Source organism: Erithacus rubecula (assembly GCF_903797595.1).
Source record: "Erithacus rubecula genome assembly, chromosome: 9".
NCBI classification, from domain to species: domain Eukaryota; kingdom Metazoa; phylum Chordata; class Aves; order Passeriformes; family Muscicapidae; genus Erithacus; species Erithacus rubecula.
Window position 1 is genome coordinate 12106272 of NC_136660.1, and position 144179 is coordinate 12250450.

A 144179-nucleotide genomic window follows, 5' to 3' on the forward strand; every position below is an offset into this window, starting at 1 on the left:
GGGCATTTTATTGCAGTGGATGTTTGCAAGAACAAATTGAACAATTACAGATCAAACAGTCACATATTTCTTTAGAGAATTTTAACTTGTGGTAAGATGCTCAAAGCTTGAAATGGAAATTTATTTATTATGTATAGAATTAAAAAATATATATCTCCTTATGGTTACAGGATTTTCTGTAGTGAATACAGTGGTTGTTACACAGCCTCTACTACACCCTTCCATCAATGTAAGCAACCAGCATGGAGAATTAATCAGAAGGACACTGAAGAGAATTACAGGGATGTCTGATGGCTGCAATGTCCTCTGTGGATGCCAGGAGAGCATGCAGCTTGGAATTGTACTTTTGATCTCCTAATAAGTAGAAATAGATGGAAATAGAAGAGCTTTTCAATTTGTTTGACTTTAATTCAGTTGTTCCTGGGTGTATCTTGAAAAAAATAATTTTGAACAAAACACCACTACTTGTTGGAATCTCTAATTTAACTTCTACAGGCAAGGAGCTTATGTACAAATACATAAATGCATATACATCCATACACATTAATTTTCAATGCTTTTCTAATATCTTCCCATTCTCTTGAAACAGTTGAGTTCTTTTTGTACTCAGAAAATGGGAAGAGTACCAGCTCATATATCTGCAAATAAGAGAGAAGGTAGGTATGTTTGAAATGCTTTTCAATTAAATGCAATCAGTATCTGAAAGTGTTTCCAAATCTCTAAACTAGCCAATAGAAGAGAACATAATCATATGATACATCCAACACACCTACTGATTCTGATTCTTGGCTTACACCTACTTGACTGCAAACAAGCCTAAAAGTTAGGAAAATGCCATCAGGACCCTGTATTGGCCTAAAAACTGCAGATTTTGCCAGAGGAACAAAAACAAGAAACACAAGAGAACATGACCAAGCATTGTTTGAACATCACCCCATACCTGGTACCCAGCTCAAAGCCAGAAAATTCTAGGCAGGCCAAGATCAAAACTCATGTGCTGTGAGTAGCAAGGACTGCACATTTGTAGGTAGGTAGATGAGCTGGGTAGGTGGCCAAGAAGATAAACACAACTGAAGAGCTGGGCTGAGCTGTGCATGGTATATTAAGAGAGGAATAGCTGAGGCTGTTTGCTTCCTACTCTCTGGACAGCCAGGCTGCACTGCATTGCTCTGTAATCAGTAATGTGCAGTACTTTACTGCCACTCTACTCACAAAGCTTCCTGAATTAATAAAACCAAATTAATGATTGGAGCATTAAGTTAGGTGTCTCCATTAAGGGTCATGTATTTTTTGGCAGAAGGTCTTGGAAGAAAAAGCTAGAATTTTATCTGTAGGTTTACTTCGTTTTTGGTTTTGGGGTTTTTTTCCTCTTTTTGAAAGAATGGCCACATTTATCAAAAGAAATGTCTCACTGCAGTTTAAATAAGTAAATTAATATTAATATGAAAGACCCTGTAGAATTTTCCACTGAAGTACTGACCTAAATCTTTCACTAGAACATAGATAATTATCAGAATATTTACCTTTGCTTTTTTTCTTTCTTAATTCTGCCAACCAACATCTCTTGCTGGAGCTTAAATAATAGACTACATTAAAAAAAAAAAAAAATTGTTCTTGTCTGTTCCCAGATGAACTAGAAATTGGAAAAAACAATCCAAATTCCAATTTGGAGAGAATCTAAAGTAAGTCTGCTATAATAGTTAGCTTTTTACAGGAGGGCCAGGCCCTAAGATGTTTTTGATCTTTAAACTGCCACCTAAAAACCTATGAAATTATGCTTAGTTACATCTCCAGAAAATATTTTTTCTCTCTGCTTCCCAAAGATGCAGAATCTATTTAAAATACACATTTCATGTACATCTGTAGCACTTTGATACACACCTTCCTTTGTTAGTAACTTCTTCTATATTGCATCAACCATTCAACACCCATGTTGCTCATGAGGCACCACATTCAAGAGAATAAGAAGCAGCTGTACCATTATAACTCAGCTGGCATTCAGCAGGAATAACTACATTCATTTCAACAAGCTTGTCTTTTAAAAATCTATTATCCTCCCATTCCCCTGGGGAATTCAATATAACCATAGCTAGGTGCATACAGTATACAAAATAGTCTTCAACTTAACTGTGAAATTCTAAACCCTACTCATGATAAAAAAGGTGCAGAAAAAACATCTGTGGAGCTGCAGGACAAAGTCTTCTTAATATCAGAAACACTCTGTCAGAACATTTGGTAGATGCATTATCTAGATAAGCATTAACAGAAAGGTCTATCAGGAAAATTTCACCCAAACTACCAGATTTTATTAAACCCAGGGGAAATTTTAAAATCACCCGTTATTCTGATGGTTTTAGTGAGCCTGTTTTCTCTGGCTCGAATGTAACATGAAAGAGATCTGGCTTAACCTTAGCACTAAATAATGTGGAGAACTGCCTTAATGTCAGAGCCAGATTGAAAGAAATATTTTCATCTTGGCAGACTTCACAGAATCAGGAGTAGTGTCTTTTGATCAATGTCAGCCTAAATGCCAGCTGGTTGGCTAGCACTTGAGGGCTGAGCTCCACATTAGACATATTTTAACCTCACCCACACTGCCACTTATTCAAAAGCCAGGGATCCCTTATGGAATTTTGGAATTGTGACATCTGTGACATCTGGACCATGGAACATTAAAAAAGATCATCCATAGAATATTTTGCAAGTAGAGAGAAAGAAAATAAAACTCTCCAGAAAATATGTTCACTCTGTATTTAAGGGAGATAATTATCGCTGTCTGAGTGCAAAACAATAATATGAAAAATATAAACAGCAAAAGAATTTGAGATGTCAGAAAAATGTGATGTTCACAACTACAGTTTGAAATTATTGCACTCTAATTTTAAAACATCATTTCTATTGAAATATAAATGGGCAAAAAAAACAGCACATACTTGGCATGTAGAGATTTCTCTGACAAATAGAATAAAACTACCTTCATTAACACTTTATACTCTCCTCTCATCGATGCTTATTCTTGATCAACTAGGAAGACTAACAGACACCTTTCAATATGTCAAGCTAATTTCTTTACTAAATTCATTATAAGCTGTTATACCTGTTCAAAAGATAGTGTCCAAACTTCTGTATCCCACTGGAGTAATAATTTTTAAACACAATTCAGATCACCATTTCCATTTTATCCAAGTTGTAAATATTCTCTCCTATGTTTTTTTCATCATCCTCCCTAACTTACTGCTCTTTTTTTGGAAACAACAGTTGCATACTTAAGGACAGTATTTAACATGTATCAACCAAATTATTCCAATTGCTCTTATGCTTGTACAGTCATCAATGCCAGGAACTGTTGAGACTATTTGGGATGTTCCATACAAAACACCAGCCTATTGTTATGGATTTGTTTTTCTCAGTTCTTCCTTTTTATGGATTACAGATTCTTTAGATCTTGAAATGGTTTAAAAAGATTTCAGGTGGAAAAATCTTTATAAATTCCTAAACACAGCACACCACTCTGTGGATTAATTGTTGTTGGACATAATTTTTAACTTTCAGAATGCTCATACATCACTGATAGATATCTATGGTTTCAGTGACTATTAGAATACACTTTAAGGAAATTCATGCTGTGGAGCTTAGAATTTGTTCCTGTCAGCTCAAGAGCTTTTCTGCATTGTTTCCTGCTTATTATTCATAAAGAATTTAAGATCACGAAAACCAGGTTTTTGTCTGCTGTTTCAATGAATTATAACTCAACATTACTATTCCATTCCCTCTCTGCCAATAAATCTCCTAGAAAACTTGTGCAGAGTGTCTGCTGTTGAAGTCAAGCAATGGTTAGAAGTTGAAGAACTGTGGCTGCAGTAGCAGTACAGATACCTAATTCTGAGCAGCTTGGTTGATTATAGCTTAGAGATGATTCAAAGCTTCAGTCTTACTTTGGGATTATGCCAGGAATCTGGATAGGATATTACATGATTTGTTTTAAGGGAAAGAAATTTTAATTAACAAAACATCCCAGATTAACAACTACACTGATAGCAGAAGGTGCATGATCTTATCACATAGTCTAAATTTTGGGCCTATCAAAAATCTCTCTTCTAAGTCATCCTAGATTATTTGGAATCACCTCTCATTGAGCCTGCTGATCAAAAGTAATTAGATATCCTGGGTATGAGTGAAACTGTAAAAAGGAGAGTTTTGAAATAATGTTCCATGTGTTTAAAAAGTGCTAACACGCTGATGGGCTGAAGTTTCCCTACTGTCCACATTGCCCTAACAAAGCCATGGATAGAGGCTGACAGCCAGGTCTCTCTCTGCTTAGGTAATTTTGCCCACTGAATTAATTGAGACCAATGATCAAAAATGTGAAAATATCAAGAACCTGTTGGGTCATTTGCCTCATAGTTGCAGAGAGGAAATCCATACCCAGGAGGAGTCATCCCCCAGCTGTCTAGAGACATACCATTTCCAAGAGTGCTCTCCCTGAAGGTCAGACTATGCTGGAAAGGCTCTGGAAGAGTAATCTACACTTTGGCAACACTTTTCCTAAATATCATTCTCAAGAGAAACATTGATATGTTTTACTACAAAGCAGGCCTGGGATCCATCTATCATACACTGTGGAAAATAGTGAGGCAGGACCAAAATTTACAGCATACCACCCATGCAGACACACAATCCACCCTGGAAAAACACTTTGGAAACAGAAAAGAATCCAAGCCCCTTTGTATTTTCACAAAGGTATTGTAGTAACAGGTTGAAGAGGAAAAGGGCTTTTTATGGTAGAGGTGAGCAAGGATAGTGCCTGTCTAAAGCAAAAAGGGCAGGTGTACTTAACAGTCCATCCACAGTGCTTAAAATACATCATCTCAATTACAACAATATTTAGCTAAATCATTCTCAGTGAGCACCCCTAGAGCTCTCCAACCTTAGCCCATTATTGTAGGCATAAAATAAAAGTAGATTTACTTTTCAACTGAAACAGATTTAGCATCACATTAAAATGTACTGAATTCGTTTGAGACATAAAATCATTTTCCCTTAACATGATGGGTAGATTGCAGGTTTAAAGAAGAAAAAAAGAAGTTTTAAAAAGGTGAAATACATTAACAACCCATCCTTCACCTTACTGATGAGCATGATCTGGTCCAGACCACAATGCATCTTGCCTAATATCATATAAATTCTCTTAGAATGTGAAATCACTTTAATCAGAAAGTCAGTTTAGCATAGACTGATTTCCTGATAGTGGACTTAGCAGTTGAGTATTTATTTATTCCTCCTTCATGGCTGTTTACTAAAGAAAGAGGAAAACTAATACCTAGTCAAGTGTAATATTGCACATACTTTTTTTTTTTTTTTTTCCCACCAAAATTCCACCCAGTACACCTTGGGCTAGTTGCAGAACTGTGCCAGAGAGACTGGGGGACTGTTCTCCCCAGCCCTGTTTCTTCTCCATCACCTGCTTAGATCTTGGACCTGCAGGGCCATTGACAGGGGCAAGTCTACTGTGTTTCCTACTCCATCAGGAGTGTTAAGCTGTCTGAAGGGTGGACAGTAGGCTTGCAATGAGAACACACTTGCTCTAATTCCATTTCTATAGAAATGAGAAACTAGTTGGGCTGAAACTGGAGAGATTATAAACCTTGTGCTCTATATTGTGCCATCAGATTCCAAGCAGATGGCTCAGTTTATTCAGCAGATGTCTGGGTAGCACAATCTATTCCAGTCTTTGGCTACAAATAAACTGACGAGGTTGACCAGCCCTGAAGGAACTCCTGAAAATGTCTCATGTTCAGAATAGTCCTCAACAGGGATATTTGTATATTACTAGTTTTCACATGTAAATATATGTATATTGCTGCCTCCATTCATGATCTCACAGCTTTTTAGACATATATTAGCTTTCCTCTACCAGAACAAAGTGCCATCATCTTTGAAAGTCTCAGCTGCAAAATGTACGAGTGAAAATTATGCTATGAATTTTTTATGATCATATCCTATTTGGTGCAAAGTTCAAAGGTCTATAAATATTCAAAGATATGTAGAATTCTGTGGAATGTATTTCTTGGTTGTTTTCAGATCTGATAAAAAAACATTTGTGATATGAACTAGAAACAATTTTTGAAATGTGTTGCATTCATTCCCTACTCATAAGAACACATTCTTATATAAGAAAACAGGACAAGAACTTTTCAAGTCTGTATACTTATGACTTCTACTTTTGAATTAAACAAAGTTCTCTGTAACACTGCTAGCAGATGAATATTTTCTTTTTATGGCTGAGCTGAGAGGTATCAAAAAATAGACACTGCTAGTAACCAGGAGCTAAGTATACAAACAGAAGGGAAAGAGAATCAAGTCAACAGAGCTTTATTAACTGCAAATTTTCTACCAAATAAAGATCTGGTCAGTCACCTAAAAATTTCTTCCAGTAGCGGAAGTAGTATCTAAAGAAGGAATTATTTATTTCAATGAGGTTAGGATAAATGATGGCTACATTTTTATTTTAATAATAACAGTAATTAAAAACCTTTCCTAGCTGTTTTAGAACTTCTTTTATCCCAAGAAATTAAAGCTTGGGAATGTATTGTTGCTTGACTTTTTTGTGCATACATTTGATTTTGACAACTTCCTTTTATTGTTGTGTTTTAGAGTTTGATATAAACACAAAAATTTTAGTTCAGTCTCTGATGTAACAATTACAGTTTGTAAATGACTTTGTTTTAGAGCATTTCTAATTCATGGCATTGGAGGCAGCTAGAATATAAATGCAGATATTTTAGAAAATCTTTATTTCAAACTGTTCAAAATTAATCATATTCTTAAGTTTATCAATGAACTGATGCTTATAGCTTTCATATACTTCACTGGCAGAGAAATCAGAGCTTGGGGAATAGGAACTGGGAATCCCTACAATACAAAAAACATCACTTGCAATACAACTTTATATGTTATTGTATTTGTGAATCACTCATCCCCAGAGAAACTTGAAAGCAGAATTGAGCTAATAGATATAATGGCCACACCCACAGATCTGTTACAGGTTTACAAGAGTCCCACACAAAACCTAGAGATTTTCCTCCTGAAAATTAGTACCAGCTATAATAAAATATATGTGCAAAATTCGCTGCAGGCTGAATAGCACCCAAAATTCCAGATATTTTACTCTGATGAAACCTTATAAAAACTCTGTTTCAGGGCCATGCTAAAGCAGGCAGATTGCTTCTGGGCTCCTACCTGTGTTGCTGTGAGGTTTGTGCTGTGATTTCATACACACCTGGGGTTCTACACTGCATTACATTGCACAATGAACACACTCCAAAGCAATTTTACAGTCAAGACAACCAGGTACCTATGGATTAACAGGCACTTAAGCAATGAGGAACAATTTATATGCAAATTGTTTTTGATCTGCGACTATTAAACTGCAGCTCAGGTGAAACTGAAGCATGTGAATCCCTTTTAAGAATCCAGACCTCTATGTCTTATGCTTTTCAGATCTACCTGCAATGCACAGCAAAGCAACAACTTAGTGCCATAAAAAACATAAGAGAAAACTATTTTGCAGTAGAGAAGTATTGCAGTGAGCTTGAAAGTTAATCAAATGAGGAAAAAAAAGAAGAAAAAAAAAAAAAAGAAGAAACAAGTGAGAAGCATAAGTCTGGGAAAGGAATAACTTTCTGCAAGAAGCTGCTGCAAAGCAAAACAACATGAGTGAATTACTGTTTGTCAAAGTAGCTTAAAGCAGCCTTAAAGAAGCAAAAGTCTGTCAGTGAGACAGCATCTCCCTACAACTGTGATCCTCAAGTTTAAAGCTCCAGGGCTGTCACCGAAAGGAACACAAGTTGTTACACCACAGAGACGTTTTTAACTGGAGTTACATCACAGCCTTGCTTTTCAGTTACAAGGTGTTTCATTTTGTTGCACAGAAGCTCACTTTTAACTACCAGAGGAGTACTTCATAGAGCTTGCTAGTTTAACTTGTGATCAGCCTTTCAGCCATGAGCTACTGTCTCAGCTCTCATCCTTGCCTCCTTGCTTTAAATTAACTCCCTAAATGCCACTGTACCCAAGTCAAAGCACCTTGGAGTGTACAAATGCTCTGTTTAAAAATGCATGAACTTATTGCAAGATGAGAAAGATCTCAGGTGTGCCCTAAGTAACATTTCTGTGCAGTTTTTAAGTTTCAGGGCAGAATTAAGTGATTCTTCCTGCCTGTAGTGGCACAGACTACACCAGCACACAACATATTTAGTCTTCTCTTGAGAAGCACTCGGAGGATGCCACTATTGTTAAGGCCTGAGCCTGAGGTGAGGCAGCCCCAGTAGGAAAATGAAATTAAATAAAAGGTAAACACAGCTAATGATTTTCACAGTCACATTTTGAACACTTGCCATTTGAAGAATTCTGTTCCATCTGATCTTTCAATCAAGCTATGAAGTCCAGCTTTGCAGCCATTCCCACTTCACCGGTATCATACCACAGGCAGGGAGTTCCCCTTTCACCCCGTGGGAGTTCTCACTTTCACTGGGATGACATGAGGGCTTGGACTGTCCACAAGGTCACTGAGGTTTCTAAAAGGATAGACAGGAATCTAGAGAGATTCACCAGCAGCCTGACAATCAGTGGTTTTGGTGCAGGTCAGACTACTAGACTGTTCTGAAAATCCTAGTTCAAGCCTGTTTCCAGCTGTAGGCACCTAAATCTCTTTAAAACAGGATTGCATAAGAGTCACAATAAGGTGATTTAAGGAGATTAAGTAAACTTTAACTGGCATATGGGCATAAAAACAACAAAAGAAGCTGTGAAATGGTAACAGCTTTGAACATAAAGTACAATAGTTAGGATACTTTTAAACCGCCCTTTTAGATAAGATAGAGATTAATATAACAAAAAGTTCTCTTCTAAATAGAAATCTGTGACCAGAATTTTAAAAGTGACTACAATTAACTTATTCCTCAAAAGAACTAATTGTACTTTTTTTTTTTCTTTAGATGTTACTAAAGAAATTGTTTGGACTGAATTTTAAAATAAGCATCAAATTACAAGTCAGACAAAGAAACTCTGTGCTGATAAGGCTGTAATCTATGTTTAGGAAAAACAGCTCAGGTTATCCAATAGTTCTCATAGTCAGTGAAGTCTCTGAGTTATACAAATAATATACAGTGAGGTTTGGACAAAACCTTAGGTTTCAAAGCAACTCCCTACCACCTCCAGGAGTCAGTCCTCAGCTTTTCCTCCTTGAATGACAACTCCTACTCAAGAATTCCTTTCCCTACCCACCTCAACACATACTCTCCACATACTCTGGGCTGCTGGGCAAGCAGGGAGAAGGAATGACTAGAGCAGAGCTGGCTCTCATGCAGAGGAGTGAGATGGAGGAGTGGGCAGGACAAACCTGAAGGTGTAAGGGATGAGGGAGACACAAGTAAGGGCACAGGGATATTCCTCTGCCCAGAAATTGCAGTTTCCTCACATCTTGGCCTCCCAAGGAAGGAGAGCAGGGCAGCTGCCTGAGCTGGACACTACTACAGGCCTATTTTCAAAGCAAAGACAAGGTTGACAGTCTGATTTCTATGCAAGTGACTAATTTTCTATTCTTAAAATATCTCTGAGACAAAGAGGCACTTAAGGAAAACAGTACAGGCAATAATCCTTACATAAATGAAAGTGAAATACAGCATTTTAACAGTATGGTCAGCAACAAAAAATTACACTACTAAAGTATTATAAAAGATAATTCTATAAATGCAATCATATTTTCATTGCCTTCTTATTGACTGAAATTTTTCCACGAGATAGAGAAAATTGTAGCTGCTACTGCAACTCAGAACGGGCAAGTGACTTACATCAGATGACAAAGGGCTGGTGCAGCTAAGCCAGAAGTGGAAGCCATGCAATCCCATCCCATCACAAAATGAGGCACCTGTTCTGTGCTTCCCATCACAGTGATCTCGCATTGGCCTCTGCTGACTTTGTACTGGGGCCTGAGAAAAACAAACCAACTCACCAACTAAAGTGATCTAGTCATTCTTCGCTTTCAGAGCGTATAAATAAATATGCTACTAGTTCACCTACACTGAGCTGAGCTCTGCACTCTACCAAAGGCAGAAACTAAGATCCCATTAACCCTTCTGTGTCAACTGGCTTCATTTTAGTCAGAATTGCAGTGCAATTAAGAGTCACATAAAATGAATGAATTTTAAATACCAGCAATGCTACAACTTCAGATGAGATGAAGCACACTAACAGCAACAAATCCTTGCATCTCTGAAGGGTTTATATTTCACCTACTATCACATGCCTCTAGATTTGTGACATAACTATTTTAGAATGCCTTTTTTTCCCTTGATACTGTAGTTTTGCAGATTTAAAAGTCTAGGCTTTTGTCCTAACAATTCGACAATTTTAAACTTCTTGGATTTGAACATTCAGGTGAATAAAAATCAATTCCAGTTTGGAAATAAAATTTAAGAAAATATTTTTTATTTTCCGAGGGTTACATAAGCAGCTTTTACAAAAGGTTTCACCTAATCTGGGAGTAAACAAATTCCATTCATTTCCTTCACTTCTGTACCATAAACTGCTTTCAGCTGCTTCCACTGTCCTTCATGCTTCATTTATGTACATTTAGCTTTTACTTGTGTTTACATAAAACTGCTAATTTATATAGCCATAAAGTTTAAATTGCCTTCTTCATCTACATGGAAATTCTCAGATTTTGATAATGCAACAAACTTGGAGGAGAAACCCTCAAAGTTCAGGAAAATGCTCTCTGTGGTCTTACCAGCTGCAGCTAATGAACCCTTCCTCCATCACTGATCACTGCTGTTCTGTTCTGCCCATACTGCTGTTTGTACAGTTACATTGCAAACTAGAAATTGTTTATTTATTTAAGGTCCGAGACACCTTTTTATATTTGTAGAAGGCTGAGGTTTTTGCTTAGATTTTTTCTAAGACCAGAAACCTTTTAGTTGACTGGTTTGCAGTTTAATCTCAAAAGCTGTTGCAGCAGTGCAATTGAAAAGGCAATGAACTCCTGCACTGAAATGAATGTCTTGGGGCAGAGAGAGGTGGGAATGTCTAATCTGGCTTCCTTCCCAGAACTGACATGACACAAATATGTTGTTTTCAGTGAAGCAAAGTGCTGAGCCTCTAGGTAAATATTCGTATTTATTTTGGGTGAAAGGGAATTTCTAGTCAGGCTAAGTGTCTACTGAAGTGTGTTATAATTAAAAGAATACTTTAAAAGATAGAAAAGTTAAACTTTTTTTCCCCATCAAATACTGCTCTTACAGTCAACAGCCTGATTTGAAACAAACTTCAAGGATCTCAGTAGTAATACCTTTATCAGAGAAGTTACAAATCCCAGTTCTTCATGGGACTTGGAAAACTGCAGCATTTTCCAGAAATCTAGATCTATAGTAGTTTTAATGTTCAGATAGATATTTAGGACTGGATTTTTAAACATTTTTACAACTTAAAAATGTGGGTTTAGAAGTTGTTTTGAAATAAACCTCAATTTTATTTTGAGATTTTTTCAGCTATCCCACGTGCATGATCTACATAATTCAAAAATACAGCCACATATAAATAGCAAGAATTATTACTATTGTTAAAAATTATACACAGTGTAGCCTCCTGATATGCATCCAGATTTGAATAATGTTATTGACAGAAGTTACAACTTATTCTTCCTGCTTAAAAACCTGAAAAAAATAACTAGACAAACACTCAAAGATGCATTTAGCATTTCTCATCAAACTACTCAAAACAGTGCACAAACAACTATAGAAATCTGAATAAAGATGCCATCATTTCTAATCAGATAATCAAATAATTAATAATGATATGTAATTTTGGTTTTGTAAACATACACACAATTACATTTTCCCACTAACTGCTTCTGGTGCAGGTGTAGAACAAAACATCACAACAAAGGCTACAGCTCCAAGTGGAGTCTTTAATGATTCAGAAACATCTTGACACAGCTACCTGAAGTGCAATATTGTCAAAATACATAAATCCAGGGGTTCCCCTTCCTTCTCTATACAGTCTACAGGTATCTTCCTATCACTTGATTTGAATGAAGACACTCTGATGACACATTCAACTCATTGAAGCTAAAGTGATCCAATCCATTAAGCTTGCTCTAAAATGTAAGGCAATTATTAATAATTGTTGTTGTTTTTGTCACACAAAAATTCCTTTCATTTGGCTGGTATGTAATGACAATACACTATGCCACTTCCATTTATATTCCTTTTACTTCACTTACATGAATCTGTCAGGATCCATGGAATGCAAAACAGATTTTGTTTTTTAACAGGCCTGCTTCTCCCCCCCTTGTGCTTGCTATCAATTTCTAACAAAAATAACACCTAAATGAAAAGTATAAAAGAATAATTTTAGCTCCCCCTAATTATACTTTTGTACCTCTAATACCAAAACTATTGAAATGTTTAAACATAGATTGCTTTTGTCAAAAAATTCTTCATAATGTTTATATGCAACAAATTATAACAGGGCAGCATTTACCTCTAATGATCATTTTCCACACAATCTAACTCATTTATTTTTAGTTCAGTCCACTTGCTTCTGTGCTCAAATATTTAGATTTGAAAATTAGAATGAGCTATTTTCAATGTAATTATTTTCAAAAATCTGATTCATTATTTTTTTACTTCTAGGGATGCTTTCTTTTTCATTATCTGGCTGGTAACAAGTCCAGCCCTATGTTGAAAATTTCTTCCGTTGGTACCTGACAGTATAATATTTTCCCTACATTTCTTGATTGTAATGGGAATCAGATCATCAGTAATTATACAATCAAATATATTAGCCAGAAATATGTCCTTTCATCCAATGCCTTACTAAACATTAAAATTATAGTTTAAATTCCAGAAATTAGCAACACTTCCACAGAGTGACTGAACTCTCCTGCTCACATTTTCAAGCCAATTTTTATGAGCCCTTCAAAAGCAGAAGCATACAAAGAAATATGCTTAGAAAGCATATGCCAAAATCCCCTCTGAACAGGAATTTCCAAACCCTGCTAATGAAAGCACATCAGTCACAGAATCACTGGAAAAGACCTCCAAGACCATCGAGACAAGTCTTTCTGAAAATTTATTTTAATTGCCAGAGGAAAGGCTGGTTGAGCATTTAAACTCATTAAACATTGCAGTGCAGCCAGCCATGTGCTGGTGGATGTGCACACTTGCAGGAGTATGAACTTCAGCTGTCCCATCTACTCTTGGGGCATTCTCTGTGATCACCTGCCTCTCTAGATTTCCTGAGCCCACCTGGAAGCCTTTTCTTTATTTGGAGCACTCTAAGAGTCTCTGCCTTTTCTGGTCCCCAAATATCAGGACATATAGCAAATTATTTATCTTAGAGATTCTTATTCACCTTTCAGATTAGATTTGAAAGCAGACAAGGGGGTTAAAAATTAGCAGTGGATCACTGGCAACCAGACACAGGAAGTATGTATAAACAATCCAATAGAACACAAAATTTAAATGTATATTATGTGGGCTTGTTGATGGTTGCAGTCAGAATCTCTTATTACACATCTATCTGTGCATCTGACGTTGCTCATGAAAATCTGGCATCAGTTTCATGCTGGTCTAGCTCCATTACCTTCACTGCAAATAGCTGTGGACCATGGTGAGGAAAAAAAAGAACTTGTCTGGATCAGAAAAAATAAAGGTCTTATATTAGGTCTAATCTAGGCTTATTTTAATACATATGTAAACAACCAATCCTCTTTAAATGGATTTCATTTGCTATCCATTTCTGGCAAAATCATAAAAGAGAAATGAAAAGGTGGAGATGTCATAACCAGGAGTGTCCAGGCTCAGCCCTGAGTGAGGAAATACAGAAATCCTGAAAACCAGATGAAAGGAGTCAAGCCAACATGTTTTTATGCCTGTCAGCCAAGCAGTTATGCATTTTCCACCTAAGGTGATGAATCTATAACCTTGAAGTGCAGCACAGTGTAACCATATTGTATTTCCACACAACAAAAATATTTGAACTTAGGCTGAACTCTGTTCAAGAGTTTTCTACTGAGAAAAGAAACTCCATTTGCATCGATCCTCTGAGCAGCTATTCTCCTCAGAGCAAAGGGCTGTGCATTCTTGGTGGGCCTAGAGAGACCTTTTTCCTACATGGTGTTTACATAAACAGAAAGAGCTGTATAATTCCAAGACCACAGATGATTTCTTAATGAACTTGCCTTCAAAACACAGATTTTACAGGTAGCAATGGTTCCAATAATTCCATATCCGTTATTAATCAGGATATTTTATATTGAAATATGACAAGTTGAAGTGATTTGCCCTGCATATTTACTCTAATATCAGACACAAAATGCTGACAATTTTCTTATGTGAAACCAAATGGGCTCCTGACTTATATCTACAGCAATGACTGAAATTGAAGCAACAAAAATCACTGGTTTTAACTGCAATTATATTAATAGCAAAACATTCAACCTATATAAATAATTTAATTTGATTTTTATTTGTACACTTTAATAACTTTTCCAAAAGAAAAAGACTCGTTTTGGGTATAATTTGATATTTTTCCCTGCTGCATTGAATGCATACATATGTATTTAACTCAGTAGTTTTATATGATGACTTTCATTTTACTTTATTTCTAATGTTCAGCTATATTATCTTAGAAAAGACATAAGAAATTAGCTTTTCAAGTTTGGATAAGGAGGGGGGGTTTTAAGCTAATAGTCGGATAGAAAGTGGAATCTGATTAAGATAAACAAAAAAAAAAATTAAAATTTTATTTGTTAAATAAAGTTGTTCTAAATATATCTGGTTCCTTAGAAATTTGAAGTATTAATAAGCTAAATTTCAGTGTAAATGTGATTTAAGTAACATGAGTATTTTTCTGCATTTAGTGATTTAAACATATTAGTTCATTCTTCCAGGACTTTAGATCACAGATTGGAAGATGCAGGGGAATAGTTGTTGCTTTTTCTATTCTCCCAACTGGATTTTAATTTTTCCATGAATTAATTATAACTACCTGAAAAAACCCAGAACACTAAAATATTCACATACATGGGGAAGGCAGTGTCTCTATCAACAGCTGGCTTAATATTTCAACAAACAAATTCCAGAAAATAACTTTGGGAGAATATCTAGGCTGCTCTTACTATTTTCAAAGGAGAATCATTTTAATAGTTCACAGCAAATATAGTCATTATATAGATTACTTTAAACTCTATGTGTATATAACACTTTTTTAAAAATTACTAAATATATGTTTAGAAAGTCAATTAAGATGAAAACAGATGTCTTTTTTATCTATCCTCAAATGAAAAATATAACATCTGACTGCTGTACTCATAAATCTTGGAGGGAAATCCAAAAGTGGTTACATTATCAACTGTGAGAAACCCATTGGTCAAAAATGAAATTAATGAAGTGCAATAATTAATATCTTGTATTTACATAGGTAGTCTTTCATCTCAAAGAATCCTGAAACACTTTGCACTGAAATATATCTTCACAAATCTTGAGATTCATGCAAGAGTTTAAAGAAATTCTGTAAAAATTAACCAGTATCTCTTTTTCCCCACATAACTATCAGCTACTTGTTCAACAATTCTGAACAGAAAATTCAAAAACTCTCTTCCACTAGTAGCACAGGAAATTAAAAGCATCTCACAAATTACTCCAGTCCTTGCTACAACTTAAAAGTCTCTCTGGGGCCACTTGACATACCCTTCTTTGATCTCTCCTTCCCCTTGTAAACCACATAGTCCTTAGTCCTCAAATTAAAAACACATAGCTTTTTCATCTCGTCTCTGCAATGGCACCTGATGCATTGACTTTGTGCTCTCTGGCATTGTCAGCTTTATATTGCTCCTATTACAGAATGATTTACAAAATTTTTCAGTGGAAAGACACTTCTCTATCTTTATTTGTGTGTGATAACTCCACTGCACTTGTAGATTGAAAAGTTCTGACTGATTGGTGGGGATCCTTCTCATTAATCTGCTTACACTGTATCTGCTTCTTTAAGAAAATAAGGGGGGTCAGAGATTCATGGATTTTATAATCTATCAGTGAACAAATGGGTTATAATTCATATTGTTCTTCCACAGGATTCCATTACATTGTACACACACAGCAGTTGTCACTCTGTCCTTTTCTCTGTCCATCAAGTCTAGAAGTTCATCTCCTGCAGTGGCCAAGCACATGGTCATACACCAAACATCTCAGATAACTACACAGAAGCAAAATTTTCTTTCAGACCCCTATGGCAGCTGAAATCTGCTTACAGCTGTCTCACTAATTCTAATGACAGTGTAGATTTTGGTCAGGATGATTTTCAACTTATTACCATCTGAATACAAAATTTAGGATGGTCATGGCTTCACAGCCACCTGCAGCCAAGTGCCACACATCACTCACCACTCCCTCACCAGCAGGACTGGGGAGAGAATAGAAAAAGTAAAAGTTTGTGGGTAGAGATAAAGACAGTTTAATGGTGAAAGCAAAAGTTACACTCACAAGCAAACCACAACAAGGAATTAATTTTGTTTCCCATGGATAGGCAAATGTTCATTGATGTCCAGGAGGGGAGGGCCCCATCACATGAAATGGTGACCTGGGAGGATAAATACTCTAACTCCAAATGTTCCCTCCTTCCTCCATCCACTTCATATACAGAGCATAACGTCATATGGTCACAAAGGGAATATCCCTTTGGTCACTTTGGGTCACCTGTCCCAGCTGTCTCCTCCCAGCCTCCCATGCAACCCCAGACTCCTCACCAGTGTGGCTGTACCAAAATCAGAAAGGCCTCAGCTCTGTGCAAGCTCTGCTCAGCAACAACAAAAACATCTCTGTATTACCAACTCTGTGTTCAGCACAAATTCTGTGACGAAAATTAACTCTATCCCAGCCAAAACCAGCAAAAGGCTCCAAAGTGTCTTCCTCTTCCCTTAGAAAGAAATGGGGAAAGAGAAGCAAGACACTTTTGTGGTATCACCAGCTAAGCAATAAGTACATTTGCAGTTCTCATGTCCTTCTTAAATGCACGTGATGCTCTAGTTAGACAGGTACTCCATCTTCCCTACAGTCTGCAAAAAAATACGGGAGGGGAAAAAATATTTGGGAGGGGGAAAAAAAAGCAAAATAAGCTAAGATTTTTTAAATTTCTTTTTAAAATTCCACTGAGATACTTAATAACATTAGGCCCTTACAAAGTAAAGATTCAAGTTTTAAAACAATTTTAGCAGAGCTGTGACCAATACAACAAGCAATTGTTAGGCTTTCTGTTGTTCTGCCTACTATTTGGCATGATCCCACATTTCCCCAAAACCCTCTGGGCTCAGGACTAATGGAACAGTTGCAAATATCTTTTTTGAGTCTCGCAGTGATGAACCAAATGTTATTTTGCTTTTTAGTATTTGACTCTCCATCTCAGGTCAGTGCTCTAACATCAGTCAAACTCAGGAGAGTAACTGAAAGTGACATAATTTGCAAAATATAGCCTGCAGCACAATGAAAATGATGTAGTTAAATGAAAACAAACAGTCTGCTGGGTAATTGGGAGCTGAACTTATTTATTACAAATTGAATGACTCCACAGATCTACTAAAATGCAGCTTCTGAGCATAACTAGTAAGTACAAAGGCATCATTGCTAGGTGCAGTGTGCTATGTACTCACTATTCAGGCTGAGCTGGGATCATCCAAATAATTGCAAAGGAGCTCCAAACTTTGTTTCCCACCTTGGCAAACCCAGTTGCTGAGAAGACCCCATAAAAAGGGCAGCAGTGTCAGGGATACCTTTTTCATGGCCTTAAAGGGCTGTTCCAGCAGCTGAAGCTAGCTCAACCATCAGGAGAACTCTGGTCTGCCCCTGCTCTGTGCATGAGAGGGTAGAGAAGTGGTGCTGGGAGGGACTGTTCTGGCATTTAATAACTGAAATCTGCTCTTATGCTCAGGACATCTTTTATTGGTCTATTAAACTGACCACAAGGAAATCATTCTACATGTAAAGCTCTAGAAATCAGTCGCATATGCCAACTTGATTAGAATTCAGATAGTTTTTATACAACAAACTGTTGACATTGCTGTTTCCTTACTTTATTACCGTAGCAAAATGGTTTTCATTTCTATGTCTGTTTGCAATGAATTTTCACTTAGAAAACTATAAGCAGTTTCAAACCAGAATGGGTAATTTACAAACACCTACAAATACACAGAGAAAGCTGACAGAGTATGCTCTGTTCATAGTGAGACAGAGTTCAATCTCAATGGAATGAAAAAGTAACAGAAAACAAGCCAAAAGGACTCAAAAATTTGGTGGCATTCTATTTAATACCAGGACAGAAGTTTTACTGCCAATTTTTTTTTTTTTTTTGTCAAATTATTATAATGGAACAAAAAAGAAGCTGCCATTCAAATGAAACTACTGGCAAAAAGTTCTATGCCATGGAATATGTTAATAGAAACATCAAGCTATTTACAAAAAAGCCAACAATGAACTCATGATACAATGGAGAAGGAATGTAATGCTGAGATATTAAGCAACCATTCAAGAACAGGCTCCTGTATCATGCCAAAGTTTTCATTTACAAAGGTTATTTTTTCCTCAGAGTAGTTTGACCTGTCTCTCAATGTTCTTGCTCCCCTGCTATGCTGCTTTCTAATGACTTCTGACCACAGCATGTTTTTACATACTTCTTGAATATTTTACCAGTAGTGCTTCCATCCTCACCATTCTATTCACATGTAACAAAGACATCTCAAAATATCTTGCCTTGGATCTTTCTAGAAATTATTGCAATAGCTGGCTTTGGATGAGAATATGTTTCTTGTCCATTAAAGGAAATCAGAGGGCTCTCCATGCAAGGTTGTATTTGCATTGGCTGCATTTAAATATAGGCCCTATAAACACCTCCTTATTTCAGCCAAATAAATTTCATACAACTTCATGTAGGTGTAAAAGACACCTGCTATTTTTCACACAAATGATACATAAGTGAAAACATGGGCAGGGAGGCAGAATCCCTAACCAAAACTTAGATTTACTTTTTCTCAACATGAATGCACATGCTAGCTCTGATATTTAAGATTGATGCTAGTATACTGATTTAGTATTTAGTAGTAGTAGTTGTTCTGATTTAATATGCAAATGACATTGGGATCCAGCCTAAAAACCAGTAATATTCTAGTCCTGCTAATAGTGCATGCCAAGGGAAAAGAGTCTGTCATAAAGGAACGAGAAAAAGTTCTGGATTAGGGTACAAAAAGAGTGCTGTGCTTCACTTGTTAAATGATTTTTAACAGAAATCTGCTATGGTAATTTCATTATAACAGTTCAAGGGATTTTCTCTACATTTCTTTTCTTGCTACTGTGGCTACACCATTAACTATGAAGACACTTATGAGCTTCATTTTATGTAAATAGGCTACAATGCAGACCATTGCATGTTACCTTATTTTAAAATTTTCTAACATTAAAAATTTTATCATCCATCCTTTAATGTTTTTCTGATCAAATTCAGATATGGTGTATGCAGGTTGAACTGTATCTTTTGAGAAAAAGTTAGTTTCATTTCCTACTGGTGCTGAACTTAGAAAGACACCAGCTTGAAGTGTTGCACTTGGAATAAACCTCTGCATTCAGCAGAAGATGAGGAAGAGAAAATAGGAAAGGCACTAGCTGAAATCCAGTGACAGATACAAACTAGAAGGACTAAATCTTTTGATCAGCAGTTTTGTTGGCTAAAAAAAAAAAAAAAAAAAAAAAATAGTGTGAGAGCCTCTCAAAATCTTCTTTACTGCTTTCCAATGTTTCTCAGAGTTAGGTGATTCATCTCAGTGAAGGCCTGATTTAGAGAACGACAATGTTTACAGCTAGATGGAAGGTGCCAAGACCACAGAAGCACAATCATGAGAATCAGAAAATTATTTTGGATTCATCATTTACTTGCCCTGCATATATTTATCTCTGTATGAACAATACCTGATTTCAATGATGACAAAGGACATACATTTGAGGCTCACACTAGTATTCATTCCATGAGGAACTAAACTTGGTTTTGATGCCAGCAGCTGCCTACTTCAAGAAACTCTTAAAACTTACGTAATCCTGTCATATTTCTTCTTTTCAAAGGGAAAAAACACCCAGCATATTCATATGTTCACCACACTGTGTCAAAAGCATAATAAATTGATCTTATTCTCCCCCCTCTTTGCTAGCCACACTTAACCAGTCATAGCACAAAAATATTGCCATGGCAACTTACAGTGATAGCAACAACAAATAGCAAAGACGTGGAGAGAACATCATTTATGTACAGTCCAGAGGCTTTTAACTCACTTGAAACATTGCTGAGAGATTCCAAATAACAAACTAAAACTACCAAATTTGCAATAGCAGAAGAGAGAAGAAGAACTCATGGATCTTTTCAAAGAATACTCTTAGCAGACTCTTTCCATCTTTATGCACTTGTAACCCCATTTCTCTCATTCTCCCCTGCTGTGGAGTACAGAAACTTTCTGTATCTGCCACCTGGTATGTAAATCAAGAGTGTTCAGGTTGTTGTATACTTTCCAAAAAACTGGAAATGCATTTAGTTGTGAAACTATAACATCTAGGTGAGAAAATCATGCCTGCAGAAAGTGACATAGTAACTGATATTTTTATGTAGAAACCAGATCTGCCCAAGAGCTGATATGCTAGAGAGCAGGGCAAATTCTAGTGAGATTTATGCATTTTAAAACCCAAATGTAACTCAGACTACCAATTTCTGACAAGCCATGATGGCAGCTTGGAAGATTGCTTTCACTTTTGCTATTCAAGGACAGAAAACCAGATGCTTGATCTTAATGAAGATCTTCTGAAATCAGACAGGTCTTAATGGATATAAAATAGTGGCAGAAAAAAAAAATAAGGAGAAAAAATTCAAAGAGTGCTTCATAGCTTTATAAGGAGCTATCCTTATAAAGGGTGCAGATGTACAGAGGTGACAGACATCGGTAGCATCAAGTTAGCACAAGATAACAAATCAGCACATTGGGGTGTCTCAGTACAGATTTCAGGAGAGCAAAGCACTGTTTGTGTTAGGAGTGTAATACCCTGCACACACCTGATATCTCTCAGCACAGATTGCTGAATGACTGCAGGGCCTGCAAGGGTCAATTTGGCACAGAGGCCTTTATAGAAATATTAATTGCAATGGTGGTTTCTATGTAAGTCAACAATCTTGCTGCTGTCACTGAATAAAAATAAAGTAATGTCCAAAGTATTCCCATAACTAACAGACTGAAACCTACTTCTGTTGCCATTCCCATTATTTTTACAACTCTAACACTTTCAGGATATAAACTGCTCTGCTTTAACCAAGGAAGATCACACTAAAATTCTTCTTATTAGTCTTGGATCTGCACATCAATACAGAAGGAACACCTAACACCAAAGCCATGTGTACTATTTAGGGATATTCATGCACTTCCCAAAACCAACAGAAATCTTCCTCTCCCTTATTTTCTTGCTACGGGGAATAGTGATTTCTCAGTGGGTGGAATTATGATGTTTGACTTGGCAATGCAATGGAAGCATCACACTACTTATAACGAAGGCCCAAAGTGCTGTTTCTATTATTGGTAGCCAGTTATGTCACCAGAATGTTCTCACATGTCAAGAGCAGGTGTCCCCACTGCTGATTATAAATAAAATCATTAGCAGTCAGAATTTTGATTTTAAATGAAAGAAGCAGCAATGAGTAACTCTTGCGCCTCCAAATAACAGAATGTATCTGAGATCACTTAGCTGTGAAAAGTAAGTGAAAATTCTATCAGAACTAGAGGGAGAAGAAACCAAACTTTCATACAAAATAACTGTGGGAATGAGAAAGAAAGGTAGGAACAAGAAAACTGAGAGGGGAGCTTGAACAGAGAACAAAGGATTACTTAAATTCCTTCAGTATACAGTTAAAAGTAATAGAAATCGAGTGAATTCCAGATCCTTGAAAATCAAATTCAGTTCCTAAAATACAAGCCCAGATGGTTGACTGGTGTAAATAAATGCAACTTCATTGGTCCAGAGGGAACAGTATCAATGTATACCAGCTGAGGCTTTGGCAAATCTACCTTCTGAGGTTAAATCAACGCTCACAGGTTCTCAGGTCAGTGGACAGAGATTTGTAAGATTTATTCCCAGCCTACTGTGATGACAAATACATAAAATTACTATTTGTGAGTTAATGAGGAGATCATTGCTCACCACAGTCATTCTTCACTCCATTTTTCATGCTAGAAAATTCTACATATTAACATCACAAAACCCATATTTTGGCAGACTCTGAGGATTTCCACTGAATCTTGCATGCCTTCTTCTTTCTATGACTTACCAAATAAGTTATGTACAGATGAATTTCAGATAATTCCTGGCCTCAGAGAAGTGCAGTTGATTTGAATTATTTTAAGAAAGAAAATATGATCTGTATCAACAGGTCTATAATAAGACATCTTCTCAATGCATTAGTACCAGAGATCTGCCTTCTGTGTTTCACCTGTAGGTCTAATGTTGGCTTGGAGTAACAATTATGAGCAGCAATGGAATATTTCAGTCTCACATGTTGATTTAGCTCTTGGACTACACCCTGAGAATGCAAATTAGGCTTCAGTGAATGTTTGTGAATTAGGTTTGAGTGAATGACATCTTTACAACTGGTAGAAATGCACATTAACAGAATAAATACCATTGACTTCTGTCAAGTCAGCAACAATTCATTAGGAACAACAAGTAGCAATGAATTCTGAACTAAGACACTGAAAGCATCAGGTCCTGTGGCATCGCTACCCAGGCCTTATGTGATCAGAGGAGCCTATCAATTTGATCAAGGATATGATGGATAGCAAAGTGGTACCAGGGGCAACTCTCTGCTAGCTCCCACCAGCACATCTGATTATGCCCCAAAAGGGAAATCATTCTGTGTAGCATATTTCTCTGCATATCATGGTGTTTATTCCTCTACCTTTAGATTTGTAGACAAAGTGAACACAGGGAGTGGAAAATGAAGAAAATAAACACTAATATGCATAACAGGTAAAGGGAGATGAGAGAGTAGAGGCACTTTTAGCTCCTAAAGATAATTACTGTTTATTGGTTTTTTCCACTCTCTTGTCTCCATCACCACCAATAAAAAATGTATTTCCTGAAGAGAAGTGAGGAAGATGCAGAGAACATAGCAAACAAGTACAAGCTTTCTGCATGACTGTTTCCAGGTAATGATATATGACACTAATTTTAATACAAGGCATAAGTCACTATAACCAGAACACACACTTGACACCTGAAAAAATTCCAAAACTAGGCTAAATACTTACTTTGATATTTATAGTAGGAAGTAGAAACATTTGGTTAAATAAAAGTTTTGCAGCAAACAGTTGCATATGGATTATTCTGGAACCAAAGTATTTTCTTAAATACACTGCAGCCGTAGTACTTTACCTTAAGCAAACCACAGTAATGTAAAACATCTAGTACAGACAGCAAAGTGAATTAAATCCTAATAACATCTGGTTGGAGACATTTTGTTTCCATAGTTATTCCTAGTTAGGTTTTTTTTATTAGCACCTTGAGCATGTGCTGGCCATCCCATTTGAAAATCAATGCCTCTTATGTAAGAGGCACAACCTAAACTTCCACTGGAAAAGTAAGTTATGCAGAACTATTTGTGCTTTTTCTCCTTGCACATCCTCAGGAAGTATGTTTTGCACCACTAGGTAGTTTTAAATTGGGCATATCATTAAGTAAGCTGTGCCTTTGAAACCCTATATTAAAACATTATCACCACACAGATAAGCTTATAAGCTAAATAAATGCATATAACTATCAAAACAACACAGCAAACTTGTCGAGTCCTCTGTTCTGGCTGCTTTAGGGAAACTTCAAGTGCTTCATGCCAAGAGCATAGTTTTATTTCTCCAAGCCTCCAAGCACACCAACAAGTGAAGTGCTTCTGGAGACAGAAAAGGCAGGAATGCTACCACCTAAACCTACAATTTTGAATTATGAAGGCTTTGGAATGGATACAAGACACCAAGGGAAATACCGTCATTGGTGAGTCCAGAACTGCTTCATGCACAGCCACATGGAGACCCTGCAGGGCGTGGAAAGTGGGGCAGCCTCCAGGAGAGCCCCAGGTGTCTTCTGACTTGGAAGAAAATCCCTATCCTTTTATTTGGCTGCACTAACGTTTTGGGCAGAATTCATCTAGGAACATCCAGGTATCTGAGTTGTGTGTAGAGCCTAAATTCTGGCCAGGGCCACTTTTCTAGTTATAGAATAACGAAAGGAAACAAAGACATGTAGTGGGTTTCACCCATAGCATTGAAGTTGCTTAGGAACTACATGCTCTAGTAATCCAGCACAAGAAGTTCAAGATGTAAATATGTCACTGATTTTCAGCTAGGAATGTGTAACTCATGGTGCTACAATTTTGATAATAAAAACATATCAAAATATATTCAAGAATACATCAAATGGGATCTCTCTAATTTCCTTAATAAACCTTACTGATGACTTGCAGGAGGATCTGCAAGCAGACATTTCAAAAATATCATCAGTCTCTGTGCTTTGCTGCACACTCAGTCTGAAGGTTGTTGGGGTTTTTTTCTTAAATACATTAAGTATTTTTCTTTATTTTTTCAGGGTCTAAGTACATGCTATGTAGCAAGAAAAAAGCTAATTTTTGTTTGCAGGCTGACAAAATTCACATCCTGATTGTCTTTCTGGAAATAACAATTGTTCTGTCAAAGCTTCTGAAGCTAATTCTGGGTTTGCTGTTTCATGTTATTTTATTTGTGCATGACATGCTACTGTCTATCATTATCAGGCACATTAATAAACACCAAGTGTACACATGCATGCATTTGTTAAAGAACTTCATATTAGCATCAGGGATATTCCTCTTGTGGACAGATGAGAAAAGATACTCACAGGCCACATTTTAAGACTTTTTAAAACTCACTTTAGAAATTAAACACTATTCTTTCAAAGTCAACATTAGCACTGAATTGCAGAAACATGCCTTCCAAATGACCCCAAAGCTCTAAGATGACCCAATAACATGAAGTTCTGTACAGGAAGAAAGACAATCCTTGGGACAACACGAAAAAACCCAAATGTAGGGTGTCCTAACTATCCTGCGAGTACTGGAACTCTGGATAGTCTCCAGACCTCCAAAGGTTTGGGCACATACAAACTGTAATAGGCTTTGCAGTAACACTCTCTGGTCAGTTCTCATTCACCTGTTGAACTAATCCACAATTCCTGGAGACCTTCCTGGCCTCCAAACCAAAACAATTCTTTAGAACTGAGATCAGGACCCTCAGAGGTGGCCTCTTTCAGCCAATGAAAACAAAGTGCAGCTGCAAGTTTGGTTTAGTTATGGTGACTGGAATGCAGAGCTATTGCCCCAAGCTGTTCAGGAGAAGAAGAAATGGGGAGGCTGACACTTCTCTGCTGCTTCTTAAAGCATTCTCTTCTCTGTGTGGCACTGCCTACCTTCCTCTCAACAAAAGCAACCATTCATGTCTATCAGCAAAGAAGTTAAAGAGTATCAGCTGACAGAAATGCCTGGAACTATAGACCAACGTGGTTTATTCAAGAGTATTAACTTTTCTGCTGCTAACGTTGCAAATAAGAAAACAAGCAAACAAACAAGTATTAAAATTGCATATGGCATCTGATACGTGTAAAGCAGTGTCATTTCTATTTCTTTCATGTGGTCTATACCTCTTATCCTAAAGACTTTAGAGCTGCACAGCAGTTCTGACTCATTCCTGAGCTCCTGAAGGCAGCCTGCAGACTAGTGAAGCTGGAATCATGTTCTGAGGTAACACCATCAAACTTCTAAAGTGAGTTCTTCAAACTCAAGGGTCTAAAAGAAAAAATTAGCTTGTCAGGTGTTTGAAACCAAGCTTTTAAACTTTTAGTGCATGTCAGTACTTTCTCACTATTTAAAAATGCTTTATAGTGAAAAAAGGAGTCCCACACACCTTTTTTTTTGCATTTTCACGTGAGTGAAATTGTTGGTGTTAGCAAATGAGCAAAGGAGAAACACCCTTGCTGTAGATCCTATATTTTCACCAAAACTATGCAAGTAAAACATAACCTTTTTCACTGAATCACAGTAAGCATCACAAGAAATTCACTTGCTCTCCTCTTGTATCCTCCTCCAGAATAAGCTTTTTGATTTGCTATTTTGTACAGAAACACAACAAAAATCTTACATAGTCAGGAAAATATTCCTAACTCATAAATACAACTTGGACAAACTGAAATTGTTCTCAGAAGCACATCTTTCAACAGTTGTTAGGTTGGTATTTCTTTTTAAAATGCTTCTTCTATTTCTTTTTCTTTAATACATCAAAATAAAAGGAACAGATGTTAACATACTTCAGCCAAAATTGAAGTAAGCCCTTATGGTCAGGTCTAGCAAGCCAGGAAAGATATCACTATAGTGGAAATAATTCTAAAATGGATAAATGACAACAGAAGCATATAACAATATGGACAGTCCTCTTGGTAGTGAACATTTCTGACTCTTGTGTAGTTTTGTAAAGTACGTCAAAGTAATTTTCATTTCTGTGTTAAGGATGGACACAGCAACTGTGTCCTCTCTCCAGGCAGTCTACAGGCCAAGTGCCACCTTGACTTACAGCAATGCAAAACTACAGGATGGCCATAAATACTGGCATGAAAACTTGCATCAGTATTTGGCATCTCATGGTAAAATAATGGCAGATCTATAAAGGATGAGCTTTGCTCCATCACATCTAATTCTTACTTTGTCTTCACAGCCCAGTTCTGCTTCTTTGAAAGTGACTTTGTAACACTCACTTGTTTTACTCTAGACCAATATGCCCAATGTACAAACTCTTCTATCACCCACTGTCACCAACATGAACAGAAATCTGCAAGTTAAGCAGGTACTTAATTTCATATATGTGCTGCTCACATCACTGCTGGCAATAAAAGGTTTTGCAATATCAAATCAGAGCCTCAAAACACAGCTATTTCAGCAGCTGCTCTTTATTACCACTCTGTTTATTGCTGGCTAATGAGAATGTCAGGAAATTTCTGTCTTATTGTAGACTGGGTAAAGCGATCCTGAGCAACATCTTTAAATAATGCTGTCATATGCATAATGCCCCTCCTTTTCAAAGATCAATCATACCTAGCAGCTATTAATTGGAATTTAGTTAGATATCAAGTTCTTTGTATATAACAGTAGTACATAGACTCCCATGTCTTAAAGCATTGTTTTGTTACTTAACACAGCAGAACTGAAGACATTGAACATGTGGAACAACCTAAATCCATAGGAAAATGCTCTGGGATGACTGCTTAAACAGTGGTCCCTTCAAATCTGAGCCATTCTGTGACTCTGTGATTTTCATATCAATAAAAGCAGCACCAATATGCAGATTAAAAGAAGGTAAAAGAAAAACCTTGGGGTTTTTTCAGGTTAAACCTGACTGATCCTACATGAGAAGAATTATTAGGTTGTCTTCATCTGGTTATGTCATGCTATTTGAACAATATGCAGCTGAATGGGGAAAAAAGGAAATATTGGAAATATTTTAGCAGGAAAGCTCAAAGCTGTGTCTAAAAAGACAAAAAAAGCCTCTTTTTTTCCTAAATTATAGCCTTTAAAGATCCATAGAATACAAATGATGTCTGGCTGTCTCTTACAAGCTGCTTCTCAGCACTGCAATCATGAAAATAGCTTTCCTATACTAATCCTACAGTGAAAGGCTGAAAACAACTTTTATTACAGGCAGCTCAAGCCTCTAAATGTTCTTTATGTGCAGGATAATTAGAGGTCAGTTAGTTACTGGTATTTTCCTGCTTTATTTAACCTGTTTATGCAGGAAGAACTCTTAGATCAGCAGTAGTCTAAACTGTACAAAGATGCACACAACTTAGATCTTTTACCCAGCCCTACCCAGCCATGCAGGGTGAGTGCTGAGGTACTGCTATATTGTTTAGACAAAAAAGTTGGGAAGTCAAGAAGAGGCCACTACCATAGGGCATTTTCTCAACCTGGATTAATAAATCAAAAATTACATTAGCAAAGTGATGCATGATCCAGACATAGATATGAAGTCGTAAACCTTTTCATCCTAAAGTCACCAGACCCTTCTTTTGAGCTGTCAAAAACTGGTGTTTTCTGTTTTCTTTTTGGTGGCCTACAAGAAGGAAGTTCACAGTCTCAGCCAGGAGAATGTTGTCCCTGCCACTGTAATGTCAAAAATCCAACTACTGGATGAAAATACAGCCTGGACTACAACAATCAGTTCAACAGGATGACCATATAAGGTGAACACTATATGTACAACATGGCAAAAAAATCAGAGGCACAGAAATTAGGAACTGCTCTTTTCTCCTCTGTTACCATATTTTTAATAGACAGACACCAAAGAAATCAGGGCAGAAACTGTAATTCTGGAAATGACAGCAGGGGCAAGAGCCTCTGTTAAAGATTTTAACAACAGTTCATACCTTCACACTGATTTTTCACCTTTTATTAGTACCAGGAGATTTACCTTGAATTCACATTATCTCTGTATTTATCACCTTTCTTTCTCATTCTTTATTTCAGAATCTCCATTTGCCAATATGTGTTTGTAGATGATATTTTTATTGCAGTGGATGTGGTTTTGTCTGTTTCAATGGTCTGGCAAAATTCAAAGAGGCTTATGGCACAAAATGAATAGAGTTAATTAACTATTATCTATAGTATATAACCCTTCTGCTTGAAAAGGTCTTACTTCAGCAGTCCATCAGTGTGATTGCCTCTATATTGTAGTTTCAGTAGCAAACTCCATAAAGGATTACTAATTAAAGCCAATTCTGTAAAGTAGACTTAAGTGTTGATTCAATATATAAATTTATCACTTATACAAACTTCTTCTGCTGGTTTAACATGTTTTCAAGGTTTTCAAGCTTTGTATTGTCAGCTCATCCCTCAAGCTAGACAGCATCTAGCCAGCATTTTGGTAATTCAAAACAAATTCAGTCCTTCTGACTTGCCAGGCTGAACTCAAATTTCTGTGACAAATTCAGCATGTTGTAGGTCTAGCATCAAAGAACATGGAACTAGAGTTTCAAGCTCCAAATGAAAAGGTAAGGGGCTGCAGACAGTCTTAAAACCCTGGGTTGGCTCTCTGTATTAGAAATCCATGGAGGAAAACCAGAATTTCAAGGAAGTTCACTGAGTAAATGTGTGTCACTATCAAACAGGGTCTTGTACAAGACAATTTGCATCATGTTTTAAAAATAGTAATTATAAGAAAAGGACTTTACCAGTTTGTCTTTCATGTGTACATCCACAGCTCTGCTCTCCTGACAAGGCAGAAATTGCACTCCATAGTCTGGGCTGGCAGAGGTGCAGAGTGTCCCTCACTCTGGCACATGTGTGCTCAGATTCTAACTTCCATAAAACACAAGCTCAGTGCCCTGCAATTTCCAAATTACTAATACATAAAGCATTTTAAAAACAAAAAGCAGACCCATCAATAAAATAGCTACGCACACTGCAGGTCTGCAGGCCTTCTTAGAGCCCCTCTTCTAAATCCAGACCTCCCTCCACAGTTCCAGACTTATCTGATTTATCTCTTTCTGTATCCTGTTGCACTCTATGCCATGTGTACGTATAGAACACACAGATATATAAGAACACATATAAATCTTTTTTATAGAGAGAAATCTCCCCGAAGGCAGCATCCTGTAGACTCTAAATCAATTTATTTTAATCTAATCTTCATCTGTTATGGTTTTTTTGGCTGCAGCCATCAAGGAAACATCCTGGCAGGTGGGAAAGAATGAAAACATATAACATTTGTTTCTAATGGTTCCTTTGCACCATGTAGTTTTGACTTTCCAGTAAAGAAATGCCTGCAAACTCCATGAAATATGACTGGGCTTGGAACTGACCTCCAATGCAAGCTTATATCTGCACAGCTGAGAACTCCCTAAAACGTGAAAGTAAATATGTCAGAAACTTCTTAAAATATCTTTAAAAATCATTGAATCAAAGTTAAAAACTGAACTTTTCTACCTAAAAACAAAGCTGTGGTGAAATTTTTCCATATAACCATTTCATCAGATGGAAAGCCTTCTCTGTTTCTACGACTTTTCCTTTCTTCCTCAGTACACAAGTTTCAAGTCACCCAAATTGGTTTTCTATTAGGAACTAAGACCACAAGCCCCTAGGAATCTCCATGTATTGTCAGATTTTTGCTCCCTGTTGCCAAACTTAGTGCCTTACTAATTGCCTGGGGCTGCAGTGCTTTGCTTATAGAAACAAATTATTTTCTTGATGGAACAGCAGGATTTGCACCTGCAGAGACTCAGCTTAGGCAGCCTGGCAAGCAATCAAGTGGGCAGCTGGGGAGCCTCTCTGCCCAGCAGTCTGCAGGACAGGCCTCTAGAAAGCCAGGATGCCTGTCAGGTAGCCTGTCAGCTGGCAGGCAGCTTGCTGGCAAGGGGAATGGCAGAAATACAACACTCCAGGACAGGACTATGTATCTCCTAACCTGGCTTCTGCCAGTGACCCTGATAAAAAAACAAACAAACAAAAAAAAACCACACAAAAAAACCCAAAGTCTGTTCTGTGATATCAACTTCACAAAACTAATGAAGTATATCAGAAAAATATTTTCTAACAATTTTCCTAGATCCCTGAGCCCTCAGAAAGAAAATCAGCTCGAGGTTAAGTCAACATTTCTTGCACATGTTGCACTGTGGAAAATACTGAGAGCAGAGCAAGAAGAAATCCCCCGCAGTACCCTGGTCATGTGTAATATAATGTCTGCACCACATTGGTCAAGGTTGCTCTGGGGCTTGTTCTTTGAAAGGCCACGGCTGTAATTCACATTCATTCACACACCTCATAAAATTGCAGAGCTGAGTTACTAACAGTGGTAACCACTTATTCTTTTGACCACTAAAACAATAAAAAGTCAGTTTGGTTTTAATTTATTAACTGAAAGGAGGTTGGTGGTCACAGATAAGTCCTCTCTGGGAGTCACTGCAGAACCCAAGCAACACTTGGTCTGGCACACAATAGCTGTGCTACAAAACCCTGCTGATGGACAGATAAAGTAACATATACACCAAAATCTGCTTGTTGCTCTAAGTCACACTCTTCAGAGCCACAGGCAGCTTTCTATCAGAGGATCAGATCATGCCAAACAGAAATGCACATATCATCACATGAGAAAAAGGTTTCATCTCTTCTATTATTTCAATAGGTTTGCACCTGGCTGAGTTGTTTTTGGGGTTTTTTCTCCAAATTGATCCGACTGCTGTAGTTGGCAGGAAAAGAGAAACTACTTATGTTTTCATAAAGCTTTCTGGTTGGCTTCTTCTCTCAAATCTGACCAGTATAACATATTCTAACTTGAAGAAACAGCTACTGAACATGGAATTTTCTATCACATTTCTTATAGAATCATTGTTAGGTCAAATCTCACACAAAATTAAGAGCTGAACAAAGAAAAATAATGCATGAAAAAATATATAGGATAAAGATTAAATATCTCTATTAGCTCAGTTTTTATTTCTGAAAGTGGTCTTAATAAATATAGGAGCAAGACTAGTGTCTCTAAAATCACACTCACTCTCTCCCAAAAAAGCAGTAATGTCACACTCAGCTCTAAATGTTTCACTCAGTTGCTGCAAACACATTTGAATTTCGCCTGTGAAAACAGTGATTTTTTAAATATCAAAATTAAAAAAAAAAAAAAAAGAAAAACTAATTAAGAAACAACATCAATAGATAGGATGAAAAATAATAGAGCAGGTTTACCTGTCTCTCTCTCATCCCTCCCTCCAAATTGGGCCAACAAGGAATACATGCCAAGACAACGTGCTTTATTCACATCGAAAAATCAAATTAGCTTCAATCATTTTGATCATAAAGTATCAGTCCAGCTACTCCTCAGGCCTCCATCTCATGTCTCCTGAAATAAAATGGCATATGGGAAAAAACTGACCTCCATATCCTAAGAATTAAAAGTTAATTCCAAGACACATGGGTTTGGGTTGCATTGATGGGTTATATTCACTGCAACACACGGCAACATAACCAACTCAAAACACAAACTGTTTTCTTCCACAGGTTGTACCTGAGCAATGCTGTTCCAAGATTCCAAAGGCATTAATATAATGGAAAATAATCATTACTATTCAGCAGCTAGTGGTATAAATCAGAGTTCTGGATGAAGAAACAGAAGGAAGGTAACTTTAAGGAAAGCTTTTTAAAAGTAAACAAAAATACGTGAAGCAAGAATGAAAAGCATCTGGGAGCATTCAAGGATTTAGAAGCCTTCCAGAACACTGACATTTTCATCTTTGCCATCTCATGCTCTAGTGTAGCTTCTAATTAGAAACCCAGATTGGCACAATTCCAGATATTTCCACTTGCCAGTCCTACCAGACAGGATGACTGCCCCACACAGAATTTTCCTGGTTCGTGTTGCATTCTATGAAATATAGAAGGTCTTTAAAATAATTACACATACACACACAAAAAAAAGAAGAATGAAAATTGACTATTAAGAAATCAATAAAAACTTGAATATTTGAACATAAAGGTTTCACATAAAAGATTTTTTGAAATATCTATAAACTTTTTCCCTCTGAAAATGTAATCACATATTACCACTGTAGGCGAGACATCGTTCATGAAAGCCAGTTCCTATTTTTGACCCTGACAGAGCTCTGCAGAGAACTTGTGAGCAAAGAAGGTCTCATTTTCATACCTCAATCTAATTTTACTTAGAACAGGAAAATTACTGTAAGCCACTTCTTTAGTCACACCTTTTCACTATGATATAAAAACTCGGCCTGCCAAGAAACCAGTTCCTTATCCTCTCTGGACTTTTCTCTCTTTCTAACTACCTCATGCAATGGACATTATTCTGTTTAGTTTTCCATGTGAAATATATATATATATATGTGTATAAAGTCATTAATCTTTATTGGCATAATATTTGGCTTGAACACCTTTACCTATTCTTTTCTTTCTTTTTCACCTCCCATAATTATCTGCTTATTTGAGATTTATAGTGGGCAAACCAATCTAAATTTCAATAAAGAAACCATAATAATCCCACTACCTTACTGCTATCTAGTTTTTGAATATGTTTCCCATTGTGCCTTGAAGCTGAAGATCATATAAAGTATTGAAAAAGCTGTAGTTGTAGACATACTACTGGCGTGACCTCAGGAGTTTAATTTTAAAGCCATTGCTTTTAAATTTTTTCATGCTTAACCATCTTCACTCTTAGGCAATATAATTATAAAGTGGGTAGAGTAAGAACTACCATAACTCCATAACAGTAAGAGGTTTTGAAACACTATGAATTGACAAGGCAACTTTTTTTCCCCTGCAAGATGACTATTAGCTCTTAGATAATGCAAAGAACTTAAAAGAACCTGCAGGATCTTCTTATTTCTCACTGTTTCTTATATCTAGGGAGATTCTAAGAATTATTAAATATTTTAGTCCCCCACTTGCCTCCAAATTGCCTGTAGCACACTCGTTTCAGACCATAAGCCAGGTGAAAAACAAGATCACTTTTAACTGCATTGCCAAGTCTTTTACTTTAAAGCATCAAATGTAGTCTTTGTATAGAAAAGTGCTCTCCTGAGTGGCCTACATATTGGAAAATAGTAGGTACCCAACATTTCAATTTCCTTTGAAAGTCTCTTACCTTTTCAAAGTAACAGGAAGTAAAAAAATGCCTTTTTTCCTTACAAATATCTAGTGTAATATAAAAGGCTGTTTATCTGCATTGCCACTGAAGGATGAAACAGAGTCATTAAGTCTCCCTGGCTATTAAATACAAAGGTTGGATAATTTCAAACATATCCATATTAAACAAAGGGATCCTGAATTTTAACTGAGTTCTTAGCACTGTGACAATGAAGCAATAATATTTTCTATTCTTTTCATTCCTCTAAGCTACTTTCTCTCTTCTTATATATCCGTAACAAAAATGAGAACAAGTTTTCAGCATTTAAACTTTTGCAGATATGTCTGTCACAAAGAATGTGTCAGAATCAACATGCATTTGGACCTGAGCTATCATTCTCAACTAAGACAAGCAGTAGATGGGGTTAGAGGCAGCCCGTTTATTTTGCTGGCTATTCATTCCATAGTGAACCAGCTCTATTCACTAGCCCATGAACATCACATACATTTACACTCCCATTTCACGCTGCAGTACATTAATCTAACACCACCTCTCAAGGGGAACTGTCTATATGCAGTCCAAATGGCTTTTCAGATGAAAAATAAGGGCAACAGCCTTTTATCTCAGGAGACTTGGGTTCAAATCCTTGTTAGGTCACAAGTTAAAATTAGTTTGGTGCTCTTGTCCTTCCTCACATTTGTGCTCTGACAGAAGTGCTACTCATGCAGGCACCTTTGGGTGTGACTGGCAGCCCTGGCTCCAAGGCAGGCTGCCCACAGCTAAAAAGGAAGAGGATACTGTCTGTGATGTGTGTTGACATGGAGGAAAAAAGGGAACCTGAAAGGGGAGGAGAAAAAAGAAGGAAGAACTAAGAATTCTCATTGGTTTTGGCAATATGAAAAGCCAGTTTCTTTCTATTACCCTGGTCTTTTTGATGGGCAACAAGCACACAGAGGCAGCTGTATTTCTGATTTTTACAGTGAAGGGCCTTCTTATGTGCCTTGGTTACCTCCAGAACACACCAAACATCTGCAGTTCTCACTGCCTACTCACACTACAAGTGAATGGGTTAAAATCATACTTTAAACATTCTTGTGACCATGATTAAAGAATCATTGCTTTTCAGACCTAAATACTGAATCCTTGACATTCAGAACTACCTGACAAATAATCGCCACCTGTCAGGAATTGTGCAACAGAAACATGGTCTTGGACTATTTACCTCAGGCTCTCCCTGCTTTCCAGCTTTGAAGATATTCAGTCAGCTAGAAGGAAAGACAGTCTAGAATCTTGTTATTCCTGCCCAGAGCTGTCAATCCACACTAACAATGAAAGACTTCCTGTACTTTGTTGAACATAGCAGTAAATCAGTGCCATCTGCACAGAACACAGCAGCACCATCTGCATTATAAATGTCTCACTGAAGTTCATTATTGCATTATGCCAATTCAATAGCAAGAAATTGCCAGAAACTCTGTTGTACACCCAAGTGCATGTTAATTTTTAGCTTCTCCTACTTTTCACCAGTTTTCCTAGACATATGTATATGTAAAACACCGACATGCAATTATAAGTAAAGCGTGATTTACACCTAAATCCACCTAACAAGCTAATCTTAACAGTATCTCCAAAGTGAAGAATTTAACCACAATATAAACTCGAACGTGTTTTTTCACAGCCATATTGCTGTGAGATAAAGCAGGGCTATCCCCACTTTATACATAAAAATTGAAGTGCAAGACAGAATAACTTGCCCAAACCTGAACCAAAGTTCTGAGACAAAGCACAAATTTGAACAAACCAAATTCTAGACCAGCTTATTTTCCACATTTCTGAGATAATTTCCCATTAAAAAATAATAAATACCATTTTCTCAAATATGATATACAATATGATATATGATATGATGAACAAGAAAGAAGACATGAATGACTAAATTATTTTAAATAGTAATTTGAAAGCATGCAAAATAAAAAAGAATCTGATGGCTACTGTGAAGGAAAAGACAATCTCCAGAGAAATCATTTTTAAAATATTTATGCTCTTCTCCATGATGGACATGAGTTTTGGGGAGCAGGGTATGACAGAAATATGGCACAGATATGTTTTTTTTCTCAAAAAACACATTTCCTTCAATAACGGGATTTTATTTCACTTATATTCCCACTTGAGCTGTACATGTTTATATATAGTTTCCTGAACAGAACTCAGAAAAAGAATGGATGCTTGTCATGTTGGCTGACACTCAGCTTTGGTAATGCTCCTGTATCTAGCCATCTGATGACTAAATGCTTAACTATTCACTGCAGTTTGTGCATACCACTATCGAAAACATCGATGTTTTAATGTGTAATCTGCAATTAATTACATGAACCACTGGATACGCCACTTACACTAATTAAACTTCAATAGGCACTATTTTGCAATACATGGCTAGTTCACATGCAACACACTTTCTTAAACAAGGCACTTCACTAAAGAATATTACCAGGATTGGTAAAGGGTTTCATCATCAGTACTGGCTGCAATTTATAGCAAAGGGAATATCCCATGTTGATGGTTGAATACCTGGGATTGCACTCAGACTGTACTGCTTGGCTACTATTTTTATCTAGCCTGGCCTGTTAAGCACACTCAGACAAATACAAAATTCATTTTGGGCATCTAGACTTAGATAGCAGAGTTATTCCTTGTACTGTGGCTTACAAAAGTTTAGGAATCCACAGTCATCCCTCATGAGCTTTTGTAAGACCAGCTTGGACTTCTCTGAAACGCTGTTCTGATTCTTCCTTGAAACTAAACTTCCACATTTTGATGTGTCATTTTTCTTTATTATGAACATTCAGGGACAAATTTTCCAAAAGTGTTTAGGCACCTAGTGATGCAAATAGGCAGCTTGTTATTTTTCAAAATCACTTAGGCAGGTTAGACAGCTAAATCCCTCTGAAATTAGAGAGAGTTAGGCATATGACTTAGGCACTTAGAAAAATTTAGCCAATGCTGATTTGCATTTTCAGGCTTCTAATCATTTTTGAACATCTGTGTGATAAGTTTTGATTTATTTAGGCTGGTTCCCAGTACATTACTTTCCCTCACCTGACTTAAAGAGCATACCTCATTAAGCAAGTTGCAGATTTTTCTTGCAGACCTGTTAAGAAGACAAACAAGTGAAAGAGATGACAAGGTTTTTTTCCATATAATTTGGTGGGTTTTTTTGTTTCTTTACTTTAAATAGGTAAGGAGACATTGTGAAATAGTGGATAATGTAAAAGGACTGTTTTATTCTAAAATCAGTTCATTGATTCAATGAGCATTTTAATAACATCTAATTTTGTTTAGCACAAAATAGAGAAAAGGTCTAAAGGCTGGCAAAATACAAAGCATTGAGTGTATAATTTGATCAGATTATTATGCTTATTTTAAAACAAAATCAACCCAAAAATTATTTCTCCACAGCTAAATGGAGAAATAGTTAAATTTAAGTCAAATTGAAATCAAATTTGAGAAGCACATAACAAAGACCTCATTTTATTGTAAATGTTTCACCAGATCCTTGGTTTATGGTTTTTCATTGAATGAGGAACTTTTGGTTATGAAATATTTCACCACTGAAATTTTGCAAGATTGAGATGTATATGATTTTACCATGAAATTATTAATATTCATATTTCTCACTAGAAAATAACAAAATATTTAATCTTGTTTAGTTCTAGGATAATGCTCTATGGAAAAGGGATTAATCAGAGTATGCCACAGTACTATAGGTCTTTTACACCAGCTTAGTAGCTTTTGAATCCACTACCAAAATTCTACAATATCTGATTTAAAACAAATGAGATCTCAATGTGAAGTTCTTGTAAGTGGCATGAAAATTTTCATCTCATTTTCTTGAGAGACTATTTTTGGTTTCAGGTATATGTTTTTAGCCTGTGACAATTCTGATTTTTTAATTTTTATTTTCAATCAAAAATTCCCACAAGCATTTTTAAAATACCCTGAAGAATATCTGGGATTTTTTTTTCCCAACTTGTTATTTTGCCTCCTTTACAAGACGATTTTTCCCAGTACACAATTCTTTTCATTAGAGTAAAAGAAATGAAAGAATAGGCTGCCTCTGGTGATTCATAATTGTACATTTTGTGGCTTCAGTGACAGGATTTTTTTCCTTTTTTAACAGGTATTAATTTATCAAAGGAACACAAGTCTAAAGCTGTCTTCCTACATATATATGGTGTAGTTTAACTCAAGGTACAAATTTAATCATTTCCTGTCTTATGTTTACATAAAGGGAACAGTAAGGTCCAAATGTAAGACGTTATATATCATAAAATAATAATCACTCTAATGTGTGGGTGCTGAAGTTGATTACTGACTTAAAGCTTGTAGAATAGATGTACTAGTAGAGGGGAAGAAGCAAGGAAAGATACATAGAATACATCAAATTTAATCAGGCAAATGTATCCCTGCAGGCTACTTAGCCTGACCTAAGCTTTCCATTGGGAAACCAGAGTTCAGAATAGAATTTCTGCAATGCAATTTCAGGTGCAACAAAGTCACATTATTAAAAAAGCTGAGAAGCTATTTCTCATGCTGTGATTTGCATGGCTAGAGAAGCAAAGGGTGGCAATGTTGTCCACAACAAATCTGTAGTAAAATAACTTATTTCACTCTGCTCAAAAGCCTTTAATTCTCTATGTCCACAGACGTATAGTGTGGTCTCAAGATCCATCCTTAATTGAGTCAAGTCTTTGACAGGGACAGGAAAACCTGTCTGAAAAATTACATCTTCTAGGTTTCCTCTGAAAGAGTATAATTTACTTAAGACAAAGTATTTGGGTTGAAGAAAAGTTTCTATGTTATTTATACAACTGCCTTCTTCCTCTCTTTTTCCTTATAAACTCTGATCACCTGCACAGTGGAGAATAAAATGTAATCTTCTCCTGTGCAAGTGCAGCATCAAGCCTTACCCAGCACTGCTAAGTATTTCAAACAAAACCAACTGGAGCTGTTCTCTCGTGAACTTTATCTCATTATTGAATACTTTGACAGGAAACACATTAAGCAACTTTAGCTCTCAATTAACAATATATTTATGTGGGGCTTAGACCAATTTTGTATTAAATTTTGTTCAAACACAGTTCTCTAAATATCTTAAAATTGCATTAAGAAAGGGGATGACATAATAAATACACGCACCATTCAGCAAAAAATAACACCAACCTCCAATACCTGCTGGGTTTTTTTAAGGTATCTTGAAAAGAGTAATAATGCATAATTTCATCTATAAATACCAATAGCTCTAAGAACTCCTTTAAATTCTTCCTATATGGATAATGTAATTTTATCAGTCAGTGCCACAACATGGTCCTAGCAGCCCTGGGTTTGTCAAATGACATGTAAAACAGACTTTTTACTGTCCTTGTAAACCTGCTTTATTTTTTAATTCCCAACCCCCTTTGCCCCCACTCAGACTCAATTTATAAGAGACCACACTGAAATAAATTCTACTTGAATAGCCAAGGTTTGTTCCCAACTCCAAATCCAGGTTTTAATAAGGAGAACACATTGCTTATGCAACTCCACATTCACCTCCTGGCATAAATAATTTAACCACAAGCTGACTTGGTTGGCTGTGCTCACAGAACTGAAAGCCATCCCACCTGGTTTATCTGGCTGGGAACTCCAGAGAGGGTAAGTATGGAGCAGATCAAGTTTGCAGTGAGGCTGCCTAAGGAGATCCATCCTTAGTTTTCTTCAGAGAGTCTCTGCATGTCTAATGTGGAGGAGTGACAGCAGCTCATCACTACAATTTCCATTGCTTTCTGCTGGCAATCAGTGCTGCTATGTCAATGCCATGAAAGATAATTTCATTTCCCCAAGCATCAGAGCTCAAGCAGTTCTTGAAGAAAGGTTTGAACATTCTTTGTTCGGACCTTGTTTATTGTCCACATTCACTTATTTCTGCAGAGCACCATTTTCAGTGTAATTGCTTGTGCTGCATTCCACTAACTCACTGTGCAACTCACTTCTGCAGCAACTGTAAGTGAGCCAGAATAGTTTATTGGCAGCTAATTATTTTTGTCTATTAAGTCAATGTACCACAGTCAGCAGGACTGCATATTTTCCTTTCAGATGTAAGTTTCACACAGAACTGAAAGGTGGTTTTTGGTGTTCAGCATATACTAATGTTCCAGCAATTAGGTGTTGCTTTTTATATTTCTGGATGTATATCCTGAGAAGGTCTATGAATTTCTTGCTTTGAGACATTTCTCAGGAGGGTTTCTTTTCACAGGGATCTCACTTCACCAGTAAAAAGAGTAGAGAAACAAATGCCAACCAACGTATCGTTCAGCCTTTATTAATTAATGTATACAAGCAGGTACAAGTGCATTTTTACAGGTATTTATGGACACACACACACACACACAGATTTATGCACAAGTGAAAAGCCGTCCCAGAACATTTTAGTGTAAAACCCCATAGAAACCACTGTAAGCAGTAAGCAGGACAAATAACAGAAAATATCCTGAATTCACAAACAAGACTTGGGAAAGGATGTTCAGTGCAATGAAAGGTTGGCTTGGAGTTTTCTTTTGGAAACTTTGGACTGCAAAACATCAAGACAAACTGCCTCTCCAGTTTATATCTGGCAAACACAGATGAGAAACCCTCACCTTATGACACAGGCATTGACAGCACCAATTCACCTCAAGGTATGAGGCACCAAGGTATTACAATGAAAGATATAAAAGAAACCCCATGGTGGCAGGAACTGCAGCTGCCTGATGAGAAGATTCTGACAGTTCTTCTCAGTGATGAAGATTTATTTAGAGGTTCAGGTATCCATAAGTTTGGATGCTTGTCTAGACCGCCTGACTTGTGAATATATACAGGATTTCCATCATCACATGAAAGACAACACAAAAAGCTGGAGGTAAGAGAGCTGTGGTGTAGATGAGAATCTGATGGTATTTTGATATTCTGCTATTTATTCACAGAAACCCCAGGAAACAAAGGCTGACAGCTTGTTAAGGAAGCAGAACTTAGCAAAGACAAATTGCATTCCCTGTTGAGATTGATGAAGATTCTAAATTCAATATAAGGTTTTGGTGGAAAAATTAATTTGGCACTTATTTACTACCATCTGTTTCAGATATTCTAAGTGTGAACTAACAACCTATCACTGACATGTGAAGATTTGAAGCTGTAGAAGTAAACAGTATGGAAGATGAGTCCTGCCTTCAGGAAAGACAATCCCTCACAAGCATACCATATTCTAGGCCTCGACCATAAACTGAATATAGGATAAGTTGGCTAAAAATCATACTAACTAAAACTGCATCATTTCAAAATTCAACTACAGTTCTAATACTATTTGATTGCATTTGATATATAATAGAAAAATATTTAAAAACACAGGGATCGGAAGAAATGGAAAGAAGTACAGAGGAAGCATGCTTAGCATGCCACAGAAAAAAAAAAAATAAGTCTAGATTCTGAGCCTGTCTTACAATCATGTTCAAAATTATTATTTTCATTGAGGTTCACAAAGTTGAGGAAATGCAGAATTTATCCTAGTGCAACTTCTTCAAAAGATTAGAGAGAAGCACAAATTATCCACAGTAGTCTGGCTTGGAATCACAACAAATTAGTCTCAGGCCAGCCCTGTGCTACACTCAGGCACAAGAACTTCACTCCCACAAGGGTAAAGAAGGGGAAAGGGCTGGACACATTCTTGTCTTCCTGAGTGCTAGTGCTCCTCTTTCTCTCTCAGTACTTCACACACATCCCCTTTCTTCCCTCAAACAAAACAAAACAAAACAAACAACCACAACAAACAAACTATTTATTGCCTTGGATAAACTGGGTGTCCACCTCCCCAGAACTAACAGGTAATTTGGGTGCTAACAGCTACTCTGGGTGCACAGAGAACTGGTTGTCTGGGAACAGGTAAGGCAGTGAGAGAAGATCCTGAGAAAGATTTCTTGGACTTCACTGACCTTCATCTAAAACATTAAATGGTATTACAAGTGCCATGTCTATATCTTGAAAGATTTAGCTGGCAAAGCCTTATCGTCACACTCACTATCACCAATTTTCATTTAAATTGGGTATTCAGTCTGATGAAATATATAAAATCCTATCCAATTTATAAATGACCAGTGTTTATGATTTTCAGAAGACAAATTAGAGATTGCATCTGAGACTACCTGATGGAAGCTGTTTGGGGAAAGGGTCTTGATTGGTTAAAGGTTTTGCAGATAGCTGAGTGTTTTGTGAAGTGGCTTATATAGTGCCTAAAAAAGGAAAATTAACTCTATCACATGTGTGGACAGAATTCCTACTTGCTTCTCAGAAATGCTACTTAAAGTGAGTTAGCAAATTTAAGAGGTGGTGTGGGTTTTTTTCCTTTTTTTAGGAGCACTCAGCTCCATGAGAGATAACAAGGACCATTCAACTTTTCGTGTGTTTACTTCAGTGACCAGTACCAAATGCAGACAGAACTTTGCAAGGAGTATAAATAGGCCACAGTCCCATGGATTTACAAAGGGCGTAATGAATCTGCCAACAAACCTGAAGTTAACTGCCCAGCACATACTTAACAAGGATCTAGAGGTAACCAGATATCCCATAAACCTGACAGCAATAATCACAAGTGCCACATCTTTTAAGAGTGGCTTACAGGTCAAAAAAGTGAATCAAAATTTGACTTCGTTAGAATTAGGGGGGGGGGAAATTAAAGTTGGAATATTATGATCTTGATGACAACTGAAGAAGACAGCTCGAACAGTTACTTCAGATTTATCTACTAACTGCCCTACTATCTTTCAGGCATCTTCAATTTCATTTATTTTGTTTATCTTTCTTCATTATGTCTCACCTATTTCTTTATACAGCACTTAGACAAGGAGAAAGAATAAATCACCTAACGTGTCACCACTATCTGAAGTTTTTTGCAAAAGTCTTCTAAAAGGGTATAATCAAAGACAGGAGTTTCAAGTCTAATAAAACTTTTCTACTACATTTAATACAATTTGATTTATGCCATGCACAGCATGCTTGATTGAAATATCAGGTGTTTTTATCCCTTCAGCTGAGGAGTATGTTGTCTGTTATAGGACTGCTTTTGTCCTTCAATTTTACAAGTTCCAGACAAGGCTTATAGATCACATTTACTAAGGCATTCAGCCATTTAGGACTTTGCCAAATTGCACTGCTTCAATGCAGAAGTTACTTGACTTAGATATATCTTAGAAGTTAAGGTGCCATTGTCACATATTTCTTTTTCACCTACAAGTAGTTCTGTTTATTCCTAACTCAGCAGCCATGCTATTGATTAGGTTGGCTTAGGTCAGCTCACCCTGCAATTCCAGTCTCAATCCTTGCATTGTTTTCCAATAACTTGGTTTATTGATTTCATGTTCTTGGTTTTGACTTAAGGATCTTTCTCTTAGCTTTAACTCTGTCCTGTGTTCTTTGCTCAAGTTTTATTTTACTGTTACCACAAGCTGTCCAAAGAAATTGCATCAAATGTAAAGATGTGTCTGCTGGGCTAAAAGGAAAGAAACTAAATTAGGCAGCAGGAAAAAGGCACACAGGGCCATACAGAATATGCATTTTTCAGTCTAAGTGCATATTATGCAATATCAAAAGCAATCTTCATAACAACCATTGTACCATTCTTCTGCTCTGCTAAAACTTTAGGGAATCACTGATCCCCTCTGCGTAGCTCACTTTGTGACCTTTGATATCTGAATTCTTCAAATTTTTTCTATTTATGTGGATTAATCAAAGACAGCAGTCAAATTTTTTACTATCTCACATTTTGTTGAATTACATTTGTGCTGAGAAAATAGTAAAGTTCCATTATTCCTCTTGGGTAGAACTTTGACTTATTTGTCTTGTGGAGAATTAGGCATACAAATCAGACTTGAGGTGTTCTTTTGAGACCCCTACCTGTGAATCTGAGCATAGAATGGAACCTTTACAACACAGATGGTTCCAGTATATGAATCTGCATTTTGAAAAAAATCCAGTGGTAGTTACTTTTTCAGTTCTATATTATGCTTCTGCAGCTGAAATTAGCATTCAGTCAGTGCATTTAGTTTGTTCTATTTATTTTACTGAAAAAGCATGAGAGATTTGTGTGTGAATAGTTCTAAATATATATTTTCATTGAACTAAATATTGTTTGGGTTGGTCAGCAAAAGCTTTCAAGAAATGTATGCTTATGGAAATGTTTATTTCTGCAAGAAGAAATATTCCATTATTTGTGTGGCTGACAGTCAGCTTTGTTGTAGTTCCAAATGAAAAGGGAGCATGTTGATTAGAGAAAATACAGCTATGTTCCATCTTTCTCCCTTGCTTCAGTAAGAGAAGAGCATTTGCATATTAATTCTAGGACTGAACAGCTGCATTCCCTAGAAAGCTCCATTCATTGCAGCCCTGAGCCCCTGAAACCAGGCAGGAGGAAAAAAAAAAAAAAATAGAAGAAAAAGAAAGAAAAAAAATAAAAGAAAGAACCAGGCATAAAGCTTAAGGTAGATAGAAACACTGATTTTGCAATTCCTTATTTCCAAAAGGAGTACTTTTCATTTTAAGGACTGCACACAGACATTTCTATATGGCCTATCACAAGAGTATTCCAACCATTTGATGAGCAAAAGGAAAAGTCTTATTTCCATTTCAGAAAAAGGCAAACAGAGGCATAATGGGATTATTTACTAGGCTTAGAAAACTGTTTACCTATAATTTAGTCTCTATTCTATGTAAGAGCTGGGTGATGTGCCCAAGATTACACAAGAGCCGTGGCAGAGTCAGAAATAATTTCCATCTCTGGCTTCCACTTCCATGTCTTATCCTTCACAATACAGATTCATGCTTTTGTCTTCTCTACTGTTTTGTTAAGTTACATAACTTTAAAATATACTGAAAGCAGAGACACAGAGTTGTTTTGACAAGAGCTGCAACCAAGGCTTTGGGTTGTTCTGCTCATTTATAAAAATCTGTAAAGATGGAAGGCAAAGCCTTCTGTGGGGCACTGAGCATTACTAGTAACATAAGTTGCTATATTTGAAGAATAGAATAATATTGACAGCAAGACAAAAGGCATACATTCTTGTCTTAGCTGGATGCCATTCATGTTTTCTAAGTCTGTGAACTGTGCCTACAGCTGGTGATAGCCTGTGTGACCAAGAGATAGAAATGAAAACAGGTAGCCTCCCACAATACTTCAGAGGGAAGGATTGATAGAAAGCAGAAAAATCTCTCTTCAGTCACAGGAATGTCATACTTTTCTATTAAGCTTCTATTAAAATAGTAACACTTGACATCAGAAAACACAAAACTCAGCTGAAGGTCCAGCCCTGGAAACACTTCACTATCAACATCAGTATGTCCAAGCAGATGAATAGGGACTAATTTTATGAGCAATGCATCTGTAAAGTTCCACAGTAAATGTATCTAGTTTAAGAAGAACTCCCTGCTTCAAGTTACTTTGGCCACCAACATGTATTCCAACATGTACATATGTTTCAGAGCCACGTGGCAAATTTAATTAATGCAATTATACAGGCTAAAAATAACTCTCCAAAACACTTCAGTTTTTGATTCAATCTGCTTTAATTCAGTCATCAACGTTCTGTTTAATTTCTACTAGCAATGCAAGCATTGACAACAAAATGCTTCATCACAATGTTCCAAAGGATTGCCAATTATCAATGGTTTGGGGAGAAAAAGAAGTATTATTAAAAATCCTAAATGCCTCCTACCTTAAAGTTAAGGAATTGGGAGACAGCTTTGTCCACAAGAAGTAACTAAATGTCTTCAGAAGGTTACACTGCCTCCTCCTCAGCAGATTCACAGCAACCAACCATATTTGCCTAGTCTCCCACCCAGCCTTGGAGAGCTCTGTGTGCTTCATAGTCTACAATGCATGGTAGAATGCCATCTTTTCTACAGCTCACAAAGTCCTATGCACAATATCTGATTATTTGTTTTCTTTAAAAATGTGTGCTATGTACTAGCAATAAAACCAGGAGCTTGCTCAGCTGCCTTCTGGAACTTCCAACAGTGTTTTTATACAGACTTTTGCTTAGTCCTCCTCCTCCACATGTTTTTCTTCTTCTAAATTAGAACTTAATGGAACTTGTGAAATATAGAATTCTAAGTTAAAGGCAAAGTACTGTTTTTAAAGCTTATTCAGCTGCAGCTATGAGATCACACGGTAAACTACCAGGAACTGAAATCATGCAGAGGAGAAATGTCAACTCTTAACAGAAAATGTATTTGAAAGAATGGTGGTTAAAAAGAAAAAGAGGAGAAAGTAAATATAAAAAGAACTCTAGCATTTCCAGAAATGCTACCACTTTATGTCAGCCTTCTAAAGGACTCAGATGAGCTCCTGTCCCATAACAGATAACATGATTTGTAAAGAAAACACACTTTGTCTTTCGTTTTGTTCCTTTCTTTCAATTTCCTAACAAGAGTTTCCTGCTCAACTGGCAATTAGCAAGAGCACTAACCGTTGTATCATACTGTGTTCAGGAAAGCAAAATCAGCCATAGAAGAGAGAAATCATACCTTCTGCAGAGCTCTTTCACAAATGGTTTTCATATTTGCTGGTTTTCACAATGCAGCATTCCATCTCCTGGAGCATTTTATTGTGAGTAAGAAAGGTTGCTGTAGAACTTTGGCCTTGTTAACCAAAAGTTAACCAAAGGCATCAGTGGGCCTCAGCTCAATGCACCCAACAGCCATGGTGCCATTTCCACAGTTCTGTTCTCCTTCAGTGTCACCCCTGCAGATTTAAAAAGTGCTATAATGATTGTGACTGTCACATTTGAAAATCATACTCTACGTTTCTGCAAAGCTCTTCCATGAACTTTCTGCACAAAATAATTTCAACAGCTTCAGCATAAGTATGACAAGTGCAGGAACTTTCATCAAAATGCCTCAACTCTGTAGCATAAGCTCAGCTTGAAAAACTTCAGCATCAATTACACTCAAAATACACAGAATTTTAATGTCTGGAGTAAGCTTGTACTTTCATCAAACATAAGGTTCAAGTGATGTCTGACTGAGCAGTTCAAGAGGGCTTCTTTTAACTAGGATACCCAAAAACATGTGTTGAAATTTGGCCAGAAATAACCATTTTCTATGACATTTAAATGAAATTTTTTTCTTGCCCAAAGTACCCTTTTCAAAGTCACAATACCAGCCTAGGTCTAATTAACAGCATTATTTCACTATTTATGAATATATTGTATAATTCTTAGGAGGCAAACTAATACTCACAAAGGAAAATAGACTGATTATTTTAAATCAGTTATAAAGATACAATTTTATTTATAATCAGGTTTCTATAACTATACTGATAATAAAAATTTTTAAAAACCCTACTATTCCAAATCTTGAAGTATTCTGCTTTGGTATTAGTTCCTAAAAGTATTAATCTTACTTAGAAAGTGAAGAAGTCTTGGGCAAGGTCCCAGACCATTAATTTAGTTTAATTTTGGGGTTTTCTATCTTTGGATTTTTTTTTTTTTTTTTTTTGATGGGGGGGGGGGGGGGGCACTTTACTTTTGTCATTGTCCTTAGGAAAAAAATGTGCCAACTGTTTCACAATTTCACATCTTAAGCTTCCTGACATCTTGCAGGTGTACTCTACTCCTAAAAGACAAGATCAAAATTTTATGCTTTTAAATATTTTATGTTTTTATATCTTTTCTTTTCTGGGTAATTCATGTTTAATATATGTTCCAGGTGGCTGGGAGAGAAGTATATAGTTTGGCATAGACCTACCACATATTTTTGTCTTGCTGAGGATAAGCATACTATGCTTGTGTCCTTAGGTTAGCTGAATGGCAGATTTATACTGATGTCAGAGAATGAGCAATGGAGTTATCTTTATCAGCAACCTTATCTGAAAGATGTTAGAGAGGAGCAATCACATAAACCAGGACTAAATTCCTGCCAGGCTTTTGAACTGAAGCCATTGAGTTATCTGGCTTTATGCACAGAAAACTAACTACAAACTAAACACCATTTTGCTGTTACAAAGCAATATTTTACTGCTTTCCCCTGACTAATATCCAGATGTCTTGTATTTACCTGTTTTGGCAGAGAGGAAGAGAACTACTTGAAGCACTACCTTTTCCTCTGGTCTTCTGCCCACTGTCATATACAGGACAGTGTCACACACAGTCCTCACAGTCCTAAGGGATGACTTCTGGTCAAACAAGCATAATCACACTTTCAGTTTCCACATTAAATAGCTGGCCATAAAACAACTTGGATCTGGAAGCAGCACGAGTGCCAGGAGGCAGAGAGTGCTAGCTCCATCCCAGTGCTGCTCTGATACAGTTACTTGGTAACTGCAGGGTAAACATGCATCTCCCCTTCCAGAAAATGCACACATACACTCGGGGCTTTTTGATTTTTTGTTTTCCAGGCTTGAATGTCAGAGTTTACACTCCTAAACTTTGGAAAAAGAGCTTATAAAAAACCAAACAAACCCAAAGAAACAGTAGATTATAATGTATACACATACACACATACTAGATGATATTAAGTAGAATCATGGCAAAGATTTCAGTGTCAGAGCAAAGACAATTTAGGGAGCTAAAAGGTCAGGAGAGATGCAGAATCCTCAGAATCCACATGAATAAGCCTGTTCTGCTCAAAACCTGCTTGTCAGGTACTTGTTTGTTTAACCAAGCTTCACAGTACCTGAGCTGTACTGAGGGCTAAGTGCCAGGAAGTCAGTGCCTGGGTTCACATGCAGATCAAACATGTCCCCAGCTGACTTTAACCACCTCATTTCTGGGCTATTGGGTTCAAGTCAGTGTTCTAAAGGACTCCTGTACTTAATACAAAATTAATGGTAAATAGTATCATCTTTCTTATCACAGTTCTCATACCAGACAAAAATAATTGTTGTGCACACACATTAAACAGAAGTCATTCTGTTACAGGAGGCTGAGGGAAGATATGCAAAGTAAAAATTACAGCAATAATATAAAGATTATAATTATATTAAGTTATATAAAGATTATAAAGTCCGAGCACTACTCATTGCACTTGTGCCACTTTCTGCAAGTCAAAGTTATGGTTGTGAAGCCCAAACTCAACTGAAACATAAAATTGAGACAGGTCTTGAGGGTTGATCCTGGTACAATAAAGAGATTTTGAAGTGCCATAGAAGTATAAAGGACTTTAAAGTATAGTCAGACTCAATTTAAATGCTAATAATGCAAAACAAAACAAAAAACAACAACAAAAAAAAAAAAAAAAAAAAAACCAAAAAAAAAAACCAAAAAAAAAACTTTAGAACACCTAGTTTAGAAGAATAGTTAGATTTGAATTTATGCAAATATTTAAGCTTGCTTAGAGCTTTAGAAGTAATCAGCCACAGCAGTAGAATTCTAACTTAGTGACTTATTTTCTGACTGAGTCACAAAGTGCAAAATAGATGGTATGCTGGGGCACTGTGTATAGGTGTTTCCCAGTGTTCATTCACTTGTAAACATGGGATATTTCTGTAAAATTGACATGTTTTGATCCCTTCCAACTGATTAATTACAGCCCCAGGTCCTTCAGGGTTAAGGAAAAAAAAAATCTATGGCAATTATAGCTACATCCCCCCACTTTATTTTATAAGGGTAGGAATATTTTCTTGAAAGAAGAAATTTTCACAGGCTATAGGCCTATAAAATCAACATGCTGTGTCTTTCCCTCAATCACAACCTTCAAAACCATTATGTTCCTATTTTTCACCAATTCTTATTTACAGAGAAAAAAAAGTCAGATGAAAGATCAAACTTGGAACCGAGATAATTACCTGGTTTCTGTGTACAAGATGTAAAACTGCAAAAGGTGAGTGAATATTGTCCCCCTCATCCCACAGAGATGCATTTAACTTTGTATGAAACTTTACATGTAACTCAGGTTTTGTTACTCAGTGAATAGTAATGCTACAGCCCTTGCCAAAACATGATCAGATTATTTTACTAGATTACATTTGCTTTACATTACTTGAAGTCTCGTGGAATTCTTTTTGAGCATTTGAGAGTATTTTCATGCTAAATTACAGTCTCATTTAAAGTGAAAGGATTATAACCCAAAACATGCTGCAGATGCTGTATAAAATTACTGATATATATCTCAAGACAAAAATGCTTTCTCTCTTTTTCTTTTCTCCTTAGGAAAAGTATAAGATCTCAGCCTGCTGTTAAGGGAGTCTGATTCCTCAGGAATACATTATCTGTCAGTGCACTCAGTCCAGCTGCTGGGATTAATGAAAGCTGTCTAGTGCTATGCTCAATTGTCCTTATGCTACTCCTCCTCCTCATTTTTCCTAGCACATTTTTCCATTTCAGATTAAAAAAAAAATCTAAAGGTAATAATTTCTTTTCACTGAACTAAGTACTGATGTTTGTGGAAAACCAAAAAATTATAGTCAAACTTTCAGAGCCTGATGAAGCAAGCAGGACCAGGAGTTAGATGTGAGTATTTCTATTTCCCAGACATACCATGCTATTCCTGCCTACTTGGCTGCTCATCCTCTCCTCCTGCCTTGGGGAGCTGTACAGAGCCTGGAGTGCTGGCTTTGCCAATCCACTCGAAGTTTAAATTCAGCATCTCTTTTGCAAGAAAGATTTTGCAGATGCAAAGTGGTTTATGTTTATTATTTTCATTAAAACAGACAACACATGATGATACTTTGACCCAAGATTAGTTAATTTCCAATACAATAGGAGAATAAGGCAACAATTTAATAAGGAGTGAAAAATGTGAAATCTAGAAGACCTCAACATATCTGAATGTCATTGCAAGTATATGCGTGCATCCCTACACTAGGTAAGATTGAATCCTAGAATTCTTTATCAGTCACATAGCGTAGAAAGCTTAGAGATACCAAAGGAAGTCTATTACACTGAAGGGATATTAGTACCTTCTGAGAACTCAAATCCAGCCTGAAAGAAGAGACAGATCTAACTCATTTAATTCTTTTTGCCTGTATAAAGTAAGAAACTGTGATATCAAAAGAGGTAAACAGGACTCCCATCCTCTGAATTAAATCTCAGGAAGCAAACCTGAGGGTATCTTATCACAGTTGTCAGTGACAAGGCAGAGAAAGCCTGTAGGCCTGGTTGTACTGCTGCTATCAACTGCAAAATATCAGCAATTTTAAATGTCTGAAGTGCATAGTGTTTGTACTTCAGTACTGCATATACTACTCCTCTATAACCATTTTAAAATAAGTCTTTTATCTTTATTTACTTCATCTGTAGTTTGAAATAAACAGTGTTGCTTGCTGTTGTATGAATAAACAAAGAAAACCAAAAAACTAAAGAAAATCTTCCATACCTAAATTTTGCTTCACATAAAACTCTGCATTTATGTTGTTTCAGGGTCCTCTGACCTAGCCTGCCACATCATGACACAAATGACATTTTTTGAGTTATCTGTGTCACAAATAAAACATACACTTTTCCTTCTGTCACAAAATACATTTGATTGCACTCATTTGGGGTTCCTCAGGTCCATCATCATCTCTCAGCATATCTAATCTAAATACCAGTGGCTTTGCTGCCATCTGTAAAACTACTGCAATGTAGGAAAAACAGTGCCACAGTAACTGTGACACTGTCACCCTGCCCACCCTCAGCAGAGCCTGGCCTGTTCTCAGTGCCACAGGCACTGTCACACTGTCACCCTGCCCACCCTCAGCATAGCCTGGCCTGTGCCCAGTGCCACAGCCACTGTGACACTGTCACCCTGCCCACCCTGAGCAGAGCCTGGCCTGTGCCCAGTGCCACAGCCACTGTGACACTGTCACCCTGCCCACCCTGAGCAGAGCCTGGCCTGTGCCCAGTGCCCCAGCCACTGTGACACTGTCACCCTGCCCACCCTCAGCATAGCCTGGCCTGTGCCCAGTGCCACAGGCACTGTCACACTGTCACCCTGCCCACCCTGAGCAGAGCCTGGCCTGTGCCCAGTGCCACAGGCACTGTCACACTGTCACCCTGCCCACCCTGAGCAGAGCCTGGCCTGTGCCCAGTGCCACTGCCACTGTCACACTGTCACCCTGCCCACCCTCAGCAGGGCATGGCCTGTGCCCAGTGCCACAGGCACTGTCACACTGTCACCCTGCCCACCCTGAGCAGAGCCTGGCCTGTGCCCAGTGCCACAGGCACTGTCACACTGTCACCCTGCCCACCCTGAGCAGAGCCTGGCCTGTGCCCAGTGCCACAGGCACTGTCACACTGTCACCCTGCCCACCCTCAGCAGGGCCATGGTCTCCTCAGGGAGCCAGCTGGGACCTCAGGGAGATCTGTCACACAGGGTATTCCCAATGCACACTACTGCACGCTCCTGCTGTGTGCTGGGGTAATTACCTGCAGCTTGCACTACTGCTTTTCTGAGGGAACACACTGGGCTACAGCACTGCAGCATCACTTTCCATCACCTTTCAGGAAAACTTCTCCATCCTTTTTAGTTATTTATGTCCAAGCTTCTTACATTCTTTATTATTTTTTGATTCTTCTGTTGAAGAGCACAGCTCTGGCCTTGCCATCATTTCTAAAGCAGCCTTTCATACCTGCAATGTGGTTTAAATGACCACGCAGGGGTGAGGGTGCCGTGCCCTGGTACAGCCTCTGGGCTGAGGCCAGAGCCAAGGGCTTCCTTCCTCTGCCCCAGAGAAAAGGCGGGAAAGACAAAAGTTGCAAAATTTGTTAAAAAACCTCTCAAACCACACATCTACTATTGATCCCTTTAAAAGAATACATAAAGGCCAGAGTCCAGAATGACCGAGGATAGAAACAAAAGGCATGTTACCTCTGCCACAAAGAAAAGACAGCAACAGGTCTTCGGTATGGATTTCAGTGCTTTAAAAACACTAAAATCATGCAGTTTAGAAAATACAATAAGGAGAGCAAAGCAATAGACCATTCTTTTGCCTCAAAAAAAAAAAAAAAAGAAGAGCAGAAAAGAAAGAGAGAGGGCCCTTTCAGGCTGTAAAGAGGGCATATCTACAAAAAGTTTTAGTTAGCACCCAGTACATCTAACATTTATATGGAAGAAGGAAATTCCAGCTTGCAAAGCCTATTAACTTCTCTTCCTACTTATGAACTTGATCTAATCCAAACCAGATTATTTGGTTTGATGCTCAGAATTTTAACATATTGACATAGAAGTCCAACTTCTAACAAATTTCTAATATGTCAGCTCATACTGCCCATCTGTATCATTTTCTAATGGTCCAAATTGTTAGGATACTTTTTGCTTGTTTTAAATTGTGCTGTATTTTCAAGCTTTAAACTGCCATATAGCTAGATCAAGTTACAGATGTCACTCAGTGCAAAACTCACTCCTTAGAGATGACACTCACAATAAAAACAGCTCTTCACACATACTGAAGAACAAATAGAAGCACAGATAAACCACAGATCAAAGAAATTTAATTCTTTTAGACCCTTCCTGATAAGAAGCACTTGGTAATGTCAAAGAAATAGTTTTTGCTCAGCCAGTCTTTCATATCATTCACAGCACACACATATACAGAGAGGTAAACTATACACATCTAAGATTTTTGTTTATTTTACAAATCCATTGACTTGTCCTGAACACTGCAGAACTTGAGGCAAATAGTGTCACTGACAGAGCTTCATTTATTTTTATGCTACTTCTTATGTCATCCCATCTACCTGAGACCACACTACCAGGGCTTTTATTTTTGCACATTTTTAAACAGAAGTTAACTGCTAATAGTACTAACACAGGAAACACAGAAAAGCTATAGAAGAGCAAAAAGCAGCTATCTCTTCTGTTCTCTTTGGGATAGGCCATGTTTCAGGTCCATTCTGCAAGTATAATTTTAGATTAGAAAGACTAGAAATTCATAATTGTAAATCATCACTGAGCTCTCAGACACTTCAACATGAACTAAGCTTTGCATTGCCGCTATGGAATCATAGAATACTTCAGGTAGGAAAGGGAGCCACACAAGGATCCTTGAGTAAAAAAATAGGGCATGAAAAATATTAGAGAATTCCTTAAAGTGGAGTAAAAAAACATAAATGGTTTGTCATGTTCATTGTTTTTTAGAGCTACCTTGTCTGTTCCACCAAATCCATCAAATATTACCTTTGCAAAAACCATAGTGGCATTGTTATTACACCCTCAAAACAGAAATATTTCAGCAAATGGTAAAATCTCACTGTGAAGAGCAAACAAAAACTATGGTTCATTTCTATAATTTCCCTATCTGTCTTAAAATTTATTGCAGGTTCTCCATTTTCAGTGACAAGACCCATACCTCCAATAACTCACTGCTATAAAGCAAGGCTTCTTCTGATCAGTCAACTGCTTAGATAATCCATGTTCAGAAATCAGGTGGGACTGAAAACATGAAGGCAGGAGGCAGGTTGACATGCAAGATAGTGGCCTGATAGCACCTTCCTTCCTCCTTTTCACTACTACTACCATTTTTCACACTTACTGGTCTTTTAAACTATCCCTCAAAAACTGGATGAAAACCAAAGAAGGAGAGATTCTGCTGTCAAACAGGGACCAGACCAGTGAACAGAAATTAGCAGATGGCAAAACAGAGGAAAAGGAGAGATGCACAAAGGAGAGTTCCGTGGAAGGAAACTTGTTTCCAAATTCTTTTTCTTACTGAGATGTTTATGGCTCTTGTAGTGCAAGATAAACTCCCCATCTTACACAAACATCATATTTGCACTGTAGCTCTGTAACAACATCTTCAATATATAAACCAGAAGTTATAGGAATGAAAGTACACCACATTTTAGTTCTTAATTTAAAAAGTGAACAGGAGCTTTTGCCTCCCCTTTGTCACAGAATAAAAATAAATACCCAAACTCCAGGTTCTGACCAGCTGTACTATTCTTTCTCTCATGCTAACTAGAAAGTCATAAAATCCATGAAATCCTTTGAAGCTGACCTCCTTCATCACATTAAACTTGAAAGCTAAATGCTATGGAGACATTATAAAAGAAAAATCAGAGGTTTGTATTTCCTCATTCAAATGGATACCAAAAAACAACATTGCTGATTCAAAACAATAACTAAAGTGAAAATTTAAAAAATATCTGGCAATACTTTTCAGAAATCAAAAGCAGCTTCAGGATCTCTGTATTGAGCAAAAAGAAATAATAAAAACAGATGTTAGAGCAGACAAAATATCCTGGGTTTAGGAAATGAGACACAGCGGGGATCACGATATTTTAATCGGTAACTACTTCTTTTCTAGTTTGTTTTTTCATTTAAATAATGCATTCTGATATTTGCAATCTCCCTCTCTTTGTCCCTTGGTGCACACACAGACAAATCACAATTTTGTCATCTTAATTAGCGCCTTTAAATGAATTTACAGAGGGACATTATACCAGAACAACCCAGCTGCTAACACCAGAGTCCTCAAAACATTTAGAAAGAACAGTTTGGACTTGATAATTTATTTGTTTTTGCCAAAAGAAGTCTAGCACCAGCAGTTCTCCCTAATCAAGTTTTCCTTTTCTCAAGTGAACAAGTAGCTGAAAAGCAAGAAGACTGGGGAGAAATGCAGTCTGAGTGGAGGACATTCAAGAAGTGACTAGAGACTAATCAAATGGTACAACTGTACCAATTTCAGTCATTTTCTGCATCATTGTAGTCCTCCCCTCTGATGCAGCCTTAAAACAGTTTCCCCATACTGCTTCTTCTTTGCACATAGCTAGTATCTCCTGTACCAAGTTTTATAAAATAAGATCTCTGAGTTACTGTACCAATTTTATTTCTATTGGAGAGGTATCATCTTCCATTGGTACATATATGGCCATCACAGAAGTACACAGAATATGAAAGCAAGCAGTAGACTCTGATAGAACAGGAGTGGAAAAAAATCTACGGAAAAATATTCCCAGAAGAATCCAATTAGCAATTTTCCCCCTTCTAATTAACCTAAGGAGAGCCAATTAAGTATCAGAAGTAAGAATAATAATTGAATTTACTGAAATATCTATGTACTAAAGAAATATTTACTTCTGTCAGCAGAAGACTACAACCGATTAGATTTGCAAAAATAGGTTTGAATTCCAGCCCTCTTCCCCTTGACTAAGTCCAGCATACTTGTTGGAGCCTCTTGAGACAAATAGGTCCATGAAGCAAACTTTCCTGATGCGTGTTTAAATTAACTGAAATAAATTACAGCTTTAAACTCTTAATAAAATAAAACAAATCCCAAACTAAAACCACTTTTTAGGGTTCCATTCTTTCTTTGTATCATCATCTGAAGGGCTTTCTCCTCTGAGCATCTGGGAGCCATCATGTCAAGCTCCGGATATTAAATGTACATGTAGTTCTCTGCAGGCCTAATGAGTTACAACAGAGGTCACATTCTCCACTGCCCAAATGTAATTTGAACAATTCCTTACAACAAGAATTGTGACACACCTGTGTATAAACACTTCTGACAGTAAAAATGACAGTAAATTTTGCTATTTCTCTTCTTCTCTACAGCAAAAAGATCCACAATAGCAATGTAGCTTCCCTTATCACTGCAAGTATCTCTGACTTTTTCACATTTGCTGCTCCAAGTAAATTTTTCTGATAAAGTTTCATATATTTTCGTAGTAAAAACATAAGATCTGAGATGCAAAATATATTTTGAGAGCTTGGAAACAATCCAGCAGCTTCTAAGTAGTTTTCTTCAGTCTTGAGATAACAATAGGTTTATCTAAACTATAAACAGCATGTTGCTTTTCAAGTAACTATTTTTTCTCTGCTATAACAGTGAAATTAAGATCAACCCCACATTTCAGGGAAAAGCAGAAAACATGTTCAAATATTGTTAGATTAAATAAAACATTTCACATATGGATAAATGCTAACTTTCTAGCATGGCAGGAAGACAAGCTGAACAGAATCATTTCTGCCAAAACCATTAGCAAATTGCCTTACAGTGATTGGCTTGGCTGTGAGTCTTAGGTTTTATGGGTTTGGGATTTTTTCCTCCCCTGCTTTGTTTTGATTTTGACTTTCTTTGAGGATGGAGATATTGGGTAGGGGGAGGATCAGGGAGTTACATTAATCCACACATAGCTTGTAAGTTAAGTCACTTCTTCTGGATATTTTGCTACTTAAGTACATCTGGCTTTGTTTAATGTCAGTCTTTTAACTGAACCACATTTTTGCTGAAGTAATCTACAATGCAGTAATGAAAAGCTTGAAGGAAGCAGAGGCGAAACACAATTCATCCATTTCTGCCCATTTCACACTGCTGCCACAGTCACTGACTGTGTAAAAGTGTATGTGTCTCTTACTACTTTCCTGGAAACTAGCAAAACAGAAATATATTGTAAACATGCATGCACATACATACACACACACACCTTTTCACACCCCCTATCTCTTTCTGGTTTTCAGCAAGTGCCTTATCTTTTTGCTGTTTAAAGAATTTTTCTGCATACTCCACTAGGTGACATCATTGGTCATTATGTATATCCCCTGCTGGAAAGCAGCCAGCACAGATTTTTCTGAACCCCCTTTCTCCCTCTCACCACAAACCCAGTTTCAAGCCCTCCCTTGAAACACTTAATCCTTCTGCTATTGTGAGCTGAACATTAGGGAGGAATCTGAAGCCATGACAACAGCTTGCTTCCTGAAGACTCTGCTCTGGGCCACTCTGGAGGCAACCCCACTGCCCAGGCCACACAGTTCAATGCACTCAATAACAGCTTCTCCTCTCCATGTGGCACAGGATTTAATGCCCTTCATTTCACAAGGGAATCTCAGTGTCTGAAATTTGGGTACACCTCTGTTAAATGCCTGGATGTTTGGCAGTTTCTTTGGAGTTTGCCAAAGCTTTTAAAAGTTCCATCCATCTTTCCAATTTAGGTTAGAGAAATTGGTATTTCTGACAGTGTAAGTTCTGGAGAATGAAGATGGTGCAGAATTGTTTATTTGCAGCATTTAGATTCTTCTGTTTCTCCAATTTCCAAATGGTTAAAATTATAGAAATCTAACCATATTTAAACAGGCCAAAAGCAATCCACAAAATTCAGGCAAACAGCAGCTTAAAATAATGATAATAAAAAGAAAAAATGGCAAATACAAAACAAGGAACCTGCCCACCTCAGGTTCTAACTTCAGTGGCAGTATGACAATAGTCAAGAACACTGCACATTAACAGATGACAGGAAATTCTTGGATATACAGCATGTGATTCAACCTGCAGAATTTACTGACATGTTGCTTCACCAAGACATTTGGCCTGTCCGAAAGGATCACACAGGTGTAAATCCCAAGTAATACATAAGGTAAAAGATTAGGAATATGGGAAAATACACACATCATTATGAACAGAGATACAATTTTTTTCTAGTAACAGCAGCTTTTGTCTAGCCCACTGAATATTTAGGATAGTAGAGATCTGAGTTGCCTTTTTTCTCCACCGGCTAGAATAAAACACAAAGTGGACAAGAGGATTTTTGTGAGAACTTTAATGGATTTAGATCAATTAACTCAGAATAGAGACTTTAATCTAGATTCATTGGGGTTACCAACTCAACAATTCTGCACCTGAATATGATATTTCATCTACTGAATCAACAAGACAACTTACAGAGCCCTATCAGTCAGGATGAACATCCCTTTTTAAAAGTAATGAAAAAGCAAATACTCCTTCAGCAGTGGAGATAGGTGGAAAGCTGGGTATCCCAGGACTAATGATTTGGCATTGAAATCCAAACAGAAGTGGAGAGGCAGTTCACTTTTTCAGAGCCTGACTCTGGGCAGCATGAGACTGAAGTGTGCACCGGGTGTTCTGCAAACTCTGCTCGGCTGCCTGGATTGTTTGTTCTCCCTGCATACACTCAGGAACACTCAGGAAACACAAGGCACAGGGAGTTGATTGGGGAGAGAGCAAAATCAGGATATGTAAACAAACTAATGACATCAGTGTAAACAGCAATAGCACACTGTGTTTCAAGATGTGTGTAATTTCAGACTGCCCTTATAGCATCCCTGGTCTCCTCCTCCTCCTCACTGGGGCTTCTGGGTCCTAAACACAAGCAGATGAAATATTTTGGCTACAAAATCCCTCCTCCATAAATCTCATAAGTTAAAAACATGCCAGCATTAAAAATTGTCTGTCACACTACATAATTACAAGCGCATTCTGCAATGTTTTCAGTGGTTAGCAAACAAAAATTATGACATATTTTATATTTGTGGATATGAAAAGAAAAATTTTTCCTTGACATTCCATCTCCTTTTTCCAAAATCAGGATGCCAATGATAAGGAGGTTTGTTAATACTGATTCATTTCATACTCCCTTGTCTCCACTGACAAGGAGTTCACATAGTATTTTATGAGGACCAGAGAAAGGGAGAAGACTTCTGACTACAAAAGGCATGGCATATTGCTGCAGAAAAGGTCTTGAAGAAAAAAAAGAGACAAAAGACAAAAAGAAAAAAACAAAACAAATCAACTAAACCTCACAAAACTAGGGGTCTAGTAGACCCCTAACAATGGGTGCTGGTGTTCATACAGTTGTGCCATCTTCAGGGGCCCTGTCTGAAAGTAGCAGGGTCACACTGTAAAACCGTAATTTTTTTCCTCTATACTTTGCCAGTGGATCATATGACACAATGAAGTAATAAACAGAGCCCGTGGGACCAGAAGCAGCCAGAAAAGGGCTTCTTCCCTGAGTAAGGGGCATGACTAAGCCCATTCCACCCATCATCTCCACTTCTCCAGAAATGAAAGGTGCAACGACATCTACTGTTTCTAGTTAAAAGTGATTTTCTTTTCCCAAGAACAGACACATCTACAGGTATAGAAGACTAACATTTCAGTTTACTATGGGGAAACTGAGGTTTATTTATAACTGTGCACATAATAATTAGAAGAAAATTATTTTCTGAATTTTTTTGTGGTATACAATCATGGAAAAGCATTTCCATTTACAATCTTTTGCTAATTTTGAATTATAATCAAAATTCTACCCCACATGCACACACATTCAATGTCACTCATAGTAAAATTTAAAAAATATTACCCACTGCATCTGAAACATCAGTTAAAATTTTATTTCAAAATATTAAAAAAAAATTTAAATGATTAGTTTGTGAACTCAGTTCTCTCCGAAAGCAACTACTTCACAAAAAGGATTACCTGCATTTTTTCTCTTTTTATTTTTTAGTTCATAAAAATCGTGTCTAAGTTGTCAATTTTAAGTGACCTGAACTTATTTACATGCACACAGCAGAGAAGAGAGTGTTTATAATGGCTCAATACAGGCAGCCCCACGAAGCAAGCCAAGCATTCCTGCTGGTCTTACATATAATCAATGAGCCTGCAGTGCATTCACTGATGAATTGGACAATGAGACTGAGGGTCTGAGTCATATTCAATCAACTCCATTTCCAGCAGCCTGTCAGGGATGATGGCAGATCTATTTTGCAATGCTGTACACATCAACCCATTTGGGAGAATGTGTTTTTATGTGTATGTGTGTGTGTCTGTGTATAAATGTGTGTACATATATAAAATTAGTGGCTTGGTGTATACATAAAGATAAATTGGTGGATTTGTTCAGAGCACATTTCAATGCAGCTCCTTGTTTGCCCTTTTCTTAGCAGCTGCATGTCCACCCAGAATCTTTTTTGAAGCAACAAGAAAATTAAAGTACAGAGCAGCATATTCATAAAGCTGCGGCCATTCAGACTGAAGATAAAAACATTACAAGAAGATGGTAGATGCTCAGCTAAAGAGATGTGTCTCAGGGGCAGACCTCTAAATGGTCTATTAGATAGGATGAGATAGTAAATCTAATTTGCCAAAACACAGGCGTGCTCATCAACGTTTCATGCTGTCAATATTCCGTGCTAGCTTGCAGCCTTGATAGAGTTCCCATAGTAATGAGCCTCAGAGCTTGGGAGGATTTGGCTATTCTATAGCCAGTCACCCTTTGTCTCACCAATGAATTAAAACTCCAGAATGTGCTCCACACACTGGCTGAGCAAACAGCCCTTCAGGTGGCAGAGCTATAGCAACTGACCACTGACGTAAAATGCAGGAACAGTTCCAAGAAACACATGCTTCCTAGATTGTCTGTGCTGAAAGAAAAAAGGATGAAAGTAATATTTATTTTTCACCTTTCAAGGTTCTAAATATGGTTTCATTTGGAAAATGGACAATGCCTTGGAAGGAAGTAGGCTGCATTCTAAGAAATAAGCATTAAGAAAAGTAGTGCTGAGGTTCATTTTTTTAACTTGGGGATTCTCTTCCTTAACATTCCTTAAAGAAAATTTTAATTTCTTAAACTTAAGCCTTCATGAAATTCAGGTCCCAAATCTTTCTGCAGGTCTACTTATCAGATTCTGATTTCACACTGTTTAGGCAGCATCCACTTCAGCAGAATATTTTGAGAAATATTTAACAGAAATTTAAACAAATGCTTCCAGCAGAACAAAAGTACAAGCAAAACAAAAGAATAAAAAAATAGAGTACACCAGGTACTGGATCATGTGGTACATTGACCAGCCCTATCTTTTTTTTCTGAAGGATATTTTTCCAATTCCTTTTGAGAACCCTAAGTGTCTGCTTTTGTGGACCACATTAACAACACCCTGGTGCCAAAGTGGGAAAAAACCTCTTTCTGGAGCACTATCTCACTTCTCCAATTCTACCTGCTCAGGCATACATGAAATTCCCTTGTGAACTTACATAACCCATTAATCAAAAAAATAACTAACCCAATGCCAAAAAAGTAGGTACTACAGGCAATGGAGGACCATGACTAGAAGCAGACTTATGTAGTCATAAACTCTCATAACCAGTCACTCGTTTTTTACAGCCTGCTGTCCATAATCCTGTCTTATCTCATTTCCTAAGGCAAATCTGAGGAAAGAGGGGATCTGAATGATACTACTCTAGCCTTCTGGTTATCAGAACAGGAGTCCTTTTCTTACTCTTACTTGACCCAGATGCAAAACATAGGTATGGTCCAAAGTGAGTGATTTTTCTCTATCTCACACAGGAATAAAGAGTACTGAAAAAATCCCTTTGGGGAAGAAGAAGGGGGGAAAAAAACCAAAAGGTCTCTACCTGGACAAATCCAGGAACTGGCCATTCTGATGTGGATGCAAACTGAATCTCCTGCACTCAGCAAGGGGAGTTTGTGCTGTGGGATATACTCAGCTGACAGCATCTGTAGGTGTTACCACGGAATTTTCCTGTGAGGAGCACCACTCATCACAGTTCAGTGTAGGGCTGTTTTGAGGGGTTTTTCTCCTTCTGCATAACATCAAATGCTACCCTCCAGGCCTATTGTAATAAAGCAGCTTCTAAATTTGTTGCCACTCAGCAGAAATCAGGCTTGGAGCAGAGGTGGTCCAATGACTTAAGACAACAAAAGTCCAACATTTATTGGTAAAAGGGAAGCAAGTTGTGGGATATTAAGGCAAAACTCAAGACCATAATGCTGCAGGATCCTACATTAATTGTCCAGAGTGCTTCCAATAGCTACTGCAAATGTCTGATTTTAGTCTACTGTTACAAACACCTATAATATCATTAAAAATGCATAATCCTGGTCAAACCTGTACAGAGAGTCATATAAGCTTTTATGGACATGTTGAGTACCTGATATTGCTTGACAATTAACTTGAAATGTAAAAAAACCCTTCTGGTGACGACAAATTCCTTGAAGATTTGTATTATTTGTATCAAGACTTCATTTTTTTCCAGTAAAGACAGCAATGAACTTTATATAAAATCTAAAAGAAAGCAGCAGCAGTAATATTATGGTATGAAATAAAAGTTTCACACTTACTGAAGGAATACAAAAACATTTTTCCCTTTGCCTCTGACACCTTTCCAGGACTGAGTCAGCACAGAGCCTGTACTAAATGCTGTTAAACATTCTTTGAGGAAGAATTTTCACCAGGATGCTGTGGTAGAGGATCAGAAAGATGGTTATTTCAGCAATCACCTGCTCAATGCACTTGGGAAAAGCAGCTCATATCTGTATTCTCCTAATTACATTTTAATCCCACAAAATTCTTTTGCTTTACTTTTTTTTTTTTAAACTAGTGCAGATTTTTCAGATTCTACTGGGGTAGATCAAGAACTTTTTAATGTGTCAGAAAACCTGGATTCTGCATGCCGAAGAATATGCCAGAACAACATGGGATATTATGAACAAAACACTATTTCTAAATATGAAATCATAACCTTAAGTAGAAGGTGAGTTTTACACTGTTTTATACTGAAATCAACAAGAGTTTTAACAATCTTGAATTCTGCTGGTATTATCAAAACCAAGAGTATTTCATAAAAACTGTGTGCTTTTTAAAGTCTTCTTATATCCAAATAGAGCACACAATATCTTCTCTCTGGGAAACCACCAAAGGAGCCCTTAAATACAAAAACATTTCCTGTACTTTGGTTAGAGACATCTCAGCAAGACAGTGGATACAGATTTTCCTAGGAGATATCTGAACAGTGGGGAGAGAATGGTTTGTTCTTACAATATTTCAAAGCAATGAAGCAAGAAGCATGAGCCATGGAAGGAGAATTAAATAAGGAGGTAGCTAACATACATTTCTGGATGAGCCACAAAGAGAAAAAAGTTAGGTCAAACAAACTGTATAAAGGTGGTAACAAGGAACTGCTTAGAAGCTACCTGAGGCAGTGAATAAGGTATGGATTTCAACTTGAAAGAAATATCTTCAAACAAAAACTTTAGGATATGTGCAATAAACATAAGGTTCTAATGTTAAAATCCATTTGAAGGGCATTTGAAAACATCTGATATTCATAATTCAGTTTTCAGCAAGGCTCTGAAGTTTTGATCCTGCACTTTTATCTACTTGTTCTTCACTGATTTTGTAAGAGCTTTCATTTTTCTAGTGTACAGTTCTCTGCCTTGTTTCTTTCACTGGGTAGCTGACTCTTGCACTTGGATTGAATTATTTCTTGCTCTTGGTTGTATAGAATTTGCAGTTTGTCCATTTCTAGCACAAAGCAGTGGCTCTTCGTGTATGTTCAGTGGTATGCAGGCTACACAAGCCTCATATATCCACCATTCTGCTTTTTTTATCTACATTTTGGATTGTGTCACAGTTCAGTTAACACAGGTACAGCAAATTTGCTTCAGAACCATTAAAAAATTCATAAAGCCAAATTACCCCCAATAAAAAACCACTGAAAGCAGCGTACAAATTGTATGTAACTAGCCCTGAATTCCCAGTGTTCCTAAATACCTGGGATATTGTTTATTCATTTCATGATCTGTATGTCTAATTAGATTGTGTGTCCCTATACCCATAGCTTGTTGGGGAATTGTTGGTTATGTAGGCAAATGCAAACACAAAAATCTGTCACCATTTCCATTATATCTAGGATACGATATTCCATTATTTGCAATGAATGATGCCTCAAAACTAAAATGTGCCTGATGAGTTTTCATTTCAGGGCATTTCCTTTTCACCTCTTCCCCTTCCTGAATTACAGCTAAGGAAGCAGATACATTTGATTTTTTCAATGCAACAAGAGTAAAATTAGTCAATGGAATGCTTCAGATTCTAAGGGTGAAAGCTTATAATTATTTTGAGTTCTTTGTTCATTTTTTCCATGCAGAATTTTTTTCCTGCTTGCATTTTAAGCTGGAGTACTTTGTTATGAAATTGAACCTATTTCTAGTATTGCATCATATCAAGATTTTTAATTTTTTTTTAGATATAGAAGGGAATCTTGTTTCATATTTTAACTGTTTTCTAGAAGGCATTTGTTCCCACCCCAATCAGTAACAGAAATACCACTATGCTCTAAAACTATAAACTAGTAATTCACAGTTTCCAATTAAAATTTCTTTACTAATTTTTCATTCTGTTAGATTTCTCAGAATACACCTGGTTTGTTTAGGTCCTGAAACTGCAGCTACCACCTTTGTAACAAGTGAGTCCTGAACTAATTTTAGCAAAGAGACTTGATGTTTAGATTGTTCTTCTACAGGAGGTAAAATGACACATTCTGTCCCTGTGAAAACCTTGGACATAGTAACCAACAGCTGTAGCACCATGAACATCATCTGCAGAATGGAAAAACCTGAATGCTGCAAATGTTCAGCCCCAGAGCTGACATCCAGGGAAGTCTGAGATGAAGGAAATACAATGAATTTTAGCTGTGTAGTTTCAAACACATTAATACTTTCACCTTCAGTAAATGCAAACTTGCTGCCTATATCAACCAAAGTGTTGTGGTTTGCTTTGGTTTGCAAATAACTCCCTTATTTCACATGATACCATGAAAGAACAGAGTCATCAAATGTCTCCTAATGACAGGCCAGAAATCTCCACAACAACTAAACACTGCCCTCCCTTGATAAATGAGATCTCTGGATTAGCATTGTCAATAGTCTATTCCTACATTTCTTAAGTATCGTTTTTCCTAGGACAGAAAATCACAGGAAGGAAAGGTCCTAAAGAGAGATGCAGGACATATTATTAAAATCTCTGACAGGCAAGCCTGATGCCCAATGGAAAAAGAAATGTAAAAGATTTTGTTGAAAGATATGTAACTAATCATATTTGTCACTACAGCAACAGCAGAGAGCCTCCACCAAGAACAGAAATGACTCCCCAAGGTTCTGAGTAGATAGCACAAGGGTTTAGTGGTGACAAGAAGCTGTGGAGCCTGTCATACAAACTGATCCGATAGTAAATGATAGACATTTGATTTAACTACTCCACCTACTGGCAAATAATTATGGCTAGTGTGTAGAGATATAGGAGTTGCTTATATAAACTGTCTACAGAAAAGACTCAAAGAGGTATTTTGCTTTTCTTTGAACAAGCAGCAAATGCATTATCATTAGCATAGTTCATTTCCAGTTTCCAGACCCTGGGGTTTATATCAATACCATGTCCCAAATGACACAGTTTCAAGCTGAGTTTCACTTGAAGGGTGTGGAGATTTTTTTTCAGTATAGCTCATAAACACATGAGATTTATATGACCTGTATCAGGATATACTTAACTTTTATTTGTAGTCTATCCAGTTGATTTTTACTTTGATTGCCTGTGTACACTTTAAATCTTATGGCAGATTACACAAAGCTCCACCTAAACACTCTTCATCACAGCCAGTGTGTTAAGCCACAGTGACGTCACAAAATATAAATTTTCATTTATTTTCTCTTACAGGCAAAATAGCAGAAGTCTACAGGGACACATACCAAAGAACAAAGATCTACAAGATACAATCTGAACACAGGACCTGGAAACTGTCTTTCCTTCAAGTACTTTATCCTCTCCAAGATGCGACATCATCTCTGAAATCTCATCTTTCCTATCCTGAATATCAGGGCATTCATAATTTTACATGTTTTAGTTTTACATAATGACTATTATAGAATACCAATAAGTCTACAATGTCACATGCAATTAGTAAAGTTATGCATTTAATATTTTCTGCCTTTCTTTTCTAAGAGTCCTTTGTGTTCCTAATTCTTTATTTTTTCTAGCATAAATTCAACACAACAACAAAACAGGCAATTTCCTTCACCCTCATGGAGGAATAAAATTTGTGGACTAGACTAAACCATCTTCTACATCTCTGGCTAGCCTTCCAGGAAAATGTTGTCTAGGTATAGAGACTACTGTAAACTGAGTGTAAACACACTGTCATGCTCCTCTCAAAGGCCCAGAAAAGGGTTCCAGAGCCAGGGGAGCAGGTTTTGGGAGGAGAGGGGGTGACAGCTGAAGCACTCTATAGGTCACGTGTTGTGAAGTTAAAACCAGCAACCCACCCCAAGACAACTGCTGGAAATGCGGAACAGCAGGTAACAATGGGCTTCTACCATTTCTGGAAGGTTTCAGCCCTTGCAGAAATGTGGCAATCAAGTATGAACAAGAATAACAGAATAAGCTTTTATCTTCTGTGTCATCTCTGGAGATACTTCTGCAAGTCCTGGAGCTGCAGCCTACATAACAGAATTGGACCTTATAAACTCAAAATACAATTATATATCCACATGCCACCATCTTCGTCCTTTCTTATAGATTTGGTCCATGAAATCAAAGTTTCTAGTCACAAAACATCTTATTCACTGCCCAGCAATTTTCCCTAATCCTGCTTACTATGGATAAATATATCCTTGATAAAAAATTCCAATCTGGAACATACTCACTGTAACCTCCAAAATGACAAATCTGATAGATTAATACCAAAAAGCACAAACTCAATTACGTACTTTAGTTCACAGCTATACTCAACACAATTGAAAATCATTGGTAGAATAAGATTCAAATAGTACTAGAGGCAGGAACTGCAGTCTGATTGCCAAAATTCTTCCAATTTAAGCAAATCTGATGGCTTTTATGGGCACTGTTGAACAAAGAATAACTAACAATGATCAACCCGTATACTTCATGAAGCTTTGCCAATTATTGTTTCATGAGCATTTATAAGTTTGCAGTTTAACACCTTCTGTGTGGTGATTCTGGAGGGTTGAATCTGTGTGTCAAATCTCTAGTTTTACTTTACACCTATCAGGGTCAAAAGAATATATTTGTGATATATTTGGTTGCAATAGTAAGTACTGGTGTGTTTTGCATAATAAAAGGTTTCACAATATAACTTGGGATTTTTGTCAGGAAAAAGTGTTGCTGGATTTTTTACAAAAGTTTAAAAAAATCTTGAAAACTTTGCTGCATTTTGTCACAACAAACTTTCTGCTTTTCCATAGCTTTAAGATACAGATAGGGAATGTGGTGAAGCTGTCTCCTTCTCCTCCCCTCTCAGTGCACCCAGCAGGGAGCTGCACATTTATGTGAAAACTTCAGCCCTGCTCCTGGTCTCTGCTTAGAGCATTATGCTCATGTGCCAAGTTCAGTGTTAAAACAAAACACTGGTTTGTTCCTTTAGCAAAAACTAATCAACAGGATAAGAAAAAAGCGTGTTGATTTTCAGTGATTATTTCAATAGCAGCATATGTTTTCAATGTTTACTCTTCTGGGGAAAATTTTTGAACTGGACTATTGGCAGCTCAGAGTCTGACATCAGGAACATCTCTCATGGTTTCAGAAGGGATCTCTGAACTTCTTGTGTTTAAACAACTCAGACAGAAATCTCGTCCACATTTCAGGTGTTTCCCACTGCTTAAAAAAGACAAGTGAAAATCTGTTCCACTGAAATTGACAGTAAATGTTTTAACAGGGATGGGACAGGGATTTGCTAAATTTCACTAAATTATTCCTATTTAGTTATAAAAATTAATTTCAAAAGGAGTACATTCAGATCCTCTAAGTTCACTGCAAAGGAGAAAGACACCAAAGTGACTTTGGCATTTTCAAAGAATATCACCTGTTCTCATAAAGGTATACATTACAGACAACATTTTCTTCTAACTTGTGCAAAAAAACCTGATCAACCATATACTTCATCTTTCTGTTAATACATCAGATTTTAAGTGAAATGACAAAAACTGCTTGACCAAAGCATTAGCATCGTTCAAGGAACGAGGTGAGAGTTCATGGATCTACATTTTTCCTAAATATATTCAGGCAAAATCTTTAGGCACCCTGAACCTGGATTGGAACATGGATTCATTTGAATGGAGAATGCAGCCTGGACTGGTTTCTCTGTCAGGTGCCAGAGGATGTCCCTGATCTCTGAGTGAACACAATCAATTCTTTGTGCACTCTCCCTTGAAGATTCCAGGATGATTCTTTGTTCAGATTCACTAATTTTTCAGTAGCCTTCTCTTCCTGTGGAAGTCTCTGAAAATAATACTATTTAAAATTACAGCATTTTACCTCACCAAATGCCTCCAGGCAGCGGAAACAATTGTCAACAAATATCATTCTTAATTAATTGGTAGAGGTGAAGAAAGACAAACAAGGACCTTGTTAAGATTTATATCAGACTCAGGAGTACATCTCCTCTTCAACCTTTATTTGTTTTGTCAATATATAAGTGTCTAAAATGTGCAAGAGTATAGCTTCCAGCTAAGGAAAAAAACTGTATAGCATAATATAGCAACACAGCACCTTTAGGAATTTTTTAAAATTTTATCAGGAAATCCTTATGGACTCCTGATAATCCACTGCACTTGTGCATTATCTGATTCAAATTAGCCTGTTGAACAGCACACAGAACTTGAGCTCTAATAAAGGAGCTTTATAGATGTTAAGAGCAACAGTCAAATACAAACTGTGCCATCCACACTATGCATAATTATATTATGAATTACTATTAACTGCTAACACATAATTGTCAGCTATTAGCCTAACTATATTGCAAGAAAATTATCATATATGGAAGAAATTAACCCTCTCGAATAATTCCAGTGAATACTGGAGTAGTTGTACTGTCTCTTTACTTGTTTGCCATAGCTGGAGCAACACCATATCTTTTGGAATTTTGGCCAATGTGCCTTTGGGTCAGGCCCCTGTTCCTACCAGTGTCAGTCTAAATGGGGTAAATGTCAGAACAAAGAGTGCAAGAAATAGGAAGAGCAACTGTTTGTAGGCACTCATAGGCCATTAAATACAGTTGCATAATTTTTGTGCATCCTGTTATTAACAGAAATTTTAATTTTGGAAAACATATTTTAAAAAACTCATTTTATTGCCATACACATGGTAAAAGAAAAGTGAGAGGTATACCTCAATTTGGTACACATTGATCTGGCTATTACTCTCAGACTCAGAGGCAGACAACACTCTGACATTCCAATTTCATTGAGTGTTAAGAAAAAAAGCAAAATTTTAAAGGAGATAAAGTCATTCACAATGAAGAAAACAATCTCTCATACGTTTTATGCCTTATTTTTTTTAACTTTTCTGCAAGAGTTTAGGCATGTACAGAAGACTGTGAATTTCAGCTATTGCAAAACTGCTTTGGAGGCCAGAAAAGCTGTTTCAATTAGCTATTCTGCTTTCTCACATCACAGAAGATACAGGTCTTCACCAGTAGTTTCTATATCAAGATCAAGCTTCAAATTGAACAGCATTTATTTCAAAAATACAGTCAAGCTTTAAAGAATTCAGTAACACGTGGTAAAGGAAAAAACCAAAACCACAACCAGAGGCACAAAATCAAAGGAGAGTTATTACAGACCTCAGAACATGTAGTTCAATCCAGTACCCCCACAGCAGCATTTACTTTTACCTGAGCAGCTTGGGGCTTAAGCTTATCTAGTTGGTTCTTCAATTCCCTGTGGGATGTTATTTCTACAATCTCCACTCCTTAGTTCAGTAGACATATAGATGGGCTCTAAACAAACAGCTGAACATGACCTATATCAATGGCATCAAACACATTCCTTTGGTGTGGGTATAAGAAGAACATGTCCTTAACTTAAAATGTTAAGGGATTTGGAGCCAAGTCTTTTGGTTTTAATTATTCAGGCATCCTTAAAATATTTAAATTGATGTCTTTTCTTATGAAAGACTGAAGGCAGACTGGACAGAATAGTGCATTTTCCCTGCTCATTTTGCACAAGATTCTGGTAAGTTATTTATTGTTGCAACTTAAAAGTAACTCTCATTTAAAAATTAGAATGTGTCTGAACAGACAGTTCTGGATTTCTCATAAGGCAGTTCAAAGCCATCAGGATCTGAAATATCCTCATTCCACACCAAATTCCTGAAATAATTCTATGATAGTAGAAACTCTACCATGAAAATCTACTTCCAAACCAAGTTGTCACCTTATATTGTGAATTATTCAAATTTGGTTTTATACGTTTCATGGTACTTTGCACAGCTATTAATTGCAGACAGTAGGCAACACCTGGTGGAGGGAAAGCCAAGGTAGATTTCAGAAGGCCTCATACCACTGTTGGCCATGGAAGGATCTCAAATATGCCTCACTACCATACCTCATTTCCCCACTGGTTACAGTAATGGCTTATAAAGCAGAGCTTTCCAAGCAGAGAGGAAAAAACAGCAGCTGTTTTACCTTAAATATGGACATTTTTTCTTCCTACCACTCAAGCAGACTCCAAATACACCTCCCCCTTTTGCCAGATAAAGGTTTTATCTATGAATTGCATCACTCAAACACAGAGATTCGTCTTTTGGGGTTTTTTTCTCCAGAGCAGCCCCAGACTAGCAGGAACATTACAACTTTCAAAGGGAATGTTTGTATTTAAAGCTCAGCTGTATGCTACAATCTTTTTAGGTCAGGTCACTTGGAACAGGGGCTGTGTACGGAGGGGGGAACAACAAACATTTTTTAACTGTCAGTGGGAGCTGAAAGAAACAGCATGAAAAGAGGCAGCTTAGCTATTGGTTTTGAAGCAATGGCATTTGTCTGTGAGCACATAGCCTACGAAAGGCGACAGGTTCTAAAATAATGATACTGTAGCAGGCACTGAAATGTAAAACATATGTCACACTTTTCCCTGCTCGCAGAGAGGTTTAAAATATTTATAATGCTGCACCTTTCCCTGAAAGTTCTCAGCAGCATTCCTGGGTTCACGGGTAGGTGAATCATCTCCCCAGAACTGCAAAGCTTATGCCGATTTGTTCCTCTGCATAAAGAGAAAGGCACCAAATTTAGGGTGCAAAGGCATGGCTGAGCAGCAGCCCTCAAAGAGCTATTTTGTCAACGTGCATTCATCCTGATGCAATGTTAGCTTCTTCAACTGCATTTATTGGTTTCTTTTAACTACTGCTTCATTCACAACGTAAGCTGAAGCACTGATATTATTACTTCTTTATGTGAGAATATGACAAATTTGCCAGGAAAGTGAGATCTAGGGCTTTAAATTAGGTAAAAAGGAACATGGAGCATTTGTGTGTATCTGTGCATCCATAGACAAGGCTATGAAGACAGGTGATATGCTTTGTTTTGCACTGTGCATTTGATTAGCATTGGAGAGGAAATTATTTTTTAAGAGTAAAACTAAAAGCGACATAATCTACTTTTCATCTAAGGAATTAGAGGGTCTTAAGAACCATCTGCTCACAAGAGATTTAAACTGTGGACAAACATATCTCTCTAACCCCAAGCTGCAGGAAACTGAAGGGTTAGCCTCTATTCACCAAGCATATAGCAAGGCTCAGATTTCCAAATTTAAAAGCTTTTTAGCAGCTGATGTTACAAATTTTCTTATCCAAGAAACCTGGAAGTGAGTGAAACAGAGGAAGATCAAATGCATGTGCAGAGTCTCATGGGAATGCAGGAAAAAGTTCCTTTTGAGTCAAAGTGAAGCACACCCAGTCAAACACATGTATCCTGCTAAAGTCCTGTCTGAACCCAACATATTGTAGACACACTAAGTCAAACTTCTGGAAAAAAAATGTTTGGAGGCATGTTCTGGCCCCTCATTTGCACAGTCATTTGGAGGATGTATGAATCTCACTAAGAATAAAGCACAAAATGTTTCTGTAATTCTTTGTTCTGCTCTGCCATCTCTTACTAGCAAGGGCATTGGCAAAATTTGTAGAGGTTTCTTTAGAATGGCACTAAAGCTCCTCTAGAAGTTACTGCATTTAGTTAAAATTGCAGTATGAAAAGTATGATCAGATTTATGACAGAGATGAAACTCACAATTAATTTAAAAGAAATTGTAGCTGAGTATATCACATCACATTTTATGCAATTTTGCAGCTCTTGAGATGGCAGGATACTTTCCAGGTAAGGCAGAGAATGCAGCTGAAGCAGAGCTTTGTGCTGCCACAGCAGACCTGGATGTCACCCATTCTCCCAAACTGAGGTGATGCCACTTCTGTTCCCAGCCAGTCCCAGCAGGTTTCCCCCTGTTCCCTTCCTACCTGCAATCCATGCTCTGAGACACCAAGCAGTCAAAAGAAGAATACGAGAATGAAACAAAACTGTAGCCCAGAATCTGGAATAGAAAATAGTTTACTAACAGGAACAGGGGAGAAACTCTAGGAAAGTCTGTATAAAGATTGGTTTGGAGTTAGAGATAAATGAGCAGTATTAACACAGATATTAAAAATACATTGTACATTCCTGTCTGAAACCAATGGAGTGGTCCTGAGCAATTCCTCTCTGATTTTTGCAACTACTGCCAAGGGGCTTCACTCCTCAGGTATCATAGGCAAAAGTAGAACTCCATACATTTAAGGAAAACTGCATACAAAATGTAATCATTTCCAAAATAAAATGTCCAGCAAGGAAGTAAATGATGAACTGTCTTGGTGTAAGTTTCTAGATATGATGAACAAGAAAAAAATTAGGTCACTCCCTTGCTACAGCAAATTATGTGCACAGGGTCACTTATTAGGGACAGCTTTGTTCCTCACACATTTACAGGTGTTAGCCTGTAAAAAAGGATAATGGCTTCCTCTTAAAAGGTTCTTGATTTGAAAAAGGAAAAAAAAAAAAAACATTATTGCTGTGCTCCCCACACAATAGCAAATGGGTGGAAAAGGAAGCTGCACAAATTTAAAAAACATTGCAAGCTTATTCACTGCATGAGTAGTGTTCTAGTTCTAGTCTGGGCATTTCTAATATATACAAAATTGAGGGCTTGAACTGAAATTTCAACATTGCATCCACTTGTTTGCAAAATTCTGACTGTTGAGACAGGTAAGGAAACTCAAGTATCAAGGATACATAAAAACACCTGACAGGCATTTAAACATGTAAAAATTTTCACTGGATTTTCTTCATCTGCTCATATCTTACTTCTGCCTAAATGATATCAGACTGGAATTTAGAAAATGGGTTCCAATAAAATTCATATATCCTACTGAATCCAATGTCAAGACTCCTCACAATTTCCAGAAAAAAAAATAGTTCCTCATATTAATTCTGGCCTTTTAATCAGAAAACATTTTTATGTACCACTTTTTCTTGGTCCCCAACAGTAGCAAAGTTACTGAAATACCACCAGAAAAGCATGTTCAAAGATGAGCTGGGACTCATTCAGTGAAGTATTTATCACAGTCAAGATTCCAAATTATTTTTAGCCCTGTGCAACTCATTTAAGTTTGTATTAAACTTAGCCAAGCATCTAAAATGTTATGTATCAGAACCAAGCCTATACAAATCTCTCTTATGTGATGCTAATCATCATTTGAGAGCAATAGGCACTCCATACTCAGACACAGGCTATTAGCAGTCTCTAGCTTTCTAATTGAGAGAAAAAAAAAAACACAAAAAGACTCAATAAACCCCCAACGCTTCTCCCTGTTTCTTCATTCAAATATGTTCCCCACTTTTTTAATGTTCTTCACACAGTGCTTGTATGAGCACCCGCTTCCTTTTTTTAAGTAATACTTTGCTTCATCTAAGAATCAAGTACCTGAAGATCTTTTTAAGTATCTGGTTCTCTAATAACATTTACAAAACCATTTCCTTCTCTCCACAGTGAATTACTTCTGGTGCATGGTAGCAATTTGGACAGCAGGCTATGCAGACGAATTTTTGTAGATAATTAGCTGAGAGGATATTCAGCAGAAGTGGGTCATACTGTACTTGTTCACAGATGGTTCAATAGAATGGATTTCAGCACATCCACTTCTCTAAATGCATAACAATTTAGAAGAGGAAAGAAAGAGGGAAAATAAATAATTTTAACGGTTTAAGAAATGCTAGATTATATCCTTTTAGTGTAGATAGATAACAGGTAGACAATAAGGAATTGACACATGCAGTGAATACACTGCATTGTGAATTAGTAGACAAAGAAAGGCACTTCTAGAAGAAACTCACCAAGAAGGAGACAGAGCAACTGCTGCACACACAGACTCTGCTGTCTCACATGCATCAGTGAAGTCTGACTAGAACTGCCACTTATCTGTACACACATGCTCAGCTGCAAACACTACTGGCTTACAGGAGAGCACCATGTTAGGCAGTGCACTCATGGGCACAGAACTCTGGCTTCAGAGGAAGCTGGTGCTCCCAGTGCCATTTCCTACTGCAGCAGCTCTGCATCACCAACCAACTCTCCTCTGAAGTCCAGCAAAAAGAGTTGCTACAAAAACATTATGAATTCAAAAGCACAACTCTTCATTTTCTAGGATAATTCCACATTTGGATGAAACATCCTATAGAGCCCAGTGACAAACAGCATAAAGATACCAGGAGAGAAGACACAAATAAGAGAGTGCTAAATTCAAGAGTTAATGCCAGTCTTTAAAATCACTGATGGAAATTCAAGGACTTCACAAGACTTTGGAGTCCATTCTTTTTAGTAACTTCTTCTATTTCTCCACAAATGTGATTGCATCAGTGGCATTAAAAGCTGGAGAAATCTTTCTGAGGCATTTGTTTAAAAATGTAGTAAACCTATTTTCTCCTAGCAACAAGCAGCTGACATAAAGTTATCACACACTGAACAAGATTTACTCCCAGCTGATGAGACACCCCCATAAACTGTAGCCTAACTGTGCCCTCAGAGTTTTACAGTGGTCACTGATGTTCCTTCTGCAGTTTTCCTGTTTCAGAGCTCAGACTGTTTTGAAAACTGTTTGCAGAGAGAAATTAATTATATTTTCATTTTTTTCAAAACATGTAACTGTCCACATACCCTATCATAAAGGGAACAGGAGAACTCAAATGTTAGTGTCCAGCACTAAATCACTTTTTGCCCTAAAATATATATACCTCTAACAAAGGTTTCTTGCAAAGAAAGAAAGGTTGGAACAATTTACTTGTTTTACCTTTATGTACACAAACACAGCAAGATTCTCTTTCAGGATGGTGGCTCTCAAGATTTTGATCAAAAATTACCCCCCCCAAAAAGTGTATATATACAAAATGCTGAATATAATTTGTCTGTAGAATCACTAACAGAGAATCACACAAGTACTGAACACATTCACAGACTTTAGATTTTGCCCAACATGAATTAAAAAGGTGGATAAACTATTCAAATAAATAATCAACAAATAATTTAACTGTCTTTATTAACTGCCATGAAGTTAGGACCATGAAGTCCTTTAACATTATGCTCATTTACTTTTTCATTATACCTTTCCTGGTTAAAGAACATTGCTACATGGTAGCTACCTTACATCCCAGAGTTTTATCCCAGACAACATCCTGTCAGAAACACTTTCTGTAGTAGGACATCATACTCTTCTCAGGTACATGCAGGGTCAAAAAATCTCAAAAAACTGTAAGTAAGGTGGGGAAAAAATCGGTGTAGATCAGTAAGATGGGACTGAGCACTTTCATTATGTCAGCATTCAGAAGTTACAACTTCGCTGTTTGACATTTCTCTGTTTTTATAGTTAAACATTTAAAAATTCAGTCTTTCCAAAATAGTTGCTAAAAGACAAAAGATTGAAACACATGGGGAGGGAGGAGAGAAGAAATGTGCCTTCCAGATCAGCAATTTCAAATCCAGGAAAATAAGACTGAGCTTTAGAGCAGCACACAGAGTGAAGCACTTAAAAGTCTATAAAGCAGTGATTTAACAAACCACTAACTAAAAGGAGGCATCTGATTATATTAAATTACTAAGCAGATGCCAAGAATGCTGTTATAGTTTCCAATCACTTACTGCCTAAACTTTGCTCCAAAAACTCTCCTAAGCAGTTTCAAAATCTAGCCAGCATGGTGGTTGGGAAAAAATCTAGGGAAGATGGGGAACAGGACATGACACCAAACAAAATCAGAAAAAGTCACCACACTCAACTTATTGTCTCTTTCCAGTATTTTCCACTCTTACCTTTCAAGAAACAAGGTATTTTAGCAACTCAAAGAACCAGCACCTAAATCAGAAAGGACTGGTTTAGGGTAGGATTTAATTAAACTTAATTTGTCACTCAAGCTTAAAAAGGGAAGGCAGCAAATATTTAAAAGTAACAAGCTTACAATCCCTTGAAGAGTTTGACTATTAAACTTACTAAAAATGCTTAAAATTCACCACTTATTTATACAAATGTTAGCACAACACAGAGAAGAATCTAAGATTTAAATAAAATCAACTTTCAGTGAAACATCAATCCATAATCACCTATAATTGTTTCAAATATTACACTCTAAATTGTTTTAGAAATAGCTAAGATGCAATAAGGTTGACAGGTTGCAAAACAAATGATCAGTATCTGCATTAGGCCTGGAAGTTGTGACTTGCAGTATAAAATATACATGAAAGCAGGAAGAATTTAATCATTCACCATTGCATAATTCACAGCATTTTTCTGCCTTTTTTTTTGTCATGGTGTGCATCCTGTATAAGACCTTGCATAATTACATACATAGTAAAACATGATGAGGTTGCTACTCTGAATTATAGGTTGGTGCATTTTGTGTATGCACTTGATAAATAGAAACAACCATAGTAATCCACAATCAGTACAAAGAATATCTGAGGGTGAATGCAATATGTTACACCTCATGGAGGAGAGACATATCTGCAGTGACATTCTCATTCCCTTTGGAAAAATAGGTCCTTCATGGACTGCTCTTTCCCAAGCAGTTATTTGAGAATAATTTTCAAAGCAATAACCAAAACTTTGCTGGATTGGGCTATTCCATTTGGGTGCACATTAAAAAATATGACAGAATATTGTGTACTTTCTTACATAAAACATCTAGCTGATTCATTCTAACAATGTCCCTAGATGGTCATTCAGGGTTTAGTGAATTCCATCTTACATCAAACCATTAGGAATAAAGGCACGTGCTATTTGCAGTTTAATTCTGACTCATCTCATTTCTTTTTGCAACGCTTCACACTTCATCTTGGCAACTAAAAAACAGGAAACATATACAACGAGATGTGAAGTGCCAACTTGTATATTTTGTCACAAAGAGAATTGTTCTTCCTTCAGTTCTATTCCTTTATACAAGAAGAATGGAACACATTATGAAATAAGAGAACAAACTGAGGACCTGATAAAATGATTTGCGGCTTGCATGATATATAGAATCAACTCCCCATTGCTTCAAAGTAATCAAGTCAAGCAGTGGCAACAAATTTTACTTAAAAAGGTTTCATGGTCTTACAAGTGGTAACATAGTGAAGAGATTCAATTCAAACTGGCCAGTATTATTTAGAGCTCAGAAGCCTCAGCTCTCTCATGGGTCAGAAAGAAAATTCCTTTATATTATGAGGTGCCTTAAAGTAGTGCAAGAATTATGCCAAGGGAATGGAAAGGAGGGAGGAAGATTATCTCAGTTTATGTTCACAGACAAATAGGAATGGACTGCACTTATTCCAAAGGGGCTCTGTAAAAGTATGTGGAAGTATTCTATTTGTTCACAGCTAGTCCTCACTTCCCTGTGTCCATTATACAGGGAGTGCACAGGTTACAAACCCCACCAATGCTCAGAGAACACAGAGTGCTCACTGCTACTGCTGCTCCGTGAAGATGCCATTCAGTGTGCACAACAGCACACCTGCTTTCTTATTTAATGCTTCCCTGTTCTTTTGGCTCCTCTGCTGCTGTCTGCTGCTGAGTGATGTCAACTACCTGGAGTGAATTCCATCTCAAATAACCTATTGTCCTGTTGTTTAATGCAAAGCCAACAAAAATGCAAGCACTCGATTTCCCACTGTTCTCAGCTGCTGTTCTGGGGAGCATGAGTAAGCCAGCTCACTTCCCAAAGGATAGGAACTCCCATTGCCAGATTTTTCTAAGGTTATAGGGATCTGCTGAAGTCAAGGGAGATGGAAAAAGAGGAGGAATATGAGGAAAGAAGATTAATAGAAGGACATATTTCCTTACAGTTTTATGGCTTTCAAGAACAGTAGAAAGTATCATGTCTCGAACTGACCACTGCATGAAAGGCCATTATATTTCACCCAGTTATCCACTGCTACTCATGCTTTGTTAGCTTATCTTCCAGTTTTGATGCAAGAACCCATCAATTCTCATGGTGTTCTATTCAAAGGGATAATCACATTATCTGAATGATAGATAAGCACAGATCTCTACAGTCAATGCATACAAGCCAGCTCTAACACAGACCTCTCTCTATATTAGCCATTATTTCCATGGTGCCTTGAATGCATTTCACAGCCCACTACAGGCTGCCTCTGTATTCTGTTAACTGCCCATTACAGCACAGACATACCCAGACACCTATCCAGAGGCACACAGGAGGAATTGTGAATTGCTGAACTGCTAAGGACACCAAAAAATAAATGCCTACCACTACCATGTCCTCTGAAATGCTGTGCAGTGATAGCAGACTGCTTCAGAAATTCCTTGTTCTAATTTCTCTCCCTGATGTTCCTACAGTAGCTACTTCAGGGATGATCTGCTACACTCAGTGTTGATTTGCTGTATGAAGACACTGAATGTGCTTTTATTTAAAATTAACTCATTGATGCCTGTAATTAAATTTCAATATATTTCAATTGAAATATATGAAATCACATGCAAAACTATTAAAGATGGATAATTTGGAATAAGGATCAACACTTTAAATTAATATCTGCAAAAATTTGCCTTCACACACAGGGAGGATTCACACAGAAGACAGGTGTCAATGGATACATATATAACATGAAGAGTTACAGAGTAAATCAATTCTTCTAGTTTCCTGAGGTTTGCAACAAGATGTTTTTTTTACCTCAGAGTCATGGGGTTTCCACAGCATTTCTAGGATGTGCTGTTTCCAGTTTTCTCAGTGGAACCACGCACTGCCAGGTGCACAGCTGACACACTACTCAGCATCATCAGGCAGTATCAAAGATATTTCTCTTACCCTGCATTTTCCCCAGATTTCTTAGTTCAAGGTGGAACCATTTAAATGGAAACCAAGACAGTAGTAAAAAACAGCAAGCTAAAATGTAGCTCAATTTTTGGCACACACTTAATAGTACTAATGATTTGAGAAGAACTGTTGACAAAATTATCCTGAAAAATACAAAGAGCTTCACTATTTAACCCATCATCTCTTTAAACAATAATTACCTTGTTGTTCTATGGTACAGAAATAAAATTGTTTATTTGAGCAAGGTTCTGGAAAGGCAAAAGCTGCTGAGGATTTTTTATCAATTTCCCCATATCACTACATCTACTTCAGTCATGCTCAGAGTCCCTGACTGCTGCACTGAATTTACTGCAATGTAGTATCTGGTCTGAAAGTTGCTTTGTAACAATGTAAATGCATTTCTGTTTCAAAAGAAAAACACGTTATTTTTAATTTTTTTCTAACTGTTAAAAAACCCCAAAGGAAAAGAGGAAGTCCAAGAGACAGATTTGATTATAGTCAGGAAGAACAAACACACAGTCTTTGATTATCATGAAAACAACGCCACAGGCCTGTGACGACTTTGATTTAAAAGTAATAGTTCAAACCAGCAGCAACCAAAAGACACTGGTACATTTAAATGCATTGACAGTAACCTGATTTAGGCTAAGTTAACAAGGCAGTAAGGGTTATGTTGTTTTTTAGGCTTTTTTTGTTTCAAGAAAGTATTTACTGTATGCAAAAAATTAATCTTAATTAACATGTACAAAATTGAAATTGTCGTTGGATCTTTTCTCAAACATTTATACCAATAATGAAAAAGGCAAATACGCACCTTCTATAAGCACTGCCCTTATGGAATAGAGTTCAAACAGAAGAGAGAAATAAATTGGAGGAAAGACACTAATTCCTTTCAAAAGCACAGGAAATGAATGAGAAAAACCTGGATGCTCATGTATACCAGCAATTAAAAAGAACAGTGATTAGGAGTTGTTTTGCTAACTCACAGCTCTGGAGGAGCTTGGCAGAACTATACAGAAATAATAAAAAATACATTAGATTTAAAAGAAGTCTATGCCCAAGAACGGTTTGCAAAAAGATTGTTAACATGACTTAGGTTTATTCAAAGTGACTGGTGAAGAGTTTTTCCCCATCTTTCCCCATTAATCTTTCCATATCCCCAGGATTAAAAACACTCAGAGAAAAATGCAGCATCACACAGTAGGAGTACCAGAGGGGACTGAACTCAGAGCTGTTTAGATTCACCCATCAAGTAGCAGATAAGTAAAAAACTCTGCAAAGTCTCTTTTGCTTTCTGAGAAGCTTCACGATCTGGGATTGTTAATGCAACAGCAAGTTTAGTTTCATGGGTCCTAAAATGAAAATGTTGCAAACAGTGTGACATGACACCCTTCAAAAGCATCCCAGGCTGCTGTGTCTCTTGGTCAGTCTGAAAGCCCAGCAAAACTGAGCAAGAATCTGCTGATGTTCTTATCCCAAGTTTTTTTCTCTTCTAATTGTATGTGGCTCATATTCTGAATTTTTGTGCCACAACAACAACTGGAAATTTTTAAATTGCTAAGAAAAATTTCAAACATTTCTGTTCATTGTAAATATAAGCTTATAACAATCTAAAATAGTTTTTGAACTCAAATGGGAAACATCTGATCACTCCTCTTCTCCCTGTACACACATTTGCCCTGCCACATACAGCACATGGAAAAAAATTGGGAAAATTTGATCCCCACTTGACATGCTTTCCTTAGCACTAGTAAAGGTAGAATTGCTGCAACAAGCACTGAGGAAAAACCTCACAAATTAACACAAATATGTTTCAATCCATAAAATCATCTGGGTTATTTCTGTGATTCTTTCTTGCTTGTTTTATCTTTCTTTTTCTTTCTTTCTTTAATTACTTATCTTTTCTTAACATGTCCTGCTTCAATTAACTTATTTCACCAGGAACCACAGTAGAAGCTTGGATAACTAAAAAAGCAAGGAACAAGCCTCCACACTCCTCAAGGAAGCATAGGGCAGAGGATACATGAAGTCCTGTTGGCACATCAGCTAACAGGCTAAACCCTCAGTTTCATCAGTGAGAAAGCACAGTGCCTGCAAAACTGAAAGCAGCTTTAGAATGAGGCTGCATGCACACTCACACAAAACACTGTTCAGGAGCCCAGAGCAGAGCTGAAAAGGCAAGAACTTCAGCATCACATTTCATGATACTTAAGAGCAGTCTGCAAACCTTTACCATCACTTTTCTAAGGAAGAAAGTGCTGCTAAATCTAGAGGACAGAAACAGCTACAGAACAGTGATTTGTATCCATCACTGATTTTTTTCACCCACGTGTAGAAAGCATAGGTACAATTATCCAAAAGAATCAAAACCAATACCAACTATTAACCCAATAAGCAACTGCTCAAAGGCACAAGCAAAGTCACCTTGGGCAAACTGCCTTGTGTCTTGCACCTCCTTGGGCTACAGCTAGAGCCAACCAAAGCTCACGTATAGAAATTAGTGGGAGTTACTGCTGGATACAGCCAGATGGCAGAAGACAGAAAGCCAAGATAATTTGGCTAGAAACTAAACCTCTAACATTCATTTTTGCAAGTATCATTCAGCATTTTCTGTCTCCCTTAACAAACTGAACAACCACCCTGCAGCAGAGTGATGCACTGAGTGCCACTGGCTTCACTGGGAGTGCCAGCACACATGCAGCAGGAAACTGAGGATTTGAGGACCTTCAACCAAACCATATGTAACAAGAAAAGAAACCACTGTTACTTCAAAAGAAACCACTGCTACTGAACAGAGTCAAGGAGCAAGCAGTGGTGCTTCCTGCAAAAGATTGAGGGATTTTCTCAGAATTCACGCAATTTCCAGTATGCTGCAAAACTCCAAGCATACAAAGAAAACTCTAAATTAAATATCTATACAAAAGTTTGGCAACACAGAACACATGGTGAATTGTATGAGCCTGTATATCAAGAGGTCAGTTTTAAATATATGAAAAGAATGCAAATGTTACAAAGTAAAACCTATTTTGACCTGCTACATACAGGCAGTAAGATCTTCTTGAAATCTTTTATATGGTGCAATATATATCAAACGTACATTGCATTGACCAAGTTGCTTTTCTCAAATATTGTAAGTTTTGACTGAATGGTCATATTCCTGATGTAGAAATTTATGCTAAAAACCATAGGTCTGTACATGCAGACACATTGTTTTTAGTATTGCCTTAGCACACATTAAGAGTTTTAAAAACTCAGGAGAATTGGTCTAATGAGGGATTTCTTCAAACTGCAGTGGCCACAGCCAGTTTTCCATGTACAAAATGTGAGCCTTGTAAAGCAGTAAAATTAAATTTCTCTCAACACTGAGCAGACCTATCCAGAATTCACCCAGATCTGCACTGGCTGTCACAAGTTTTGGTGATGGATCTGAATGCAAGACAGATAGATATGGACCTTAGATACCAGCCTAAGACACAAACTGGTCTTACTCTCTGTAACTTCACTACATGGTTGGTCAGAAATATCTAATTTATTTACATATGGTCCAAAACATACTGTCAAATCGCAACGCTGTAAATCTGTTCTGCTATTTCTTATTAAATCATGTCCATATTACTATGTAGGCTTGGGTTTGCTGTCTTATTTTATGAGATTGGTTTTCTGCTTGGTCTAAAACTTGTAGAAATGCATTTATCTGGGAATTCTCTCAAGTGGCTATAATGGCACAATTAGTCATAAACATACTAACATGGTAAGTAAAGGCAGATGCTTATACCAATTTAAGTTAATCTATGCTGATGTAGACAAGTGACAACTGACTCTGCATGTGTATGTATACATATCAAGCGCACAATTTTTCTTAATCTACAATTTCATTACAATTTTTTTATACTTGTTCATTATTCTCTTGTTAGAAGTCAAATATTGACATTTACAATAGTAAAGCTACAATGATGGATTTTAACACCTGGAATGAAAACTGGCATTACTGTAAATCTATTTTGTAATTTAAAGTTAACAATAAAAGTTACAAGACCACACACATTTTTGCACTGCCTTTTGGGAAATCGCTGGTTTATATTACCACACTGGGCACTTAATTCATACTTGTGATGTCAGTTAAACAAGAGGCAGACACCACAGAGTGTTAAATACAATAGTGTGCACATTATTTTTTAATTGTCTTTGTAGGGATAACAGCTCAATCTCTCTGGACTATTACTGTGCTTCCTGAGCCAAGCAGTGTTCCTGAACTTAGAAACAGTTTCCAGATTAAAGAAAACAAAAACCTCTTGCATGCCTGGGAGAATACAGAGTCCAGGGAGAAGGAAGGGGAAAGGAAATAATCGACAATTCAGAACCGATTTATTTACCAAAGGAAAAATAGATATAAGAGAGACTTTCAGTTCTAATCCACTTTATATTTCCAAAATCTATTTGAAACATGGCCTGAGGTGCTATCAATGAGTCCATTTCTCCCCTCTGCCTTGCTCTTGCCTCATAAAGCCACCACTGCCATGCTGTGCACTCTGTGGGTCTCCTCATCCTCTAGCCCTGCCTGGAAATGCTGCTTCTGCTTAAAACATTCAAAGCCACCCTTCTGCACCCATTCACCTCTCAGAAAATGCACCTCACTACTGAGCTGGGTGGGCTGAACCAAGACACTTTCAGAAAGTAACATCAAACAAGCAAACCCTGCAATCACAGCCCTGCTTTGCAATGAAATAGCAACTTTTGCTGCCAGTTTGGGGTCAGAGGATGGGAGTCAGGACACCTGACTGGAAAAGGTGAAAAGAAACCAAGCCTATGTAGATTCCAAGTGTATGCACACACACTGGGAAACAAAAAAATCCTTTGGTTAGTTGGAACAGCAGCCCCACATGACTTGGCCCCACGTTGTTGACACTGATCCTTGGAGAAGGCTCATGCTGTACTTCATTTCCATCATTTGCTTGCCTTTCTGGAGATCCCAGCATCTAAAAGGATTAGAATTATGATGCAAAATATCACTCACTTTACCTAAACACTGTACATGTGCAGCTTTATTTATCTTCACCCTCCTGTTATACATGCCCAATTAGTTACAGCAGGCACACCAGTACAACAGGAATGTTTCCTATGCAGTTTTGTTTGCTAAATAACCTTTGTGACAGTTTCTTGGCAAGAACTGCAGCAGAGAGGTTAACATATGTTAAGAATACATACAGCAGGCATTCCTAGTTAGAGTGCAAGTAAATAGGAAACATCTCAGCAGTAGCACTTCCCATGCCCACCATCCAAGTGAGTTTGCTTCAGAAGTTCAAGGCAAATTTCAGCAGCAGAATTTGCCACTACAAAAAGGGATCTTTGCCCACAGATTTGTATTCAAGAAGTTTGCTCATTAGTGATCCTAATCCATAGCCAGCCTCCTATTTCAGAGACATTGGTCTGAAAGGTAAAATTACAGGTTGGGGGAGGTAAAAATGAATTTGATTTAGAGCACAGAACTAAAAGAAAAAATAGTTTTTGACATAAGATCTGGAATTGCAAAAAACATACAGGTCTTCAGTTCTTCAAGGTATAAAACATATGCCATTTGCTTAGAAATGGCTTCTCTGATAGCACCAGGAACAGCAATGTTCAAGGTTTTATTCCTGCTCTTGTCATAACCATGTCCTCTCTTTTCCCACACTGGAAAATGCTCAAGTTGTCCTTCCACACTGGCAGGGCAATACACAAGTGTCACTGCTGCCAAAAGGAGTGAAAGGCTGAAGAGTGGAGGCTTCTTACAGGTTGGAAAGTTTCTCTGCTCCCTGAGAGCTTCCTGGAAGAAAGACAGCCAGGTGAAACTGTGAGGAAGGGAGCCCTTGGTCTCACATGCAGTGTTCAGAATCTTCTCTTCATTCTTGTCATTATAAATCTGTTGGAACTGCCATAACCTTGCCCACAGTCCTATACAGAGAAACCCCGACAGTGTCTTCCTTACCAGCATCACACAAACTATCTGAACTCCTCCAAAATCCCCTTTCTCTTGGCTGCTGCAGCAACAGACTCCCTCCTTCCAACTGCTTACCTGTATCCCAAATCCCTATGGACTCATTCTTGATCAGTGACTCCAGTCATTGTTTGCTCTTCCCATCCATTCCATTCATACCACAAACATCCCTTTTTTCACCCTAGGGCAGTAAGCCTTGAGCTGATTGAGGTCCCAGATTCAGTTCTTTGAGATGAGACTCCAGAGGTGAGACCCAATACATTTCTCCAGAAAATGTTAGCTGTAAGTGATCTGACTTAAGTCAAAATGAAAATAAAAATGAGGAACCATACATATTTCAAGTCTGATACTCTGCATTCTTACAATAATTACGACATAATTTGTCACCCAGCTGTGCCACAAGAAAAAAAAAATTATTACAGAGTGAAATTTTCATAAACACACACAAAAAAACAAAAACAAAACAACAACAAAAAAACAAAACAAACAAAAAAACTAACTTAAGGAAGAATTTTGAGGAGACAAGAAGATATTAGAAGAAAACTAGAAGATACTCCTCAGAAAATATAACAAGTGGGTGATAAAGGAGGCCATAAAAGGCCAATTAGAGGCCAGTCTTAAATATCTCAACAGAAGGAGAGAATGATAGGCAAAGCAGGGATTTAATGGGAAAGGTCTTTGAAATCAAGAAAAGTGTCCTGTTTTGATACAGACATTTTCCCCATGCTGTCATTCTTGCATGTTTCATAAAACCTGGAATTTTCACTTTAGCATTAAAGTTAACTTAAAATAATCCTAGGAGTGCTGCTGACCCTAAGCAAGACATGTACATGGATAGGTACCTGTGCACAGGGCATTCAGCTTTTCCTATGCAGCCTTTATTTAAGTTGGGAGCTACATCTAGTTAACATGTAATTAATTTGTAATGGAAAATGATCACTGTAAACTTTTAAGGCTGATAAGCAGAGATAGAATTTGAATGTTGTCACACAAGCATGTTACGGAATAGTATTTATGAGAATCGCGTAAAAGCACACACAGGAGGCTTCACCTGAAAAATTCCCAATGTTAACTAAAAGACCATATGAAGAAGTGTTCCTTAATCATTACAGATTTGTACTCTGTTTTATATTTTATATTGGAAGTGCAGTCTAGACAAATTGATTTCTTGTCATTACCCATGCAAGGACAGGGGGAAAAATGGATCTCTTGAGAAAGTTCTGGGCCAAGTTTGGATTTTCCTGGGCTACTCTGGAAAATCTAGTGTCTTTTGCAAAAACATCAGGAAATGAGCAGAAAATGAATCATGACAGAGATCTGCTTTTAATGTTTTCCAGACTTTTTAGTTTTATGATGGCATAATGCTGGCATTTGGAATGAAAATTGGCTGTTTCTACTGCCTTTCTCCATGATTCAGCTGCTAACTTCCTCAAGGGGAAAAAAAAAAACCCAAATCCTGACCAGAATATTCTAAAAATCCCACCAAGAGAATCGTCCTTCTCACTGTGTGAGCCTACAGACACATGTACATTTTATGCTGGCAGAATCTAGCTCCCAATACCATTAAGGATGCTGCTGTTCACCCCATTATCCATTCCAACCTTTTCATTGCTGCCAGACTCTGAGCAGTCACCCTGTGAACGGGCTTGGAGCTAAAGCTGCATGCACTTTTGGAAAAGGGAAAGAGTGGAGATGATTTTTGTATTGCTGCCCTTCCCTGCCTGGCCTCACACCCAAAGCCTGCTCACTCAGCCTGTTTGGACATGGCAGAGGTGGGTGGGAATGACAGGAGTTAAGAAGCTTTCTTGTCACAATACATTGGCTCAGATTTTGGAGCTTTGGGGGATATGCATAAATCTCAACATTATCCAAAATCACCAGGCTAAGCACAGATATAGCTATTTCCTAAAAGATATCTGACCTTGCTACCTAAGAACTAGTGGAGTTATGACTGCAGATAACTTGATGACTGTATGTGGTTTTTTATGGCTGTAAGTGTTACACAGCAGGTCACACAATAATAGTCCCCACAGAGCCATTTCCTTATTTGCCCACACTAGGGAACCTCTCATCCCTCTTGCCCAGTCGCCTTCCTTTACTCCCATTATTCCTTTTCAATCAGTCCCTCTGCTTCCCTTACACAGTTAATAATTTGGTTTTTCCCTCTTTTTGAAGGCTTAATTTGCTATTTTTTTTTGTTCTTTCCCCAGTATCTGTTAGTTTGCTTCACCATCCATGTGAGTTCCTTCTAGTACTGATTTTATCCTCCTTTAAACTCTCAAATGCACTCATGTTTGTTGCTGCCTATTCCCCTGATTTGCTCCAGCTTTCCTTTACAAACTTGTCCCATGCTGCTTTTTTCACTAACTACCACATAAACAAGTAGTCTGCAAACAGAATGTTCTGTGGTATTTTCCTGGAAGTATTGTATCATCTATTCTCAGTATTGAGGGCTGATGCCAAAAAATGAAATTGCTCTACCAGAAGAGACAAAAAACAATTTGCTGATAAATTCAGACACAGTAGAAGAGATGAACTCCCAAGTGACTACAACCTCCTTTCTTGTATTTCTATGGAGAAATGAGGACTCCCCTCCTCCCCCCACAAGCTTTCTCCAAACTAAATCACCACAATTCCCTCAGCTACTGCTCACAGAATACATTTTCTAAACCTTTCACCAGCTTCACTGCCCTTATATACCTGATTTGTCTCTTTCTCATTTTAGGAGATGAAGGAAGAACCCTTAACATTCAAACCAGGATTTTTAGAGAATACAGGAGCGTTCACACCCAGAATACTTGCAGGAGAGAATTCTGATATAGTCAGGTAACTTAGTATTTAATTACTATAGCAATTTAATAAAATATGATTACTAGGAATTATAAATTAATTAGAGAATTAGCAACAGTATTTTATGTATATTAACATCTACTAAGTTAAAGTTCACAGAATACATATTCTTATAATAAAATGTGAAGCTATGTAATCCCTTTGGGGATACTCATAGAAGTGCTTTTGGGCTTCAGGAACCAGATCCTTTCAATCCAGCTGTGTAAAACCATTTCAAGTTACACCAGGAACTGTACTAACACACAGCAGGATGTGTAAATTAATCCTAAATTGTGATTTGACCTCCAGATACTAGCCCATTTTCACAAATTTCAGGGAAAAAAGCTCCTGAGGAGTACCAAAGATTTCCTCTCCTTCGAATCTAGTTGAAGGAAAAGAGCTGAACCTGGGTGTTGATTCATTTAGACAGGAGAGCTGGCCTCATTACTTTAAACTCAGAAGAAAAAGGGAGAGACAGAATGGCCTTTCTCTGGAGCCTCCCACTGCCCACAAGCCAGCACATGGAGCTCTTGGAGGCAAGAACTTGCACTTCACTAGTAAAAAGTTTGCTGTGACAAATTTTTAATTCTGTTCACTTGATCAGCAGATACACACACACACATACATACATATATATATATATATGCACTGATTATCTGAACCCCCAAAAGGTATATTTTTTTAAATATAGCCTGTAAATACAACTAGAATGCCAGCAGTTCTTTCAGTTGAATTCCTGGTGAATACTTCTCTCAAGCTGAACTGACCTCAAGGTCTTTTAGTGGGCCTTTCTTAAGGAAGAAAATAAATTAAATTATTCTCCCAGATGGTGAGCCCAGCAACTCAGACGTTAATCCCCCAAGCTCACATCAGCCCATTCACAACACATCAAAGCACAGATCTTTTTTCACTCCCTAGAAAACATTCAAGCAAGTGGAAGAGCTAATGCATGCTTTAAAATAAAAAAATGTCAATCAAAATGTAAAACATGAAAACATTTGAAGAGTGGCAGAAAACAGCCTTTTTGTTTCATAGCTAACAACGGAGGAAACAAAAAAACCCCCAAATTCTGAAACTGCTGCAACTTCTAACAACTACTTCTGTTGTTAAAATACCACTGTAATATACAGCACAAGCAGGGTGAATCATATGGAATTTCTGAACACACACTGCTATGAAGCCCCAAATCACAAATATTTTGCAAGCTGTTTTTCTAGTAACTTTCCTGAAGTTTCTGCTGCTCAGCAACTAAAGGTTAACCAGGCCTGCAAGGAGGCTCAGGGCAGAAAGTGCATTCCACAGCTGACATCAGGACTAATAGTGAACCCATCAACAAGATTGTTACAGCTAACTGGTTTTCATTTAGAAGTGAGGTTTTCCTTCCTTTCCTCTCAGCACCCTTTAGCAAGTGGGAAGTCAGGCTGTTCATTTTATTGCTGAGTGTAACAAAGAGCACTTATAGTTAAGGTGAACACACAGTGTGGCTCCTTACTGAATATTTATTGTTATTGAAAAGGGAGATTTTGTCACACTACAGATCTTTAAATAGCCTTGCTAGGAAAAGAGATATGAAGAGTTAAGTAAGCAAACACAGCTCCTCTGAACTTACACCACTGCAAACAGTAACAGATTTTACAAACTCCAGTTCTCAGCAGCTTCAACCCAATACTTACATTTCACTGTTGTTCTAGTACAGAACAAAGCTCAATCAAAGAATTAAACATCAGCTTACAAAACACTTTATTAAACTACAGTAAGCTGTTTTCATTTCCTAAAAAATGTATTGAGCACTAAAACCAGAATCATGAGGGAGGTATGCACCTTGTTTCCTAAATACAGCTAAGAAATAATGGCAATGGCAGTTAAAGCCTTTGTTGGATTATTTTTATCTACACGGAAAAATTATGGCTAGTAGAAATTACTAATGCAGAAACAAAGCAATTTAGAATAGCTACAATCATAAAGAGTGGTGAGTTTTTTGAACTTAATAAGTTTCATCTTATTAATGGAGATAATGCCTAACTGGAAGGACAACTTCTCATTTTGTGTATCAGTTAGAGTGTTGTGGAGCAGAGCAAGCCATAGAAACTGTTACCAGTTTGTACAATCTGCTACAGACTTCTCGATTTAAAGGGAGACATTAAGGACAAAAAGTGTTGAGAGGGAAATTCCTTCTCATCCTTTGAAGAGAATTCTTGCTGGGTCCTACAGCAAGAGGAGTGAGTTTGCACTGGTGGGATACTTGGAGGAATAAGATCCGTAGTGGGAGGAAGAAGAGCTGTAAGAAAAAGGAGCATTTAAAAGGAAAGGAAAAGATTAAATAGCCTAAAATGACAGGTAAGAGCTGAAGGTTTCATTCTTACTCAGTGCAAGAGCACCTACACAGGGAATGTTCTAGCTGCTCACTAAAACGGCATCATAGTACTGAGAACATTCTGCAGTTATTCTCCCAGAAGAGAAATACTTTCTCACTACCCATATTTTTGATTCAATATTGATTGTTTTAATGCTGGCAAAGTCAGAGGTGAAAGTAAAAAGTGCCTCAGAGGCGAAGCTCTTCAAATGGAAGAGCTCAGTTATTTAATAATCTGTTCATTGATCAGGCTCAAATTAGGCTGTGACTTCAAAAGCACAGGGATTCTGGCAAGCCAGACTTAGGGACTGGTCACAGAACTGGAGACAGAAAAACTTCCACTTGTTATTTTACACAGTGGGGGTAAAAAGGGGAAAAAAAAGATCATCCAGTGTGCCCCAGACAGCAGAAGTAAAACAGAGCCAGGGCTGCTGGGGATTCCAGCTCCACAGAATCATCCAGACAACGAATAAAAAGCACATGGGTTAGAAACAAAAACAAATCCTTATGCTGCCTAAGGGAGGAGTGCTAAGCAAATGCACAGCAATACATTAACATCCTTTTCTCTGCCAAGATGCACTTCACTAGAAAATGCCACTGTGATAGCCAACTATATGATTATTTTTAAAAGCCTTTAAAATTAGATTCTCTAAAAATTAAAAACTATTGTTTTAAAATTATTTTCTAAGACTTTTGGTCATTTTTATGTTGGCAAAAGAGGATAATATTTTTTGCATCTCTGGTATCCTCACCGAACACAGTCTCAAAAGTGGCAGGAAGAGCAGCAACTTTCCTCTCAAGTACTTCTAGAGGCTGAATTCTCATACGACATCTACTGCCTGTGTAAACACTGCTGCCCAAGCAGGTGCACACCAGCACTAGTTCATAGCAAAGCATAGTTTACAGATTTTTTTTATAGACTGCCCTTCACTGACCACAACAGGGAGCAAGGAACCTGCCCTCCAACATTCAGGGAAAACAAATACTCCTGGTTTCTATACAAGTTCTCACCTTGAATTATTTGGGTCGATACCTCCTGACCCCATTTCACTGCTGAGTTCTCTAATCTGTTTTAAACCTTCACTGACCCTCATCCCACCTCAGTAAAACCATGGAAAAAGGAAATCCCTTCAAGGCTGCCTACCATCAGCACAACATGCCAGCTGTATCACCTGTGAAATGCTTTGTTCCACCACACCTTGATTTATGTTGAAATTTGAATGGCTTTGATGTGCAACTGTGAATCCACTACAAGGATCAAGTAAGAAAAACTATTCAAAGAGGATTTGCTTTTCTTTGTTACACAGAGTATCAACAAACAGAAATACATCCCTGATATAACTGAAGAGTAGCCAGTAGCCTGCTGTGTAACACTGAAACAGGTTCTAAATCCAAAGACTATCAAATATTTGGGCTTTTATTTAGGAACAGGCAATTTAAATTAATATTAGACAGGCAGTAAAAAAGCACTAAATCTCCTGAGAGAGGCAAGACCATGCCACAACAAGACTGAAGGAACAGAATGAAGTCTCTTCACTCAGGCAGCTCCCTGGGTCTGCACAGATGGAATTACAGCTCCATCTCAAGACTCAACAAACCATCCTCCAAGGCATTATATTATATATACATTGAAATTTGATGCTTATTAAAGCATAATTCAAGAAGTTTACTGCTATTACTTGAGACCCACACCTATCACCCCCAAATCAGTCAGCATGTTAACTGCCCTTAGGTGTCATAAGAAATCAAATAAATGGCTTGGTGAGACAATTTCTGTACATATTCACTTCACATTTAACAGATGTTCTTGCTGAGTGCAACTGAGACCTCTTCCACTAGGTCAGGGACACAGGAGGAGGAGAGAACAGAAATGGATATGGGGACTAACACATCTGAGCATCATGTCCAAGCACCCTTTCCAACAACACAGCATTACCTTGGTAATAGCCAAAAACCCTGACAAGCACAAAGGAAATTCCACCTCAAGTGGCAAGTTTATTGTTCTGTCATTTGTTCTCCTCACTGCCAAGCAGCTGACTGAAATGCCAGTTTGATGTTGTTTGGGTTTTTTTATGATATTTAGATTTGAAGAAAATTACCTTTCTTCAGGTTGTAGTAATCGGGAAATATGCAGCTGAATCTGCAGGTCAGAACTGACCAGTACAATCAATTTCTATGCTACACATATTTTATAGAGATTCTAGCTCCCTTATTTTATTAGCTTTCTATCACTCAATGGAATTATTTGGTGTACAATGGATTATACTTTCACAATGCAGAAAGGCAGATTAGGAGACGTGCCATTCTGTAAGATCCAATGTCCCAGAAAAAGCAACCACCCTATCTTACTGTCACAAACTTTAATTAGGCTGCATGACAAGATTTTGGTCTTGGGGTGGCTAGAGGGGCAGCTGCTGTGAAAAGCTGCCAGAAGCTTCCCCCATGCCCTATGGAGCCAATGCCAGCCAGCTCCAGGATGGAGCCACCGCTGACCAGGGCCAAGCCCACGAGTGATGGTGATACCACCTCTGGGACAACATATTTGAGAAGGCAGGAAAGCCACAGTGTAACTGAAACAACAGCCAGAGAGAGTAGAGAGAATATGTGAGAGCCCAGGGTCAGTAGAGGAGGGGGAGGAGGTGGTTCCCCTGCAGCCTGTGGTTCAGCCCATGGAGGTCCATGGGGACAGAGATTCAGCTGAAGTCATGGAGGAGCCTCATGCTGGAGCAAGTAGATGTCTGAAGGAGGCTAGCCTTTATATAGTCTTGGGGTTTGGTTGGTTGGTTTGGGGGTTTTTTTGTTTTTTGTTATCCAGCAACTGTTGTCATTTCTCAACCTTTTAATGTTAAACAAATACTCCTTCACCTGCCCTATGACAGCACCTTTAAAATCAAAAATAGTAGAAGTGCCCAAAATATCATAAAAACTGGAACAATACAAGCCAACTTCAAGTTTCATGGCTTAACACAAACATGTAGTATCAAATATTTGGACAAGGTTTTCAGAATAATCCCATGCCATGTGTAAAACGAGGGATCTTAATTTGCTCTTACTGCAGAGGAATTACCCTCTATATGATTTTCTCTCTGCCTTACTAGAATCACCAAATACACACCACACATGAACAGATATGGACAGGCACTTCCTAAAGATGTATGACCCACAAGCAAAGGGGCAGAACCAGAATACTTCAAAATCCTTCAGCAAAATGCAGAGAATTCAGTGCTGCAAGACTATAACTTTGTCCAGGATTTAGGCCAGCCAGTTTTGAAATCCTTGAGATATAAATATTTTCCCCCTTCCAAATAGAAGTATAGATTAAAAATAAGACCTCTTATACAAAACCCTACATAACATTGCTATGCTTGATACATTTCTTATAGCAGTTCTTACCAAACTGTATGTGAAAAATAAACAAAACCACTAAAGAAGGCAAGAAAACAGCAAGTTCTACATGCTTCTTGACTGGAAGTGAATTGTCCAACCCAAGGTTTCTTATCTGCCCTAATTCACAAACAAAACAATAAATCCTTCACTGTACCACTGGGCAAAGTGATAACTCTAAAAAATTACTGCTTAATACTCCACATGTCAAAACTATAAGATGAATTTCCTGTAGCAGAACCTAATTATTTGTTAAAAAAAATATGTAAATATATATAAATATAAATAGAAGAGATAAATACCTACAGAACAATCCTAAATTTAGTAGAAATAACTAAGTGGGTGAGAGGGGTACTAACTCTAGCAATTAATTTAACAATAGCTTTAAGACTGACTAGTCTATTTTGACTTGACAGTATATACTCAAGATCTCAACCATCCATAAAAAATAATACCTAGTACCCTGTTTCTCCCTCTATGACAAACTTTACAAGCTCATCCATGAATATACAGTACCTATTTAAATTACATGCACTGAGTTTGAAGCAATGTGACCCTGCTGAACAAGAGTAAATGCTGGGCTGTTTGAAAACAAAAATATATTGAACAGAAGCACCATTGAAGCAGCTCTACTTTGTGCACTTAGTGAGTGCTGAACTGCATAAGTTCCTAAGAGTGAGCCTATTAATTTCTGCATGTTTAGTTTTAGTAGCTTTAGACTGAAAGCAGGTACACAAGTAAAATCATTCCCTTACCTTCCAGTTCCACTCCTAGCTGACTGATGATACATTAATTTTATATGCACTACTGCTGTGTTTTTATATTAAGGTACAGTCGAGTGATTCTGTAGAGGTTTAATCATTTGTATGGCAACATAAAAGTGCAATAACAATTCACAATGAGTTCTAATTAGTACCAATGAACTCAAAAACTGAAGAGGTTGCACTTTTTTCCATGGTGAATTCAAACTTAAAATATCTGTACTCTTATAAAACTAAAAAGATCACCCAGAGAAGAAAAAAAACCCAGCAGATGGGGTCAGTTCTGCAAAGTAGTTACTCTAAGGAGAAATGCCTCTGTGGAAGTAATTTTTTCCAATCACTTCTGAACATTTTTAATCCTTGCTAAGTGGTGATCAGAACATGCTGGAAAAATTTCCAAGTGCATTTATGAAACAGCATCAGGGTATGGCAAATCACATATAATTGTACTACAGGAACAGTGAAGAAAATATCATGCGATTTTTCCATCTCTGCACAGACGCCAACTCAAGCCAAATTCTCTTCAACTCAAATTTTATTTTATTTTATTTATTATTCAACTTTATTACTCAAAAGGAATAGAGAAAATGTGTGGCTTTTTTGGTGTTATTAAGTCAATTAGCTGGCAGCCCCATAAAAGAGGATTGGGGATTGAAGAGCAAGTGGTTGCTTGTCTTAAATGGAGAAGGAAGATGCAAACTATATGGACAAAAAGCAGGTATTTTCATCAGAAGCTATACCTGCCTCCAAGCTTGTCTGCCTTCTAAACCCAAGTCATGTCTTCAGCCTCCATTTATACAGTGCATCAGAAGAACAAAGGTAGAGGTGGCCAAGAGCCTCCAGAACATGTTAAAGTTGATGTGCACAATTTTTTTCTCAGGAGGGGTGTTGATGGTGGAAGGTGGGGACAGAAAGGAAATCACTTCCATGAGCCCTGAATACACAATATTATTTGAGAGTTAAAAATCCTGAAACAGCTGTTTATTCTACTGAGGAATGTTGATACTCATGCTGCTACCTTTCACTGGCAGACTGGATTTCTGAGCTGACAGAGGAAGCTTTATTGTCTGATGGTGTCTTGGCCTATTTGGCTATTGGTCTTCAGACACTGGACACAGGACATGAGGTCATGTCACACAAGAAGATTTCATGACCCTGCTGCAGCATCCTATTCCCTGTTCTTACACAGTCCTACAGCTCAGGGGGCCAGTGTATCCTCTGCACTGCAGAAACCTCAAGCAGGATAAAGGACTCAGGGTTACTGTCTGCAGGTAGCACTTCTGCCATTTGCAAATTAAATCAGGAGATCCTGGGAGGTCACAAATATTTGCTTCTACATTAGCTCTTAGCATCTGATGAGCCATTTAAGAAATTTCCACCAGCTCAGTGTCTGTTCAAGACAGAACACTATTGCACAGCTCACCAGAATTTCTCTGTCTTCTTCAGGGCACTGTTCATAAGTGAGAACCTTTGAACTGTGATCATTTAGATATCATATTTTCTCAATGTTGATTTTGACATTTATACAAGGAAAAGAAAATAATTGTGAAAAGCTTGTCAAAACCATACACTTCTGAAAACCCAAAAGATCTCTAGGATTCATTCCCAAATGGAAAAAAACAAAAGTCTGGGTGACAGGCAAGTAGGCAGGAGAGTACTAGTTAGGAAATGCAGTCTCTGAGCTGACTTGATAATATTTCTTATGTTCAGTATGTACAATATTAATTGGTCCCAAAAAAATTACTCAAACCCAGGGGAAGGAAAAAATCCCTAGTTCCCTCATCATCATTTCTGCTGTCTTAGTTTTTCATTTCCCACTGTTGCTGTTAAGCTTTCCTCTTCCTTTACTTGTCATCTTACAATTGACTTACAAGAATACTTTTTCTATTGCTCTGATTAAACATTCAGTTCCTCTCCCTCTCTGTATTTAACAGAAATATTTCTTTTCCTCATTGTGCTTTTTCTTGTTAAGTATTTTCTTTTTCAGTAGTCCATCTTAATTGCAATTGTAGTGAATTTGCCAAAGTGCAGTCTCTGAAGTCACAGCAGGAATCTTGGCATGAAGAACATGACATAAAAATGTACAATATGACCACTTACCTTTCAGTCAAACCACCTCATGCTTGTCCAGAGACACCACAGCAGTTGTCTTTTTCTGGCTGATTCAGTCGAGTAAAGTCCTACAGAATCTCAGGCAAAGCAGAAGCCTGCATGGCTAATACCCCTGATCTCTTTCATCTCTTTGTCTTTGCTGCTCCATCTTAGTTGGAGCCTGCTAAAATAATAGTCTCTTGAGAGAGGAATCTGCCACCAATGTTTCTTCACTGATACTTGTAAAAGTAGGCTGGAATATCTCAGCTCTACCAGATTTTTCATTAAAGGTTACAGTCATTTCCACAGCAAATGGCAGCACAAAACCAAGTAATCAAAGCCATATTTGTTTGAGAAACTAGATATATATCTATAACCAGCATTTAAGGGAAACCACTTCTTTGTTTAACTGTACATTCTTTCTTTTTAACAAAGATAGTCATGTTATTTACAGGGAATATGGCAGCTTCTTCTATCTCACCATGGCTTCATTTGTAATGTCTACTGAATATACACAAGTCCAATATTTTCCTCTTTTCAATATGCTTCCCTAAGCAGATTCTCCAAATATTTCCTGGAAAGGAGGGGAAAAAAAATGCTGGAGGAGGAGAGAGGGGTGGAACAGGACCAGGCCAGCAAGCCAGAGCTATTTTCCAGCAGATGGTGCAACAGGGAACTGAAAACACTTGGCAGTAACAAAGGGTTTTCTGAAAGTCCTACCAACTAGTTCAGATACATTCTTCAGAAACACCATGGCAGCAGTTTAAGAGTTCAGATTTTTTTGGTGAAGTCACTTAAGTTATGAAAAAAGGCTTGAGTTATGGGAAGAAGTTCAGGCCATCTGCCCCTCGTATGTTTACACGTAATCATTCAGGTGCAAACAAGAGCCATTAACACAGGAAGAATTACATCCCTTACAAACACATTCAAACTGTCAAAGAGTCAAAATAATGTGACAAGAGCTATAAATGTTAATGTGAAAGATCAAGGGCAAGAAAGCAATTTCCTTTTTCAGAAGTTTAGGACTCCAGTCATACAGTCAAATATCAGCCAAACATCTTGACTGGTTGTTTTGGGTTTTTTTCCAGAAAGAATCATTAATAATTTTTTAAAATCTAAAAGCAGTGAACAGCCCAGGGATCAGCCAACAAATACCTCAGCAATTAACAATAATTTGAACTAAGTCAAGAGGTGTGATGGACTTAAAGACTGTAACCATTTCTTGCTCAAACAGTTTTACATTAAGAGGTGTGAGGAAAGCTCCTGAAAGAGCAGTAGGATAGTTTCAGTCTCTTACTGTATGAAACACTGTCAAACAGTATTTTTTATAAGTGGCTGGAAAATTGTTGTTGTGCAGAGAGCCTGCATCTCACACAGCAAAGATTGCCCCTTGTTCTTAGCTGGTTTTGCAGATATCCCAACAAACTAATCTCTTCATTGAAAAGCCAGGACAATTTTATAGTTAGCTGAAGATAAGGAGAAGCAGTCTCATAACTGCTAATAGAAGCAGAGCTGTAAATTGGCAACTACAGCACCTGGAAATAGCAGTGACAAAAGCACTGCAGAAGAAAAAGAAGCAGCAATGTGTTTAGGGAGCCAGCATAGCATGTGAAAGGCTAAATGAAAGAGCAGATAGAAGGTATAAGTGGATATTTCAAATCTTTTTGAAAAAGCATTTTTCCAATAAATTGTTTGCAACCTGTAGTGCAACTGGGAATAGTGAGAGTCTCTCTCTTGGTGTCTGTCCCCTTTAGCACAATATGTGTTCTCAGGACTGGGAGATTTCATTCTGCAAAGGACTTTGCCACCTTGCTTTCTCTGGGTCATTTCTAACTGGGAACATTTCTACCAGGTCTCTGCAAGGCCCCCTTTATTGCAGCGTGGATGTAGATGCCACACAAGTAAAAATATTTAAAACACAGAATTCCTTCTTTGCTTTGAACATCAGTCTTAGGGCTGATTAACAGGAGCTGCATTCCTTGATTTGTATTCTGAAAGCACTCAGGAGAAATTAAAGACTTAGATGATATTCAGGCAAATGAAGTTATCTTTGCAAGAGCTGCCATTTTTGCTGTCATGGAATGTTTGATGGAAGGACAGTTGTTATTTTATAGGCTGGTTTTAAGCCACTAATGACAAGTTATAAGAGATAATTTTCAATATTTAGTTCCCAGAATTACAATGATATTTACACCAAAGGGTAGACAAGGAGACAGGAAAATACAATTCTAATTAATCCCAGAAAAGAGCCCTGCTGTCCGTGGTAACCTTCTTTGCCACAGTTTCTCTGACTGTAAAACTTTAACAATGGTACTGATATTGGTACATCACAGCAAGAAGGTACTAGAATTAGATGTTACTACTTTACAGCATTTAAAGGGAAACATACAATTGATCTTTAAAGACTGAGGGTGGGGGTGTCAAAGTTGCAAGTATTGATTTTAGTGATATCAAAATACATCTTTTTTATAATTTAATAAATGGCTTTGGATTTAGATGAAGATCTACAGAACTATCACTACTTGAGAAGCAAAAATAAATAATAGCTGTTTCTAGTATTTTTACAGTTCGCTAAAGTACAAAAAAATAAGCTACCTTCAAAATAAATATAATTTAAAATTCTGGAAAGCACAAATGTTTTTTTTTAAATACTGTCAATTTGCCACACTATAATTAAAAATATCATAGCCTATATATTAATCTTTATATGAACCATGCTTATTTATATGTAATACTAACTGCCCAGACAACCAAGAGAGTATTTTCCTGTTCTCCTAGTAAGTGAACTATGTTAAATTTGTTTGGCAAGCAATTTAACCTGAAAGACAGCTAAAAGTAGAGATACTCATTTATTGAGAATACTGTTTATATTATATTATTTATTACTAGTAGCTGGGGGTTTCTGGTCCAAATTTGAATTGCATTTGGATATGGGTCAAAGCAATCAGAACTGCTATGTGAGACTAAGACTACTCAGCTTACCTTCAGTTCCCAGAAAAGTGCAAATAAACAAATAATGACACTAATGACTATTTATAAGTTGTTATATGAACACAAAATTCAAAGATTAGTAAGAGTTAAAACAAGCCAATCTTAATTATTTTTATAATAGAAAAAGAGACCTAAAACATAGGAATAATATGGTATAATATTACTGCATCCCATTTTTACAATACTTTCAGAACTGCTTCTTGAAAAAGATTTTGGGAAACAAGGACTAGAAATGAAATTATGAAAAGACATGTGCAAAGGTGCCTGGATTTTGCATCAAATGAGAGTAGTTTATAACAAAATTTATTAGCTGGGGTTGTTCATACATCTGTCCTGGGTCTGGTACAACTTAATTATTATCACAAGAAATAAAAGTAATAGAGAATACATATGTTACTTCTTGCCTTTCTGACTGACTACACAGAAAGGAGAAAGCAAAGACAAACCTCTTTGACTATCAGTTGGTTGCACTGGAGAGAGGAAAATGAGGTGAATCAGTGCTCTAAGGCTTCATCTGGGCACCTCTTCCCACTTCAAGCCACAGGGTTGAAAAGCTTACCACAAATTGAACTGCCTTGCAGGAGTGTTTGAGGATTCCTTCTCCTCCTTTTACCTTTATAACCATTAAAGTTATGACTAAACTGCAACATATTAACCATAGAGACACACACTTAAGCAGCCCTGCCTAGCAGAAGGACAGATCTATTGAACAATGCTGTGTACACTTAAAAGCCTACAGTCTTCAGTCATCTTTTATTGTAAGACCAACATGACTTTTGATCAAATAATATCATGTTCTCCAAATCCAAGACAGACAACAAAATCTGTATCCAGTTTATTTAATTGTAAAATATTTTTACTATTTTGTTTATTTCATATATTATTTTCAGAAAGGTGTCTTCAAACAAAAAGGTAAGAATCACTTCCTTCTTCATTCAATTCAAGTCTCATTATCATTTTTCCCTACCCTACTTAAAATTTTTCTAACATTTTGGTAGGGAAATGTCACTTCCAAACCTCTGTCCTGGAAATAATGTGAGAAGGCAGCTTGTATTTCCTCAAAACATTTTATAAGAATCCCTATTGTACTTCCTCCCACTCTAGGCTGCGACACATCTTTAGAGCTTTCAGCTCACTTCATTCAAACACTCATTCAAAAATTTACCCATACATAAAGGGAGAAATTAAGCCATAGGTAGACCAAGATAACACCAAATAGGGTAGAAAATGCTGTTGTGCTTTTTCTTTTCATAGCATCTACTGTCTCTCAGCCTCAGTTTGGACCACCTGCTGTTCAGATTTCAGAATGAAAACCTAGGGGTATATATGTGTGTGTGAGAGCATATTACATATACATATTATATATATATATATATATATATATATATATATATATATATATATATAAATTTTAAAACACTACTGGTGACTTGGAGCTTTTACATAAATTCTGAACTTTCTGAGCTCTCCAGCAATGCCTACTCCTAGCAGAGATTGTGTTCACACAGCTCTCTCCCTAACAGCTTCTCTGTGATCCCATATTGCACTGTGCCAGCCTAGAATATAAGGACAGGTCACAGTGAGTTTTCACCAAAGCTGCTGCAAGTAATGAAGTTCCCCAGCAATACTGTGTCTATAACAAAAAGTAGTTTCAGTCTCCTTAGTATTTGCTGTGTAAGAATTAAAAAGGAAAGAAAAGTGGATATGCTTAATTTTAGAGTGGCTTTCAATAGAGGAAAAGCATTTAGAATGTCCAAGTGTAAATGAAAAGACATTATCTAAGGTATAACCAAAACAATTATGACATTAAATTGACAAACTCTATACCACTATCACCTCTTGAAGGAGTTCAATCCTTTACCATTCAATTTTTCTGTAAGCTGAAAAAATCCAAGTGACAAGAGACATTAATAGCAATTTAGGCATACCTACAATTACAAACTAACAGGACATTTCATTTAAGTTATCTGAGCTGTATTCTTCATAAACACACCGAAGGTCAAATCCCGCATTGATTTTCAATGTTAGAAGTTTTGTAAGAATAAAAACACAATTCAGAACAGAATTTCTAAGTTGTCAGTGCTGCAAAAGAAATAATAAAAATTGATTGTCACAGATAAGTAATTTTATGGGCATAATATAATTTAGATTAAGTCTCACTCTTCTCCACAGTAAACCACTAGTGTGCACAAATTTCCAAACATACAGACACAATTGACATCATCTTGTTTCCCTGACAGCAGTGTGAGTTTACATTCATGGCTGTGCATTATCTTTCACTAGCTGCATCCCAAAAGCAATGACTGATCAGTCAAACGTAGGCTTCTCAATACAGACATAAATAATTATATTTTGTAGGTCTAATATGTTTAGTGTTTTACCTGGGACATTATCAGAAACAGTCCCTTTAACAGGACTATGTAAGTAAAGAAAATCACGAATTATTGCTGAGCAGGGGTCACAGAGGGCCTTACTTCAGTTCTCAAAAGTCCTACTGACTATAAAATGGGCACATAACAATTCTGCTTCTAACACAGCATTGTTTTTCTTAGAGTTGATTCTACCAATACAGGGATGGTGGAGATTTTGAAGAAACAAATGCTTTTCACTCATGAAAAATAGATATCCAAGAAGTAACCATAGGAATCTTCACTGAAGGGTAAAGTTCTCAATGCTTAGCTTCCCCAGGTTTTTCACACAGGTTCCTTTCCCCCACTGTATTTAAGAAATTCCAATAACTATGCAGAACACAAGAAAGTTCATCACTATGTGAAAGAAACAGAGCAGGTAAACAGCTGCCAGTGTCAAGAGCTTCTTTAAAACAGCAATATGTTATGAGATTTTGTTACCTCTGTTTCAGTGGGTTTTGTAAGAGTAAGAAAAATCCCAGACATATTCTATTTTTAAGTCTAAAGGTACAAAAGAACTGGAGAATTATAACACCTGCTTTTCTGTTAATGCACTACATTTTTACATATAAAAAGACAGGTTCAGACAATGCAGGATGCTGTGGATTGCAGAAACACTGATAATTTCTATAATTTTAATAATCTCTGTGTGGTGCACTATGGTCTGGTGTTCACAGTATTCAGAGCCAGGTTTTTCCTCCTACTGACTGCCTGGTGACTGCTGGTGTGCCACTCCAGCTTGCCATGCTTTCATCCCTCAGCTACAAAAGAAGATACTGAAAGGTTGTTTCTTTGTAATTTAAATGTGTAAAGGTTGAACAGTGTCACTGACACAAAATCAACAATCAAAAAATTCTTTAAAGGCCCAGTGCAAAATTTCTAGAAGTTAATGTTTTTTCCTAATGATCTCAATTGTCTTTGAAACAGATAATAAATTACCTTGAAATTTAACATGCAGCTAGGGTAACACTTAAAAATATAAGCCAAAAGTTTTTTAGAAATACAAAACCTTTACAGATACTGTGTAAAATAAGAATAACATGTCACTAAAGGAATGCCGTTCTTCACTTGGAATATAATTTAGAATATATTTCCATTTCATTAAAAAAATGCAATATTGTTTTCATGCAAAGAAAATGAACATAAATACTTGTCTTATTTCATTCAAAATATATTGCAAAGTTTTCAGAGTTTTATATTTGGAATCACAGACATTATGGCACCTATTTTTTCCCCACAGATGAACAAATGTAATCAGGAATTTATGTGGATCCAAAAGAAAAGAGGGAAGCAATCATTTTAAGCAATTCAAAATCCACCAAAGCTTTGCAGATTTAAGACAGGGCACAAACCAGTTACTTAATTTTTTCTGTTTTCTTGGTGTCTTATTGTATCTTCTGTCCTTTTCTGACTTCTTTTGAGTCAAAGCATAATTATGTGCTACCAATGCAAGAACACTGCTAAACATTAAAAAGATTGTAAGCATGATAATGCAGGTGATTGGAGACTATAAATGGAAGAACTTTTTTTATACAGATAGAAAATAAATTATCAAAGAGGTATTTACCCATGAAATTTGTTCCTCCTATTTACCTTTTCTCCATTCCAGCCTGTGGTTGATTGGCACAGGGATTCATTATTACTCCATTTCTGACAAAAGGCATCATACTACTTGAAGGCAACATAGTAGACTTAGTATATGCCAGGCATAAAACTGATCTTTTGATTTGACATTTGCAGTGCTGTCCTTATTATCATGTGTGAGCAGTGTAAAGAAACCAGATACAGCACATGGATAATTTTTTGCTTTTGCTTGAAACACTTTTTAAAGCTCATATGAAAACTGAAAGATGGAAATAGATGACAGACCTTACTTTGGAGACAGACTCAATCTAGTAATAAAAAACAAACATTAAGTACAAACTTCACTGTGAAATCCTGAAGGAAAAATTATTACATTACTAAGTATCAACAAAATTTGCCTTAAAGATGCAAATATGGTGTTGGATAGATCTCCTTTTGGTATAATGCAAGCAAACTTTTTTGATCTCAATGCAGGTAAAATAAGCTACCTGGTTAAGAGGAAAAGTCCAATTCTACTGTGTGCCAAAGATCCCTAAGTCCATGAGTTTGCAGTGAATGCTCTTGCAGAGTTCCAATACCAGAATCTGATCTCTTTTGTGCATCTTAACTGGCTTCTGAAAGGTCAATAGCTTAAGGATTTTGTAATCTAGGTAAACCACCCAGATTTTTGTATTTAACAGCTCACTGAACCTTTCTGTGAAATTCTTTAGGTGTTGACAGCATCACATGAGTTGGGTTATACCACATAACTCATACACATTGCATGGGGAAAAAACAACTCACTTCAGTCATATAATCATTCTCTAATCACTTCCCCAAGCTAGGGCTAAGCTTTCATGTAATCTCCATTCTACCATTTCTTCTCAAGGTAAATGGCCATATTCTCACCTTGCAGGAAAACAGTTTTTCTACCTCACCCTTTTTAACCCTTCTCTGTGAAGTGTTCCTTTATTCCTTTATTCTTTCCTGGGAAAAGTAAAACCTAAAGAAAATTCAGAAAAAGCATGCACATTTAATGATATAATGTGGGGTTTTTCTGTAGTATTTAATGCAATAAAATTAATCCTGTAATTATTTTATTAGGACTTTGACAGCTTCACAGCAATGACCTGATGTCAGAAGACTGTTCATAAGAGGCTTGTCTAAGCTGTGGGACGAAAAGAAGAATTTTCTAAAGGGTTAGTGAGACCATCCTCACCAGCTATTCACAAAACCAAAATCTAGGTTCCCACTTTTGCCTGTCAAAACTGACATGTAAGCAGGTAAAGTAGAGAAATGTGCTCCAGTTAGTCCTTAGATTATAGCACTAATTAACCACAGCCTTTGGCACAACCTGAAGAGTCACCCCACAATTAATATGGAAACAAATCTCTGCCATCACTTCCCTCGGTATGAATTGTTTTATATACACGCATACAGAGAAGATTTTTTTTTACCTGAATATGTTTATTAGCCCTCAGCAAAATTAACTTCATCATTCATTTTTTGATTAGGATCTTTCAAATCTGCACCCCCACACATTTTTACCCTAAAAAGAAACAGTATTTGAGGGGTGAATTCCATAGTTTTGAACACAGGTTATCATCCTCTCAGAAATGTGGAGGAAAACCAAGACAATGATCCAGCTAACAGATCTGCAGTATCAAAGGCAATGAATGCTGTATGTGCACAGAAACATGCCTAAACTAATCTAACTGCAGGATCTAGTATTAAAAACTACTGCTCCAATAACACAACTCTTTAATATTAGAAATTGTTAATTTATTTACCTACTTTTGTCCAGATAAAATAACCAAGCTACACTTTCAGATAATTTTACTTGAGAGTATTGACATTAGAGAATATTAAAATAACTGCCAATTAGAGAAGCTGAAAAAATCAGCCAAGGGAATAGGAGTTAGAGAAACATTTCCCAAAAGGCTCATCCCATGGGATGACAGTATCCACATGCCACAGTTTCTACTCTAGTCAACTCTGCATCAAGCTCTGTGTTAAGCATATCTACAAGAAACACATCCAGTGCTGACTGGAAGATTGCAAGAGGCAGACACCCACTGCAGCATTAGGTACACTGTTCTACTGATTAATTGCTCTTGCTTTTAAAAGTTCACATCTATTCTTAAGCTTATTTATCTTGCCTCAGCTTCTAGCCTTTTTGTACTGGATTAAATAACAGGTTAGGAGAATACAAGGATAGACTACAGGAGAGCTGACAGGAAAAAGCAAATAACAAAGAACACTATTTACTTCATTTTGCAGCTTGTAGTTCCAGGCTTTCCTCCAAATTAACATCATTTAAAAGAACCCTACACACTCAGCTACCTTCACACAGTCCCCAAACCTGCTGACAAAACTTCTATGCTTGTTTTCGTGCTGTATTTCTGCTCATGTTCAGTACACTTCTTCCCAGCTCTTAAAAGAGGAATTGCAAGAAAAAGTACCTAAATTATGCCAATGGAATGACCTCACATGGATCAGTACCTGGTGCTGCTGTCTTTTGCTCATTTCCCATAGTCTTTCCTTGAGGAAAAAGTGTCTCCTGCTCAGATCTAGTACATTTAGGGGCCCAGCTGTGTCTGCACTGCTTTGCTCTGAAAAACTCCCACATCCAACTTGCTGCTCCCAGCCCATTGCAACCCAATCAATAATGCCAGAGTTACAGCCCAAGAGAGATCGAAATTCTGAGAAAGAAAACAACCACAAATTTGCTAGCTTGTCAAAATAAAGTGTTACAGTGATAGTGTAACATAGCCTATGCCCATCTACAAATATGTCTTTTGCTATCTTTGATACTTCAGAGGTTCATGAATTACTGAGGTCTTGCTTGCATTACTGAGTTTGATTTGTTTGCTGCCTGGCAGGTTAGGAATGGCAGTTCACTGTTATGAAGCAAGCCCTTTAGATCTGCAGTAGGAAGTGAAGTGACAAAGCACTATCTGTAGTCATGCAAGGAGGTGACTGGAGGAGACTACCCCAGTGACAAATCAAAGTAGCAGTTGTGAAAGAAGCGTGGGGAGGCTGCAGGAGGGAACAGTTCACTTGTCACTTCTGTACTAAATAACACGACCTTTACAACCCCATGTGTGTTCTCTTCAGAAAACAGAAAAAGGAGAAACAGTAGAGGGACTCTGCCAGCAGATTTCTGTTAGTTTTGGATGCCAGAATAAACGTGCAACCAGAAGGAATTTGATAAACAATGCATAACTTAAATCTGTATGATATGATGGAATATTCCAAGGTGTCAATAAATGAGAGAATTCAGGTTGTGCAGGGCTGTGGCTCAGTCAAATTAACTACACTTAACAGTGATGGAGTACTGCACCAAAAAGCCATACTAGTACCTCAGAGCTAATTTGTGTATATTGAGACCACATTATTTTGTAGCTTAGCAATATAACCATAGAGCTTTTAACTAAAAAAACAAAAACAAGAAAACAAAAAAAAAGAAAACTCAAGACAAAAACAAAAGAAACTACGGTACTGAAATATTAAGAGATAAGAAAATACCTTAGTGTGTTACACCAAGGACCAGGAAAATAATTTTGCATCCACTGAACAGCAGAATTCAGAAATAGAGCTTCTGTATGTTTTGTGACAAGAATGAATCAAAACACAGCATTCTAGTCCACGGAATTCCAGAGCACATTGTTTTTAAAATTCATTAAGAGGCATCTGAGGTATTAACAGTCTCCATGGCAGCTTCTGAACAGGCAGCAAATTAACATGCCCTGACAACTGAGCTCCTTACCTATTCGAATTCTTCATTGACTGGTTGAATTGTTAAGAGCTAGAGTTCTATCCTGTCTTCATTTTCCAATTATTCTAATATCTCCTTCTGATCTGTTACTCCTTGACACAAATGGATTAGCACTGCTCTACCTGTCACTCTCCAGACAACCAGTGGAATCTATTTAAGTGAAAAATACATGCATTATGTCTGTATGTACACATGCACTTAATAAATACATGTATGTTTTAGTAGCACATTACCAAGATCTATCAGAGGCATTCAAAAGTCAGGAATTCGGATACTAAAAAATTGCAGATCCCCATAAATGAGTGAAATTTCAGGATGGGGGGGTCAGGGCTATGAAGAGGACACACAGCAAAAGGCACATGCTACAGTAGGTTTTCCCCCAGAAGGAATATAGAATCCTTCAGAAAAGAACAAACGAGCAATTAAATAGAGAAAAAAGGAAAACCTGCATACACAATATTTCTCAGAAATAGCTGCACAGCTATGAGATATTTCAGAAGGACTCTGCAGAAGGCAGAGAGTTTGAACAGAAAATATGAGTCTAAACAGTTAATATTTGGTAAAGCTGTAAGCAGCTGAAGACAAAAGCCTACAATGGGAAGTGTCAGGCATCTTAATAGGCAGCAATACAAGCACCACCTATAATAAATGAGGGAGGGACAGAAAAATAGTATAAATAAATTAACTATAGCATAGAAATCTCAAACAAGTGTCTCACTTTGCTGAAAATAAGATTTTTCTTACTAACAAGTACAGGATTTTTATATGACATATTGAGAAGTATATTTCTTTGTGATGCTGGTCTATCTCAGAGGTATCATAAGTATAGAGCCATGTAATGTGGCTGTTACTATGGAAACAACTCCTTTTCTAAGGAAAAGCAGAAGGTATAAGTCAAGTAAAATCTCAAATAATTTCTTGTGACACTGGTAGGACACCTTGTTAAACTGCACCCTTAACTTATTGCATTCCCATTTCTGTCAATTCTTTTCTATTGTTGCATGTTTCACATAGAAACAAGCAATACTAATTTTTTCCCCATATTAATTGAAGTAATATATCCTGAGTATGCAGCACAAATTTCTTCACCTCAGCAGTAAATGCAGAACAGTCAAAGATGGGCTCTGAGGATCTTTTGTTAAAAGATGTGCCTTGCTCACACAAGAATCTATCATCAAGCCATAACTTTTTGTCTTCCATTCTAACCAAAGAAAAAATGGATAAAATAAAACCTGTCAATTATACATCAATTTCTTTATTTCTCTTACATAAATAAAAATAATTGTATACAGTTAGACAAGTCACTATAAAAAGTGCAACACTCAGGAAAACAGAAAACAAAGATTTAGAGAATTAATTGATGAGGGTCACCACTACAAATTCATCTCTCTCCTAAATGTTCAAGGATGTTATTTGCTAATAAGCCCTTGACTCTTACTTGTCCCCTCCAAGTACTAAGTCTCAAATGTCTGCAAAGTCTCTCCCTGATAATTACTGTGAATAAAAGCTATTATGTTTAACCTCTGTTTTTGCAATATTATCTGAGTCTGGTCTACAGGCTAACAAATATTCTTCTCTTATTCAATCTACCAACTGATTTTATCAAATCTCCATTTCCAAATCCAGTTTTTCTTCACTAAGGTCAGTGCCAGTGTAGATCTGCTCCTTATTGCCTGTATTCAATTAAGAGCAGGCTCATCAAACTTCCTGCAAAATATTTAGCATTTACAAATCCTAATAACTTTTCTCTCTCTCACTATTGCTTAAGCACATAAAGGCTTTGCACCACAAAAAGTGATGATTTGGGATCATGACAATGCTTGACACAGAAAAGCAAAACAAATTTCAGGGAAACAAAAATAAACTGCACTTTTTATGTGGTTCCAACATTAAAGATATTAAAATTAGTAGATAGGGCCCTGACTGTCCCCTGCCCTTCTGCCTCTGTAAACACCCAGCCCTTACTTTGCATTAATGTAACAGGAGAAATTTAAGCATAAACTCTACCCACAGCCAATATATTTTGCATTAGCCTTTTATCTGAATGAACAAGACCTCACTCAATGCCTCTGTGATCCAGAAAGGGAAAAGATTAAGCAATTACAGGGAATTTCAAATTCATTGCTGTCTCTTTGTTTTGGAAAACAAAGCATGAGCACTGCCTCTTTTCTGAATACTTTTCCTCAGTCTAAAGGTTATGCTCAGCCAACTGGGAGACACAGACTCTCCCCACATGGTTTTGGGACCAGCTGCAGCATCCAGAGTCTGTTACTGCTCAGTACCTGGAAAGCTCCTTACCTTGTATCAGCATGTTAAAAAAAAAAATAAAATAAAAAGAGAAAATTTGAATAATACATAAGTTGAAAGGCATTGTCATCTGCTGGAAACTGCACAAACAGAAAAAGGGGCCTCAGTAATTCATCAAATAAGCTGCTCGCCATGAATTATTCACTTAGTTTTACTACTAAGGCTTCCATGTGCTTCAAGTCACACAAGTGTGATAGGGAGATAGCAACCTGGGAATCAGGGTTCTGAAGGTCTTGCCTGCTCTTATATTTTCCAAGAGAGGAAATGAAGTTAGAATAATTATATTTTTCTATTTTAATCTTTGCCATTAATCTCTTGGCTGGATTACTGAGGGATGCAGTATCTCTGCTTTGCCCTTTCAATGCCCATTTTCTTTATAAGTCACTAAGGGGAATTCTTGCTTTCAGCTGTACTTTTCCCCTTTGTGAATAGTCTCTAATGATCAGAGAAGTCTAGAAGTGAGCTAAAGAGCTGTGGATCAGAAGACTTGTCTTCAGGATGGTACCCATATTCATGAAAGCAGGCAATCCAAAGAGAAAAAGCTTCAAGAGAAGCTTGATGATAATATTATAAAGAAGGGAGAAAAGAAGTAAGAGAGGAAATGAGAGCCACCTAAGGAACAGCATGAAGTAACCATTAAGACATAAATAGCTTAAATGTAGAATCCCTTCTCCTTTAGTTTCTCTTAAATGAAGCTGAGGTTCCAAAATATATTAAGATCATAGAGAAAAACTCAATCATGGTATTCTGATAAAAGACACCACTGTGTTTTCCAGATCTCCAGACAGTCAAAAAAACCCTCATCTCTAGGCAAATAATGGTCCTTCCTTAGTCCCTTTGGGGCTGCAGAGGGCAGCCTGCACTCTTGAACAGATCTGCAGGTAAATATGGTGCCTTTAACGACTGACAACAGGCCAGGAACAAACTGACTATTCCATTTATAGGAGCATTAATTCCATTTGCTGGAGCTCTAGAAAACAAGCTCAGTGAAACACACAGTGATTGTCAATCCACCCTCATGGTCTGATGACAAACTCACTAATATCCTTGGATTATCTCAACTTGTGTTATAGCTGTACACTCTCAAGAAGTCTTCAAAGAGTCCAAAAACTGACTGGAAATGGATTCTGCCCCAAGCAGCTCACCACAAGTGAAGAATTCTGGTATATATATTTTGGGGGGGGGAAACTGATGTATTTTTCTCATTGGTGTTTTATTTCCCTACTTTTCTTTTTGTGATCTACATGTTACACTGTAACTTAAATCTAGCAAACATGTATGCTATATTTTTATTACTTAATAGTTGTAAGGTTAATAGTTATGGGTGATGCCTATATTTAATATGTGAATGAGGCTGTGATATCCAAGTTAAATTGCTTTAATTGATATTAGTTCTATTTGTGAACCTATATAAACACTCCAACCAGAAAATATTCAAACCAAGATCCGTATTGATTCTGGTCCCTGAAAAATGCATGGACTGTGATAATTCAAAATTATACACATCTAAAGAATACTTGCCAATACTGACAAGAAGAGAAATATCTGGAATCATATGATACACCAACTATGATGAACAAATCTGACATCACTGGTGTACATGCTTAACTTATTTGATATCCATGCACTAAAGAGCAAGTCTATATACTAATATAGGGAGCACTGAATTCTTACCACTGAATACCCTACTAATATGCAATGAAAGAAGGAGTGCTTGGTTTAACTAAGCACTCACCTGCAGCTCAGACTAGTATTTGCTAGGACTCATATGCTTTGCCATCTGTTCTTTTGACAGTGGCTTTTATATTCATGATTTGCAGCTAATACTACATTTTTAAGTACACATACCTTCTACTGATACCAAAACTTCAAAGAGAATAGTGCAAGAACCACTGTATCATTTCAACCAGATGCTTAAACAGAAATCAGGGAAGTAGCAAGGAGAGAGTGGCAGAGTCAATGACCATGGATTAATTTAATACCACTACAAAAGAGGAACATGTCTGAAAAGAGGGAATAGCATTGAGAGAATGTAAATATCTGATACCAGGCTTGATTTCAATTTGTACTTCAGCTATTTTCCTAAAGCCTGTCTCTTGATGAGTAGTTTAACCCCTGAAACATACTGGTTTCTATGAGCTGTGGAGTAACTCTCCTCTAACAGGGAGAATGGCCTGGGCATTTCAGGAGTCACATATACACACTTGCACAGATGTAGTGTGTAGGTATGTATGCCCATGTGCACAGAAGTCCTGATCAGCAAAAGGTAATAAAAATACATTAGCAAATTACAAGTGATAATTTACAATTTATAATATTTTTATTTCTACCATTCTTGGTTTGTTAGAAAATGGAAAGTGATGCCTATTGTGTTTATGGCCTGTTTCAGACTGTTGAAATTCTGACTCTGTAAAATTTTGTTTTCCAAAAGGCCCACCAGATTCTTAGTGTTGCAGTTGATTAAGGCCTGTTGTTAATAAAGGCTGCTAGATCCTTCCTTGCCTACAAATATTTTTAAATCTCTCTCATGACCTTCTTCCTTTTCATCTTTTCTCATTGTGTCCTGCCCTTGCATCTCTCAGAAAATTTTGCCAAGTGAACTGGTCAAAATACCGAAATACTATCTAGTATCTGCTGCTAAATGAAAAATTACAGTGTTTAAAATCTTTAAATATTTCTAGACAGGAGACACCATAATACTTTCCCTGTATCAGTAAAGAACATTATTGAGGACTGGAGATATTTTTAATTTGTTTAATTCTTTGTCCAGACCTGGCAGCTAACAACAGAGCCTGGCACGTTTCTGGCACTGGTTTCAACAAAAGTGTCCCAAGTCACAGGAGGTCTGGATATTCTTAACACCACTAGAGAAAACATCTGTTCCAGGACAGAAAGACTCCACATCAAAGTATCCATACTCAAAAGATTTTTTTCCACAACATTCTTATATTGCTTATTAGAGTCAGAGTGAAAACATACCATTAAGAAAAACCTGAAGTACTGCTTGCTTGCATCAAGCACTCAGCTACTAAGTCTTGAGGGTAGCACTGTGTGAAGGAATTCAGTTTGCTTTATATCATAAAAAGACTTATAATAGTATCCTTTTCATTTCTCCTGACAGCCACTGTAAATATATCTTGTTCACTTTCAAATGCCACAACCCATCAGTTGAGAAATGCTACTCTGCTTCTAGAAACAATTGCTGGCCACCAGATGGTAAGAACAGCCAGGTTCTACTGTATCCACCCCGTGGTGCCCAGGTCTGCTGCTCTGTCCTGCCTTGACAGAGGTAGTGTCCATGGCAGAGGATGCTGTGCCTTCTGTGACAATCAGATTTTGGGCCACAGTTTGCATCATCAACCAATAATACCAGTAAAGTGGCAGGTTATCCATAGTACATAAGCACAAGGTCACTGTAATATTAACCTTTTCATAAGGATTATATACATTTGTTTATACACATGCATACAAAAATACAAGTTTTTATATCAACCTGTTTTTAAAAAATAAATGCTAGGAAGCAGTTAGCAAGCTGCTCGTCACTCAAATCATCCTGCCATGCAGCCACGTCTGGTGTGTGGGGTTTAGGGATGTTTGGCAGTCAATGTGCTTATAGTCCATCTGCTCACAGCAATATCAACAGTGTGCCAGGTTTCTAACTGTATTCTTCAGCTACAGTGTTTGTTGTTCAAGTAGATTGTTTTCCTACTACTCAATGCTGGTTTGTAAACTCTGTCTCTTTTAGCACTGTTTTCATGAAAGTGAAAGGAAACACAAATGAGTAACAACCTTTCCTTCCCAGTACTGCAGTTTAGGGGAGGGCAGGGGGGAGCTCATTATTGTAGGTTACGGCTAATTTACTGAATAAGAGAAGGTTCTGCATCTAAATTTGAATATGTAAATAATCCAGTTAATACATATCTCTCTGCTGTGTATTTAATTTCTACTTGCCATTCTGCTTTGCATCTCTGTAAGTCTTCAATTATTATCATTGAATCAGTCACACAGTATATATCCTGTCACATGGATCTGCATCAAAGTCACACAAATACTCTCATGCTATAGTTCAACTTGACTGTTTCTATGGTTATGACAGATATATTAGTGCTTTTCCTTAATTATATACCTTGCTATTGACCACTCTGTGATCCAGCTCCTGCATTAGAATCTTTATAACAGGGACTGCTGACATTAACGTGAAGAATTAATATAGCAATCTATTTTTTCCCCTGAGCTGAGGAAAAACTGAAGGCTTAAAGAAACTGTGAGAAGTCAATGCAGCCACAGTTAGCTATGGACACTGATTTAAAGGACATGATAACATGAGACTTATACTGCTGGAGGCAAGATTTTGTGAGAAGCGTTTTGATGAGCATAGTTCTGGTTTTTAGCTATTTAATCATCATATGAAACTTTCTGTGGATTTTGCTACATTTCACGTGTCACTGTACCCTAATCCTATACTTGGGCACAACAGTAGCAGTTTTCTCTCAGATATCTTGCTTTTTATGCAAACTGTAGTTCTTAGCAAAAACATGTACCTGTTTGGAGAGTTAAAAAAAAAAATCTTGCTAATGTCGCAGAGGTTTATGCTGCTCCAAACCTAGCTAGCCCCATTATCTCATTGTTTGCCTAGCATGACTCACAGAGACATCAAGTAATCAGCCTAACTCTTACACAATAGCCAAGCTCTTCAGATTTCTTGCTACGTTCATTGCAGTGCACAACATCAGCATCCGATTCATTCAGCATGTCAATTCAACACAATTATTTTACACCAGGTGCCATCAGCCTCTATTCATTGTAACACAGTACATTTTAGAAGAAAACCTTTCTTCAAGAAAAAGAATGGAAGCTCAGGGAAAGAGGCATTTCCACACTATTTCATTTGCCACAGCTCACTAGGCAGTGTGGCACAGTCACCTTCCTTTCTGAGAGGCCAGTGCACTAACAACACAGAGGACTGTGCTTCTGTTCTTCACTCATGCATTTCTATCCCCAGTCTCCAAGACCCTTTTGGGAGCAGGTGGTTAGTACCAACTGCTGGTTGTCACAGTTCATTACAGCAGCCATTCCTGCACCAAGATGTGTCATTCAGAACAACATTGCAAAGAGCAGGACCAAAAGTGAAATAACATTCCCTCCTCCTTATTGTGCAAACTGAATGCTGTGAAGATCCGAGACACTTCTGTGGAGATCTGATCCATCTCTTCATCCCTCTGCAGTGATACCACCTTAGATTATACAGACAAACCAAAAAACCAGATGGATCTAACTTTATACCTACTAAAGCTTGCACAGAGCCCTGAGAGCTTGGTCTGCCTGTCAAGGCACAGGCAGTAGGAAAAGGTATGACAAATGTAGAATCATGAAATGAACACCATTTACTTGTGAGCAGACTGAGTCCAGAACAGAGAACTTCACTAGAAATAAAGTATTTTGAAGCCCAAAGATTGGGGATGACAGTGGGGGTGGGGGAGAGGAGATCAATATACATGATAGGAAACATGTGAGAAAAGGAGAGAAACGTGTTGGACAAAACACCCAAAGTACTGCAGAAATACTCTGCAAAGCAAATAAGGCACTAAACCTACTGGAATGGCAGAGAGAAGGACTAAATGAGAACAACCTCTAATTCAGTAAAAGCAAAACATAAAGGAGGGATGGCCTACATGTTAAAATAATGACAAATAGCATCTTAAACTTCCCCTTTGCCCCAAAGCAAAGCATGTCAGACAGGACTATCAGGCAGGGAAGCTGTAGGCTGAGGCACAGGGACTGCTTAGCAATGCATGCAAAGAGTTTGGGGCAGAACACAGGGAACATCACATTCAATCCAAAAGCATAAGAAGAATTCAGAAAGACAGAAGTAATTACTTAAACTGGAATCTTGCCTGCTATAAAACCTTCAAGAGGTAGAACATCAGGTACAATAGAAGACTGAGAAGGCTACATATTGAAGTTCTGGGAGCACAGTAAGAAATTGCACCACAGAGGAAGAAAGCAAAGCCACACAAGGGGCTAAGCTAAATAACGAGAAATTTCAAGTGAATTAACAACACGAGGTCAGCAAAGGAGACAGTATGACACTTCTCTAAGAGGTAGAAACTATAATTTATTCACCAGAAGGGGAGAAAGGCAGTAATTCAAAGTGTGCTAGAGCCAAGACTCTAAGTGTGAAGTTCAAAAACTACATATTCTGTCAAAGGAACTTGAAAGAGACGTTGCACACAAGGTCAAAACATTAAAGTGGAGCAAATTACTTGGAAAACATCTACTAGAACGTCACTGATTTTAACCAAAACCTCAGCTGTAACACAAAGATGTGAAGCAAGTGATGATGGAAATGACATTTTTAAAAAAGATGTAAATAAAGTTGTAAGTTGCTAATGGGGAAAAAAGAAAAATAAAAAATAAACAATGCACAAGTTAAATAGTGTAATGAAGGTCAACAGGAAGCATTTTTCACTATTAAAAGGATTAAGTAAACAAAAAAAACCAAAAAGACCCCCAAAAAAATACGGCAAAATGCCAAATCTCTGGTGTGAAGAATATATGGTAAAAACAAAGCTTCTACACTCTACTGCAGTGTTCCATAAATAGTGAAGAGATACTTGCAATGGTGTAACATCTAAAAAAATAACCAATGTCAGGATGGCAAAGTGGCCTGAAAATCCAGTCATGGCTTCTCTCTGGTATGCAGAAATTTAACACAACTGGATCCCTCCAATAATCCTAAACCCACATGACAGATATTCTGCAGAAAAAGATCTGGATCCCAGTATGGAATTACAAACTCAGGTCCCTGTGCTTGATCCATACTTCAATAATGTATTTATTAATGTTCCATCTGCCAAAAGTATCCTTTCCCCAGCTTTCCTCTATTTTTAACACATAGAGCATATAACACTCCCCATGCTTTCATGTTTAAGAACAGAAAAAAAAAAAATCTGGAACGGGTTCTTAAAGACAAACTAAGTGGCATAATGATTCTTTAAGCACTTTTTCATTTAAAAAAATCCCTTTTGCTTAGCTCCTCAGAAAAACTCAAGCATCTTCCAATCAACAGAAATACAAATAAAAATATATTTTTTCCCCTCACAAATCTATATTCACAACTTAAAAAGATAATATTATTGAAGACTTCATGGTATACCCAAAAAAAAAAAACAACTATCACCTTCCTGATTTAGAAGCCAAATGATTTTGCATAGGATAAAATAAATAAAGACTTAGAAATAAAATGGTGGATCATCCAATTAGTTTTAGCTTTTCATTGCAGCAGCTAAGGGAAATTCTGATCAATACAGTGAACATCCAGCTTCCTAAACATAAAGCACATTTCATACAAAGCTGAACATTTTTCTCCTTGTCACACAGAATTATCTTAATTATTGTTTCAAGGAACAGCTTTACATAGAATCATCTAGGAGTCTAAAATGCTGCCCAGAAACTCATCACTGGAATAATTTATGATTTTTTCTTCCTAACATCTTGGGCTTGTTTGATATGCTTGCCATTTCTCTCTGACAGGGAGGTCGATTAAATCACATTTATATTGTAAACGTATGCATTGCTTTTTACCCTAGGCGGTGGATGAAGAGATACAGAGCCCCATGGGAAAAGCAAGCCAATCCACTTTCATATTGCAAACTTCTGCTCTTTGGAAGAAATGAATGGTTGCCAGGGAGAGCTGGGAATTACTTGAGGATGCAAAATGTTATTTTAGAATCCTTTTGAGAGAGGTTTTTCTCTCCCCCACCTCACCATTTTCACATCTTCTGCTAATGCAGCTCACATCAGTTTCTATGAAAACACTGAAGGAATGCACTTCACCAGCATTCTTCAGAGGATCTGTATAAATCAGGCTTTAACTCTGCCTGCATAAAGCAGGCCATTTCTTTACTTTCAAAGGGAGAAGGGAAAAGGATTTGTAACATTTTCCAAAGCATTATGTCTGCCAAAGATCATTCGGGATGACGAAGGTCACCGCATGTTTTTGAACTAAAAGAAAGTGCTAAAAATGGGGAGGGTAAAGGTCATTGCTTAGGGCCATGGAAAAATGAGGCTGCACTGTCATTAACCTAACAGAACTAATTAGGAAACATTCAGCTTTTATAAATTATGCAAAGCACTCAATTTACACTTTTTCAGATTTTTACCATAACAGAGATAATTAGGAAATATTTACAGCAACAGTGAAACCTAATAAAGCAACCCTTTCATATCAGGATACCTTCCCACTAATACTTGCATATCTACAATAGTGAGAAATAGGTATTATTACCTGAAAAAGCTTTATGGAAATAATTTCATCTGTGACCAAAGACCAACATGATCCTGTTGGTATTTCCCTTTCACTTGAGGCAATAGCAAAAGTCAATCAACTCGACTAAGTAAATAACTGACTCTTTGTAGTTCTAAGGGCTTCTTGCTAGTTTAATTATAACAGAAAATTAGCTTGTATGATTTAACCTTAAGAATATAAACCCTGCCATTCAGGGATTATGTAAAGTCAGGGTCAAATCCTACAGTGGAGTCCATTCCCAAATAGTACCCCTGAAAAACTGGAGAGATTTGACATTTCAGTGTTAAATTTAACAGCATGAAGTATTCTGAAATATCAGCTTGGTTCTCTGATTAATTTTTACAGGATTTACATGGACTAGGTATTTTTAAATGGGTGCTCTAATGAAAAATCCTGAATTCAGGAACACTCAGCAGTAAACAACATTTTTGCAGATACAAAATATTAACATTATTTATCTCCACACATCCTGTATTTGGTTTTGAAACATAGTTTGTAAAGCTAATCGGATCATTTTTCTCCTCTCATCAGGGAGAAAGAAGCAGAGAACAAAATATAAAACATGGTGGAAAAGAATGGGGGCTGAAATCAAACTGGGGAGGAATGGGTTAGGGGTGGAATTGGATAAGAGGAAAAGGGAGGTAAGGATAATAGTCTCATGAAAGTCTAAAGTTACAAGAATTCAACCACCTCGAGTATTTCAAGAGGTTTAGGAGATAAGCAAATTCCTGCCTTCACAGACCTTCTACTTGTAATGCTTTAAAGAGTGACTTACTGTGAGACTCAAAGAAGCCAGTGGAAAGATTCCCTGCACTCATCTTTAGATGTTCTGTATAAAATATATCCTGATTTGGCTATAAGATTTTGATGACAATGCAAAAGACTTAACATATAATCATAGAAATTCAGCTTGTGAGCGGGGGGAGATAAAGACCAAGAATGAATTTTGGCACACTACAGCTTTCAGAAAAAGTGCAGACCATAACTCAGTGTGTTTTGTATATCATCCATCATTTTTCCTCCCATGAACTGCACAGTCAAAATATACACCATATGACTAGAATATCCATGTATGTTTCTGATATTTCTCCTCTTCAAAATACAAAACCAAAGTTTTTGCAAAAATATTTGGAAAACTCCTAGATTTCTGCTATTGACATAACTCCAGTACTAATCAGCTGTACAGAAAAATAACTCTTGAAACCTTATTTCAATATCACTGTACAAATCTTCCACCATGAATCAGATTTAAATAAAGGTAGCTTTTCTCCATCACCCATGTTTACATATTACAGCAAAGGCCTCACATTCCAGGGTTCCAGTCTCAAAACAGCTGATCAGCCCCTCAGCCAGGTACACTGCAGTCCCTGATGCATGGAGGAGTTTGTTCAAGTGGTGTGTACAAAAACCAGCTGGCATTGAATGATATCCAAAGACTTTTAACCCAAATATTAACATTTTCCTTACTAGAACTATCAACCTGCTAATATTTATTTTGTTTTGTGTTTATTGTCTTCTAAATTCTCTTTATACAAAGTACTCCTGGTGTATAAATCTCTTGCTGTTCATACATTAAGTTCAGTTCATGATTTTACATGGTTAAGTGCTACTTGTACCATAAATGACGGGAAAGCAAGAAGTTATACTATATCATTTAAAAATGTTAAAAATACACCACAAACAAATTTTACAACATTATGATTCAGTGTGGTCTGATACTTTTAGTGGCATTAGCCCAAAGAAGAAAGCAAGAAAACATGAGGTGGTATCTTTGGTTCTGCCACTCACCTGCTATGCAAACATGGGAAAATAACGATGGCTGCCTAATTCCATTTCTGCTTCTCTTTGCTTCTTCTTAGGTCCATTAGGCAATAATTATTAATTTTGCTGGAGGGTAATAGGTACAAGCATAATCCTATAATGCTACTAAAAGACATGGGCCTTGAAAGATTAATTAGGTTTCATGGCACTATTTCTATGCTTTTGATTACCTGACTGGAAGATTATCTGGTAAGCCATGGGAACATTGCACAGACTGACAGCTATACTGGACATCACAATGTGTAGCAATAGATTTCTGGTACTATTTATCCAAAATTACTGCAATTATGATTTAAGACAGCCAAGATGTTGAAACAAAAAAGAAGGTGTGAGAAGTGTTTCATTATTTCCATTTACACTAAAGAAAAGACACTTTCCACCATTAGTATTGGATGCCAGAAAGAAGTGCTGCTCCATTTCATAAACAGAGTTCCAGTGGAGCTGCCAGAGTTGCTGAATGAACTTACAGAGCTTCATTATCTTGGGGCTATCATAAAGGGTGTATGTACAAATTTATCAATACCTTTCCATAAACTGCAAGAAGGTGGAAAAACAAAATAATGTTGCAGCTTTGCAGACGGCACACCTTGAAAGCTCAGCTCTAACAGCCACATCTGTGACTGCAGCCACTGAGCAGAGCCCTACATGCAGATTTGGCAGCTGCTCTCACATCACCTAAGGGCACTGCTGTGCATAAATTCTTTGTGTGAATTAATATGATCTCTCACTACACCCAAATCCCATCCAAGTTTTAGTCCTGATATGATGATGACTGTCTTTTTTTTGTTCTTCTCTTGTCTCATATTCCTTTCAGAGCAGCTGGCTGAGGAAACTCTCCTTGAATAGTTAACTTTTTAAACTTTAACAACCTGATACTGTCCAGCCTTGCAGAGATACATAATCTAGCCCTGCCATCCCATGGATGTTCAGTAATAGAGAAATTCCCTCAGCAGCTGCTTCTAATATTTAAGAGATTTCTGAAGCTGAACAGAAATTTTTTCACATCCTCCAACATCAGTGGTCTTTGAATAATCTTCTCTAAATTCTACATGATTTGTGTCCAGGACCTGAGTCCCATGAACCTAAGCCCATTACCCTAACTATTGTCATCTTGAGTAAATGTCTTTTTTTAATAATGCAAATTGATAATTTTTTTTTTAATCTCAAAAAGCTGAAGACTCAAAACAGTCTTTAAGCAACACTGCCTCCATTCAAGAGTTCACCTAGTAATCATTTTTTTCTTTAGTTCCAAATATAAGTACAACTACATGAATTAAATACATTTGTCCACATAAATAAAAGCTGTCTTGCTGGTCCCTCATTAGTACAAATTCACCTATCCTTTGTTTTCAGCTTCTGGGTGAGAGAACAGATATACATTGTATTCATTAGAGTCCTCATTATGACTCTCTCTACAAGAACAAGATCCCCTAATTGTAAAACAGATGAGAAAGACAGCAGCATCCTGTAGTACCGTGACCTTTCCAACACTTCATATTTTGACTTGCTGACCATTCCATCTGCTTGTTGCACACTGCAGGGAAGAACAGGATAGTCATGCATGACGGCAACTGGGAAGAAAGTTAACCCATTACTGTAAACCAAAGTATCTCACTACAAGTTTTAGTTCAGTCCTGTCTTAGCTCCTGCTAAACTGCCAGGGTTTACCCTGAAATTCTGTTAACAGTGGCAATACACATTTATTGTGTCTCTGAGATCATGCTCACAGATCATGCTTCTTTTGTGAAAAAGCAATGATGGATTACTATTCTCAGCAATCCTTTGCAAAAAAGTGACAAATCACTTTTAATTCCTTGGATATTCATTATCATAACACTAATCCATCTGGCATTAAGGAAAAAAATCATATTCAGGCCTGGATTTCTTCCTTTGCAATTTAGTACAAGAATAGCTTTAGAGATCTTATAATAAGAGATCCCCAGGTACTTTCATATCATATAAAATACTCCAAAATATTACAGTGTCACTAATGTCTCAGCAGTTTTATAACTTGGCTTGCATATTACAGCATGAAGTTCTTCAGATAAGACTTGGCCTTTCCAACAGCAGTATCACTTGATAACATCATTACTCCCCATCGACTCTAGAAACCGTCAAAGTTCCTCGGTGAGCACAAACGTTTGCAAAACTCAAGAAAATAAAAGGCTGAAGCAATTGATAGTCCACACCAGGGGAAATGAGATGGACTGAATCTCTCCAGGTAGACCTATAGACCTCAATAGCACCTTCCAGCACCTAAAAGTGGCCTAAAAAAAAAAGACAGGGAAGAATTTCTGAAAAGGGCACATCAAATAAGAGGGAATGGCTTTAAACTGAAAGAGGGCAAGTTTAGATCAAGTACTAGAAAGAAATGCTTCAGCATGTGGGTTGTGGGACATTGGAAGAGGTTGCCCAAAACAGTTGTGAATGTTCTATTTCTGAGAGTATTCAAGGGCAACTTGGGGGAACACCTTCCTGGTCTGGGGGAAGGTGTCTCCAAGGTCCCTTCCAATTGAAGCCATTGTATGATTCTCTGTAGAAAGTTGTAATTTGAAGGCACAAGTTGAGACAAACACTACTCCAATGATGACCAGAAATATATATATTAAACACATACATATCTTTAAATAAAACTTCAATTTCTTTTAAGAGTATGTATGGAGAATTATTGTAAAATATAACAGATGCAGATCTATGTCTGTATCTATGTCTCCTTCCTCTAAAGACTGACTGAGCCATGGAAGCAAACTGAGAAGGGTAAACCTCCCCCAGATGTGGCCAAGGGCCAAGAACTGGAAGGAGGTAGATAACAGAATTGTAGAAACAGTTTCAAGGCAACAGTCAAGATTAGAAGAAGGAAAAGAAATTCAGTAAAGAAGGAAGGAGTCAGATATTTAAGAATCTAAAGAGCAACAAATGAAATAATTTTACACAAAATCAAACAGGCAGTCAGTGGAGGACTGAAAGAATGAGCAGGGATTGGTTACAGCATCATAGAAGTTACTCTGAGAAACAGAAAGGGAAGCAGAGCTACAGCAAAGCAATTGAATTTGAGAAACTGAATATAAGTTACCAGTGATCCAACAGAATATATTCGATATATAGTCAAAAGACAAAACTGCAAAAGTGTTACTGGGAAGTCTAGAGGAATATATAAAGCAGTTAATATCAAAGTTAAAATGATACCTTTCCAAGAGTACATCTAAGACTACACATATTCACACGGGAAAGCTGATGGAAATTTGACTGTCAAAATAAATCAACAAAAACCCAAGGCAAAATCCAAGAACAGCAAAAACACAACCTCACAAGTGGGCAACAGCCTGGTATTTTGGCTTCTTAAAGTTTGATAAAGCTACACCTTTCTAATTGCTCTTTGCCTAAATACTATTCAGTATGTAAATAATCCCAGTCATGACAAATTAATAATTCATAAATCATGAAGTTAAAATTAATTTTCTCATGTCTGATTTTCTTTTAAAAAATACATAATACACAGTGGAAATGAAAATGGCTCAAGCTGTTTTACACTGGCTAAATGTATTCATGTTTTCTATAGAGCACTCTTTCTCTTTGTATGAGAACTGTTAAGTCTTATTAATATTATTATTTAATAAGATTAGTAAAAATTAAACTCCACCATTTAAAAACCCGAGAAACATGTTTCCCTTTGTTTACAGGTAATTAGGTAATTTTAAACCAGCACACAGAGAAAGAAATTAATTAATGGGGGAGGAGGGAATATGATGACTAGAGAAAAGCTGATTGGTACTGCATGAGAACTAAGGCACACTGTTATTTCATAAATTGCAGTTACATAGCTGTATCTAAAGTACAGAGAATTTGAAATGAACAGAATTTTGCAATGCATTTAACTACCTTTCCTGTGAAATAAACCATTTAAATTCTGTATTACAAATGAGGAAATGGACAGATTGTAATATTTTCACAGAGATTTTTCAGGTACATTTATAAAACACAGCACTGTGAATCAGTGACATATCCAGCGCTGGAGTGCAGAAACTCCTGGCACTGAAACAAGATGCAGTGTAGCATCTGCAATTATCTAAGGGATTAGTTCTCATGTTGTACATTTTGTTTCTCTAAAAAGCCTTTGATATGCTACCAGTGTTGCAGTATGTGACTTACTGATGCTTAATATGCAGCAAGTCAAATGTATATGGAACTGCTGAGGGCCTCATGCCAGTTTCCCCTAACTCACAGAATGGATTCAACTGAGTCTTAGTGCTTAACCACAGCCTGCAAAAGAAGCTTCCAAATTACCCAAATCAGCTACTCCAACACATGCTAAGAAATACACATACTGGGGGCTGCAGAACAAATTGACAGAACCAGTCACAAGCAGAATAAACTCCTGCAGCAAGAATTTTGGCAAATACATTAAGCACGTGGAAAAGTCACTGAGCTGAAAAAACTGAGTGCACAGGAAACACTTTTACACCATTCTGAGATGAACGACTACAACCATTCATTAGTAACAGAGCAGCCATTTACGAATTCATGACTCAGACTACGTGAAGACCAGATTCCTTCAACTCTTTAAACTCCAATTCAGAGAAGCATTTAACCATGTACTTAACTCTAAGTGCACACACAAAGCCAATTCTCATTCATCAAAAACTTACATACACATGTAAAGGTGATAGAGGATTGAATACTTTGGCATTTGAAGAAGGTGACCAGGCTGGTCCTGCTCTCTATTGCAGCTTGTTGCAGTTTTGCAGCTGAGAACAGCAGGACCTGCCCTGCACTGGGAGCCTGGGCAGTTGAGTCTAGACCCTTCCATTTCTTACCTATAATTTTACTATACTAGAAGAGTCCTTTCATTAATACACTTTGTGGGTCAAAGTACAAACAAATATTCTCAGCTTGTCCACCACCCGAGTCCTTAAAGGCAACCACGTGGAAAGGAAAAGATAAAAATTACTCCAGGACTTAAGCCTGTCATTATTCTCTCATTGTATAAACACAAGCAGGCATTTATTAAGTTGTTCTTAAAATTGAACTTCTGCAGTTGACCAGTATTAAAGTCTGGTACTATCATATTTGAACAAGATACCAATATTTCTACTAAAAGTTCTATTTCAAGTACAGTGTGAGAGGGTGATCAGTTATGTGAAAGTATACCCCTACAGAACACACAGATGTGGTCAAATTGAAGATAAAACTAATGATTACAACTCATTAGGTGGTCATTGAAAGTCTATCATAGCAATAGATCAGAGTACAAAGCCACGTGACTGCCCAAATTATGTGACAGCTATCAGGGTGCAGAGTATAAGTTGTATAACTTGATAATATTCAAAAATATATCCTTGTTTCTGTCTTAGCTTAGTGAAGAGACAGATGAAGCAAAAAAACTTTAAATAAAATGGATGTGCCTCATATCTTGCTACTGTATGTCATACAGTGCCTTTCATATAGCACTTCCTTATTTACCACTATTAATGTGCCATTTGTGCTAATCATCCTTCATCAAGAAAATAAATGTCAGGCTTTTCTTGAAAGACCTCTATATTCTTGTTGTGAAATACCAATCAATTGGTCATACTGATTTAAAGAAATACAGGTATAGTCAGATTATCTTGAAAATTCATTTTTAGTCTTTCTACCCTTACTACCTTAATTCAGCTATTAATTACAGTGTTTTTCTCAGTAAGAACTGTGCTGTTACAAAATTAGAAATGCAATTTTCAAAATTAGTCAAACAGCACAGGATTACAAATTCAATTTCAGCTATGGTAGAAACACAAACACAGCAGATTTGCAGCATTTTTTTAAAAAAGGATTTTGCTGTATCAGTACCATAAACATAACAGCTTCTGTAAGGAAAAAAAAAACAAAACAAAACAAAACACAAAACCAAACAAACAAACAACAACAACACAAAAAAACAAAATCACAAATCAGAAGCATCTACAACATTATGTATAATTTTTAGGATAGTATTTGCTAGCTCTCTAATGCAGAAAGTATTTTTGGAATTCTGATATTTCAGCTTAGGCATGACCACCTTCTTTTCTAATGCAACCAAGAGAATGCTCTCTCTACTTAACATCTTCAATGCTGATAGACTGCTCACCAATCTCCTGGCACCACACTTCCAAAGAGGGACTGTGTTCAAATGAAGGGATATCTGAGGACTCTTACCACAGCTCTTCTTTCCTAGGTGTACCTGGTGGAAGTCTATCAGCATGAGAAAAGTTAATTAGTCAGCTGAGAGCTGGAATCTCACCAGGCTAATTTTTGCTGTCAGGGATAATGATAGATTTTTCAAGCCTTAAACCAACAATTGGTGCAAAAGATCAACTCACTAATGATTGTCAATTAGTCGTGTGACTGTTGACTTCATTTTTCTGCCTTTGAAAAACATGTCATACTCATTCAACAACAGCCCACACCACCTGTATTTTGCAGCTGTGAAAATACAGATATTCCAAATGAATCCCCAGAGACACCAGAGCCAAATGTTTTTCAGTAAACAGTAAAAGCCTTATCATTGTAGTGTTATTAACTATGTTAATTTGTCTAGCAAAGCACAGTGCAGCATTCATAACTGCAGAATAACACAAACATTTCTGACAATAAACTAAGTCATTCATTGTATTTGCTTATAGCTATCTTCACACAAGGACTGAAAACAAGATTTCAGCTAGAAAACTGAAGGTTCCCTTTCAGTGCACTGTCATTTTCAACAGACATGACTGCAAGGTGGAGAGTTGGTATGTTCAGGTATGTAATCTGTAATTGTTGCAGTAGCAGAAGTGGTGGAGAGGCTTTATAAAGTAGAGTAAACTTTACAGAAAGCAACTCAGGAAGAAGAAATTTACCTTCATCCCAACTGAGCACAGCCTGTACTTTAGGAAATATTTCCTTTCACATGAAAGAGCACGTTTCAGTGAAAGGGTTCAAAGCATCACCTCACTGGATAATCTCAGCAACCACAGCCCAGGAAGTACTGGGAATTTCTCAAAGTCTTCCTTATAAATAAGCACATGTTCATCCAAAGTAAACAGAAGTCTCCTCTCCCACAGCAAATTCTCAAATTGGTATGAAGCTTTCCCCTCATACTAATTTAAGGTGGGCCTCAAACTGAGTTGCTTGATGGAGAGAGTAGCTCTGCCTCCCTCCACTCATCCCTGCCACTCCCACATGATTAGCAGAGGCACCAAGTATTTCTAATAACAGCAATACTCTTAGCAAAATCTCTGCTAGGAGAAATCCAGTCAGAATCAAACTGGATTTTTACCATTTGTTCCCATTTAGTAGTGTGGGGTATTAACAATACAGACACATAAATAATAGCACAGCATTTAACTGATAATGTGAACACTGAAAAGCTGGTTTTATGAGCAAAAAACCACACTATGGATCCAGGTTCAAGCAGGAAACTGTAAAAACCCTCCTTGATTCCTAATACTTTTAACCCTTGTTATCATCCTACCAGGCCCCCCCAAATAACAAAAAATCTCAATCACAAGTAGTTCAGCACCCTTTACCAAGTTTTTTAGTCTTGCATGGCAAGGTCAATCATTTCACGTAAAAAGGAACAAAAGTTCTCTTCCATCTCTCTCCAGCTGTTACTGACAGCTACAGAAGGTCTGGCTGTGTCCTAAATGCATTCTACACTGTCTTTCATGGTCACAACCACTCTGAAAAAGGAGCAGAACAAGCGAGGATCAGCACCTGAAGACACAGCATGAGGCTGACAGATCTATTTCCCAGATCTTACAGACAGGAGTAACAAGTTCCCAAGGGACTGCAGAAGCACCAGTCAGACAAAGCCCTGGTGAACAGGCACACACACCACACTTAGGACATGAAGCTCTGAAGGTTATTATAATATATTGCACTATGCCTTCCAGAAAATTTAGGAGGACTGCTATCCAGGCTCTACAGAAAGGCAAATATTAACATATGTACATGCCTTCCTTAACTATCTGGAGAAAATTACTTTCCTAGAGAACCTGTTCATCATTTTGGAAAGAAGATAATTTTAAGCAGTCTATTAAAATAAGATCCCTGTGATTTCATTCAGAGAAGAAAACTGATAAAACTTTTCACTGTCTTATAGACAGAAAAACAAAGGCCTTGGTAAGCTGAGCAACAAGTTAAGTTCCTCTCATATATCAGTGGTGCTAAAATGAACTAAGTTGTAATGCCCATTTATTTACCATTAAAATCTAAGTAATTTATATACATAGAAAAGTGCTTAAGGCTTAGTTTAATAGTTCAATAAGAAGTTCCACTATCATTCAAGTATTAGAAACTTGTTGAAAAATTTTTAATTTATCCCAGCCAATACTAATAATAGAACGTCACTCAGATGCTGGAAAAGGGTGTACTTTTAGCTAATTTAATAATTTGAAATATGCCAGATTTCTCATGAAACTCCATCTGAGTTTTAAGGTCACAACTTAAGCATATCAAACCATACAAAGCCATGCTTGTAGAGCCACACTAGTCTCTCAGTCTGTACTCCTTTACCTAAAGGGTTTTTTTATTACTTCCCACCGTCCTTCCTCATAATTGGTTTTTCTCATAATTGTTTTTCATCAACACCTCTCTCTTCCCCTCTCCTTATGTGTTCATCTGTTCTACCAGGGGTCTTCAACTTTTTCTCCTGTACTTTAAGCCCCTGCTCCAAAACAAGCAAGTACTAAAGATTTAGTGAATCAAAATTAAGGAGTGCCTGATATAATTCTGAGTAAAAGCTAAAATTTAGAATTAAGATGAGAAAAAGGTACTCATCTCAATACATAAAACCTGGCATGAGAAAACTCCCTCTGAGAAGCTGTGGACACTCCATGCAATGCATAACAACATCTAGGAAAAAGAAGAGGTAATCTTAAGCATAATGCTTGATTCTACCCTTAATATTAATAACAGAATACTAAGATTCATTCAGTATGAAAACCTGGATAGACAAAATTCATGAGGATATATAATTTCCAAATTATAAGATTTGGAGCTTGGTATTGGATGAGCAGTTTTTGAGCCTCACCAAATTACAAGTTTCCCATCAGAAAGGGTTAGGCCTATTTACTTATTTAGTAACAGCAGCTGAATAGATGGTGCAATTTCCTGATTCTGACAGCTGGCACATAGAGAAAAACAACAAAACCCATGACAGATCTAATAAATATCTCAAGAAGTAATACTGCCCCCTCTTACAAAAAGGCTATGAAGGCCAGCCCTCCAAAGATGTTGAAAAGACACTGCTCAATCAGATCGGGAGCTGTGAGTATTTAGCAATTCTAAAAAAAAAATATGAAAATAAAAACAAAACAAACAAACGAACAACAAAAAAAAAGCAAAACCAGAAAGTACCCAGATCCCATCATATATTGTGGTCTAGAAATTAATGTACTCTATTTCTGTATGAATTATCACAAGGAAAGCTGATGCTAAAGCAGCTTTTTAATTATAATTTCCCCAGTTTCCCACATAGAAAAACAATTTTCAGTGATCTCGAATTTAGTATTTGGAATTCACAGCCTGGAGTATAACTTTTTCTAATTCAGCTCCTGACTTAAGAGTAATGAATAAGAGGGAGAATCTTCTACCTGGTACTGAATTTTGTTCACCAGAATTCCCATGTTGATTTTTTCCACCAATTTACTTTTTATTATTTATTTTTCAGAAAGCACACTCCTGGGAGTAGAGACTACATTCTGATTTATGTCCACGTGAAAAAACCATAATTCCATTTTAACTGAGGATTTCCATCCTGCTTAGGGACTGAAATTAAGTAAATGCATTTGTGTTTTTAAAAGCAGTAAGGCAACCAGTAAATGTAGCAGTGCCAGTTCAATTTGTAACTTCCATATGTATGTTTCAGGAACAGGGCATGCTATAATGAAGATTTTTTTATTATTATTTTACATTAAATCTGGAGTTAGGCTAGACAACACCTCATATGGGAAGGGGGAAAAGAAAACTTCATGCCACTGGAATTCTGTCTCAGTGGGGGCCGAGAGCTTGGCTGTTCTTTAGTTATTGCTATGCTGAGTGCTAAGATGGCTGTTAAATATTTTATCAGCCAAGACTAAAACCAAGAAATGTGCTGAAAACAAGAGTTGGATGATTGCTGTTTTGAGTCTCACATTGTGTAGATACACAATCAGATTTTATTTTCCTTTTTTTTTTTTTTTTTTTTCTCCCTGCTTTTTCTATTTTCATTTCTCTCAAATACCTCCCCCCAAAGCAGCTACTCTGAGGGTTTTCTTTTCCACAGCAGCAGCTGTGGTACAGTGCACATTATCAGGGCTGACAGTTAACCGAAGTAAACATAAGGACACAGCAGCATTAGGGCTGTCACTCTGAAAATAGAATTTCGTTGTAATTCTCTGCGTGAGGTCTCGGAGCAGCCGATGGCTGAATTAAGAACAGTGCTTTTGCAGATTTTATGGGGCTGATGCATGTGACTATCCTCCCTCCCTCTGTCACACTAGAGGCTTGGATGATGGAAAATCATGCAATTATCTGTTCGTGTATGTATGCATGCATAGAAAAATATTTCTATTCTCTGGTTCTTGTTTTTCCTTTCTTCTCTCAGCTCTTTTCAGTGACTCCCTAACCCCAAACACTTAGTTGTAGTGGATGGGCACGACAACTAAGCAACGCTCTTTTACCACGGCACAGCCCACTTCCCCTTTCCCTCCCCTGCATATATCAGAAAGCCCTTCTTAAAATCCCTGTTCTGCTGCAAACACTTAACTTCCAGCTATGAATTTGTCTTTGCTTTCCACTGTGTGGTTTGCACTGTCACTTGCTAATAACAGAGTTTTTACCACCATCTGCAACACTGAGCTCTTCCTGTGGTTTCTCTCTGCCATTTCTAAGAATTTGACAAATAAATCTCATTTCACCGGCAGATCAAATGAGGAAAACACGGGTCCCGCATTCCGGCTCAGTCTTTGTTTGGAGCTCAAATGACGGATGCGTGTCTCCGAGCAGACGTGAGCGGGATCGGCGAGAGCCGCGGCTCAGGTTTGCGCGCAGTGCCCGGGGGAGCGGCAGCTTTGAGCTGACAGAGCCCGGGCTGCGCCTGGAAAGGGTCCATCTTTGTTTCATAAGGCGGAGCCATTTCCTTCAAAGGAATGGGTTTCGATAAGCCCGAGAGGAGAGCGCAGCGAGCGCCGCGCTTGGCTGGGTGGTCCGCGCTTTCCTAGGAGCCCTGGGCTGGAAATGTCTGCGGTGGGGCCGCGCTGTGGCTCCCGCGGGATCAGAAGGGATCGATGGGCCGCAGCCAGCCGCCGCCCCCGGCCGCGCATCCCGCAGCTGCCCCGCCGCTGAGCCCATTAGTCACCAGATGTCACCTTGTGCTGCCAGCCCCCCCGACAGCCCGGCAGCGCCCCGACCCCGAGCCACGCTCACAGTGACACCTACAGCCCGCGGGCACCGCGCTGCTCCCCGCGGGGGCACTTGCTTTAAAGATACACCTCTTCTCGAGATGTAATTGATTTTATTCACCGGAGGAAATACCAGCTTCTCTATCGATTTCTACATTTGCTGAATTTATTTTGTTTTCTCCTCCGTGTGATACCATAAAATGTTATTAAAAAGGTTGTTTACATCAAACAGAAAATTATTTGTTTTCCCCTAGAAAGACTAATTTTTAAAAACTACCATATTTTGAACATGCCCGCTCAACGGCAGGGATAGAGATTATTTAGCATCCCCAGCCATTACCCGGTGCTCGTTAGCGAGTTGTTTATGGGGCTGCAGAGCGCAAGGCAGAGGCTTCTCTGCACCTCCCCTGCATTCACCATTTCTTTTACAGCCTCGCCAGCCTCCCCCAGCATTTCACTGGGAAGGACTAAGCATGTATTAGAATGAGATTTTCGGATGTGTTTTAAACAGTAAACAAAATCCCACAGAGAACCATCTATGAAAACTAACAGTGCTATAAAAAATAACATTAATAAGACCCTGCTGAATTAAGCGGGGGAGAGTGTACCTGGGGTTGTGTAAGAGTGTTATGCTCCACAATCAAAAAATGATTAGAAATTTGCTCACAGTACAACAGTAATGTCACTATACTTGAGTAAATTCGAGAATTTCCAACAACAGAAAAAAAAACAAACAAAAGAGATGGCAATTGAAATCTTTAGGTGCTTCTGATTAGACCAAGCAGAAACAAGTCATGCTGTCAACTAACCTGAAGATGAAATTTTGAGGACATTTAAGGTAAAATCTACTAGAGAGGTGTGAGACCGGCAGAATTTTCAAGCCAAAAATCTAAGTAAAGCACATGTTTTAACATGATATAACACTGCATAAAGCTGCGTTTTTTTCAAAAATGTAAGAAAAAACATTTTTAATTTCTTAGATCATATATCTTGACACTGAACCAGACAGATGCATTTTTTACAGATTTTCTGTAAGGTAATTTCCTCTCCTTTCTTTACACTTTGGGATTGTGGTGGTCATGGTTTGCTTTGTTGTTTCTTTTTTTTTTTTTAATCTGATACAAATTTTCACATTTAATTATGATTTAATTATGATTTTGCCACTGCACTGAATGGGCTAATATTCCACTCCTACACTTTGAACAAAATAAAAGCAATGAAACAAAAATGAATTCTGCAGTAAAATAAAATAGTATTTTGTATCTAATAGCTCTTAAGTTAGTTTGTAGTAATGCAGTTTTTGCAAAATATTAATTTTTGAAAATGCCTTGCTTATACTTCAACATATGTATGCATAAAAACAAATACACTTTATCTCTGGGATAATTCACAATGAAGTCTAAATAGTAGGTTTTAGATTTGGATATCCTGTGGGATTCCTGCTGCTTCTGCATGACTTGCTGCAACTAAGATCAGATACTTTGTGGCACTGGGCACAGAACCCTATTTCCCATGTTTCACCTTAAAAATTGGACTGTTGTTATTCATTTCCTTCAACTCTCCTACTTCATAATCTGATCTACGTGTAGCGGGGGCTTAATTATAGAATATTTGTTTTCTTGGGGGGGGGGGGGGGGGGCGGGGTGTGAACATCCACACCATCACAGAAATTAACTGGAAAATTTTAGTTTATACATGCTGTATTCTAACACAGGTGCAGGACTATGGAGGTTACACAGTTCAGGAGGCTCTTGATGTTTGTTTTTTGTGCATATTTATTCCATACCAGAACAATACTGGGGCATCCCTTTTGTCTGATGACCCTGAGGCTAGATACTATTAAATGTGGGCTGCAGAGAAACACCTGAAGTTACTGTAATCTTTCTGAAATATACCTTTGTATTTTCAGAATTCCCAGAAGTTGAAAATTTGTTTCTGAAAACAGCCATTAGCACAAGTGTTTATGAACACAGATCCTTAACCACCACCTACTGGTGCAGGGCACACATACAACCAACATAGTTAATACTATGTTGAACTCCAAAGTTATTAATTCAAACAGTGTCCAAAGTGTTTAGAAAATACTTTCAAACCATTAAGAACTGCCATTTGTAAGACTCTGGAATCTGCAAGTGCTTCATGTAAAAAGCTGTTATGCTTCTATTATCAACACGCCTCAGGACTTAATAAAGCAGCCATTTCAAAACACAGCATGCTAAAATTTGGCATTTTCATTTAGTGCTTACATGTTATTGAACAGAGGGCAATGCAAGGAAGAAAAAGAAAAATCTAGCAGGAAGGTCATTTTCAAAATTAAGAATCTGTATTGTTGATGTTGCTGGTCAAAAGGTGCCCCAAACCATGTAAAATTGATTTTGTTTTTAGCACTAATGATCAAAATCTAGGGCACAGGCTCTGAATTAATGATCAATCGGGTGGAGCTGATTCCATTAACCTCAGGTGCTCATTAATCCCTACAACTACTTGCATCAAGGTCATTAATGCTATTAAAAGCTAAATATTTACCATACAATCATGGGGTTTTGCCTCATGAAAGACTTTCAGCAGAAATGGTTTGATTTTAGTTGTGTAGATGCACTTGTTTAGGTCCCAGTAACGTGTCCACAACTTGAAAGAACTCACAAAAATTATTGCCACATTTTCTTCCCTTGTTGGGACACTAATTAATTTAGGTATTGGGTCCTGATGTACCCATAGACAAAATGTGCACTTATAGTCAGCCCTTGTTATTTACACTGACATGCACAGGTAGCAGAGCTGGCAAGGACTCCCTCAAAGCCATTCTCAGCTGAGAGGCAGGACTTAAATCCCTTTCCAGCTGAGAAAGCCCAGCGCACAAATTTTCTTCCTTTGACTTTTATCTCAAGGAGATGGCAGGCTGTGGTATCAGCATGTAATGAGCACCTTTTGCTCCCACCTCCCAAGAACAGAGGTGAGCACTCATGCAGTGGGAACAGCAGGCTCATTTCAAAAGCAGTAGCTAGGTGGTGGAATTTTGGAATTCCTCAGCTGTGCTTTGTGACATGTTGCCTGTCATGGCTCTGTGCTGACAGAGCCTGATGGCAGAGTGAAGGTGTCTGCAGCCTCACTGGGTCACCCAAGGCCAAAGCTTGAGCTCACACCAGGCCAAGCTGACAGAGAACACACTAAGTTTTTTATTGTTTTACAAACCCATCCTTCCCTGAGCACTTATGCATTTATTACTAGGCTGAGTGGCACAGTCTTTATATCAGAAAACATAACAGATTCAATATTTAAAGTAAAAACTTGAGCTAGTTTTGATTTGTGCCATAATACAAATTGACTTAATGTTTCTTTTTTGCAGCTTTCTTGCTAATTGTCATAAACTGGAATATAACCAAATTATCCATTTGGGATAGTGCAACATTGTTTTTGCAGCAAAAGGACTCAGGCTGACAATGAGTTACTCTCCTCCCTAAGACCAGTCTGCTCTCTATGGTAGGTCTCAAACCCATTTTTGGGTTTGAGAAGATTTTGCTCCACCATGGTTTTTACTTTTGTCTTTTGAAAGGGAAACTAGTTTCTATTTACCTTCCCAGAAAAGAAGATAAAGCATATAGGATGTGAGCCTGAAATGGACCTCCTTATTATCAATTCCAGTTCCCTTTCAGCAATACTTATCATATCAACTCCTTGGCAATTTCTTGCCCTTGGTACTCTAATTAAAAGGCTACTTCAAAGTCTGACTCTTTCCATGGCAAGGACCCTTCTTGCATTTGCAACATAAAATTTATTCATGACTGACTACTTTATAACCATTTGTTCCTGTCCTTTACATTAAGCAGCTCATCTCTTTTCCCTCTCCTTAAACCACCTCCACTTTTGTTTGATGTCCAGTCAGCTTCATTGTCCAGAGTTAAATGAGCAATTATTTTTCAGTCTCTTCTCACAAAGGCTTTTCATTAAGCTCATAGTAATTCTGTCCACCTGTTATAGTCTGAGTTCATCTTTCTGAAACCTGGATGAACAAACTTGTACCCTGTGAAGTTTGCCATTATGTTGTACTACTGAAGTAACATTACTCAGTGTCAAGTGGATATACTTAATTTCCCAAACTCTAGGACTGTGTTTGTGCTGTCATCCAGCTGACTCTGTCATGGACTGACTGAATAACATGCAAGTCTTGCTCTAACCCTGCCATTTCCAGCTCAACAAGAGTAAATCTCTATAAACAGAAAATAAAGAGGAGAAACTCTACAAAGTCTCTTTGTGATTAGTCCTCCACTGTGTTGAAACCAGTAACTGGCAAAAAAACCCAAATCCCAATAAAAAACCCCAAAGCAAATGCAATGTTGACAGCCAAATTCTTGATGCATTTATTGCCCAAGACTCACTGTTCCACACATAGATAATAGCAAATTAATCTAGATATCTGGATTTCTAGTAATAGAATGCCAACAGTCTAAGGCTTAGGAGGGTTTATTTTCCAACCAATGTGGGTGCTTCAGTGTCTCAGGGAAAAAAAAAAAAAAAAAAAAAAAAAAAGAATAAAAAAAATTTAAATAAATTTAAAAAATTTTTAAAAACCCCAAACACTAGAAACAACGAAACACCCAACTGATATCTTGATTCTGTAAGCCACAATATTTTCTTCTGTATTGATCTGTCAACCAAGTAATGAAAAAGCCTTGTCCATTTCACTGCATACAATGACATTAAGAGTCCTTAATTAAGAGAACCTAATTTTCTCAAAATTTGTTCCTGGCAAAATTGCAGCTCTGAAAGAAGGTTTGTGTGTATCTACTTGCATCTATTTTGTGTATCTATTTTGGTTACCCACTTGCTTAAGTCCAGCCTAGCTGCACTGCCACATACTTTTTATCTAGCAAATTAACCTGCTAGTGTCAGTGCTTCTTCAAAAGTAAGTTTACAGTTTTATTTACAGTCTTGAGTTTGGCTCCAACAAACTTTCAATCAATTCGAGTCTGTTTTCTGTATACAGACTACTTGCATCACTAAAACTAATAACAACCTCTAAATTGTCACATGCCAACCTTTGGAGGCCTGTGGGGCATGGGAAGTTTTCTGGGGGAAAAGCAAGTTTGTTTCATCCTTTGTAAGCTAAATCAAGCCTCAGAAATGACACACAGAGAAGCAATTTTATACTAGCAGAAAAACTGTCACAGGTTTCTTTGATTTTAGAGCAATGAATGAGGAAAGCAGCAATTTGTACCTACAACTAGCATCTGTAAGTCACCATTGATTTCCTGTACTCCTCAGGTAGCCAGCATGAGACTGCATGGTAACAACTGACCCCTTTGTGTCAAATACAAAATTTAGCTGGTGGGCTGCTCTTGAGTTTTCAGCCAAATCAATCTTGTCAGTGTCTCTTTGCACTCATCCTGTTCACTTCTGGCTAATTCAAGCATGAGGATATGCAGTGGAGATTTTCAAAGAATAAAGCAATTGTTTAAAACTACAGCTAAGAATATTAAACCTGTCTGCATTTAGAGGTGTTTCATTAAAAATAAAATCTGAGAAAAAACAACCCAGCTTTTCCTTTCTTCAGAGATTGACAAATATCTCAGCAATAAAACCAGTGTTTTATTTAGCAGTGATGTAATTTGGAAGTAATTGTTAATATTTCACACATACTGCAGAACATTCAGTCCTTCTTCATAAACAAATTAAGGATAAGCAAAGTGACTAAACAGAAAAATACCAACATTCATTCTCATTAGGAACTGTAAACAAGCTCTGAGCATGAATGTGATGTCTGCTTTGAGAGCTCCTCCTGTCTAGAGACAAGATTGCAGAAGAATTCTTTGACAACTATTCAAGAATATAATGTGCAGAGTACTATCTTGTTAAAAAGCCTTCTAATATCAACAGTGTTGTTATAACATAAAAACAATTCTGTCATTCTTCCACAAATAAATACTTAAAAATGAGGGGGAAATCAAAATGAATAATAAAAACAAGTGTTTCTGATCAAACACACTCAGCAATGCTCACATTCATAGCAATCACCCTTATAGGTATAAAAAAAACAAGAACACATTCTTCTACAAAATTCTAGTGTAAAAATTCCATCTCACTGATTTTTACTTCCCTGAAAAAGCCTTGCTCCACTCCAAGTACCCTTTCTGTCAGAAATAGCACAAACTATTTTGTGTATGAGGTAAGATACAGGCCAGGATGAAGAAGCACACAGTGATCAGCTAATGGAAGTGTACTTTAAAGAACAGAAAAATTGTCTGCAGCACAGTAGAATGATTGGCTGCTATTCCCCAGCATTTCACCCAATCACACATTATGGAAACATCATATGCTAACAGGTATCATTTAACTCTTCATTTTCTTTCTTTTTTCTTACATCAGGATGTAGAAACCCTCATACATGTAGAGGAAATAAAGTGCCTTCAATATCATATCATTGAACTGAGCTAGACAAGGAGGTGGTCAGAAAGAAATCTTCAGCACAATAAGGCTATAAAGATTTCTTGAATATCTGTATCAGAACAAGTGGAATTGGAAAGAAAACATCTATTTAGACATTATGAACACAGAAAAACATGAGTGGAATATCAGGCAGAGAACACAAGGTATCCCTATGTAATTGAGTCACTCACTGAAAAAAAAAAAACAAAACAAAAAGAATGTCAGAATTTGAATAATTTTCTGTCATGACAGCATCTCTTATCTGTGGGCATTCCACTGCAATTTCAGCAGCTGCTCCCCAAAGGATCAGCAAAATCTAGCAGCTTTCAGGAGGAGCTACAACACAGAGGGCAAGCAGGAAGCAGATTTTCACTTTAAATTCCCTGAGGCACCTCTGAGAGGACAACAACTACATTTATGATATTGTAGCCCTCCCTATGCTCACCAGTTACATCTTATTCCCAGTGGAAATTTAATCACTATTTTATGAAGTATAGGATAAGCCACAGAGCATTTCATATCTGTGTCATCTAAGAAGCAGCCCTGTAGACAAGTTTCCAAACAAAATGCTTTATGTCCTTGTCAGCAAGAGTCTTATCATTCCAGTAACACCTTACTTCATACATTCCTCCAACAGTGAGACTTCAGGTACTGGTGGTATAAATATTTTCCTTCACCTTCAGTAAAGGCTCCAAATAATCAAATCATAGAGTGGCTGAGGCTGGAGAGAAACCTTTGAGCATTGTGTTCTCCAAGCATGCCATGGCCTCAGTCAAGAACAGTTTTGCAGTGACAGCATCCAGTTTCCTCACCAGCTGGAGCTGTATCCCATCAAGTCCCATGGATTTATGGGTATCCAGTTTAGTTATGAGTTCCATAACATGCTCATCTTTCTTTCCAGGGAAATTCTGCCTTCCTCCAGACTTTCTGACTAAATTGAAGGATCTGTGACCTGGACATTAGCCTTACCAGTAAAGGTTGAAGCAAAGAAGATGTTGAGTACCACTTCCATTGCACACATACTCTGATTCAAGCTCTTTCTCTTGAAACATTTTCTTCACAAGGACAGTTCAACCTATGAAAAGCAGTCAAGCCATTTAGTAAGGCCTGGAAGAATTTATGTAGGACAACACAAGCTGTGTCTATACTTTTAAATTAAATTCACTACAGAGTACTTGTCTGCTACATCACTTTCCATTGCAGCATCCTTTCACACTCACTGCTCAGGTCTTTTCTGACTTGTCTTTGTCCTGACTTCTCAGTGGAGTATCTGCTGCCTGTGTCCTTGACCTGGCCTTCCAGTGATTCCCCAAGCCTGCAGGATATTGTCAGTGAGTAATGACTATAGCAGTGCAAAAAGAAAACTGTAAGGAGAGTAAACATGCTCAAATCACCAGCCAGTCCTGACCAGAGAAAAAGGGTCTGTATTCAAAATGGAGCAGTTTTTCTGATCCTCCTCCCTACCAAAAAGCCTCTTCAATGTAAGAAGCTCTAAAATTTCCATTGTTCTGAATCTTCCCAGCCACTTGCCTGTCATATTTTGGCTGTGTGGATTTTATCTTTGTGAATCCAAAGCTGTGCCTGACAGGTTGCCTAAGAAACTATAATCGCTTCCGTTTGGGCTCCTGATTTTATGTATCTGTGTCAAAAATGTACAGATATACATGTTTATACATGCACATATATGTATTCTAAACATCAGAATCACATTTCCTGCACCCCAGCTGATGAGTTTTCTCATCAGAAGCACTTGGGATGGCATGGGGTACCATCTAAGTACAGCAGTTTGGCATAGAATAGTACACTGTGGCAGTTTTTACACAGTCCCCTATCTTAATGCAATCTCTTGTCTTTTCTGTCATTAAACTATGAGCTGAATGTGACTAGAAGCAGTATTTTTTTTTTTCGCTGTTTATCTTCATAGAACCTTTAGTAAGTCCATGCTCCCAAAGCAGGTATTCCCCAGATCACCTTTTCCAGAAATAATAAAATGCTATGTTTCTCACAAAACAGGATGTCAAAGAGGAAAAGTAACCAGACTTTGGTCCAAAAAATTCAATAATTTTTCTTACAAATTATGTCAGAATTCTCAACCTGCTCTTCATGGGAAGTCTTTTGACATCCTGATACTTCAGCCTCCAATAAATCTTTGCTTTTGTTGTTTATCTTCCACAAGATTTTTCATTGAAAAACTCAGAATATGGAAGACTATCCATTTCAGCCCCTTTTATTACCAGAATTAGTCTTAACAAGGCCTCCCATTGGCAAATAATTTTCCTAGATTACAGTATCACAGATACAGAGAGTGAGCTGTGTATTACAAGTCACAGAACCCACCAATACTATCAATGGCTCATATCTGTGTATATATTCATGTTGCTTTATTACAACACAGTTTTAAATCACCATTAAGTCCTTATTTTCACTCCCAGTAATGACCACTAGACTCATAAAACATTTTACAGAATACAGTCCCTTTTCCTCAAAATTTTCAACTAATCTCCCATTTGAAATTTCACATGTAAAGAATTTCACTACTTTAAAAAAGGTTTCACACATGAGTTTACACACTGAGCTCCCTCAAGTCAGTTTCAATATATAACTTTCCCTTTTGGCTTTGAAATTTGCCTAATTTTATAAATTTCACAAATCAAATTATTACACTGACTTGATCCTTCTTTAATATGCCATCCTCCCAAAATTTTTCTTCTGTCCTTTCCTGTCATCTCATCCTGAACCAAGCCAGAAATATATTTCCCTTACACAAAATAGGTTCTATTTTATCTCTGCATTTCAAATTATTTCTAAGGAAAGGTGAAGCAAATCTCAAATAAAACACATATTGATGGTGCAGTGTAGCTAAGTCATGTATTGCATGCTGCTAGTTTTCTATAAGGCATCAGACATTAAAGCTGAACTTTTGCTTGCATTCTGTCATTTGAGATAAGCTATTTCTGCTAGGAAACACGTTGGCAGTGGCAGGTGAGGGTCTTTATGGTCTAACTGAAATAACAATCAAGCAAGGCTTTAAAGAAAAGCTAAGTATTGACCAAAGAAAAGGAGAGAAATAGCAGCTTGTAAGGGCTGACAGGAAGCCTGGCTTCCCTTACCACTTAGTTCTGTGTATGAAAAGGTCAGAACTGCACTGCAGAATTGTTCCAAGCCCTTCAGACAAAATAAATAAATAAATGAAATGAACGAGTCTGGTTTTCCTCTCTTCAAGCATTTCAGCTCATTGTTGCTGGTAGATGAAAAATTTACTTTCATTTCTGCTAAGAGACTCTGTTATACCTAAATGGCCACTGACAGGGGCACCCATTATGGAATCACCTTCTGTGGTTGACAACAAAAAGAACACAAACAAAGTAACTGGACCAAATCCTGATGTAACTTCTTTCCAAATAGATTCTTTGTTCTGGCTCATTTAAGCATCACCCAGGATCATAACATGGCATTAGGCCCTTAATTTTCCTCTTTGGTGGGAAGTGTTCTACCTATTTTAGGTGACTCTCAGGCCAGGTCATGTTTGTTTTTGGCTAAAAAACTGCATCTTGTTATTCCCTCATAACTATTAATAAAATCCCATCTATTAACTAGGGATTATTCTCTGCAGGAAAACAATTTCCTCTTTTCCCTCCAAGTTATGTTATCCAGCTCAAGTATAATCAATTAAAACAAGCCTATTCATATAAATGGGGCAGATATTGCTCAACAGTGTGCAGTCTCTGTAAGCAAGGGAACCATACACTTGTCTGCAAGAGTTATGGAAAAGAGTAAAGAATTAACACAAAAAATGTTTGTAAAACTCAGGAAAATTTTATTTTAATAGCTATCTTCTCTCTTTTTGGTTTTGGCTTGTTTGAGGCAATGATTATACTTTAAATGCCCTTCAGATTTTTTCTATATCAAATTAGCTCTTGTTTAAATATCTCTCAATCTACTAAGGAACAAATTAGATATGTATACATAAATTAGTTACAGCAGACATCTATTATACAATTTGCTTTTTTGTGTGGCAAAATTGCAGCTATTCCATTTGATGCATGACTTCTTTGTTTCACAATCCAGAGACAGCAACCATTAGCCAGATTCAGAATACACATTTCAGTGCAAGTCCATTAGCAATTATTCCCTTATGGGGAGGGGAGAATGCTTACCAGAGCCTTTGTCATCCTCATAACATTTATACAGGTTTTTCATGACCATTATTTAAAAACTTGCCTACTAGAATAGTCAGCTTTTACAGCTCACTTTTCCAAATCTTTCAGAGCTAAACAGTTCTCTGAGAGACCTGGTTACTAATTTCACTAGTTACAAATACCTGTGCAAAAGAGAGTCTTTCAGAACTGGACTGAGTGGTTTTGGAGAAACCAACCATTTAAACACACAGGTGCAGAAAGGAATCATTATCATCAGGAAGAACCCAAGTTCACCATAACATGCACACTAGTTTTCTCAGCTGATTTCATTCAATGGATATCACAAGTTTTCACATACAGTCTCTTAGTATTTTAAAGGTAAGGTAGCACATAGTAAATTGAGGAAAAAATTGTCCCCTATTAGTGCTGTTAAGTGGAGGATCTTTTGTGGAGAGAAAGGCATTTAACTTAAGGTTGGGCTGCTGTCCCTAGTTATGCTCTTTTAAGTTCTAAAGAAAGAATGAAATAAAGTCTAATGACCTTTACATCTCTCAAAGACCTCTAATTAAAAAACAAACAAACAAACAAAAACAAAAAAACAAACAAACAAAAAAACCCCAAACTTCTGCATTTTAGACATAATCAATTTTTTTTCAGGTTTTGTTTTCATATTTGAATTAAATCCAAATAATTTCAAAAAGTATGTCCTGAAATTACATTCTACTAAAAAGTACATTTAGATGTCTTTATCTATAAAAAGATACTATAATTTTCCAGCTGCTTGAAATTCATAGGACTCCTCTAATTGAATAAAAGTGCTAAAGCTAGTGGAGTAAGATCAAAATTTCAAAATCAATTTCTACTTCTCATCTGTTAAATTTCACACATGAAGCAGGTTTTCCACTTTGGACATTGAGAACATAATTCAAGTAATTTACATAATTCATATGCAACAAGGGATGGTCTTGTAAAAACACATGGAGTGAAGGAATGAAGTTTAAGGTCAGAGAGATTACATTTTTATGTTTGGATCTAAGATCAGTGGTTTATATTTTTCTAGGCACATCAAACCAGAAAGAAATATTCACAGTGTAATTCCTACTCCGCCCAGAGATTCTCTGCCACTGCTACATAGTACTGCTCAAGGTACTCAAATGCACAGCACAACAAGCACAACACAGATCAGTTTTATATGACTTCTTTTCCAAAATTTTCCCTGCAGAATTCCTTATTGTGGCAGCTTGTTTCCAGCTGATCAAAGGTGCAGGGGTGAGAACACACACCACAGGTGCTGGTTCCAGTGCCATCCTTGGCCTGGGGAGTCAGCCACAGCCAAAGGACAAGATTCTCCTCCCATCACAGGGAAAAGGCTTGCAGCATGTAGAGAAGGGAATGCTTTTAAACAGCCATTTTTGCTTTTGTCAACCTTCCAAAAAAGGACTTGTCAGTATCAAAATTAATGTGCTGACTGAAGTGCTTCCTTCAAAACCCTTTCCATACTACCTTGCTTAAAAAAAAAAAATCTCTGATCACATTATCCGAACATTTATATAATTTTTCCTTCATCCAGTATCCTTTTTTACCTACTTACATCTAAAATAACAAACTACAAATTTCTTTCTTTGCTCATGCTTGTGTTTATGCTGTATATTGCCCAAAACTGAGTAAACAAATGCTATTTCATCTTTTCCTTGCACTCTGTAGAGAATGAAAATAACATTAGTTTCCACTGGAATCTCTCAATCACAAGCTACTTGGGAACCCTTTCTCTTTTCACTCAATTTTGCATAAATGTGTATGCCGATATAAAGTTAGTTAAAAATAAATATTTGACTATTGAAAGTAGTGCCCATTTCGCAGGCTTCCTGCATGCACTGACACGGAGTGTTTGAAACTGTATCCCAGGGCTGCATTAATTATGCATTACAACAGCTGCCATGGATCCAGCAGTGCCAGCTCTTTAGGATAGGTAGGCTTTGCTATTTGAGTCATGAATACAGGAGTGACACACTGACAGCACTGTGCCTCCCATCCAAGCTGAGTACAGTCATTAGCTGTGATTCCAGTGCTGCTGCAGAATGCTCTTAAATCTGGATTTAGTCATGTTAGCCCTTCCTCAATGTCAAGAGCTTTGCATTATGTTTCATCTTAAATTTTATCAGAAAATTGTAACGCTCCTACTTCTACACCTGGGAATTTTCAGGGATGCTACTCAGAAAAAACAATATCACA

General features: G+C 37.3%; 1 long non-coding RNA gene across 1 annotated transcript; it reads right to left on the bottom strand.

The window, feature by feature from the left end:
- Positions 1 to 45542: 45542 nt before the first annotated feature.
- LOC306805200 lies at positions 45543 to 103904 on the bottom strand. Its single transcript, XR_013775143.1, has 3 exons — positions 103801 to 103904; positions 46349 to 46565; positions 45543 to 45692 (listed from the first exon to the last, which is right to left on the bottom strand). It is a non-coding gene; the product is annotated as an uncharacterized lncRNA (long non-coding RNA).
- Positions 103905 to 144179: the final 40275 nt, after the last annotated feature.